At 29.8% G+C, this 144,179-nt stretch overlaps 9 protein-coding genes, 1 long non-coding RNA gene and 1 other non-coding gene across 13 annotated transcripts; 5 read left to right on the top strand and 6 right to left on the bottom strand.

Annotated features, from left to right (window-relative positions):
- Positions 1-9,748: 9,748 nt before the first annotated feature.
- On the bottom strand, positions 9,749-13,225 carry LOC145949200 (uncharacterized). Its single transcript, XM_083064162.1, has 4 exons — positions 12,464-13,225; positions 10,338-10,430; positions 10,175-10,242; positions 9,749-10,104 (listed from the first exon to the last, which is right to left on the bottom strand). Exons 1-4 carry the CDS (start codon positions 13,094-13,096, stop codon positions 9,936-9,938), a joined length of 963 nt encoding a protein of 320 aa, XP_082920288.1. The 5' UTR covers positions 13,097-13,225; the 3' UTR covers positions 9,749-9,935.
- Positions 13,226-19,214: 5,989 nt separating this feature from the next.
- Positions 19,215-20,799, top strand: LOC109813859 (nodulin-26). Its single transcript, XM_020378128.3, has 5 exons — positions 19,215-19,382; positions 19,506-19,724; positions 19,846-20,052; positions 20,437-20,498; positions 20,589-20,799. The coding sequence occupies exons 1-5, from the start codon at positions 19,215-19,217 to the stop codon at positions 20,797-20,799; spliced, it is 867 nt and encodes a 288-aa protein (XP_020233717.2).
- A 246-nt stretch (positions 20,800-21,045) lies between these two features.
- Positions 21,046-27,239, bottom strand: LOC109813850 (cryptochrome-1). Its single transcript, XM_020378118.3, has 5 exons — positions 26,394-27,239; positions 25,724-25,942; positions 24,018-24,724; positions 22,461-23,269; positions 21,046-21,530 (listed from the first exon to the last, which is right to left on the bottom strand). Exons 1-5 carry the CDS (start codon positions 26,704-26,706, stop codon positions 21,527-21,529), a joined length of 2,052 nt encoding a protein of 683 aa, XP_020233707.1. The 5' UTR covers positions 26,707-27,239; the 3' UTR covers positions 21,046-21,526.
- Positions 27,240-39,267: 12,028 nt separating this feature from the next.
- LOC109809299 (synaptonemal complex protein 2) lies at positions 39,268-49,266 on the top strand. Its single transcript, XM_083063960.1, is given in 20 exon segments — positions 39,268-40,190; positions 40,313-40,362; positions 40,495-40,702; positions 40,787-40,912; positions 41,065-41,163; positions 41,649-42,325; positions 42,408-42,656; positions 42,741-42,869; positions 42,953-43,021; positions 43,095-43,205; positions 43,918-44,025; positions 44,103-44,213; positions 44,290-44,376; positions 45,264-45,329; positions 45,447-45,554; positions 45,714-45,872; positions 45,875-45,949; positions 45,951-46,022; positions 46,704-46,807; positions 48,950-49,266. Coding segments are annotated over 19 exon segments (2,760 nt in total). The 5' UTR covers positions 39,268-40,036; the 3' UTR covers positions 46,806-46,807; positions 48,950-49,266.
- A 23,608-nt stretch (positions 49,267-72,874) lies between these two features.
- On the bottom strand, positions 72,875-74,341 carry LOC109791444 (uncharacterized). Its single transcript, XM_020350743.3, has 2 exons — positions 74,070-74,341; positions 72,875-73,794 (listed from the first exon to the last, which is right to left on the bottom strand). Exons 1-2 carry the CDS (start codon positions 74,292-74,294, stop codon positions 73,369-73,371), a joined length of 651 nt encoding a protein of 216 aa, XP_020206332.2. The 5' UTR covers positions 74,295-74,341; the 3' UTR covers positions 72,875-73,368.
- A 20,176-nt stretch (positions 74,342-94,517) lies between these two features.
- On the bottom strand, positions 94,518-98,478 carry LOC109787771 (sugar transport protein 5). Of its 2 annotated transcripts, none has more exons than XM_083063786.1 (4): positions 98,188-98,478; positions 96,430-96,759; positions 95,600-96,232; positions 94,518-95,167 (listed from the first exon to the last, which is right to left on the bottom strand). In XM_083063786.1, the coding sequence occupies exons 1-4, from the start codon at positions 98,203-98,205 to the stop codon at positions 94,730-94,732; spliced, it is 1,419 nt and encodes a 472-aa protein (XP_082919912.1). In that variant the 5' UTR covers positions 98,206-98,478; the 3' UTR covers positions 94,518-94,729. The 2 variants fall into 2 exon arrangements, with proteins under 2 accessions (XP_082919912.1, XP_020201931.2); XM_020346342.3 differs by having other exon boundaries at positions 96,430-96,749.
- A 3,275-nt stretch (positions 98,479-101,753) lies between these two features.
- Positions 101,754-104,943, top strand: LOC109788650 (annexin Gh1). Its single transcript, XM_020347429.3, has 5 exons — positions 101,754-102,056; positions 102,519-102,664; positions 103,065-103,283; positions 103,917-104,129; positions 104,506-104,943. The coding sequence occupies exons 1-5, from the start codon at positions 101,981-101,983 to the stop codon at positions 104,800-104,802; spliced, it is 951 nt and encodes a 316-aa protein (XP_020203018.2). The 5' UTR covers positions 101,754-101,980; the 3' UTR covers positions 104,803-104,943.
- Positions 104,944-105,276: 333 nt separating this feature from the next.
- On the top strand, positions 105,277-115,041 carry LOC109809288 (putative pumilio homolog 8, chloroplastic). Its single transcript, XM_020372551.3, has 5 exons — positions 105,277-107,192; positions 107,265-107,427; positions 108,973-109,136; positions 110,291-110,546; positions 111,183-115,041. The coding sequence occupies exons 1-5, from the start codon at positions 106,279-106,281 to the stop codon at positions 111,285-111,287; spliced, it is 1,602 nt and encodes a 533-aa protein (XP_020228140.2). The 5' UTR covers positions 105,277-106,278; the 3' UTR covers positions 111,288-115,041.
- TRNAK-CUU (transfer RNA lysine (anticodon CUU)) lies at positions 115,027-115,099 on the bottom strand. The gene has a single exon. It is a non-coding gene; the product is annotated as a tRNA-Lys (tRNA).
- A 2,242-nt stretch (positions 115,100-117,341) lies between these two features.
- UNE2 (Major facilitator superfamily protein) lies at positions 117,342-120,469 on the bottom strand. Of its 2 annotated transcripts, XR_014429631.1 has the most exons (4): positions 120,029-120,469; positions 119,040-119,791; positions 118,523-118,654; positions 118,136-118,269 (listed from the first exon to the last, which is right to left on the bottom strand). XR_014429631.1 is itself a non-coding variant. In XM_083063684.1 (3 exons), the coding sequence occupies exons 1-3, from the start codon at positions 120,314-120,316 to the stop codon at positions 117,813-117,815; spliced, it is 1,497 nt and encodes a 498-aa protein (XP_082919810.1). In that variant the 5' UTR covers positions 120,317-120,463; the 3' UTR covers positions 117,342-117,812. The 2 variants fall into 2 exon arrangements, 1 of the variants encoding a protein (XP_082919810.1); XM_083063684.1 differs by lacking the exon at positions 118,523-118,654 and having other exon boundaries at positions 117,342-118,269; positions 120,029-120,463.
- Positions 120,470-129,313: 8,844 nt separating this feature from the next.
- Positions 129,314-130,907, top strand: LOC145951613 (uncharacterized). The gene is made up of 3 exons (XR_014429386.1): positions 129,314-130,074; positions 130,293-130,340; positions 130,468-130,907. It is a non-coding gene; the product is annotated as an uncharacterized LOC145951613 (long non-coding RNA).
- Positions 130,908-144,179: the final 13,272 nt, after the last annotated feature.

Genomic DNA, 144,179 nt, shown 5'->3' with positions numbered 1-144,179 from the left:
AAGAAATTATAATTTTTTTATAAATTAATTGAAATAGTTTATACATTTTAAGCTCTTAATTTTTGTTTTTTCTCCTTTTTTATCTTTGTTAATTCACTTAAAATCCATTTTTACCTTTATTTAATTTATAAATTATTTTTTCTATATGTTATTCTCTCACTTCTATTATTAAATAAATAAATATGTCATTTTATATTAATTAATTCATTTATTAATTAATTTTATCAAATACTTTTAATTTAATCAGTCAAATTATAAGTTTTCTGTTTTTTAACTTCTAACTTATAAATTTTTAGCTAATTTATAAATTTTTAGTCAATTTATAAATTAATTTTATTTTTTATATTCATTCTCCAATTGAACCAAATAAATAAAGAAAAATTGGCATGCTTGTTGTCTTTCCTCAACTCGTCTTTCCTTTTACAATCATGTCTTATATGGAGACAGATTTAAATATTTACTTCTAAAACTTGCGAGCAAAATGTGTTTTCATAAAGAATGTATTGTTAGGGTTATTTTGTTGCTAATATTTATAAGATTATTTCACACATAATTTTATAATGACGAGATATTATTTATTTTATTTATAAATTTTACAATTTTTTTTTATTATTTCTTAAAAGTTTTTTAATCATTAAAGTACGTGTATGTTTTATAAATTATTATTATTTTTCTTATTTTATTGATACGAAACGTTTTTTATATCCCAACATATTTGTTACGATGGAAGAGTAAGAAAAGAGAGAAAAAAATTAAATAGAAAAAATAATAAAAAGAAATTTTGTTCATAAAATTATTTTTTTTCCTTCCACAACCCTGATTAAATGAAAAAAAAAAAAGTGATTCGAGCCAGATTATATCTGATAAAGGATTAAAGAATAGTCATTTTTGGATAAAAAGAAAAAATATATATTGTAATTTATGTTTTTTTCACCCAAATAAACATACCAAAAGGTTTTGTCTTACTTATCTTAAGTTACACGTGTTATATAATTTTTTTACTATTTTTATTTATAAAAATTACATAACATGATTCAACTTAAAATTATGTTCATACTACTTTAATTAATTATTTATGAAGTAAATGTAAACGTTTAATTACATTTTCTTTCAAATTATTAAAGAATCGTGATTTTATTCTATTTAAGACTCTTATTTAAAAAATATTTTTTAGTTTTATTTTACATTTCTATTTGAAATAATTTTTATATTAATTATTTCAAATTAACTTTAAATGTGTTTAATTGATGTAAAATAAGCAAGATATAAAATGTAAATCTATTGTTTTAGGTCCGTTTATTACATAATTTTTTAGCTACTCATTTATTTGTTAAAAGATTAAGTGATCATCTTAAGTGTTATATTAATTAATAATATTATGTTAATATGTGTTACTTCTAATTTTTTTTTTATAAATTCTTAAAATAAATGTTATTTATTTACTTTAAAATTATCGTCATAAACAAAAATAAAGATTTTAGATTTTAGAGGATAAAAATTAAAAGAAACATATATTATAAGGTCTAAAATCAAAATTTGCTTATTTTATGAAGATTAAAAATATTTTATAAGAATCAAAATTAATGTTACAAATTTTAGAAGAATAAAAAAAAATACAGGAACCAAAATCAAAATTACTTATTTTATAGAGACTTAAAAACATATTTACACCTGAAATTATTTTCAAGATATTTCTCTTTTATCCTATATTATTTTATGATAATATACACATTCCAAGAAAATATTAATTATTTTAATTAGTATAACAAAATATTTTCATGACTAAAATACCCTTATTTTTTAGAGTTTAATGAGTGAAACTTCATTTTAGTTCTTTAAAGTGAGACTCTAACAAGTTAACTCCTATAAGAATTGAAATTACAAAAGTAGTCTCAAAATATGCGTTTTGTTAGTTAAGTTAATTAGTCTAACCATTAATAGGCATTAGTAGCATCGTTGACATGGCCTGCCATGTCATGTCTTGCTAGCTTGTCATGTAGCGACCACGTTAACATAAATCAAAATTAAAACTTTTAAGAATTAAAATGACAATATTTTTTTATTTTATGTTTTTCTTGTGTCCATATTAGTAAGAACTAAAATGAAACATTTACTTAGGGTTGAAAAATAGCTGAGGCCACTCAACATGGACTTTATTGTCTAGTTTACATGATGGGTTAAATCAAACTAACACATTTTTTTAGAAAATAGATCATGTTATAAGACTTTTATTAAAATCTATTTAGCTAAAAATGTAACAATTAAGAAATTTCATATACTTTACAATTCAATATTTTAAGTAACAAAAAAAACAATAATTTATATTTATTTAAGTTATCATGCAAACAAACTCTAAATATACTTGTAGCAATATATATATATATATATATATATACACACGTGTGTATATATATGTATGTATTAAATTCATCAACTAAAATCATAAATGTAATTTTTTTAGTGGGACTATAACTATAAATTGTACACCACATATAAATACAATAATCTAAACTGAAAACAACTATTCTATACAAGCTACAATAAGTGGCCTCCAACAAAAGAAGTGTCACTCCACATGACATTCCAACAACAAAAATCCTCCAACCTAATCTTGTCATACCCCCTTATAAATATAATCCTCTTAATCTAACAACAATTGCAAAGGTAAGCTTACAAAGGCAAAACAATAATATAGAAATAAAATACAATTATATTAGAAATATCATCATATTAACACAATAAAACATAATCTCAATTCAACATAAATATGGCTCAATGCCAACTTAGCAATATATAGAACAACATAACAACTCAAATTGCATTACTACTAGACAACCTACCATCATATCAACTTAGCACATATTCAGCCCATCAACATATTATAGAAATAACACAACAACTCTACATTCAACAAAACTCTCAACTTAAATCTTGAAAGATGTCAACACAACATATAAATAACACAACTTGTCAACAACAGTCACATAATAATATATAACACAAAACTTACAACACAATATAACTCAATGTGTCGTCAAATATATCAATTAAGAGATCTCTTACAATGTAGTGAGCAATATAAGTGGTTTGATCCTATCGAACCAACTTAACAACATAATCTTTTTGGGATTGTTACATCAACAACAAATTTGGATATCAAATTCAAAACATAACATGATTTCTTGGATCCAATATTTTTGTCAAAGATAGAGAAACTTAGGGGGGTGTATTGGTTTAGGATTTCGTAGGATTTTAAAAGACTTTTTTTGAGTAAAAAAGTCCATTGGTATTCAATCAGGATTTTATGTCACTTAAAAACAATTCAATGGTATTCAATCTGGATTTTCAGGATTTTTTAAAGAGTCCATTAAAATCCACTGGTATTCATTTGAGATTTTTTACAACTTAAAAACAATCCATTGGTATTCAAAAATTTAAGGATTTTAAAGGATTGTTGTGTGAGAGGGATTTTGAAAGACTTTCTAGTGTTATCTATAAATACCAGATTCATAAAACAATCCCATCCAAACCCATCGGATTTTGAAGGATTGTTTGAAATGATTTTTCAAGTGTTTTAAGAATTTTCAAGTGAGTTTTTCATCTTTTTTTTCTATGCTCCTGTCTTCTCCATTTTTTCTCTACTAATAATACTACACTATTGTTCATTGCTCATATATAATACTATTCTCATACCATTCTCCTATTTTGTGAAACTCTAATATGTAAATGATAGTGTCATTGACTTGTTTTATTTTTCTGTTCGTTCTCTTTAATTGACTTACTTTATTTTATTCTATGTAGTTGAATTTGTTCCTTTATATAACACAAAAAAATACTTGAAATTTTAACTTTTAAGTGGTAATTTTTTTTATGACACACGTTAAGAAAAGAAAAAGGTGAAAGATGAAATTGATATCATAATCTCAACAATATATATATATATATATATATATATATATAAAAGATGAATTTGTTAGGGTTTTTGTGAGTAGAATGAGATAAAAATGGATCTTAGTAGGGGGAAGAACCTTCTTAGCATAAAAATTGCGAATTCTCTCTTTCCCTTGAATTTGTTACTCTTATCCCTCCTCCTTTTATGACTCAACAATTATTTTATTTTTTTTACTATGAATTTTCCTTTTTTATTTTTATATTATGAAATTAAGATTTTTTATATTTTAAAAAAAGAAAATTAACATAAGACATTGCAATATCTAATTTTTTAGGGTTTAGGATTTATGCCTTCATTAACTTATTTTTTAAAAAAGAAAATATTGTTAAAATATTTGTTAGAATAATTTATATTTATAAATATCGTTAAAAATTATCATATATATATATATATATATATATTCTCTATATCTAAATACTTCTGTTTATATAAAAAAAATTATATATCTAAATATTTTTTCAGTATCGAATATACTAATTTTTTTATATAAAAAATTATCTTATGTTTCTATATTTTCGTTTTTACATTTTTTTTATAATAACTGAGGTATTTGATCCATTTGGATAGCAAAAATATATTCGATCTTGTATGATGGTGTGCTTCTAAAAATAATAATATAATTTTATTGATTTTGTCTATTATCCGTAATTATTTATATAACTATTTTTTAACATATATTGTTTTAGTAATTCAAATGGGAGATTCACAAGGAAATAATAAAGAAAAATGAAAAGAGAAAGAAAACTATGAAGCTTGGATTAAGGATGATTCCGATGAATTGTTACAATTGATAGTGGATGCTATAAAAAGAGGATAGAATATTATAGAGAATTATTATTATTATTTATCTAGACATTATTTTTTTTATTTATTATTTTTATCTTTGACTCTTTTTAAATTTGAATGTATAATTTTTTTTAAATCTTATCAAATGTCAAAACTCCACAAAATCCCACAGAATCCATTAAAATCCTAATTTAAAAGTCTTGCAGAATCCATTAAAATCCTGATTTTAAGTCTTGTAGAATCTTTCAAAATCTTAAAAGTCATGAAAATCCTGCAAAGTCTTTTAAAATCCGCAGGATTTTTTTAACTAAAAAAGTCCTTTAAAATCCTAATCCAATACACCCCCCTTAGTGTGAGTCTACCATGACTTTAGCATACATAACTAATCCTATATGGAATTAGTTCATCGAATATCCTCCAAATATTATGTCTCTTTTAGTACTTAGTTAGAGATTCCAATCTTGTATCTACTTGGTTGGTCACTTCTAAACCAATATGACTCAACCTTACCCCTATATGGTATCAACTAAGGACTTAAAAAGACTCAACACTCCATTTCAAGAGACAATTATACTGAAGAAGAGTTTTCAACAATTAGGCTCTTAAAGTACCACAATATCATATTTTCATAATGGGATATTCATCTTTTAAAATAACATTTTTCATCTAGTCATAAGCCAATTAACATAATACAACTACAGACATCAAGCATTTACAACATAACTCCATTCAACATTGTACAACTTATCATCACACAACTCTGATATTGATCAATTTTCAACTTACTCAACTTAGAACATCATCATATGACACAACCATCATCATGAATTCAATATTTAAAATCACTGACTTATGATTTTCATTCATCATAACCACGCCCGGTGCCATTTAGCCCATAGTTGATGCTGGTGAAGTTGAAAGCCTCTAGCTTGTCCACACCTAGTACTATACTACTTGCATCTAACTTGAATGAGATATGGAGTTTGTGAGTGCGCCTTGTTCAATGTCGTAAAACTCACGCTTGACATTATTTGAGCAAAGAGTCTTTGCCTAATCCACATTCGACACCATAAACCTATGTCCAACATCGTCTACATAGAGAGTCACTGACTTGATCACACATGGTGCCACTCATCTTAGGTCTGACATCACCAAGTCAGAGAGTTCCAAGGAAAATTACATAATGCCCATCAACCTATGTAATGTGACCAAATTAGAGAGCTCCCCTTTAACTCATGTCCCACGCTACCAATCTCGTACCTAACATCAGTGAGACAGAGAACTTCTAGCCTGCATCATGCCTAACGCTATGAAGTTATGCAATGCAGTGGTGATCTTCACGATTGACAGAATCACAAATTTGCTCAAAACCTACAAATTTCTCTACAAAACCATCATGCAATACACCCAACAAAATATGTATACTTCATGTGATTCAATTCCAACACCAAAATACACATGCAATGATCAACCACTTTAAATCATCTATTTACTTCCAATATGTTCAAATGAACCAAAACACAAAATAAGCAATTTTACTTCTTAAATTCAATCAAAATAGCCATCAAGAGGTTATTTCAAGTAGAAATCAACATAATCAACTTAACAAATATAAATTATAAGATTTTCTTACCTCAAATTACTAAGAAAGAGGTAAGAGCAGGTAAGATAGGGTTACTCCAATCTTTCCACACGATACCACCAACACTTTGATCCTCAACTTCCAAAGCTTCAAACCTCAACATAGCTACTCAACTAACTTTGGGGAAGGATTCTAGAACACTTCTGTAAAAGAAGAAGAAGAAAGTCTTTATAGCTCTAGAGCTCTTATCTTTCTCTCTCTCTAACTTCTTTCTAACTTTTTTAAGGAAATGAATATATGAAGTTTACATCTTAAGAAGAAGAAAAAGAAAGTTTTTATGGCTCCAGAGCTCTTCTCTCTCTAACTTTTTTTTTAACTTTCTTAAGAAAATGGATATATGAAGTTCACATCTTAAGAAAATCTTATGTACCTTCATATAAATTTGGTCAACTTTGACTTCAACTCAATTTAAAACAACTCCTAAATAACTAAACTCATAAAAATTTCTTAATCCCGAGAGTTTTACAACAATTAAACAATTAGTCATAAAATTAATTAAATTAATAAAACTGATAAATATTAATAAAATTTTACAATGTGACAAAAAAAAGTCAGAATTTAGGTCATTTGAAAATCTTATTAGATCCATTATAGGTTGGTCTATTTAAATAAAATAATCATGTATTTATCAGTATTATTTTAAGTACTAACTATAATAAAATAAAAATATATATTTTTGTCTAGCAATATAAGTTTAGACAATATTTTTTAACACTAAAATCGTTGAATTCCTTTTAAATTTTTAAATATGATTTGTGAAAATTTCTCCATAATGAAAGAAAGTTTTCTCACTTAAAATGTTGAATAATTTTTACAATTTTGTTTTGTCTATTTTATACCATTTGCACCTTCGTGTCATTTTTGTGTGAAATTTTATATTTCTAGTGTCACCTCATGCACCTTGCTAGTCATTTTGAGATAATATATGATGTTTTGGTTACACTGTCTTTGTGCACTTGGATTGTACTTACTTACACTTGGGATTAAATTTGTTTTTAGTCTTTACAGTTTCGTAAACGTGTAATTTTAGTTTTTTTTATTATAAATTTAGTTTTTAATTTTTAAAATTAAATAATATTAATTTATTATTAATATTCCATTTAAATAAAATAAAAAATTGATGTGTCCATAAATAACATAATTATATAGTCACATTAACTTTCAAATAAGGATCAATGTGCAAATTAATACTTGTCTATACTAGTCAAATTAATTGCAAGTAATATCACTCGTGGAATGGATACTTGTCAATATTTTTTGTTTAATTTTAAAATAGCATGTTAATGGTAAATTGATGCTTAATTTTAAATATTCGATTAAATTTATAATAAAAAATTTAGAAAACTAAAATTCCATGTTTATTAAACTATAAAGAAGATAAGTCAATTTAATCATTACACTAGACATAAGATGCATACTTAAATCTTGTATAACTGTTTAGATTTAACTCCTTTAATGTGAGAAAATTATACTTTAGAGAATAAAATATAATAATAACCATTAATAAAAAAATTATATTATAATTAAGACTTAAATACATTTTTAGTCCTTTAAATTTAATGTAAGTTTATTTTTTGTCCCTCCAATTTAAAATAAGTATTTTTAGTCCATGTGATTTCAAAAAAAAATTAATTTTTATACTTAAATTTTGTTATGAAATCTGTCAAATATTATCATATAATATCTATCTATTGGTGTCTTTATTAGTGAAAATATTACATTAAACTCAATTGATCGTCTATCACTTTCAGATATATGATTGGTGATATGAGAGACTAAAAAAAGATTTTTAAAAATTACAAGAACTAAAAATAACAATTTTAAATTTGAGAGAACAAAAATAAATTTATCCTAAATTTAAGAGAATAAAAATATATTTAAACCTATAATTAATTTTAGATTTTATTTTACAAGAATTTAATTTTATCATAAATTTTAATCATTACTTTTCCTTTATCTTTAAAATACACTCCTCACTTTAAATCCTAATTATGAGTATCCATTAATTTTAATAATAATGCCTCGATGCATGACTAAAAATTTTGTTCACATTGATCATTTGTTTACATATTAGATTATTTTACATATTTAGTACATGTTTGAATTCGCGTCACTTACTCGAATCTTATAAGATTATCTATCTAAATAATATATCAAATGAATTTGTTATTTACTGTATTAAGAGTGAAAAATTAAAAATATTTAATTATAAGACTTTGACAAATAATTTTTAACAAGAAAATAAAAAATAAATAAACAAGTTATGTTAAATTTAATTTTGAATTTCCAAAAGTCATTATCTATAAAATATGAACTTACGACTGAAATTACTACATGAGATTATTAGAGGCTACTCTCGCAAGAAAAAGTTATGCCACTTTGTTAAAAAAGAAATGTAATTTTCATCTTGTACGTGTTAATTTTAAGGCACGGCCTGATCATGCAAACATTATTAATCCAGAAAACTGCGCATTTTCCCGGCTTAGACCTCTTGAAATTTACTCGTAAGAGGCATAGTAAATTACTTCTTGATACTAAATTCGTGCTTGAGTTCTTTTTTCCCTACGTTTTCTTATATGCGTTCAACGTGTTTGCAGAAGGGTTACGCAAAATGATACTCTTTTTGGTGTTTGGAGGAGTCATGCAAGAGAAGTAATCTAAAGGAAGAGGCAATGAAAGCTAATCATAGATTCATAGGCTCCCGAGTCCCTTTAAGGTTCAGGAGGGAAGCATGCCCCTGTAACTGTAAGAAGCACATGAATAACCAGCTTCTACCATGAGATTAATTGGATATTTGGATAATCCCTATGAAAAGCTCGGTTGGCTACAAGCTGTTGCATGTACTTTTGTGTCAGCAACACGATAAACTCCACACCCTTGAAGGGTTTGACGGGGCCTTACAGCTAGTGAAGATCAATTATATTTCTCATTAAAGTGGTCCTATAGGAATTTGTCCATATTAAGAAATACATCATTCAGATTTTTGGACAATTGAGACACCAGAGTCTAAAGTTTAAACATAACAAACTAGATGAAATATGTACTTCTTTGACTTGCAGGTTTACTTGAAAGTCAATCGTTGACCATCAGTTCAAGAATTATTCTTGGGATTGAAATGAATATTTGAGCATTGGATGTCATGCTCATGCACTTGATGCATGATTACTTTTTAGAAGTTCTAATATTAAATTGATGTGGATAATCTGTTATCGTATCTGTTTGAGCCACTGATATTCACATGACGGAATTCATCTCGCTACAAGTGATAGAAACTAGAGTAAAAATTAATGACACTTGAAAACATACTCTATATCATAATCTTTAGTTATTTTTATAATTTTATTCCACAGTTAATATTTTTACCACTATTAAGCACACAAAAAATTGAAGATGCTTTTATTCAACGCAAATCAGAGTTTATTTATCAACATGCCACTGAACTCCTGCTTTGGAGACAGATGGAAAAAGAATGTGTTTCAATAAATCATTCATTTTACCCGCACCTGTTTCTTCTGTAATCACTGTAGGTTTTCTTTCAATTTTTGGTGTTTGAATTCACACTGGATTACTGTTGTTTTGCCGATTTGATGGTGAGTTCTCCTGAGGTAGCTGCAAATCCACGAGATAGGACTTCAAGATGCTGCAGAACTCCTTGACCTTCTCCACGTTGAAAGCATGCCCTGCATTCTTAATGACCACTAGTTGAGCATTGTCCCCTAAATGCCTGTGATCAAAATCCAATGAGTTCTAAATTCAAAAGTGATGCTAGCAACTACAATAAGAGCGTTATTAACCTTTTCAATCTGTGGCCCAGTTCTAAAGGAAATACTCGATCATGTTCTCCCCAGATAATCAATGTAGGCTGCATGGAAAATGAAACCAAGCCCTTTTATTAAACTATTACAAACTTACAATACGGGCAAAAATTATCTAGCTAAGAGGAAACTTTGAATGAACCTGAGATATCTTGGGGAGGTCAGAAAGTTTTCGGTCCTTTGCAATGGCTTTGATCAATTCTCTCTTTTCTTGTTCATAGTCCCTGCACATTGTCTACCCAGATTCACCAATTTAATCCACTACGGCACACAAATGTACAGCCACAATATTTTAGTTAGTCAAAATGTCAGCTAAAACACAATCTAATTCAACCATTACACATCATTACATACACAACAGAATTCACCAAAAGAAAAAAAAAATACACAACAGATCCTTCTTTTTCTCCTATAAACACTCTTGCGGTTACGTTGCTAGACTAATCCAATTGTTTCACGGAAGGCAAAGCAAAAATAAAAGAAGAATCAAGTCCACCCTTGTCACAGGCTTACATCCAAAAACTAAACACAAGGTTATCCAAATCCAGTTTAAGAACACAAACGAAGTAACTAACAGTGCTAAATTGACCAAGTACCCTTAAAAGTCAAAACTTAAGTCACCAGGAAAATGTTCAAGTCCTGAAGACAATACTCGCAGAATTATATCATTCGTACTCATATATCAAACACCTCAATAACACGAGCTCATCAATTTTTTCTGTCTCTTTTTCTATCGCATCATACATATCATATTTATAGTTCCCTTTCCTCTGTGTCAATTAGGTGTCCAAAGGTGATTTTCCTTCATCTTATCATGCATTGTCTCACTATTATTCCTATCTCTCTCTCCTTTCCGTATAAGATGTAGTACACGATTAATGTGTAATTAGTACTTCTCCTGAATATATATTGCTTAGATACACGATCGAAAACTCTCATTTTATAAAGGAAAAAAAAGGTATAATAATACAGTTTGTTTTATGTTGTCTTCAAATCAAAATTAAAATTAAAATTTCATCTCACCAATTTAAGCCTCTAGAATGTAAATTATCAAGAGAAAACTCTAACCGTGTTGAAAGAACATCACCAAAATTACTAACATATTCCATTATCCTTTTTTTTTTACAGCATTCCATTATCCTTTTAAAGTACACTAAACGTAAAATAAAAGCCATCCTTTCAAAACCTAACATTACATACCACTCCTTTATACATATATATATATATATATATATATATATATATATATATATATATATATATATATATATAAATGCTTAAACTTTTTTTTACCTCAAATGTAAACAAATTTTAAACAAGTCAACTTTATTTAATGCTCTTAATCTAAAAATACTTCAAAAACAATAAATGAAAACTATTTATAATACATGTGATTAAATATATTTTAGTAATGCAATATATATTTATATAAAATCATGAAATTAAATATATTTACCTACCTTAATATAGGTGAAATTATTTTTTTTATAACTTATATATAAGTTCAAAGGGAATATCAAAATGAATTCATCTTTATATATAGTTTGTAAGTTCTTTAAATATCATTCAATTATAAATTGAAATATATGATAAAATAGTTAATTTGTATAAAAAAAAATTAAAATCATATTTAATAATAACAACTCAATTGCACTTTTTGTCACTTATCGTTTGCATCTTGTAAATTTTTTCATTCAACTTTCAAAATTTTACATTTATCACCATTTTCAATATTTTACACATTTTACTATCTTATTAATCGATTATTAGACATTATTAATTAACACTTGACTTGATAGTTGATACACATAATGTAAAATGTTTTCGTTAACATGGATTATTAATATAACATATATATATATATATATAATGAATTCAGATTCTCTAACTTTGAGATATGAAAGTTACAGTAACTTAATGCATTTAAACTGTTAAATTTATAAAAATAAATCAAATTGTGACATGTGTATAATTTATATTTTGAGCTAAATGTACACGTGTCACAATCTAATCTATTATTACAAATTAAACAGTTTAAATATATTAAGTTACCATAACTTTCCCTCCATAAAATCACTCTATTTCCATATATAATAACATAACACAATATAATATGTCACATAAAAAAAACTAACCGAGTTATGAAAAAAAAAGTGAAAAATATTAAAAGTTGGATGATAAAAATAGAATGAATCCTATAATAATTTGTTGGTAGTTGAGAGTATAAAAGTTTGTAGAAGAGTGTAGAAAGAGTATATTAGTTGTTACCTCAATGAAATCAAGGAGGAAGCATGAGGGCAACCAGGTCAAGGGAGGTGGCTTGAAAAAGGTATAGCGGACAAGCTGCACGAGCTTATTGGGCGTTCGTGGCACCAAAATATTAGCAGCCTCATCCAAATCCGTCACAGGGAAAAGCCCTTCCTTAAGATCCCTCTCCTCCATACACACCCCGGAGCCACACACCACCACCCTCTCCACCACCTCTCCGCACATCGCCGCCATACAGTACCCGACAAAGCCGCCGTAACTAAACCCCACTAAACTCACCCGCCGCACCCCCTGCGCCTCCATCACCCGCACCACGCACTCCGCCTGGAAGCGCTCGCTCCGCTCGGGCCGCGACGAGTAGGAGCCGCCGAAGAAAACGAGGTCCGGCACGTACACGTTGAAATGCGGCGTCACGTGGCGGATTAGGTGCCCCCATTGCCACAGCGCGTTGGCTCCGAAGCCGTGGATCAGAACCAGGTTCGGCTTGGCCTCTCTTCGCGCCTTCGGCACCCAGCAATGCATTACGGTTCCGTCTTTCAAGTCGGTAACCGTGGACCGGAGGCCCGAACCGGAGAACGCTGACCGGTAGCACCGGTTTCTGGTTTCGGTAATGCTGAACAGGCACTGACTCATTATGAGAAGGGACGAGAAGAAAGAGGGGAGGGCGTGGAAATAAAATTGTTTTTAATGAGAAAAATGGTGATTGTTGAATATGGAACGAATGCGCTATTTGGATCACGTGTTGCTTGGTGGTTGTGTTGTGTTGTCATCTGCCGCACAATTATTGTTTTCTTTATATCATTACAAAATATTTTATCATTTTCATTCTTTTTTATGGTATCTTTCTTATTGATCCGATCACTTATTAAATCATAACCTTTTATGTTTTATCCATATAAATTTAAATTATACTATTTCTATATAAAAAAATACTTTTATCATAGACATAGTATAAAATTGTTTCTCGATGAAGCGACGACAGGCAGCTGCGTTGGCATTCTTGCTACTCTGGCAATATATATATATATATATATATATATATATATATATATATATATATATATATATATATATATATATATATATATATATATTTTATGTTTTTAGTACGTTTTAATTTATCTGTATTTAATATATATATATATATATATATATATTTAGTATATATGAAAAAATTAAATTAGCAAAATTATATTCCTAACCTTTTCTATAATATAATACGTGTAAAAATCTGAATTACTCAAGTTTTTTTTAGGAATATTTGCTTTTTAAAGTTTTTTTTTTTAATTTATTAAGTTATTTGTAAAATTGTAAGTTCTGTTTATTTATTTATTTATTTTTATCAATAACTATATGAGTGATACTTGAGTTGTGGTTGAGTGATTTTAAAGAGTTAAAGAACTCTCAAAGAGTTGTTCAAGTGTTTTGAGGATTTATTAAGTCAGATGTCTAGTTAGTTTTAAGAAAGACAGTATTTAAGGTTTTTTTTGAACTTCACTCTCATAAACTCAAGTCTTAGAGAAACTTAGAGAAAGAACTAGATAGAAGGACTATAGAGCGAATCTTCCTTCTAGGATTCTCGGTGGAGTAAGAGATCATTGAGGATTAGAGGGTGTTGATTCAAAACTTCTAGTTGAGAATCAAGTGTTGTAGGTGTAGAGCTTGGAAGCTCAAAGTTATTTCTTCTTCCTCTTCTCGTTACTCATTTAGCTCGTAGTCGAGCTAAGGGAAGTTAGCATTGGATTCTTGTTACATGTCTAAGTTATGTGAATAATTTGGATGTTAAATGGTTGCAATTGTATGGTGGGATTGCATGATTTTGAATGGATGTAGTTAAGCTTTGGTGTCTTGAGTTATGAAGGTGATTTTAATGATTTAAACGATTTGCTAGTTGCATGTTGTTGTTTGGATGAGAAATGAATTGTATGTGATGCATATGTATAAAATGTTGCGATGCATGCTTAGTTTGTTAAGTTTCAGGGTACCTTGGAGACAATTTCATGGGTCTACTATATGCATAACTGTTGGGATACAAACAAGTTTTACATCAATAAAATAAGAGAAGAAATAAAAAATTATAAAATACAAGCATACTTTAATGATAGAGAGGCCTTTTGGGTGATGATCAAAAGCAAAATCGTGAGGGCTTAGACCCAAAGCGTACAATATCTCATCATTGTGGAGTTATGTGTGAAATAACCTTATAAAAAATAACACTTATAAAATATCCCCTCAGACAAATACCATAAAATAACCCCATCAATATAACTCATTATTGCATCGGACGTGGTTCAATCAGGGGCACTCTATCTAGCTCACAATAGGTGCATGATCAATGGTGTTAGGCATGAGGAGAAAGAATCGTCTCAAATTGGATTTGTGTCAGTTATGAGGATAGAGAATCATCTAGGATTGGTGTGAGGTCGCATGTGATATTTTGCCACATTAGGCATAAGGTCCCAAGGGTTCCCTATCTTGGCCATGATAGGTGCAAATTGAGTGGTGTTAGGTGTGGACAAGGCAGAGAGCTCTTTGCCTCAATGGCACCAGGCGCAAGGTATGTAATGCCGGGTGTGGACTGCTTTTTAGGTTATTTGGTGAATTTGATGTTGAAAGTGAATAAAACTGTTGAATCTATTGCATGTCGTGTGTTGAATGATGATGATAGTTCCATGTATATTAATTTGGAATAATATATGTAGATGTTTAAATGGTTGAATTGTTGATGAGCATTAGTTTATGCAATACTTAAAGGAGTTGTAGAGCATTGGTATGCTACGCATAATTGATGCATTTGATCTCTATATTCATTGACCTAGGGTAATGTATATAGATGATGTGTGTTGAGACATTGATGTTGAGAATGCTATAAGCATTAAAACATATTGATTGACTTACGATTAGAAGAGAAAGTGAAAATTAAAAAAGTTGAATATCCCATGTAGAGAATATTGGTGTGGAACTCTAGGAGGCCAGTTGTTGAAAAACTTGTCTTGTCAATGTTGGAGTAAGATATGATGTTGAGAGCTACAACTCTTAACTAATTACTAGAAATGTGTGATTTCTCAGTGATAGTTAGTTAGTAGACTAATTTCATAAATGATTTGATAATGCATCCCAGGGTTGTGGTATGCTCATACCTAACTATATTAGACCTGATGGTGGAATTGGACTTTCTTAGTATAAGTGACGACACTTAAGAAATTAAAAGATAGAGATTGGTATCCTGATTTACTTGTCGATTTAGCCAATGCATGAGGCATAAAAACAATCAAGCTAGTTCAATAGGATCAAACCACTTAGATTGGTCAAATATTTTAGGAGATCTTCATAGGTGAATGTGTAACGACACATTAATTGAGGTGTAAGCATATGATACAATGTTGTTTGTTGTTATTCATATGCATCGAGTGAATACCTTGTTGTATGGTATGATTGTGGGAAATGTTTTAATTGCTTGGCTATTTAGCTTTCAAACATGTTAGTGTTTTGATGAATTGGTGAATGTTGTGAACCATGAGGTGTTGTTTACTGTTGGTTTACATGTGGATATTGATAGTAGTATAGATGTTTTCTTTCTACACTTATATTCTTTTTTTGAAATCTAATTTACCTTTATATGTTTTCCTAGTGATTAGACTACGATGATTACGATTTTCATGGAAACAAGGTAGTGTTAGCCAAAGGCAAATAATGTCGTGTAGAGTCATGTTGATGGCATGTAGCTAGATGCTACTTTTGAAGGGTATTGTACAGATATATTTGATCGACATTTAAATTGTATATTTGACATTTACTAGATTATTATACTTATATTGTTTTATATTTGTACAATGATTTTACACTTATATACATGTTATGTGATATATATATTCAATTATCTTTATATATATAATTCAAAGTATTTATAGTCGTTTCACTACTAATTGTGATTCCAAATAGTATAGTAACCATAATAGATCATTATATTATTAAATAAAATGATCCTAACTAAATTTTGTTATTATCCTTTTATATTTACTTTGAATTCTATTTCTATTTTCTACTCATTCAATTTTTTTACTTGGCTTCCCTCTTTATTCCTCTTTCAATGTTTAGTAATGTCTATAACACATGAAAAAATCCATTGCTACACTGACTACTTCATTCACGTGAAATGTTGGCAAACATTGTAATATTTCTTCACTCCAAACAACAATATTAAAATGATGGGAGAAGAGGAATTCCTTCCTTTTCTATTGTTTCTCGTGATTTTTATTTTGCTACCTTTGTGATGATGAGCAAAGAGTGGACATTTATGTTTATCTAAATTTTATATTGAATTATGTTGGAGTATAAATATTATTCCAATACGAAGAATTGGTTAGTATTATAGGAGTTATTTTATGGTATTTGTGTGAGAGTTATTTTTATAAAGTTATTACACAAGCATACTCCACAATGATAAGATATTGTCCGCTTTGGGTTTAAGCCCTCACAGTTTTGCTTTTGGTCATCACCCAAAAGGTCTTTCTATCATTGAAGTATGTTTGTGCTATATAAGTTATTATTTCTTGTCTTATTTTATCGATGTGGGACTTGTTTGTATCCCAACAATCCTCCTTTCAAACAAGGAACCTAACCTTTCAAGTACCGAAATCTATATTTATATATCACATTATCATTATCATTTTTTTTATTTTTTGTTTTATTTTATCGATGTGAAACTTGTTTGTATCCCAACAAGTATTATATCTGTGCTTTATGCCGGTCAAAACTAGACTACTTAAGTCTTTTCAGTAATGCTTGTATTTTAGTTTTTGAAAACTTTTTTTTTTTTAATTTATTAAGTTATCAACTTACTTATAGCCTTTAAAAAAAAACTTACTTATAAAATCTTAACTTAATTTTGTTATAACATTTTTTTTATCTTTATTTTGAATTTATTACATTGTCTATTTATTCAGTAGTTTTATTTTACTTGTCTCTTTATTCTTATTTTTTCCAGCTTCCTTATTCATCAATCGGTTATGTTCGACAGTGTCATTACGAATGAAGGAAATTTTACGACTATATACTAACTATTTCATCCGCGTGAAATATTGACAAACATACTTATGTAGGGACGGATCCGTATATAAAAAGAGTGGCTATCCCCACTAAATTTTTACAATTTTAAAATATAATATACATTTATAATTATAAATCATTCTTATAATTAAAATATGGTAAAATAAAATTATAATATAAATACTAGTTCAACTAATTTATTTTAGTTTAGTTATTTTCACTCTCAATTATGTATTTTTAACATTATTTCTCTTCTTTTCTTTAAATACGAATTTTACATATATTTTTACAACTAATTAAAAATATTCTCTCTCAATTTTATCAAATTATATTCTTTTTGCCTTTATGTGTATAAATGAATTTTTTAATTGTCTAACTTTTTGGTCTATTATATCTGACCTATATTTTTAATTAAATTTTAATAGTTTTTAAAAAATTGTCAACAATTAAAAATAGTTTTATATTAAAAATTAAATTAATAATTAAAAATTCAAATTTTAGTTTATATATTTCAATATATTTATATTATTATAAATTTTAATTATAATATTTTTTAAACATTACAAATAAATTTTAAATTTTAATTATATAAAAAATTTATTTTGATATACAATATATACCTAAAATAATATATATATATATATATATATATATATATATATATATAGTCTCTCCCAACATAAAATTTCTAAATTCGTCATTGTACTTATATATTTTATCTATCAAAATTACAATTTGATAAAAAAAAATGAATATTGATTTAAGGCATTATAAACTGAATTTTGATAAATAAAAAAAATGAATATCATCAGGATCGTGAAGTATGATAGTATATATAATTGAAATTATAATAATATTAATTCTACATTTCTCTTTTATACGAATATATTACGGAAAAAAGTAAGAGAGAAAAGTCCACTGCGCACTGGTGAGTTTACTCTTTCTTTTTCTTAAAATAAAATATTTCAATACGCTTTTCTTTGTTCCAATGTGAGCGTCGCCATAGTACCGTACTTAATATGCGACCAGTATATCAGACAGTTGATCTGCATAATATTATATTACTATATAGTAGTACAAGTACTAAAACATCACTAATGTAAATACGTGATCAACCCCCCTCTTATCATAATATTTTTCCCAAGATTGTTTGGTTACATATGTATGGGCCGCATGGAATTTTCAGCTAAACAATGAACATCTTTTGCCGGCCAAGGATTTGGAACTGTATCACTCTCTTCTTTTCCGGCATTTAATTACGTGTCATGTGTTGGGGTTGAGTTGTTTTTATAAGGTTATTACACAAGCATACTTTATAATGATGAGATATTGTCCGCTTTGGGTCTAAGTCCTCAGGATTTTGCTTTTAGTTATTACCCAAAAAATTTCTCAATTATTAAAATATGTTTGTACTATATAAATTGTTATTTCTTATTTTATTTTATCAATGTGAGACTTGTTTGTATTTCAACATCATGTTGTGATTTTCAACATTCTTCGTGCGTAACATTACAAATGGAACATAGTTCATAGATGCCATATAGCATGATACCCATAATTAACTGCCTGTTAACTCCAAATTGTTTCGACATCTTACTGTTGTTGGTAAGTGTATAAAAACCAAAGTTCATTAGTCATGTATCAAAGTAAGGTTTGAATATGTAACACTTATTTTAAAATTCAAGTAAATATTTTCCAAGACATGTCTGCATATAAGAATACGAATCTGCAGTTTGGCATTCAAGTGAAAGCTATGATGGCTGATTCACTATCTGTTAACGTTGATTCTTCATTCAAGTCTGAATTTTCCACTGAACAAAAACGCATAAGTACCCAAGAGGCTCAATACTCTCCATCTAACATCCAAAAGGTACCTATACATGAAATAATCAATACGATATACAATTATCATATCATTATAGCAATCTTCTCCAAGAGTATTTCTTGTTATTTCTTATGTGTCTATTGTCTTACCCCACCTCTGCATATGTAGGCTATTGCTGAGGTGGTTGGTACATACATTCTTATATTTGCAGGCTGTGGAGCCGCTCTTGTTAATGAGAAATTGCCAATTACAATATTAGGCATAGCAATTGTTTCGGGTCTGGCTCTCACGGTGGCTATATATTCTGTTGGTCATGTCTCTGGTGGTCATTTCAATCCTGCAGTTACAGTTGCTTTGGCTGCTGTTAGAAAAGTTCATTGGAAACTTGTAAGCTACTTGTTCTAGTTACTCACAGTCACTTCCATTATGGTACCATGTAGTATTGTTCAATCACAGGGATCATTGGGTGCTCAAACTTTTTTTATTTTTTGTCCCTACTGTTTCCTAGGTGCCTGTTTATGTGTTGTGCCAGATGATGGGTGCTACACTGGCCCCTCTCACCCTCAAAGTGTTGTATCATGACAAGGTGGATATTGGAGTAACAGTAACTAAATACTTGAGCTCAACTTCTGATCTCGAAGCAATTGTGTGGGAATTCATAATCACTTTCATACTGATGCTCACCATTTGTGGTGTTGCTACTGATCACAGAGGGGTACCGTTATTTATAATTTACCATGGATTATCTTAGGTCTTAGCAGTAGCTATCTATAATATTTCTATTTCTCTACTCCACAATTACTGCATTTACTTGTCAACTTCAAAAATTAATCCTCTTGTTAGATAAAAAGTAAAATTTGTCCTTTAAATATATTTCTGAAAGGACTAATTTGATCTAACAAAAATACTTTGAGGCTTCAATGGAACTTTTAAATATAGAGGACCACAATAAAACCAAAAAGTTGAAATAAGAGACTAAAATTCTGATTTAGCCTAAAAACTCTTTAGAACAACAAAATTCCACCAATAAATCTGGCATCTTGTTGTATTTTGTTTGATGAGGTAGGAACTAATTTGGTGCCTTTACTGATTGAAACAGAGCAAAGATCTCACTGGAGTTGCGATAGGCATTGCTATTATAATTAACATCATTATTGCCGGGTAAACTAAACAACTTCTACAATCTTCATATCACAATTCTCGTTAGTGCATTTTCTTCATGGCGAAAATGAAATTCTAGAACCTTTGCAGGCCTATTACTGGAGCTTCAATGAATCCAGCAAGGAGTTTTGGCCCAGCTATCGTATCTGGTGATTACAAACACATTTGGGTTTATATCACAAGCCCAACTCTGGGAGCAGTCACCGCAAGTGCACTTTACAAATTGCTAGAAGTAACCAAACCAACTAAACCTGAACCATGTCATTGTAACATGTGCAATCATAACCATTTACCTTTATAACCCATCAAACGATTCACTTTCATGAACTTGATGAAACCCGTTGTGGATCTGTAATTTCTAGTTAGCTTAAAAATAAACAATCTTCTTGCTTTAGCAATTCCCCTAGAAATGCAAGTTCCAAATGTTTCTAAAATGTATTTATGGCTAAAGCAAAACTGTTGAGTTACTAAATTGATGCAATTATTTGCATATCTCCACTCAACCAACGGGAATTTCAGGAATAAGCATTACAGAGACAGGGAAAAATAAAATCAAAAAGTGTCTTGGCACTGTCTTTTAGTTTGCCATATAGAGAAGTTTTGGAGATGTGAGCACCTTGATGAGTGCACTTTACAGCAGTCAAAATAAATGTACATGATTATGGGACAGAACATGTAAATAACTACCTTAAATGATAAGCATAACCCTGGACCAAAGGTCCAAATCCAATAGTGGCTCTTTCTCCTCCACAACACAAATTATACTATACAGTAGGCCTACAAATTTTGTACAAGAGAGCAAAAGGCACTGCAGATGAAACTACCCGTATGGACTGAAATTTTCATGCACATTGGATTGGAGGTCAGCCGTTAATCATGTGTCAAGACAGGTTTAAGGATGTCGGAAAGGATGTATGAAATGATCACATGTATGTCCATAGCGAGGTTCGCCATCCCACGTTTCCCAAATGAAGGGGGTAGTGCATTTTCCATCTCCCGGATACTAAACAGCATGTTCTAGATGTGAATTACCTGTGATTGAAGTGTTAATTGTAACAAGGTAACAAGAAGACAAAAAGAAGGATATCATAACATTAGATCAGAAACAACATCAAGAAGATTGGAATTCATTAGATGATTTTCCTGATAAATCACAAAAACATGAAAATATTGCAGTACACCCTTTCAATCTAGAACTAGAAAGTACAGATGCCACATCAAAGTCATATAACATAACATGGCTGCAATACAATTTCCTATATATAAACGACCTTTTTGAGAATGTACTTGTTTGTTTTTATAAGACCATCTTCAAATTGTCTCTTGCATTACTTTTTTTTCTTTACCAAATATCCTTAATTTCATTACAACTATTGTTGCCGATAAATAATAAATACTATAAATTAATAAGATAAACTCCATCTCTTTTAAAAATCAGAGAAAAAGAGTAGCACAAATTAATTTATTAAGTGGAAAGAGTAAAATGATGAGTTCCAATAATCTTAAGGATAATTTTGAAAACATAATACACATTGTTAACAAATTTAACACTAACTTCATTAACCAACTTAATTTAGGTGAATTAGTTAGCAAAATCTTATATATAAGTACGAAGATAGTATTAAGTTCAAAGAAGATCTTAAATTAAAAGATAAGATAGATGCTTAAAAAAAATTAGCATGATTGGTTGTCCATCTAATAAAATTCTGTAACTAAACTAATTATTGTGAAGAAGACAACCAGGAGAGTGAAAAAACCAAAAAGCAGGCATGAGGAAGAAGTGTTTTATAGATATTAAAGAAGCCTAAGAAAATTGAATAGAAGCAGGTTAGCCACACTACGTTTCCAAAATCCTCAAATGGTTGTAGAATATGACCTAGTAAAGTTGTAATGAAACTGTTTACCATGAATCACAAAGTACATATATGTTATTAATGTTTTCAGTGCTTTGGCAAATCTCACCCAGTCTGAGGTAGCCGTGTCCAGTTCATCAATTGATGAGACTGAGGATGCTGCCTCTGCAAGTAAGATGAACTGGCTCCTATACCATTTTCATCATCTACAAACTGTTCTGAGAAGTTAGAAGCTGGGGGAGACCACACTGGAACTTCACCCCCATCCCTTTCTCTCCTAGTACTACTTGAAGACTCTGCTGTGGAATCTTCAGCCGCATTTCTCAACCACATTGTAGCATTAGCATTATTCTGTACTCTTGTGTTTCTATTTACATTCTGCAACGCTCCTTGATTCACTGTCCCTCTTGCATCCGGTTGTGTGTTCACATTTATAGGCACTTCAGCTCTGCTGTCTGCAGCCGAGTTTCGAAGGTCTGAAGATGTTTCTTCCTCTTCCACTCGCACATGTGAAGAAGTGATACTTGGCACCATCTGATCCTCATAGCGCCGTGTGCCGTGAGGTGGGTTGTTCCTAACAGGTTCAAGTCTTTCCTCCATTTGAATGTCTTGAGGAAAAGCAATAGGGGCTGATTCAGATGAGTCTCCAAGCCCTTCCTCAGTTCCATTTTCCATTGCAGCTCTAGAAGCTGCTTCTTGTTGCCACATTTGTATAAGTGCTTCTTGCAGTCTTACTTTTGCTGCATCTATTCCCACAATGGGAAGAGGGTAGTTTGATCCAAGTTCAATTCCAGCAGCTTGGAGTACTGACTCAGGCGCATTCCATGGATGGTGTATCCATTGAGTTGGTAATCTAGCAAGTTCAGGAAGCCAGCGTCTTACATATTCTCCATTTGGGTCACATTTGTAACCCTCGAACTAGAAAATACAAAACTCAAATGAGTGCATCAATCACAAAATAATTATCATCTTTAAGCAGTCAAATAGCTGACAATAGCATAATCAAAATCTTTGAGTTCAATCTAATTGCCCCTAAAATTGGAGAAACAAAGATATGAATCCAAACAAAATTAAGTTTATCAAAAAAATATCTCAATAGTTCTGATTGATCAACCATGTCCAAAGGGTATTTTGGTGATAATAACGACCATCACAAATTTTCAGTAGGAAGAAGTTCTGATAAGGCAAAAGAAGCTCTCTAGTGTAGTCTTGTCCATGCTGAGAATTTTAACTTTCAAACAATGAAAAGGGTTAAAAGTGGCATCACTCTAGATAAGAAAATTGAAACTTGAACTTCTCTCCACTGACTGAAATATAAGCAATAGTGGGATGGACTTTTGGCTTCATCTCAATTGATATTCAAACAAAAAAAAACTGGCTTGTATGCTATATACATAGCAATATTTGAATCAGTTCAGAGAAGAGGGTGGAAATACTTTTTGTTCTATTTCACTGTGGAAAAACTCATTGGTGGACAGAATAGTCATTGACTCGCACAAATTACACAAACCAGAAAAGTAATGATAACAGGATTATGCAACCCTTGAGATGGCTTTCCTTTTCAATGAAAGAAAAAGATCATGTAAAAAGATGACCATACACAAAAATATCATCAACATAAAGCAAGACTATGTAATTTATACTTTATACACAGAAGCAACTGCACCTGTGGATTATCTATTCGGTCAAATTCGCGACCATCAGGAAGAGTACCAGATATGTATTGCCAACCAAGAGCATCACTCTCAAGATCTGCATCCAAAAGGGTATCCCAAAAATACTTCATCCCCCATCTCCAAGGAAGCTGCAGAACCTTCACAAAGAAACTAGAAACCACAACACGTATCCGATCATGCAACCAACCAGTTGCCCACAACTCTCTCATTCCAGCATCCACCAAAGGGTACCCTGTTCTGCCTTGTCTCCAAGCCTTAAAGTACCCTTCATTCACCACCCAAGGGAAAAACTTAAGGTGTCCTAGAAGAGGCCTTTCGTGACTATAAGGGTGGTTGAAACTAATGTACCTTGAATACTCTCTAAGACCAATGGACTTGAGAAACAAGTTCACACTCTCTTCACCAGCCTTGTTTCCTTCGTTGGCCCAAAACACTTGCTTGATGCGGACGAGGTGGAACACTTTCTTCACACTCACCTCACCAAAGTGCAAATGTGGCGAGAGAAATGAGGTTGTGGCACTGTCAGCCTTCCTGCGATTCTTTGAGTACTCGATCAGAGGACCATTTATGAATGTTGTTAATGCCTTGTCAGCATTGCTCCACCCCGGTGACCATGCTCGCGCAAGAAGCGCATTGCTTGCTTTCTCTAATTCGTCTTCAAACACCAATGTGTCACCAGGGCACCTTGACACATCACCTGAAACAAGGTAACAATTGTCAACATAGTGTGAATTAAATTGATTAAATTGTTTGCATGTACCAAAAAACTGAAGTACACATGATATACAACTACTACTACTACTAGAAGAGTGTACAAAAGTAAGACCCATACAAGTGTCATTACTTTGATCCTTGATTCAGTGCATCAATAATGAAAAGTTAACCATGGTCTTCCAAAGTTTTTGACATTAATTTAGTCCATTACTCATGCAAAGTGTCATGAAATTAGACCTCCGTTACATGCAATATTTTTTCGTTGAACAAAGAACTACCTGAATCACATTTTGCACAATTGAGAAATTAAAATGCATTTTTTTTTTCTCTTCTTTCAAATACTAGACTTATAAAGCTTTGTTTTTTTTATAAGAGAAAAAAAATTAAAATAAACTTTTTTCACATGCTAAAATTAGTTTATGCATGAGATAAAAATAAAATTTTAAAAAAATTAATAAGAGAAAGTTTCTACAAATTAAGCTATGTTATATAGAGATTATGGGAAAATTTATTTCATTTTTCTTCTTTATTTTTCTCTCCTAAAAGTATTTTCCGGGGAAAATTTATCCAAACATCCCCTTGACTTATGTTGACATGAGATGTCAGCTGTAACAACTGTAGAATATTTGCAGCTTTTCTTTTTTTAACAATCGTTGGAAAACCACACTGGAAACCTATTGGTTGATAATCTATGAATTTTTACATGCATTTAAAAGTTAAAATGAACTCCATCATGATAGCAATATGATTTTACTTTTGCACCTTTTTTTGCTATGTTACATGGTACAGTAACTTTTAAGCGGTTCAAAGCATGCTGTTCAATACCCAATTTGGATAATATGTTCATAAGTGGCAACTTCAAACTAGAACCACAAGAGGTAAATTACTGTGAATGCAGCTGGCAACCAATCAATATTAGTTATTATTAATAAAATTTTAAAAAAAAATGTAAGGCCAAGGAAAAAAATGAATAAAAGTAGACCTGGAATAATTCTTTTAGGTGGGAGAAGAGGTGCTTGTGGGTCATAAGGCATGCTAAGGCATCTTTCCCAAAAAGCAGAAAAAGTTGTGAATGGTTGGCCATGAGCGTCATTCACATCCCATGGTTCATACAATAAGTCCGAGTTGAAGGAACGTACGACAATTCCTTGAGCAGTCAGAACCTCCTTTGCTCTGTGATCCCTCACAAGTGACAACGGATCTGCAACACAGATAATTACAACTCAGCATTTAATTAAACACAGTTTTTTTTTTCTCACTCTCTCTCTCTAATTGAATATCATCATGAAGCAGAAGGGACGAACTTCACTTTTCTTATGAAACAACAAAAAAGGAAATCCAATGATATAAATAGAAGATGACACAAACTAAAAAGAAAAAACCATAATCAAGCAGCTACAAAATAACAGACAAAACTTCCAAGTTCACCAAATAATAACAGAAACCACTCAAATTGATAGAACCAAGGATCCTACAATCTACAATGATGTTGTTCATTACTGAGCAACGAAACATCAAAACAATTGTACAAAATATGATACACAAGGAAAGAAGTTGAAGTAGCAAACACTAGAATCATATCATATCAAATATCATACAAAAGCAAGAGAAGTAGGTGAAGTAATTAACAAAGGGGATAAATAAAAACTGACCATATAAATGGTTGAAAAAGAGTTGAGTAGCCCCAGTGGACTTAATAACCTCCAACAAAGAAGAAACACTATTAGTGGAACGTTTGGTGATAAGAGGAGTGCCAAGGCTTCTCAAAGAGGAATCAAGGTGAGCCAAGCTTTGTTTGAGCCACCACCTAGAGACCCTACCAGGGTAGTATTGACCCTCTTCTTCAGGAGCCCATATGAAAACAGCAACCACTGCACCTGCTCTCACTCCTGCAGCCAGTGCAGGGTTATCCTCCACCCTCAGATCTCTCCTGAACCACACTATGCTGCATCCACCACCTGACATCTCCACAAAAGTACTCTATTCACACACACACACACAACCTCTCTGTTAACCATATACCAGATCTCTATCCTTCCTTTCCTTTGACCACTCAGCCTCAACAACAACACCAAGATATGCTTACTAACTAATCTTATCTTTTTTTCCCCTTCTCTCTCTCACACTTTTTTTTTTATTCCTTTTGGTCTTACTGAGGGAGATTTTAGGCCATAAAGAGGTAAAAAGCAAAATTTGATATTTGAGTATACAACTGAGGTTTGACACTTATCTTTTAATTCCCTTTCTCCCACACTTTGGCATTTCTTTTGGGGGGGATTGATTTCTTTTCCAGAAAATTCTTATTTCGGTCCTCTCACCCAAGTTGCATCGAGAGAGAAGAGACACTGAGGAGAGGGTCCAAGTAGAGAGAGAGAGAGAGATGTGAGGAAGAACAAGTGAAGAGGATTGGCCAACTGAGTGGGGATACAATGAATTGATAGGCAAACCGCAACCACACCTTTTTTATGTCACGTAGATTTTCGTATTTCTATTATCCTATGCAACAAAATAAATCACATCTACGTCTCTAGTTTCTTCCATTTCTATCCAAGTGACATGACGCGGAATCAGAAAATGATGGATACAGATACAGTGAGTGCCACCCTCATGGCTCTTAAAAAAAATTACAATGTTTTCTTTTTCAGCGTACTTTACTTATGTTTTCTAATTCATGGCTCATCTCAGAAAACCCACCTGGGCATGCCACAATTTTTTTTTCCGAGGTCGTGGCATCTTTTTCAAGTTTTTAGTTGTCCTACTTGGACACGGAAATACATAAAAGATTCATATGGATTCCCAAAATGTCGTGTGAGATTTGAGGCTTTATTTTTTTTTTACTAATAGTAGAAGTGCAAATCAAGCACCAAGAGAGAAAGAAATAATAACCAAAAAGAATTGCAAATATCTTCCATGATACCTAGTTTGTTTGTTTGAAGTCAATTGTAATATGTTCCCTTGTCTTACGCAACTATTCGGGTTGGTCAATTCTTTATGTTATTCAATTCTCATTAATGTATGTATATAAGTATAACCCCCATGTCTTTACCAACAAAAAGTCGGATCTTTACCAAAAAAACCCCATGTATTAGTTAATAGTTACTTTTGATAGCATTAGTTAATAGTTACTTGTAACTAGATTTTAAAGTACGCATATATAATTGAGATTTTCTTCTAGATATAACCCACCCCTAAGTAGAAGACTACATTAACTCACTGCATATATTCATGATTAGGTAATGTATCTAATTTGAAAAATTAATAAACATCTCATTCTATATATTGTTATAAGCCACGCATTCAGAAAATATATATATTATCAATTAATTAAAAGTAATTATTAGTATAATTTTTAAAGTAGCACTTGAAAACATTAATAAATTTACCGTATATGAAAATTTGTTATTAAATGTTTGTCTAAAATCTTTCGGAAATAGTATATATACTATTTACATATGTAAAAAAAGAGATCCTTTAGATAAAGCTTTTAATTTAAGAGAAGAAACTTAAAATGCAAAATGAATCAAACTTTTTTCATAAGGTAATTGTCAACTTTTACATCACTATTGTAAAAGTAAGATAAGTTGATTTTATAAAATTCGAAGTTCAAAAGTGATTTGATCTTGTGAGAGAAGTATACTGATTTTACCATTTTATGTTCTTCTTTTATAAATACTTGTTGAAAAATTTATCAAAAACTTGAGTTATTTCAAACACTTTGATATTGTGCTTGGAAAGAAAAGTTGAAGATAAAAGAAAAGAAGTGTAAAACAGTGGACAAAAGTTAAAAAATATGGTGCGTTTGACATGAGAGAAGAGTTGAGAGGTGTGGATAATTTTTTGTGAACCCCATTAATAAAAACTTCCTCCATGATACGAGGGGAAGTAGGTATAACTTATTTTGTCCGTCTGTGTGTTGCGCAATAGTTATAACAATATAAATAAATAAATAAATAAATAAATAAATATATATATATATATATATAATATTTATATATTTTAAATAAAATTAATAAATAAAATAAATTTTGTTAATGATTTTTATATAAACTATTTATAAAAAATTAACTTTTATTTTATCTTATTATTTTTTTTATTAAATAACTTTTATTTCCACTATATTTCTCACCCAAATACTCTCACTCTATACTTCTTTTTTCTCCTTTTTATTTCATCTTTTACCAAACATGGTGTGAGCCCCTTTCAAAATAAATAAATACATTGAGTAATTACTAATATTTTAAAATCAACTGGTATAATATGTGTTTATAGTTTATTAGTTTAACTGTGATTGAATCATAATAGAATTAATAATAGTTAAATATATTTTTAATATTTTATATAAATAATGTAAATTTAAATATATTTTGAGTCTTTATAAAATGAATAAATTTTAATTTAAATCTCTAAAAAAAATTCATTCCTCTAAAATTTAAAACTACTATTTTTTATTTGAATTATTTTTATTAAAATATTAAAATGATCATCACATGTGTTATCTATGGAAACTAATATTATATCAATATATGATAGTTTTATAAATGTTTTTTAAAAGATTCTTAAAATAAACATTTTTTAGATACCTTAAAATGATTGTTATGGACTAAGAGTAATGATTTTAAATTTTAGGAAATTGAAAATCAAAGAAAAATATTTTGTAGGGATCAAAATCAAATTTTGCATATTTTGTAAGGATCAAAAAAAATATTTACAAATTTTAGAAAGATAAAAAATAAAGAAAAACATTTTTTTCATTTTACATAATTAAAAATATTTTTAAACCAATAATATATATATAATATAAAAACATATAAAAGTTAACTTATTGTGAAAATTTAAATTATCATAAAATGATGTTATTGATTCCACGTTTTTTTGTTTTAAACTTTTTGTCCATTTTATTTTTTAGTTTCTAAATAATTTTTTTACTAATTTTAGTCTCTTGAATTTTATCAATTTTCACTTTAGTCCTTAAAAAAATTTCTATTAACATTTTGATTTCTAACATCAAAATTTTTTGTTCATGAAAAACATTTCATGGACTATACTTTCATAGATTACAACTAAATAAAATTTCTTACATTTCATGGACTCCTATTACTATTACTACTATTCCATCATAATTCAACATAGTTAAACTATTAAACCTAAAATAAGTGTTTTGACCAATTCAGAGACTAATCTTGTTTTAAAAATATTGACAACAATGCTTTCAAACATTTTTAAATTATGGAAGCATTTGTTAACATTTATACCCAAATGAAAAAAAAATTATCAAATTTTAAACACTTGTAATTTAAGTTCTTATTATATTTAATAAGATCTTAAATCCTATTTACATTATAGTATTATTAAATTGACAACAATGCTTTTAAACATTTATAAATTATGGAAGCATATTTGTTAACATTTATACCCAAATGAAAAAAAAATTATCAAATTTTAAACACTTGTAATTTAAGTTCTTATTATATTTAATAAGATCTTACATTATAGTATTATTAAATTTGAATTTTTTTAATGAATTTTTAATAAAGGTACTTATTACAGATTGTTATAGTGTGATAATTTTTGTTACTACAATTATAATGGTTAAATATAATGAAAGTTATAGTTGCTAAATACAATGAAAATATTATAATTTAAAGGTAATAGAATTTTATTTTACAATTATTTTAATATTAAAAAATTAATACTTTTGGTTAAGACAAGTTTATGACATTTAACGTTTTATATTTATTATTTTATATAATAATTAAAGGTGATAATAAAGGTAGAAAAAAATTATTAATGAACATCTTTTAAAAGGGGGGACTTGTTTTATTTTTCCTTTTTACAAAACCATTATGTTTGTCTCTTTTACATAACAGTTATTAATTTTTAATCGCCTAATACATGTAAAACTCATTAATTGAATATTTAAATTTAAATATTTTTTTATAACTATAATATTTATACGAAGGATCAACTTAGCGGCTAATCTTTATTAAAAAATTTAAGTATACACAAAATTTGGTATTTAAAGTATAGTTATTTCAAACATTTAATATTATAGAATTAAAATATTAACTTTAATTAATGAAGATAAGTATATTATTTTAAAATAAAATTTTTAAGTAATTAGTGTAACTAATAAATATAAATAAATAAATAAATATATATATATATATATATATATATATATATATATATATATATATATATATAATTAAGATAGTTCTATTCGATTTTGGTCAAATTTAAATGTAAGTAATTAATACTCAAATTCAAGATACTTAAAATTTCATTACTCAAATTTTTTCACAATTAAGCATAATATACAAATTGTGTGATTGTCGTTTAAGTAATATCTTAGTGCAATGGTAATATCTCGTTCCACTCATTTCATTTTTTTTTAAATAAAAATATTTAATTGAAATGAATTATTTAGCCATCGGACAAAGTTTTTAATTGAAAAGTTTATTGTAATCATAGATTTGCATAATATGTGTCTATGGATATTCGGTTTATATATGATAAATATGTGGAGGTAATGGTTAAAAGTTTTTTAATTCTTATTGTGTTATTGATTAAAAAATTTATACTATATATTTAATTATAATTGTGTGTGCATGTGCATGTAATGTTTTTAAAAAATGCGGTGTTGAGTATCTTTTATTATTCTTACATTAATCCCTTTTATATTTACAAATATTACATACATTGGCATTCTCTTATATATTATACTAATATGTACACGTTCAATGTTCAAAAATATTTTACGAACATTTCCTTATATATTTACCAAAAAAAAATATGGAAGGTTATTGAAATGATTAAAGTAGTGAATATTTGTGTAACTCCATGAAACCTCATGGGTCCTACCTTGAGGGAGGAAGATTTTGTACTAAAACCTTGTTGCATGTAAGCTTTGACTATGGATTTGTCTAGTTGTTGTAAAGAACATATTTTTTTTATTGTTCAGGTTGTGTTTGGAGGCTTGGATGGTCCTATATCGAGGTTTTTAACTTAATGAGAGAAGTTCTAACTCAGAAAACCTTTATAGGTTGAATGTCCTAGTATTAAACTTAGGTTGTCACTTAAAGAAATAGGTATCATTTAATGAAAATGATGAATACAGTGAAGCTTGATTAAGCAAATCAGGTTTATTAAGCGAGTTTTGGTATCTATGTTGGACCAAGTGGTGGGTCGCTATATAAGGGTATTTGTCGCTATATGATGTTATTTCATAAGGGTATTTCTTTTCTATAATGATCGAAAAATTGTTTTATATTTTTTAGTTGATCCTTGATTTCCCTAGTACGATTTATCTACTGTGTTGTTGATGTTGTACCAATGTATATTAAAAATGAGTTCCTCTATCATATAAACTTTTCAAACTTTCTTTGCTAATTAAAACTTAAATCAATAATAAACATTAATTAAACTACTAAGTTATACTAAACTACTTTATTTGTGAAAGAAAAAAAAAGTAACTTCAAGTAAAGGTAGAAAAGCATAAAAAATTAAAATAATTGTCATAATATATTTATGAAAGTAAATTATGTATAACAATTATCACCATAGTCGAATCTGATTCTGGGAGTCATTTTCCAATTTGCCAGTTGATCTCTTCCATTTTTTTTTTCTCCTCTCTTTTGGGTGAACAAAAAGATCATGGAATTTTCTTCATGGTATGGTATTATCTCAATTGCGATTTGCATGAAACTAGGATGGTTTAAAGGAGCAGCATGCATGAGACATGGAATATGAAATAGCCGAGATATGGTATGGGCAAGCCACAAGCAACCACTCAGCTTTGGCCCTCTTCATGTGGGCCTGTGCTCCTTTTTTTCGGCTCTTCACGAATCTCAGATTCCTTCACGGGTCATTGTCAAGTGTCAAACTTGGAAGTTATTTATGTTACATAGTGGGTTCTACCATGCATTGTCAGAGTAAAGCAGCAAATTTTGGGGTCATATTGGAACAAATTATAACGACAATTTCGTTTCTGATTATATAACTTGATCCACAAAATCACATATTTGTTTGACAATTAGATATAACAAGAACAGTTATTCTCTCCGTTCAAACAATGCAGCCCACTACTATGCAAAACAGAATCCAGTTTTAAATATTTAGGCTTGATTTTCTCAAATTTTTTAAAGAAATGCATCTTTATAAATTACAACTATTTGAATTTTTATTTATTTAGACAAATTTTTTATACTGAAAATGCTGAAAATGATACCCCCACAAAAAAGACACGAGAAGAAAACATTTGTAAGGAGCTTTCGTGTGCGTTAGTTAGTTCACCAACAATTTGGTTATTTATCAGAGGATATGATGATGGAGAGTGAGATGAGTAAAATCACAACTTCAAACACCCAAATTTTCTTTTAATGATCATTGACATCAATCGAAGGATTTCTTTAGTTAGATGTTGGATTGCGACCAACATATAAAAAAGGGAGTTGCTACGGTACCCTCAAAGATGGAAGGGTTTCAATATATTTTTCTATGTAAATTCATAATTTTTTTTAAAAAAAATTAATTTAATTATAAAATAAATAATCTAAATTATACTTATAAAATAAAAATTAAGATAAAATTATAGAGATTAAAATTATAAGTTTTCAATAATATTATAAAATATTAAAGAAAAAGAAAAAATTAATAAATAGTAAAAATAAAAAGTTATTAAAATTACAGTATAGAAATTCAAAAGTTTAAGACAAAAAAGACAAAAAATATACTTAAAAAATTATTAAAATTAAAATATAAAAATTCAAAAAATTTAAGTGAAAAGATAAAAATATACTTAAAAAATTATTAAAATTAAACTATTTAAATATATAATAATATTATTACAAATAAATTAGAATATATAAAATAAAAATAAAATGACTAAATAATTTAAAAATTGAAAGGATAAAATATTATAAATATTATTTAAATAAATTACTAAAAATATAAAATATAAAAAACTGTACCGATACCCTCTCAAATAAGATGGGTACCATAGAATTTCTCATAAAAAAATTGTGTCATTTCATATAAATTAATATGAGAGATCCAAGCGTTAAACACCCACTACTAGAGGGAGGATTTTCAAAGAAAAAAAGAAGTAATATTGATATAAATAATGCGTGGAATGTTTATTTTGGTAAAAAAAAATTATTTAGTAATATAAGAATAAAAAATATATTATCTTTCTATATGTTCATACTTGCATTTTTCTGCTCTCAAGACACCTGAATTTCAACTTTCAAGGTATCATTTTACATTATCAACAATCACTTTTCTAGAAATACCATAATTAGAAATGTTATTTTTAATACATTTGAAAAGATATTTAATTATATTTTAATATTTTTATTAGTTATAATTTATTGAAAATTACATAATAAAAAGAGAGAGTCATTAAATAGAGTGTGAAATTCACCAAATTTTGTATTTTTTAATAAAAATTTATCAATTAGAAAAAGTGTGTTTAAAGTAATATGTCACAGTGTGTTGCTAGTATATCTCTTCCTATGAATAATAAATTTTAAAATTATTCTTGTTAAGAATGATTAAAATATATTTAATTGATAATAATATTTTAAAAATTAAATATTTTAACAATATTAAATAAATAAATTAAGATAATATGATATTTTTAGTATAATAATTTTTATTTTATTTTAAATCAAGAATGTTAGATTTTCATATGTAAAATGTTCTTTAAAATTCTTTTATCTAATTACTTTGCTCTCCATATGTATCATCCTAAGTTTTCGAATATTATTAAAAGGATGTTTTAATTAATTAAATGAGTTCTAGAAAATAATTTAGAGATTTTTAAAATAATTATGATTTTTTTCATTAAATAAAGAAAAGTTTGTAAAATTATTTTGTTATAATAAGTAATTGGAGAAAAAATGTGTTTTGATTATAATTGATTTATGTATTTTATTTATTTATAATTGTGTTGGAAGAGTTATGTTTGTTTTATATATTATTTAATAAATTTTGATATTTTAAAGAAAGAAAAGTGTAACTTTGATTAAGTATTTTATCATTGAGTTAAATGCGGGTTAAGAAATTTTAAAGGGGTTATACTAATTTTTATATCTTACACTCTCATTAAAGTGTTTTGTTATCTCACTACACTATGTGTCAACTTTTATCAATCTAACTCTGGTTCAATAATTTGCTACATCAAGTTTAATGCATTATATTCTATACCAAAAATATATTTTTAAACTTTTTGAAATATGTGAAGAATTATTATATATTTTGATATATTATAAAAGATTAATTTATTTATAAAAATATTTCAAATTTAAACTTAAATTTAAAATAATTATTTTATTAATTATAAGCTTTAAAATCTAATTAATATTAATTTTTATGAGATATAATAACATAACATTTGTATTTTTAATTAATTTTAATTATCAAATATAATTCTCGTAATTAATTATAACAATTAATATCTCTTTCTATAAATATTAAGAATTAGTAAAAGTGGAATATACAAAACACACAACTCTTTCCTCTCTTTCTCAATTTAAAAACTTGTCGATTACATCTTTAGTCTAAAAATTGAGAATTAGTAAAAGTCGAATATACAAAACACACAACTCTTTTCTCTCTTTCTCAATTTAAAAACTTGTCGAGTATACATCTTTAGTCTAAAAAGATCTATATTATAAGTCTTACAACAGTGATCAGTTTATTGAGAATAAACTATACCTGAGGTGTAATCGTGTAAGAGCCTAAAAATAAGTCCTAAAACAGTGATTACTTTCTTGAAAATAAATTATACCTTAGAATATTTTTTCAAAATTCTAAACAAATCTAAAATATAACATTTTCAGCTCAATATTCCCAAAAATAAATTTTTAACCTACCCTTTTATGCGGTTGTGGTTGCATCGGTAGTTTAGATAGCAATTGATCAATGATTAAGAGCTTCGAATGATAAGCAAGGCAAAAACGTTTTTGAAAATCCTTAGCGCTTGATTTGAACCATTGTGAGTAATTCTGAACTTCAAGCATGTCGTTGAGTGGTAGCATTGTCTATTTCACTGTTTATATGACATGATTCTCTGGATTTTGTTTGTGATTTCATTGGCATAGAAATGATTAAGGCGTTATTTTCTTGTGTAAATTCAGCTAACTAGCCAAAATGCCAAAAAAGAATTAAAAAAAAAACAAATCCATTGCGTACCCTTTAGCCAAACAATATGAATTCTCGAAAATTGAAACATTTACAGAACAATAACGTAATAACATTTTAGATTATCGGAGTGTGATTGATTAAGATTTTAAAAAATTATTATAAAAAAATTTATGATATTTAATTAAAACTTTTTAATATAAAAAATTATGTGGTATATAATTAAAATAATTAAGATTTTTTAAAAGTAAATCAAAATTAGGTTGTATTTAAATAAGATAATTAAGATTATTTTAGGAATATGTCAAAATCTCATAGTTTAATTAAAACTTTTTTTAGTAAAAAAAATTGCTCCTATTCAAAAACTTAAAAATTGCAATGGATTATTTTGAATGATAAGTTTTGTGGAATTTTTTTTAAGACAATCTACATATAGTTAATTCATATAACAATATTATTAAAATGTTTAAAATTTTACATTATTTTTTTTTTCTTATTATTTATCTTTTTTCTCAATTTTCTCGGTGTCTTTCCTGCTTCTTTCTCTTTCTCTTCACTCTTCTCTTCTCTCTTTATCTCTCCTTTCTCTTCTCTCTTTTTTTTCTCCCTTCTCTTCTCTTCTCTCTTTCTCTCTTTCCTTGTCTTCCCTTCCATATCTCATCTTTTCTTTTCTCTGTCTCTTTCTTCTCTATCTCACATTCTCTTTCTCTTTCTCTTCACATCTCTAATTTATCTCTTTTTCTCTTTATGTTTTCTCCTTTTTTTTTTTTATTATTTGTCAATATTGATATTTAGTTTATCAATATTTATTTTTTAATCATTAAATATTATCTATTGCTAAATTTTTTTAATTATTAAAATTTAACTAATGTTTATTTTTAATAAAATTTAATATTAAAAATATTATTTTTTAAAACATGTTAAAAAACAATTTTTGTATATAGTGAAAATTAATTCTTAGAAATTTGAATTAAATTGTACAATCAAAACAATTAAAATTTCAATCATCTTAACTTTTTAATTTCTTCATTAAACACAACTAATTAAAGAGAATTAGTATGTAAAATGTATTTTCAAAATATATAAAAATTTATGAGAGTGAAAATTTCACTATTTAAGTTATATGTAATATCAACTTGATAGTTTTAAAAATCGGATCGGTCATCAAACCGGTTAGGGTACTTGGTCAATGGGCCAAAGGTTGAATTAGTGAGTCACTAATTGAACCGCATGACTTGGTTTTTATTAATTTTTTTAAAAAAATTAATGTTAATGTCCTATTTTAAATTTCAATTTTCATCTTATTTAAAATTATCTTTATTTTTATTTTGTATAAAGAAATACACTAAAAAAGTACATGTTAAATTGTGTATTAATACAAATTAAAAATATAAATAATATGTACATATATAATATGCTTGCAATTGATATCACAAAATAAAATATGTAATATCTACATAGATATTATATTATTAAATATATAATTTAAAATTAATAATATGCTATAAAAGTTATTTAAGTTGCATATATTACAAATAAATACATTAGAACAAGTAGTCATTGTTATGTTTAATAAGATTCTTTGTTCTACCATTAAAAGATTCAATTCTCATTGTTATTTTTGTGATTTGTGGTCCCTTTAAAAAAAATTGTGGTTGAATTGGTTTGACCCATCGATTCACTGGTTGGACCCGAAAATTGACTGGTTGAATCCGGTTTGAAACGAGTCAAATGCATAATCGATCCAACTTAAGGTTCGGACCGTCTGGACCACCGATTCCCGGTTCAACTAGTCTGACCGACCGGTTCAATCCGATTTTTAAAACAATTTGGACGTGTTTGAAGTAAGTCTCACATCAGTTAGAGTTTGACATGTTGAGTAATATATAAGTGAGGAAAACTCACATATATAATACTTTATAGTGTGTTTGGATTGAGATTTTAAATAGATTAATTCATTTATTTAAAGAATTTCAAATTCTTTGGGGGTAAAATACCTTGTTTGGATGGATAATTTATAAAGAATTAGAAATTCAAGCATTTGTGAAATTCCTTAAAATAGTAGAATTTCAAATTCTCCCAAAAAAGTAAGAATTTGAAATTCCTCATTTTTTTCCTTCTTATTTCACTCATATATTTTATCTTATCTATTATCTTTTCATGTTTTAATTATTTAATATTCAAAAATATCTTTAACATTATTAAATATTATCTAATATTAATTTTAAAAAAATATTAAATATTTAAAAATTAGTTAATATTTATTTTTATAAAAATTAATTTAAAAATCTCAACATATAAATATATTTTTAAAATTAATTTTACCATGGTAGAATCAAATTATCATATCCAACCTAATAGTTTAAAATTTAAGAAATTTGAATTGACTTATCCAAACAAAATATTTTAAAAATGATAAAAATTGAAATCAAAGTAATTTAAATACCAAGAATTTAAAATTTATTGAATTTGTAAAATTCTTTATCCAAACACACCATTAAGGTTGTGTTATGTTGTGGTGTCAAACTCACTTTGTGATTTACTCATTATCCATTAAAGTGCCCCTTAGTGTCAAAACTCCATCAATGAATATTGGCCAATAAAATTGGCGGTAAATCCAAGAGTGAGACCTCGATAATGGAATTGGTAGGAGATCCAATAGCGGACGTAAAATGTGCTAACGATGATACAAGTATGTCACTATTAAATACTTGTAAATGAAAAAAAAAACTTTTGTTATGTGGAAGAGATTCACACTCAAGGAAGAGTATTAGAGTTCAAGTGTGAAGTGAGTCTCACATCGATTAGAATTGAATATGTTGAGTAATATATAAGTAAGAAGGACTCACATACCAAATATATTAAGATTTTGGATTATATTGTGGTGTCAAACTCACTCATGTGGTTTACTCACTACCTATTGGAGTGCTCTCTAATGTTAAAACTCTCCAACCTAACAAAATATAATTAAATTAATATATGTGCTTATCTTTCTCTCTCACACACACATATGATATAACTCAAAAATAATTATTTATTTTAATAATTTTATATGAAACTTAAAAGCAAAAAAAATATATATATCATCGAGTAGGAACAAATCGACCCAATTTTTTTCGAGCTTAAAAGAAAAAAACCCAACCTGGCTTGACCTAGTGGTCAATGAGTTAGCCTTAGGCCGGATCAATTTGATAATTCTATCAATTAATAAATACCATAAATTTAATACATTATTTAAATTCAATTGCATGAATGAAAAAATATCAATGTATCGAAAGATATATGTAAATAAATGTTACGTAAGAAAACATGAAATAAAATCATTTATTTATTAAAAGATAAAAAAAAACTTGTATTAATTTTATTTTTCTTTATTCAAATCTTATCATTTATATAAATTTTATTAATTGCATTAGTTTTTTAAAAATCCATATTATCTTTTAAAATTTCATAAAATCCTTTAAAATCTTATAAATTTTTATGATATAAATTCATTAAAATTCATATTATGAAATTTTGCCTATAAATATCTTTTAAAAAATCTTACAAGTTATTATATCCTCACAAAATCTTTAAAAAGAATTTAAAAGTCACCACATTCTTATAAAATCTTTTAAAATTTATAAGACTACTAAAATAGTTTTATAAAATCTCAATTTAATACACATCAAAATTTAGGGAAGTATCATTTCTAAAAATATAAATTTGGCCCATGATCCTAAGATTAGTCTATACGCCCCCATAAAATTCTATTTATTTTATTCTCATTTAATGGAGGGATTTAAATTCGATGCACACAACTCCAAATATAAAAGGGTTGGACCCAAGATAATTGACCCTTGCTCGCCACATTATTTATTATTTAATTTTTTAACGAGGAATTTATTATTATTATTTATCGTTAAAAAATAAAACTTGACTGCTTCATTTCATTTCTCGCTATTTTGTCATAAATTGCCAACTAAAGCACTTAACGGTCTACAAGAAGCGCCAAAGTGGCGCTCGCGCAATAGTATAAATACGACGCACCTTGGCGCCTATTTAAATTTCAATTACACTCTGAACTGAACCGTCCCTTGCAGAGTAGAGTGGCGGAGAAGAGAAACTCTCTAACACTGCACTCACATTTCTAGGTTTCCATTTCATCTTCGCAATGCAAAAGAAGCTAGGATTCCCGGTCTCCAAGAGCCTCGACCAATTCAAATCGTTGTACGGTTCAATTTCGGGAACTTCGAAGCCATTTTCTTCGCGTCCTTCCTCGGATTCCATTTCATCGGGTAGTTTCGCGAACCTGAAGCTCACTGCAGGTTTTGATCCGAATTTCACTTCAATTCTCTCATTTTCGTTCTATTTTCCTCCTGAACGAACATTCTGTCGGAATTTTTTTTATCGTAATGTGGCCATGCATCGTTGATTTCTTCATGTGCAGAGAAATTGGTGAAAGAGCAAGCTTCGGTGAAGACTGATCTCGAAAATGCGGTATGATGATATTTTCATTTGTGATTGTGCTGTGGCTAGGAACGGACGCACGTTAATTGAAGTGTATGATGCTTTGGATTTCGTTTCGTTGTTTTATTGAAATGTTGTTACTTTCTTGCTGTTGCTTTGCAGAATGCTAAGCTTAAGAAATCGCAGGAGCATGTGCATGCATTAGAAGAAAAATTGCAGAATGCCTTCAACGAAAATGCCAAGCTCAAGGTCAAGCAGAAGGAAGATGAGAAACTGTGGAAGGGATTGGAGTCCAAGTTCTCTTCTACCAAGACTTTATGTGATCAACTTACGGAGACTTTACAGCAGTTGGCTGGTCTGGTTCAGGATGGTATGAATATTCAATTTCCCTCTGTTTTTTTTTTACTGTTTAATTTTTCCTTTAACTAGTCAATTGTTTTTATTGCTGACATAGCTGAAAAAGATAAGGAAACATTGGAAAATAAACTGTCAGCAAGTTCAGAAGCTCTCGATAGCTTGAATAAACAGATGGATGGTTTGTCTTTGAAGCTAGATTCTGCTCAGGAAACAATTAGGACCCGTAAGTTCTATTTATTAGTTTAAAACTCTGGTAAAAAAGAAAACAAATTGATTTGTAACATAGGTTGGTTTGATTAGCTATATTTGTGATGTTCCAATATGTAATATCCGTTATGCTATCCAATATGTAAAATAATGTTATCCTTATTATAGGTGATAACGAACTAGAGAAGCTCAAATTTGCTACGGAAGAAAGGGAGAAGCTTCACATAAATGAACAGTGCAGAGTTGCCAATGTTATCCAAGAGAAGGGTCAGGATTAAGTTGCAAATTACAATTGCTGAGAACATATTTAACTTTACTCAACAGCTTCTATGTTATGTATCTTGAGAGTCCCTCAAGATGGAACCTTACTATGCTTGCAGCATGTTACTAGAACGATTCCAAAACTCAAATGACAAAAAGAAATGTAAAAGTAACTTCCGTTTCAGTTTTGACTTAAAATATATTTATAAAAATGTTCAAAATAATATTATTTTGATTTATCATGGAATTTCAAGACATATAATGAATGTCATTGACTAAGATAACACCGAATGGCTTTCTTCCTATGTCATACTTGGGTTAGTACTTTGTCTTTTGTATCACATAAATTGATGCAATTTCGGGTTAACAAGGCTCAATTATTTTTCTTTCCCTTCTTTCCCTACCTATTATAATTTCCAACAGACTAGATACACTGTATCTCAACTTGCTACTGATTTGAATTGTTGTATGGAATCTTACTTGGTTTACAGATACAATGATAAGGAATTTTGAAGAAATGTTAACATCTAGTAGATTGGCTACAGAAAATTTGAACACAAAATTGGAAGAGGTTCACCTTCAGTTGAAAGTTAAAGGAGATGAAATTATGCATCACATAACCAATCAAGAGAAATTGGAGAAAGAAAAGAGTGATCTTCAATTGTGCAATGCTGAGCTTGCCGAAAAGCTTAACATGTCACTTGAGGAAATCAAAAACCTTGAAGAGTCACTTCAATCATTGGCTGCACATTTGTCAAATGTAGACATAGAAAGCCTGAATCTTTTGAGCAAGTTTGATGAAATGAATTTGTTCTATGCTTCTTGCTTCCAGTTGGTTCAGCAGGAGAGAGAAACTTTCTCAAAGCATGCTCAATACCAGTATAGTGAGCTTAATAATAGATTTGTTATCTTGGAATTAGAAAAGAACGCAACTCAAATGAAAAATGATGAGTTAAGAAAAACTGTGTATGAACTTCAGAAAGTTCAAGAATCTACTGCAGCCCAGCTTACAGAGAACTCTCGATTAGCTGCTGAGAGAATTCAAAGTTTGGAGTCAGAAGCTGAAACTTTAATCTCAAAAAAGAAAGAAGCAGAGGTATTAATAACAAAATTAGAAGAGAAAGCTGAATTTCTGTTAGAAAGTTCTAGATCATCAGAGAATCAAGTGGTATGACACTTAATCTGCTTTAGTTAATTTCCTGTTGACATACATTGCCGTGTTCTTTATTGAGCTATCAAATGCTATGCAGCAAGGTTTACTGCTGAAGGTTTCAGCATTAGAGACTGAAAACAAAGAAAATACAGAAAGACTGCAGGCAGAGATATTGAACAAATCAGAGGAAATAGATACTTTGCAAAAGGAGAGAATGAAACAAGATCAGCATGCTGATTCTCTTGATAAAGAAGTCATCCAGCTTCATAATGTCTTGGAGGAAAAAGACAAGTGTATTTTACATTATAAGCAACAAGAAAAGAAGCTGGAAGATCAGATCAAACAGGTTTTGGAGCAAACTTATAGTGCAAATTGCCTGTTCCTGATTTTTTTTTTGTGTGTTATTTAAGTTTTTTGGATGAATTTGCAGAATCTATCATTATTGACTGCTGCTGAAAGCAAACTTTCAGAAGCTAGAAAGCAATATGATCAAATGGTAGAGAACAAACAGTTAGAATTATCAAGGCATTTGAAAGAAATATCTCAGAGAAACGATCAGGTCTTATATATAACTGGTTACCTACTATAGGTGCCTGATGTATAGGGCACTAACTTCACGTGAAAACTGCATTATTTGAACAGGCTATTAATGACATTAAGAGGAAGTATGAATTGGAGAAGATGGAAATTGTGAACATGGAAAAAGACAAGGTTTGATATAATATCCTGGCATTTGCAGCATGTAATTTCTATTAACACGTTTCTAACCAATTCGAACCTTCAGGCTGACAGAGCTATTGCAGAAATTGAGGGAGGGTGTGACCAAAAACTTGCAGAATGCAAAGAAGAATCAAGGCAGAAATTGATGCACATTCAGGAGGAACACACGTTGCTGGTAAACATAGAAAAAGACTTGAAATTGAAACTAATGGCTACTTAAAAGTAATCTGGCGTTGTGTTTACATGGGATTATAAATGGTTTTATTGCATTTGGTGATATTTTTAGTTAATTAAAAAAAATCCATTTTTTAAATTGAAGTTACTTTGTGATTAGTATCTTTTAAAGGTGAAATATAAAGTCATTCATGTAGCTTTACTTAACAGCTTAAGCTTTTCAGATAGTTGGTACCAGAGTCTTTATGACTAAGTGGCCTAGACTCTAGAGTTTAATCCTTTCTACTTTCGTTCTTCTAATAAAAATTTTAATGTCAGCCCAAGGCAGGTGGACTTGTGCATTATGCACACTTCCAAGTGCAAAAGGCTCTTGCGTAAGGGGCATGTTAAAGATGTAAAATTATTCACGTGTCTTAACCCAAGATCTTAAGCTTTTTGGATAATTTGTTCATGATAGCAATAATTAGTATATAAAATCTGTTATGTAAATGTATCAAAACTTTCAAGTGGTAATTTAAAATGGTCAAGTACATTAAGATTTGTCTTTGACTTGTATAGTCCTTTACCTTTATTTAACGGTATGTACCTCTTGAGAATTGTGGGAATGTTATTGCATCATTACTTTCCTCTTTTTATTTTTTTGGAAATTTTCTTAACATTAAGTTGAAAAACTTCCAGGCACTAGGTCACTTGATTTCCTGCTCAATTCACAGGTTACTCAAATGCAGCAGGAGCATGACAAGAGGCAACTAAGCCTCATAGCTGAACACAATGAACAGCTAAAGCGTACCCAACTGCAAGCTGAAAATGAACTGAGAGAGGTGGCACACTTACTTTTTATTGAAGCCAAGATTTGCATACGAATTTATTCACCTGTTGATACCTTAATTATATATAGAAAACAATGTTTCTGAGGAATGATCACGAAGCTCAGATTAAAGCATTGAGGTGTGAACTTGAAGATGAGTGTCAGAAGCTGGAAGAGGAGTTACATCTTCAAAAATCTAAAGTATGGACTACCTGATATAATAAATTTATTTCATCTCTTAATTTTTGGTATTATTATTTTTTGGAAAATATTGCAGGAAGACAGACAAAGGGCTTTGTTGCAGTTGCAGTGGAAAGTGATGAGTGACAAGCCCAAAGAGGACCAAGAAGTGAATTCAAAACAGGTTGACTTGTGTTTCCAATCTCTTTTTCTGTGTCTGTCTACAAACTTATAGATGCATTATTTGTCAATTTTCATGCTGTGGTACCTTTGTTTGACATTTATCCTTCGGTAGGCACAGTTGGGGAAATGAGAAGATATTGCTTGTATAATAATGTACCTAAAATTGCTTCTTTAATATTCTTTCAACACAAACCTGTTACTTGTGAACTTAAACACATAGCAGGGTTATGCAAATAAAGACCCACTGGTCGGCATATGCATTTTCTTCATGGTGATATTGTCACTTATGAAACAGGCGTAATTTTGTTACTGAAAGCATAACATTTTGTAATGACTATTTATTGACAGGCTATTAGATAGATTTGATTGGTACAATTTCTCATAGCATAGCTGTTTTAAATTTTAAGTTAAAATGATTTTTATTGATGATTTTGCACATCACAGAGGGAAGGGTTAAGACAGTGGTCAGATGGCTTGTTGTTGGAGCAGAATCTTGGATTCTAGTGTTATTAGATGATAGACATTGGTTTGATTGTGATTTGGTATCTCTTAGTGTAATCATGTGTCGTTTCAATCTCCTTACTACCTTAAAGATGAATGCTAGTTTGTGGTTTCATACAGGTGTATGGTTATTGCAATTGCAATTTATCTTTTTATTCTGATATCATGTATGCTTAAAATTTTCCTGAAAAGATGGGTTATGATTGATTAAGAGATCTAAGCAATTTCTATTCATGGAAAATGTGATGAACATATGAATATGATGATATTCTGGTAGATAGATGTTAGAATACATTAGCCAGAGTTCAGTGCGTGCAACTTCAATCAACCTTTGTGATGAACTTCAGTTGAATTTGCAAAATTATATTAATGCTTTTCATATGATAGGATTACTCCATTTCATCAATTAAGAGAAGAAGTTCTTGTGGTGGGAAAAGAAATCAGCATGATCTTGTAAGAATGGAATTCCAAAAAAAAAAAAGGAGAAATTTTACTTTCTGCTGTTTTCATGTTATTGTTATGTTCTCACCAAGTCAGCTAATTTTTTATATCTTTCCTCTCTCTTCATAGGATTCTCCTTACTTTGAAGCAACACAAACACCAGTGCCAAAGTTGTTGAAGAAAGTGGAGAACGTAAAAACAGGAAGTGCAGTGGGCATTCCTAAGCATCATAGAAAGGTGACTTACTTCACTATGAAGTAATGGCCAGGAGGAGGAAAACTTATATTGCAGCAATTACATAGCAAATGATAATTATTTTAGTGGCCTGGAAAGATAGCAGAAGTAAATAACTTCTGATATTTGGCAATTAGCTTAGCTCCTTAACTTAATTAGCAGGTAACTCGTCACGAGTATGAAGTTGAAACTTCTAATGGAAGAACAATCACAAAGAAAAGAAAAACAAGAAGTACTGTCATGTTTGAGGCATGTATATTTTTCTTTCTGAATGCTATTAACCATATATATATATATATATATATATATATATGATTACATTCATGAACTACATTAACGCACCAGATATCTTGGCTTTCTAGTGCGGACTTCTTTCATGCATGTGAATATTGAATCTCTTATCTTTATCAGGACCCTAGAAATCGAAAGATAAATACACCGAAAGTAAATACTCCTGGAAGTGTTGTTAAGGTAAGCAACTCGGCTGAAACATCTTTTTTTGTTAGTATCTCATGCATAGCTTGCACTTAACATTATTTATTTATTAAACTATCAACTACCAATGTTCTCAAACTTCAACATTTTAGTACGGGTTTGGTTTCATAGTGAATTCATGGTTAGTGTGTACGGGTTTGGTTTCATAGTGAATTCATGGTTAGTGTTCATTATTAAACTATTCTGATGATACCAGAAATGATAATGCTAGGAACTAATATGATCTTATTAGTTTAAAGAATTTTTTTATATATAGTCCATTTACTATTTTCGAATTTTTCAGTCTTTTTCATGTTGATTATCTAATATGTAAACTATTTATCTTTTCCCAGTAAAAAGAAATATTGTTAACTAGTTCTATAAGAATCTTATGCTTCTCTAGGTACAATTGTTTTGCCGCAATATTTATCGAGTTATTCCATCCAACACTACTGATATTGTATAATTAAAAGCAAAAAGACAAAGGGTTTGCGCTTGAAGTTTCTTTTTCTCCTTTTGTTTCTAAAAGATTATTGGATAAACTTATAGGATATCAATCTTTGTACATAATTTTGTTTTATGGTGTCAAATAAGTGTTTTTACTTATGCTATGCTGTTTCCTGAGGTAGGATGTAGTAACACTGTATGATTTTTCATTTATACATATCATTGATGCAGAGCATCAAAGCTGGAGGCCATCCTCATCCTTCAAATATCGGTGATTTGTTCTCAGAAGGGTCTCTTAATCCATATGCAGATGATCCCTATGCATTTGATTAAAGGTATTTACAATCAGTTGCTGTAATCCTAATTTTATTTCCTTTGAATATGATGCTTCCTCCTACTAAAAGCCATAACAAAAATACTGAAGCTTTTTCTTAGCTTCCTAATTCTGTCTCGGTGATGAAATGTTTTTACTAGAGGTGGCAATGGAATGCATCGGATAATTTTTAAGTTAGATTATAATGGATCACATAAAATAATTTATTAATCTATTTAGATTTGTTAAAAAAATTATTTAAAAATCCAATCTATCTGATCCATTTAAGAAGAAAAAAATATTATCCGATCTATTAATTGTTTTTTAATTGATTGATGTCTAATCCATCTATGAAAATATACTTTAAAAAATATTTTTTTTTGTGAAAGCCTTTTAAAAAAATATTATGAGTCAGTACATTATTATATAATTTAAAAATAAACTTTTTTATATTAAAATAATCTTTTAAAATTTCAATTCAATACACTTTTTTTTTTTTTTTTGTAATTAAGTGGATTTTAAAAAATAATAGATGAATTACTATCCTTCCTTCCATAAAATTAAATCGATGAAATAGATCTGGTCCATCATTGTTACATTTGTATAATGGATGGATTGAATGAATGATAGATAACAGGTTGATTTGACACCCCTAGTTTTTACAAATGCTAAAATTAAGAAAGACAGGCTCCATGCTATTGCTTACTAATAACTGTTCCCTGGAATTCTATAATTTGTTGGCTCAGACTCTCAGTCTCAGCCATAGCATCTGCCAGGGAATAAATACCTTTAATTCGAGTAATCTCAACCCATTGTTACTTGATTGGATCACTTTTGTTCCTTATCTGTTAAAATTTCGTAACCCAAGAACCTAGAATGATATTGGATATTTGATGACAGTGTATTTGCGGAAACGTGTATTCTTTCCTTTGTCCTTGAACAACCACATGATGATTGATGAACAAGAATGTTTTTGAAAGACTGATTTTCTAGGAGCAATTGCATGTCTGTATTACATTAAATCATAGCTTCATGCAATGCTAAGAATTCTGGAAAATTAGCTAATGCATTAACAGTTAATGAAAGGCTTTCTTGTGGTTCATAAAAATGTAGTCTTGAGTGACTGTCCCTGTTTTACTTGATGTCTGCTTTATGATTTCCGTTGGGAATGGACTGCTATTTTCTTGAATGCCATATTGCCATATAAGTTATAAATGAAGATACAATTTTATTGAACCTGAAAAATAACCAAGTTGAGTTGAAATTTATCAACGTTATCTTAGTTTCGTAGTATTGTTGAAGATGATAGATATCATGACTTCTCTGTTAATACTTTTCTCGAATGCCATTGTGCCATAAAAGTTATGATGATGATACAGTTTTATGGAACCTGAAAAACAGCCCAGCTGAGTTGAAATTTATCAATATTATCTTAGTTTCTTTAGTATTGCTGAAGATGATAGATCTCAAGACTTCTCTGTTAGTCATTTCTGTTCCTTGTTTTAGTAATTGTGATTTGCCATTCACCTTTAATATGTTACACCGTTCACCTGGTAGGTTCTTGCATAACTCAGTTAAAAGTTGATTTATTTTTCGCTGAAGATATAGGACGGCCCTTGTGGCTTCAAACTTATTAGGTCATCTTTTGGGAATAGTGGAATTCAGAATATTTGACTGAGTTGGTTTGGGTTATTGTTATTGGTCTAAGTACAAACAAATTTAGAGCTTCTGTTCTATTTTGTATAAAAGGAACTATAACATGGATGAAGCAGATTATTTGTTTAATTTAGTCCCTATTAAAAATACTTTAATACCATTCATTATATTGTCAAGTGTCAACAAATGGTAGAAATTAATTTGTAGAATTTTTTCATGTAAGTATAAAAAAATGTAGAGTTTTTATTTTATTATATATATATATATATATATGTAGAGACTGTACCAAATAGTGTCAACTAACGGACAAATTTTTAATTGAACTTGACATGTATATCTCCCTTCGACCCTCTTTCTCTTAGTGCATGTGTTTGATACTCAATTACTCATTAGTGTTTTGAGAGTAGGGATTTCACTTGTGACCCAGCAATTCATTTTTTAGTTTGTGCCAATGGACCGTTTGATCATTGGGTTCTTGTTGTCTTCTTTTACTTTCTATTATATTTAGTCGAAGTTAATGGGTCTGAAAATGAACTGAAGATTGAAAGCCTCAAGCTGGAAGACATTTTATTTCTTCTGGTTTGGATCTACAGTTGCCGAGGACAAAATAACAGATAGCGGGTCAACACAAGTGATTAGACCAGATGTAATTCCCTTGTAATTTGTTAATTCAAATAATTACAGCCGTTTGCTGGGGTGCAGCGTATACCATCACCTGTCTCTGTTCTTGAACGGGCCTGTAGATGGTTTTGTAATGTTGTAAATGAAAAACGTGACATCACGAATATTTTCATGACTGTAAATTGCACTGGCTCCGTTGGTAAATATTAGTTTTTTTTTTTTTTTTGTGAAACAAGAAATAATAAAGTATGGCATTATCATTGACAATAAGGAGGTTATTCGGTAATTAGCATTTGGGAAAATTTCCCTCATTTCCCCTTTAAGTCTTTTAAATGACATGCATTTTTTTTTAATAGACTGAAAAATTATTATTTTTAAAATGGAAGAATAATGAAAATTTTTATAAAAAAAAATAACATTATACGTAATTCAAAATAAATAATATATATATATATATGATTGACAGAATATGAATTAATTTTAATTTTCTCTATTTCTCACTTTAACTAATAATCTTTCTAATAGAGATAAGTAATTTTTAAAAGGAAGAATTTGTCATTTAAACAAACTTTAGAAGAGATGAGTACAATTTTTACATAATATTTTAGCATGACATTACAGAGATCATATTTATTACATATAACTATATGAGTAGGCATGACAACGGGGCGGGGCGGGGCGGGGGCGGGTTTTACATTCTCCGCCCCCGCTCCCGCAAATTTAAACTGTCCCGCCCCTGCCCCCGATACCTGCCGGGGATAAAATCTAGGTCATCATCTCCACCCCCGGCGGGGTTTGGGTTTCCCCGGCCCGCCCCCGCCCCCGCTTTTATTTTTTTTTCTTCTTTTTTTCTTTTAAATAAATATGAACAATTTAAAAAAAAATAAAAGAAAAATAAAATAATATAAATTTTTACATATAAATATTTATAATTTTGGTTTATATATATAAAAATAATTTTTTAATTATATTATTAAGCGGGGCGGGGACGAGGGCGGGTATGGGGACGGGGGCAGGGTGAATATTAACATCCCCGCCCCCGCCCTCGATTTTATCAATCGAGGAAAACCCGAACCCGAACCCGAACCCGATAAACACGGGTTTTCCCATCCAAATCGGGGCGGGTTCGGGCGGGTACCCAAGGGGGCGGGTTAGATTGTCATGCCTATATATGAGTATATAAATTATATTATTTTAAAGTTTGTATAAATAGATATTTTTGCATATATTAATTATAATTTATATTTATAATAAATAATTTATATTATAATACAAATTTAATTTTAATTATTAACAATTTATTAAAAATATTATATTTTAATTTAAAAATAAATCTATTAAATTTGAAATAGATAAAAAAAATCTTAAAAACTATCTTGTTTAAGAATTTTTTTTTAAAAGCGCTTTGTTAAAGAGAAGCTTATAAAAATCATCTCGCTTAGTTATTCTCATTGATATATTTACAGTGATTTTTGAGTGACCCATTTAGGGTCAATTGTGAAACAAAATATAAAACTATAGCTCTTTTTCAAACATTTTGGTTGACTTTTTCAGTAATTACGGTAAAATATTTTTTCTAAAACATCGTTACTAAGAATTAAAAGTACATAGTTTATGGGCCAACTGAGAAAAGTCTTTTAGTTTTTGTTCCAACTTAGAACCAGAAGTAATCTCAAAAACAAAGTACAGCTTTTGTAATATTCGGGAACAAAAAGGAAAAAAACTTTTGTAAGGACTAGAACAAATCTTATTTTTTAGGGATTAAAAAATAATAAATGTAAAACTAAAGTTAAATTATCGGTTAATTCTTAAACTATTTTTTTTTTTCGTCCCTGGAGTATCCAGGGCCGACAGCAGTGACTAATCTCCTCGCTACGTTAGAGGCACCTCAAAGGGTGGGATAGCTGGCTCCAAGATTTAACGTGGCTGCATACACAAGGCAGAATTCGAACTCTTGACCTTGCTTAAGCGTGGATCAACCCCTACCGCTGAACCACACGCTTAAGGTTAGTTCTTAAACTATTTGAGAGTTTATAAATAGATTTTTAAATTAAAAATAATAATAATAGGGTCCTTAAACTAAAATATGTAGGTGTCTAAGAGAATTTCTTATGTTATTCAAATAGGCAATTTACTTTATTTCTTTAAATGAATCTATACAGGATACTTTAACTTTAAACAACTCAATTTTTCGTTGCAATATAAGTTTCTAATTTTCTACCAAAGTATCCTGGTATAAGATGTCTCTTCTCTCTGTTTTCAATATTTTATTTTTACACGTGAAAATTCATTTCATCCTACTAATTTCTGATCTCAAATTAATTTTGATAAACTTAAATTTTAAAAATTAGACGTGGTATTTGAAGTTAAGTTAGAGATATATTTCAAGTTATTCGAACCCAATTTCATTTCTTATATTTTTAAAATAAATATATATTTTTAACAATTATGTCTTTGTCAGAAAAATTTTTATGTTAAAAATTTCACATTAATTAATAATATGATCAAAATAATACATATAAATAAAGAACAATTATTATTTTGTAAACTAATTTTTTTTTTGAAACTTGAATTGAGATCAAATTGAATTTTAGGATAATGATTAAAATCTATAATAGTAATTTTTTTAATTTGTAACTTCAAAACTATTTTATTATTAGATTTATTGGATCATTTGCTATCAAATGTATAGAGTTGCAATCCAAATATGAAGAGTCTATCATGATTAGGGATGGCTAGGGATGGCAAATAAACCTGTACCCGTGGGTAATACCCGAACCCGTCCCGACTTTGACGGGGAATACCCGCTTTGATCGGGTACGGGTACGGGTAAAACCCGATAAAAGAAATCGGGTACGGGTACGGGGACGGGTATATACTTACCCGCCTCGTCCCTGTCCCCGTCCCCGTCCCCATCCCCGTCCCCGATTAAATACCCGTCCCCGTATAATTATTTTTAAAAAAATAACATTTCAGTTCTAGCTTCTAGGTCACGCTGAGCAAGAGCAAGCAAAAACTTAGGGTTTCAATTTCAAATCTCATTCAGCCTCTGACCAAGCACTCTTCTTTCTCCTTCCGAGCCACCGCATCAGCTAAGGAGCCACCGCACCAGCCACTCTAGTCTCTACTTTCTCCTTCCGAGCGACTGGTACGTCTCTCTGTCACTCAATCTTCTTTCTTCATTCCCTCGCAGCGGAAAATCAAGAAATTCAGCCTTCTTGTGAGCTTTCTACTTACTCCTCTGACGGCTTTGCATCAGATTGGGAACATGTGGAGAAAAGCTCGTAGGGCTACTTTTGAAGAAACCTTTAAAAGTTTGGTTATATGGTTCAATAAATGTTTGTTTGATTATATGACTGAATAAATGTTTATGGATTAGGAAGGTTTAGGTTTAAGTGAAGAAGATGGGTCTGAATCGGGATGGGTGGCTGCTAGAACTTCCTGCGACCACCTGGGCGCATTATCCGACGATCTGAGTCACATTTCGACCCCTGACACTCACTACAACACGTGCTCAACTCATTCCCCAACTGCGTCCTGTTTATCAACATCACCTTCCATCTGCAACTTCATTCCAGGGTTAGACTTTAGACTACTGTATTTGCTTATCTTATTTAATTCACTTTTGGATCGTTTAATTCCTTTTCTACATTTGCATAAATCTCAAAACTCTAGTAATTATGTTGATTGGAAATTTGAAATTAAAGCTTACAAGTGGATATTTTACTTGATCAATCCCAATGCTTCCCTCTTGTATTTTTCCCCGCGTTTTATACCATTACCTGACTGATCTGGGAACCACAACTGAGGTGCCACAATGAGATTTCTATGTTGTTGTCATAAATTACGTACATATTGTTGTCTGTTCTTAAATTCAATATGATTTGTAAAATTAACTCGTTTTTCTTTTTCTTTGCCTCTTGATCCTTTATTAACTCTGTTTTCTGGTAGTTGGCATCACTTGTGTGTGTGCTCAAGTTTGTTCTTGTTAAGCAATGGTTCTCAATGTCTTGTATCAGATTTAGCTTCATAGTTAGGAGAGTTCTGTTTCCTCTGTCTCAAGGCAAAGTTCTCAGATTGCTAAACATGTTATGGACTACTGATTTGTTCATCAAAATTGATTTCACCACCCTCGCTTGCATTCTCAAATCAGATTCCCCTCATTCTCCCTCTCTAAGTTCAGAGGCCCCCTCTTTGTCTCACTTGCTCTCTCATCTCTATGATCTAGTTTCTATTCAAAACATGTGATAAAAAATAGCATAGCATCAAATAAACCAGCCATCATAAGATGCTAAAAGGTAAACACAATAGATGTTAACAACATTTCCTGATAGCTGTTAATAACTCTACCAGGGCAGGCATGGACTAGCATAGAAAAGCAAACCAAAATAAGCTGGTAAAATAGTTCAGTTTGAAACCAAACCAGTTTTACTTTTGCCGAAGAGGTTTGCTTTTTGGTGAACCAGTTCAGATCAAGCTTTAAACTGATTTAGGTTGGAAGTAAACCAGTTCAGAACCGGTTTTGAATTTAAAACTGGTTTTTAATATGAATATAACCCAATGAAAATCAGTTTATAACCTGCAAAAATTGGTTTTTCCAAGTGAAAACAACAGGTTCAAAAATAACATCACTTGGCCATTCATGTGCAAAGGGTTATCTATCCACTTTATGCCTAATAAATATAATGCGATTCAGAAGTAAAACAAAGGAAAGAAAACTCTGTTCCACTTTTCAATTCTAATTTTTAAAATTTTCATTCATAACTCGATTCTAATTTTTTATAAATTGTTTTATGATAGGTGGACTGAAGCTTAATGACATTACTCAACATTTTTCACTTGCAAGATGAATTTCAATTTTTATTTGAGAGATTTCAGTTTATTTTGTTATTTCAACTCAACATTGTGGTTGTTTATTTGTGACATTACTCAACATTTGTGGTTGTTTAATTTGTAAGATTTTAATTATGTGTGGTTATTTATTATGATGTGAAATATTTGTAGTTGTTTAATTATTAACAAGTCTCTTGATTAAAATATGAGATAGACAAATAACCCAATTATCATTGTAATATGACATAAAGATAAGTTAAAAGTATTTAAAAAAAAAATTTAAAATATTATTTTTTTACGGGTACAGGTACGGGTACGGGTATACCCGATACCCGACGGGGACGGGGATGAGACAAAATTTACATACCCGACAGGTATGGGGACGAGGACGAGTATGAGTTTGAGTTGCGGGGACGGGGACGAGTATCATGAAACCCGTACCCGCCCCGTTACCATCTTGCTATCTTATTTTTTTTTTGTTTTGCAAATGTTGATACACATTAACTAAAAGCTAATTTAAAAAATCAACAAGTCATTTATTCAAATGAGATTAGACTCAATCTCTTTAAATAAAAATTCATATTTGAATTTTATAGATAAAAGAAAACGTGATTAAAAAGAAAAATTGTATTAGAGTTAATTATTTAAGTTTTTTTTTATAAAAAATAATTATTAACTCAATCAACAAATAATTCGTGTTAGCATAAAAACAAAATATCATATCATTAAAATAAGAAGACAAACAAAAATTTACAAATAAAAAAACAAAAAAAAAAAACACAGAAACGCAACGATGAAAAACCAAATGGCAATTACTGACATTCAAAACAAAAAAGCGAGGTCACTACAAATTAAATCCAAAACGCGATTCATGGACATGTAGTCAACAATGATGTACAAATACAGTTATTGTAAAAAATACGAAAACGCGTGATTTAAAGTTGCCTAAGCGAAACTAAGTAGAGCATAGCACTCTGAAGTTGAATCATATCAAAGCGAGTATATGAGGAAGAGGAGGAAGAAGGTCCAGAGAGAGAGCAACAAGAGGAGCTGAACGATCAACTCCATGAAGGCGCAGAGCTTCATCTTCTTCTTCATCAAACGCTCTTTCAGCAATTCAATCCTCAGGTCATCAATTTCTCTCTTCCATTTCTCCTTAAATAACCGATTAATTAATTAGTCAGAGAAACTTAGATAGAGAAAGAGAAGGTTTAGGGTTTAGAAAAAGGACCTCGTCTGTGGAATGCAGGCTACAAAGAAGCAATGCAGCTTTTGCACAGCGATGCAGTGCCGCTTCCGATTTCGCCTTCTTTTCCATTTTCTCGCTCTGCGCTTTCAAATCAAAATGTCACCTCACGTGCGTAACAACCTTTCTCTCTTCCCGCAATTTTTTTTTTCCGTGAGAAATATCTTTCAAGTTTTATCCAATAGTTATTAGAAATTCTCGAGAGGCACGAAAGAAAAAAAAATGCTATAGAGAAAACCGAGCCTTGCAAGAGTATGGCCCAAATGCTCTAGCAATTGCACTGTGTAGCTTCACAGAATAATAGTCTCAATTTTTTAGGCCGATAAAGTTGCACCTCACTTTGTAAAAAAAAAAAAAGAATTAACATAGATTGTTTTTGATAACTATATTTTTTTTCATCATAATTATGATGATAATATAAAAATTTGAATCGAAGATTTTCTACATATTACTTCAATTACTCCATCATTAAATTGACTAATAATTATTTTGATAATTAGATTAGTTCTACATATAAGAACCAATCAGTATAAATTATATATTAATAATAATTACTCTCATAAATTATATGTCAATAATTTTTATATTTATATTTAGGAATATATTAGATTAAGATTTTAAAGGACTTTTTTAATTGAAATTTTTTTCGTAAATCTTAAAAGATTCTGTAAAATTTTTATGACTTTTAAGATTTTGTAAGATTCTGTAAAACTTTAAATCAAGATTTTACAATATTTTTAAGCTAGAATTTTAATGATTCTGTGGTTGTAGACTTCCGTGAATTTTTGATATACGATAAAAGTTTAATATTTTTTTTCATACATTCAAATTTAAAAGGAGTCAATGACAAATTTTTTAATTTTTAATTGCTTTCAATTATTTATGACAATGTCTTATATTAATTTTCTTTTAAAAATATAAAAAATCCTAATTTCACAATATAAAAATGAAAAAAATAAAATTCATAATAAAAAAAGAAATAAAATATTGTTGAGTCATAAAAGGAGGTAATAGTAAGAAACTCAAGGGTGGAAGAGAGATCACTGTTTTTATACTGAGAGGGTTCTTCTCCCAACTAAAATTCATTCTCATCTTATTTTACTCACAGAAACCCTAACTCAAATTTCTCTTATATATATATATATATATATATATATATTGTTCTAATAAATCTAATTGATTACAAGGTGTTGAAGATTTACCGTTGATTGTAATGATTATGATATCAATTTCAACTTTCACCTTTCATTTTTCTTGATGTATGTTATAAAAAAAATTACTACTTAAAAGTTAAAATTTTGAGCATTTTCTTTGTTATATATTTGAGGAATAAACTAAATTAAATAGGGCAGAATAAAAACAAGTCAATTAAAGAGAATAGAGAGAAAAATAGAATAAGTCAATGACATTGTCATTTACGTACTGGAGTCTCACCAAATAGAGGAATAGAATGGAAACAATAGTACAATATTATATATGAGCAGTAATGCAGTATTAGTAGTAGAAAAAAAATGGAGAAGACAAGAGCATAGAAAAGAAAAGAAATGAAAAACTCACTTAAAAATTATTAAAACACTTGAAAAGTCACTTCAAACAATCCTTCAAAATTTGATGGGTTTAGATGAGATTGTTTTATGAATTTGGTATTTATAGCTACTATTAAAAAGTCTTTCAAAATCCATTTAATACAACAATCCTTTAAAATCTTTATATTTTTGAATACCAATTAATTATTTTTAAGTTGTAAAAAGTCTCAAATGAATACCAATGGATTTTAATGGACCCTTTAAAAAATATTGAAAATTTATATTATATACCACTAGGTTATTTTTAAGTGACATAAAATCCTGATTAAATACCAACATACTTTTTTACTTAAAAAAAAGTTTTTTAAAATACACTTTCATTTAAAGCCTATAATTTGTATATCTATAAGTCTTTAGTTTAAGTGATACTAAACTTATTCTCTATAACTAAAATCTATTCGAGTGTTACAAATAGAAAAAATGTGGTTGGATGATAGATTCACTAAATGTAATCAGTTAAGTTTCCTAACAAAGAAAAGTGATTGACAAAACATATTGATATTATATATCAACAACAATATTATTAAAAAAAACTATAATTTGTATGTACAAAAAAGTGTAATACATATTATTGTCAAAAAAAGAATAGTAATGTACACTATTTAATTATGATTTAAATATTTTTTTAGTCTTTATAATTTTATTTATTTTTTTTAATCTTAATTCATATAGTTTAAAATATTTTTTTGTAGTCCATATACATACTTTTTTTTATCGTTTTTTCATTAACATTATTTGTATTGTGATGACGTGGTGAAGAAATTTTTACATGAAATTTTTAATGTGTCATTTTTTGTTGAAATTTTTGTATTCTTAAACATTTCAAATTTTATCATTATCTTGATTATATTCTCATATATTTTGTATTCTCAACCATACTCAAGTATCTTACCTCATGTTCAAGGGGTTAAATTTGTAACTCCCATTTAATATACTAAGTATAATTGTATAAGTGATAGGTGCTTAGCGCTAATCAACTCATGCTTAGCATAAAGAGAATAGAGAGTAAGGTTGCTCTTTGTGGCTCTATTGCTTAATGCCCAAACTTTCTCACTTAACACCAAGAGTACAAAGAGAAAAAGTCACTCTCTAGAACTCTCATGCTTAATACACAAAAATAAAATAAAATTGTGCTTAACTTAAAAAATATTCATACTCATTGACGTTATGACATTTAACAAGAACCCAATCATACTTAATGTCTAATAAAATGTTGTAGTCATTGTGAATTTGGTGCTTAGCGCGCTTAACATCAAACTATAGGATGATCTCTATGGTTATTATGCTTAGCAAGAGTTTTGTCTCATTTAACACCAGAGCAACAAAGGTTAACCCTACACCTCGAAAAGTCTCGTGTTTAGTGAGGATAATCTCATACTTAGTGCAAACTTGTAAAATTCCTAAATTTTGTGTTTACAAAACTCCTTTCAAAACTCATACAAATTCAATTTGACTTATTCACTACAAATTATAATCAAGTACATTTTCAATTCATTATTCACAAATATAACATGTTGAAATTTTGTGTCTTTTTTTTAATATATATATTTCTCTCTCTTAATCTCTTTTTCTTTTTTTCTTTCTTTTGTCACTTTTCTTCCTCATTATTTTCTATCATTTCTCTTTCTTTCTCCTTACTTTCTGATAGACTATGGCCCAGGCCAAGGAATCCAAGAGGTGATACCTTAAAAGAACCAAGAGGAATGGGATGATCTTAAAGACCTTTTGCATATATTTTGTACATAGTCTTTTGTATAGGTTATTTTTGCATTTGTATTTGTGAGGCACTTTACTTGCTTTTTCTAGTGTTTGTATATTGATTTTAAGGTAGGTTACTTGGAGAGTTTAACCCCATTTAACCTCTCTAGTTGATACATTCATTTTGTATTTTTTCAGTAGAGAAAAAGGGGGTGACAATTAGCAAAGCTAGGGTGTGTGTTTAGAAATTGGGCCTGAGTTGAGCCTAGGCAAAATTTTGCATATTGGACTCATTTTGCTCCTAATTTTTCATAGATTTGATTTAGCTAGGTCTCATCATCATATGATGAACCTAACTAAACCAAATCAAGAATTTTCAAATTAAATCATGGAGCAAATTGACCCAAAGGCCGCCTAGCTCATCTTCTCCTCCTTGGCCGAATTTTTGAACTACACCTCTTGGTTTTGAAGCTTGCCTTGCAAGCTTCTAAACCTTGATAGGTTAAGCTTACCTTACCATGGTTCTTAAGTGAACCATGGTTAAGGTTAGCTTCTCCTACAAGCTAGCTAAACCGTGGAAGGTTAGCTAAACCTTACCATGGTTCCTAGAGAACCATGGTTAAGGTTAGCTTCTCCTAGAAGCTACCTCTCCCTATATATTTGTAAATACCTCTCATGTACTCACTTTTGACAAATTTGAGAAACAAACTTCAGATTTCTCTCTCAAGAGTCTCTCCAAAACCGTAGGGAAAATTCTCTCTATGGTTCTCTCAAAGTTTCTTCAAACTTTGCTTAGGTTCCTCAAGCTTCTACAACAAGCTAGGAGTAACCGAACCTCCTTCAAGGACTTCTACTCCATTGAAGCTTCTTCAAAGGAGATTTCAGAAACCTCAAGGTGTCAACCTCAAGGCATTTCGGTCCTTAGCATGGAATCATTGAAGGAACAACAATCTCCTTCAACTAGTTCCATCACTTTCTTCGTTATTTCCTCAACTCTTCTTTTTCCTCTTCCCTTCCACTTCGTTCTCCTATCTTTCTTTTTTCTATATATTGTTGTAAAAGTTATCAAGATTTATATTTTGACTTATGAAATATTTAAAATTTAACCATTATTTATTTTAGATAAAAAATAATATCAAAATTTTAATTTTTTAAACATATATAAAAAAATAAATTTCTCTTGAACATTAAATTATTTTGTCTAGGTTAAATATTTCAAATTTCAAAAATTTTAATTTTAATTACTTTTTATCCAATCAAAACATTTTAAAAAAATAGGAAACATATTTAAATCAAAACAATTCAAATTTTCAACATTTCAAAAAAATTTAAAATTTCTTATTTAAACAAAACCTAATAATTTTTTTTATTGAATTAGTATGTGAATGTACCTTAGAAATAAGAAAAAAGACAAAATATTGAGAATGTTTTATTAAGAAAGTAAAAGTTTTACTATCTCAAATTATATACACTTGAATCGACTTGTATTTAAATGGTCTATGCAACTTTGTGTGAAATATCATAAATGTTATTTTCAAATGTCTTAAATTTAACAATGCTTTGTCAATATTACGATATCTAAAAAAATATATGTTTGCGCTAATGCAACAAACTTTTTTTTGTGATGGTTGTTCATCCTTGAATGGAAGTGAGATTTCATATTCATTTAATAAAAAATTTTTAAAAAAATATCTATTAAAAAATTATATTAATTTTACTTTTTTATTCAAATTTATTATTTTTTAATTAATCATGTAACTTTGAATATTTGCTATACATATATAAAATCTTTTCAAATCTTATAAGTTCTTTTAGGTATAAATCTATCAAAATTTTAAGGTTAAAACCCTTATTTGGTCCCTTATAATATTTTTTGTTTCAATTTAGTCCCACTTTAATTTTTGGTTTCAATTTGGTCTCCAATAATTTAAATTATTGCAATTTAGGACTTCCGTCCAAATGATTTAAACGGGGTTAACTGTTGGTCACGTGGATGCTAGGTGGATGTCACGTAAATGTATACGTGGACGCTAAATTTCATGAATATACCTGGAACCAGAACGGCCCATTCTGAAACCAAAACGGCCTGTTCTGCTTGCATATGTTATGTGTTAATTTTGCAATTGGAATGGGCCGTTCCAAATGCAAATTTAACACACCATGAGTGCATCAGAACGGCCCGTTCCAGAACGCCAACTTCATGCATGCATTGACCAAAATGCTGCAATGTGATTCAAAAATTGAAAAACAAAATTCATAACATATCATAAATTCAAAGACAGAAACATGGTTCAGAAACTGAAAATAAAAATTCAAAACATAACATATACTAAAAAGTTCAAAGAAATTACTGAGAAAGAAAATCATCTAGGTAACGCTGAAGGGAAACCCTAAACCACAAAAATTCAGGTTGTACCTCCTCAAGAACAGGTTGTTATTGTTGGGGTATATCATCAATGACTTCAAGGAGAAACATCGTTTCGTTTCATCCTTGACTGTATAGTGTCAATTTGGTAGTAAGTGGTTCACTCCAGTTTGACCAACAATGAAATAAAACCTGCTACCATTGTCCTTAGTAATACACTGCATCGTCCTTAATAATACATTGTATAGCCCAAATGTTTAGCAATTGAAGTTATCAATCCCCATTGACAATATTACCAAATCTAGTGTTTGAAATGCTTTGTACCTTGGGTCTTTTTTCTTGCACGATTTACAACCGTGAACTATAGTCATTGCCCATTCTAGAACCAGAACGGCTCATTCTGGTTACACTATTGGTGTGTAAATTTCGCATCTGGAACGACTCGTTCCAAGTACAAAATTTACACACCAAGAGTGCAACTAGAACGGACCGTTCTGGTTCCAGGTGTATTCAAGAAATTTGACATCCATCTACGTGGCATCTACGTGACATCCACGTGGCCAACAATTAACTTCGTTTAAATCATTTGGACGGAAGTACCAAATTACAATAATTTAAATTGTTGGGAACCAAATTGAAACCAAAAATTAAAGTGAGACTAAATTGAAACAAAAAAATATTATAAGGGACCAAATAAGGGTTTTAACCAAATTTTAACTATACATTCTTGATTGTAAAAGTTGATAAAAAAAATCTAATAAGATATTACATTTCTATATGATTTATTAAAACCCACAAGATAATTTTTCTTTTAAAATATTAATTTAAAACCTTTTTCTTTATTAAAATTAATTCTTACCCATACAGTAAAAAAAACAACATCAAAGTTAAGCAAATGTTACTAAGGAAAGATCTTATGCAGACCAAGAAAATTTCTCAAAATATTTCTATGCGGAATTAATATGTCTTAATTTGAGTATTATTATTTTAGATTTAAATGCATTTTTATCCTTCAATAGTAGTAGATATGCGATATTCGTTTTCAAATTATAATTGACCAATTTTAGTCTCTTAAATATTATAATTGTGCAATTTTGATTCCTTAATTTTTAATTGAACAAATTTAGTTCTTAAAGTACTGCAATTGTATAATTTTAGTTTTTAAAGTATTTTAATTAGACAAATTTTTAGTTATTTAAATTATATATATTAGTAATTTTAGTAATATATATATATATATATATATATATATCATTTAATATATGAATGAAAGTTATAATATATGTAACTTAAATATGTTAAAATTGTATAATTGGATGCTTTTGAGAGATTATGTGATACTTTAAAGACTACAATTTCTTAATTAAAATATGAAAAATTAAAATTGCATAATTGTGATATTTGAAGAATAAAATTATCTAATTAGAACTTTAGAAATCATAATTACACAATCATAATACTAGATGAATCAAACACAATTAAGCCTTTTTTTTTTAAAAAAACAGCCAGATAAAAAAAGGGTATATATTATACCGTAATAAAATACCCCTTTCATTCTATAAAGAAAAAATAAGTCCTAAAATAAGGATTATAATAGATTTTTAATGCAATATTAATTACTTATTTTCTATTTATACCCTCATAATATTATTGTACTATCTTTGTTCCTATATAAGATTCAATTACTTAATTTTTCAAGATTAAGAAAAAATAGCTAATTTAGTTGATATCAATAAATATGTCCTATTTATATTTTTTTTTCAAAATTATCCTTATACTAGTTATCTTTCCCAATTAATATTCATATCTAGAGAAAACTTAGATATAATTTTTTAGGTGTAATTGATATTGTTCTTCAATCAAAATTGAAGATTTATCTCGATAAATATAAATGTATATTAATGAGACTTGTATTAAATGTACTGCATATTACTGAGGCAAATATTCAATTCTATTAAAAAACAACAACCACGCATAAATAATTGTATTGAAGTTTTGTCTTATGTATTTTCTAACTAATTAAAGCCCATGTCCTATATATTATTATCTTCTCCTAATTATTACTTATCTTCTTCCCAACAATTAGAATGTATGTTCTTTAAAAGATTTATGGCTTAAATATGTTTTTAGCCCCTCAAATTTAAGATAAATTTATTTTTGGTCCCTCAAATTTAAAACTATTATTTTTAGTCCCTGTAATTTTAAAAAATCTTGTTTTAGTCCTTTTGGTCACTAATAATATATTTGAAAGTAACTAATTAAGATAGTTATGCAATATCAACCGGATTTAATGTGATATTTTCATTAATAAGGATACCAATAAGTATATTTTATGTAATAATGTTTGATAAATTTCTTAACAAAATTTGAATATAAGGACTAAAATAAGATTTTTTTGAAATTACAGGGACTAAAAATAACAATTTTAAATTCGAGGGACCAAAAACATATTTATCCTAAATTTGAGGGACTAAAAACATATTTAAGCCAAGATTTATAATTAATGTTTTTCATCAAATTAAGATAATATACTTTGATTAGAGATATTTTAACCTAAAAATAATTAATATATAAATAATATAAATTAAATTTTATAAAAAAATAATAATCGTTCACTACAAGAAGTTTTGAAATTACAAACGACCAAAATCCGTGGGTAATCCAAAAAATTCATGGGTAACACTTCATTTCCGACGGATTACAGACGGACAATAATCCGTCGAAAAATTGCTCGTCTGAAACATTTACCGACGAATTATAATCTGTGGGTAACTTTCCGACGGAATTACCCACAGATTATCCGTGGGTATTGTTGATAATATTTGTAACGACCCGCCCTAGGCCATCACATCAACAACTAATATGACAACTAAAATAAAATAATATATAATTAAGAAAAGAGAGTGTGAGACCCCGTTCCTATTTTCTTTTTCCTCTTTTACTCACTTCACTCTCTACTCACTTTACTGATTCTCTCTCAACCTTGTATTTCTTTCTTTTCTTGGATCAAATCCATTCCTTTCTGGCTGTAAGTGAGGGGTAGTGTCGTGTGAAGCTAACTGGAAGCCGGAAATCCTTTTCTCTTCTTCGTTGAGCTCTTTCTCTTCTCCTCCGTTGTCCCGAAGCTCGAATTTTTGCACCGAGGTAAGGGAAGCTAGGTTTTTGCTGGATTGTGTGGAAATGAGTTTAAAAACTCATGAGGGGTTTGATGTTGGATGATTGTTGGTTGAGATTGAAGAAATTTCATTTTCGGGGTTTTGGGTGAAAATTTGGGATTTTCATGTTTTGATGGTTGCATGTTGGTAAAGCTGTGGTTTTTGAGTTGTTTGATGTAAATGCAGTTAATTTTATGGATTACATGTGTTTGAGTTGGCTGATTTTGCAGGTTTTGGGTGAAATTTTTGAAGTGGTGAGGGTTACTGTTTGAAATTGCGCCGGGCGCAGTTCTTCGCGCCGGGCGTGAGTTGAAATGGGAAATCCCTGGGTGAATCACGCTGGGCGTGGGGAGAACCACGCCGGGCGCACTATCAGACGTGAATCTTATGTTTTTGTTACTGATATTGCGTCGGGCACAAAAGACCTCTGTAGGTCTCTGGTTGAGATTTGCATCGGGCGTGATTTTAATGTGATGGGCGTGCGTTTTCTTTCAGAATTTGACTTTATGGTCTTCATGAAAGTTGTAGCCTTGGATGTTAGCTTTCCAATGGCACTGAAATCACCCAAAAAAGAGTTCTAGAACTCCATATATGGCTATTTTAGTGAAGAGGGGTCAAGCTGTCAGCATTGCTTATAGCTGTTGCGGTTTTTAGAATTTTTAACAAGGTAGATGAAGGAATTAGGACTTGGTGTCTTCGTGAGCTGTTGTAGGCCGTAAGGCTGAGCTGTTGTAGGTTGAAAGGCTGAGCTATTGTAGGTCGTAAGGCTGAGCTGTTGTAGGCTGTAAGGCTGAGCTGTTGATCACTAAGAACATCTAAGCAACCCCCATTGGAGATGTTCTAAGACTAGAGGAGATGTTTTTCGAAATTGATCATCCCTTTGTGTGGATTGGGGAACTTGTGGTGCTCTTAGAGCCCAATTTGTTAAAAATCCTCCCTGAGAAGCTGTCCCTTGGAGTGGTCAATGTGTTGTTCTCCTCTAAGTACTTAGTTGGTCCTGTGTGTGGGCAAGGTCGAGGCACACGTGTACAAAGCGACCACGGTATAGGGGCCAGTCGAGCTATACCGCTTACAAGCGACCAAACCGAGCTGATATGCGTGACGTCGCATTGTTTGTTTACTGCTGTTATTGCTGAATGATGTGAGCTGTATATGTGATGTGTTGTGTGTTGATCTTGCTGAACTAGATTGATGTACTGATAGTTGTAGCTGTTTAGCATTCATGTATTTATATATATGTATGTTGATTCTTTTCACTAGCTTACCCTTTGTTATTTCCATGTGGTTTGGACTGCAATGATCATATGATATATGGGAGCAGAGCAGGGTTAGGTTGGTGTCTTGAGCTAGGTCTGCAGCTAGCAGATGGAGTTTATTCTTTTTGTTGTTTTTAGCTACTTAGTGTAGCAATTGGGCTGTATTTTGTATATTTGGATCTTAAGTCCCAGGCTAGACCTTGTGTATATATTTTAGCTGCTTATATATATGCATGCTCTTTTCTGTGTGGCACTATGGTGTTTTGCTGTGTGACAGCCAGGCGGGTCGTTACAAAGAGCAAAGGCCAGCTACACTAGAGTGTAAATATAAAATAACGTATAAATTGTTTTCATCATATAATACATAATTTTATAAAAGGGTCATCATCAGTAGGGTTATACAGTCATCCAAAAAGATAATAAATGTACAACATCATGAAAACATCAAAAGGGACACCCTAGGTGTTGGTCAAGCTCTAAGTCTAGCCACTTCTCAAAGCAGCTACCAAAAGACTCCTTGCCATCACAAAGCCTCACACCTGATCTGCTCCCCCACATAGTAAGATCATCACAGTCCACATCATGGAAATATAAGGGTTAGCACGTATAAAATCAACCATAGTACAATAAAATGAAATATCATTAAACTAGATATTCATCAACAGTAGGTATCCATACCAAGGGAATGACAACATTATAACAAGTCATTTCCATGCCAAATATAAACCAATCCAAAATCCAATGTATACACATCCATGTCAATGGATACATATTCTATGATAATAAAGAATCCATAACCAATGTATACAATCCATACCAAATGTATACATATTCCACATCTAAACCAAAGTCACACCATTGTATAATCCCATGAAGTAGCCAACACATCCAAACCAAATGTTGACCTCAACACATCCAAACCAAGTGTTGAATTCATGAACATGTTACCTGCCCATGTCACACACCTAACCTCTCATGGAAAATATACAATTGGGTTACATTGTCACGATGTAACCCTGGTGATCGGGGCCACTTCATCTATCAGTATGACTCGGCCTTGCCCTCATACCGGTAGCAAATAGAATACTTAGAGGAGTACTTCAAAATCCACCTAACATCTGAAGTGATTTATTATATAATCTTTGGAAAAGTTCCATATAGGAATCCTCACAATGGGACTCCCAAATTCCATATTTTTCCAAAGATTATATCCTGATCTCACCAAGAGATCTCCCAATCCATACCATAACTTTACTCCTCTAAGTCCTATTAGCTTTCCAAACCAAACACACATAGCATATTCCATAATTACATACAAACTTTTCCATAACCATGCCAAATTACTCAATATAACAACATAAATAATTAAACACCCAAAACAACTATCAACTTAACCAAATCACTCTTTGTGAAATGACAATCTTCACATAAAACAGCATATCAAGAGTTATACTACTCCTATCATACTCATCTTTATCTCATATGAAAGATAAGAAGATTTCCTACAACTCTTATAAAGACATCAAGTCCTAATTCCATCATCTACTTTGTTAAAAATTCTAAAAACTGCAACAGCTATAACCAATGCTAGCAGCTTGACCCCTGTTCACTAAAACAGTCATATCTGAAGTTCTAGACCTCATTTTTGGGTGATTCCAACTCCATTGGAAAGCTAACATCCAAGGATACAACTTTCATGAAGACTTCAAGACCAACATACTCACGCCCAGCGCACTAATATCCCACCCGGCGCAAAACTCAAACAGAGACCTACAGAGGTCATTGCGCCCAGCCCAATTATCCTACGGTCAGCGCAATATCAGTAACCAAAACACAAGGACCACGTCTGATAGTGCGCCCAGCGTGGTTCTCCCCACACCCGGCGTGATTCACCTAGGGATTCTCATTTCAAATTGCGCCCGGCGCGACTAACCTCGCGCCCGGCGTGATTTGGCAATGATGGTCTCTGATAAATTCACGTCCGGTGCCAAGAACTGTGCCCGACGCATTTACAACCAGAAACCCTCGAAAACCTCAAAAATTCCTTCCAATCATGAATCCAATCCAAATTACATGAGTTTGAACCATTATAAAGCATAAACAATATCCAAAAACAACATTTTAAGCAATAAAATCAAGTATTAACCATTAATCCATGGATATCATGAAGAAACCCCAACCAAAACCCTTTCCCCTCAATCCATCCTTAATCAGGCATAAATCATGGAATTAATATGATATTTGAAACCCATACATACTAGATTAAGTCTTATAAGTACTACCCTTACCTTAGAAACCTCAAAAATGCAGGATTTGGACAAAACCCTCAAATCCCAACTCAAACTTTAATCCCCCTTTTCAAGGCTTTAGAGGCCAAATCTCTTAAAACTCTAGTTGTGAAGATTAATCCTGGCTTGATAAGCTTCCCAAATGTGTCCTCAGCTTCCCTCCAAACCAGAGCCTCTCTCTCTACTTCCTCTCTCTAGAAACTGTCTCTGTTTGACAAATGAGATCCTCCGGTCCTAAGTCCCTATATATAGCCATTTTCCAAAATTTTCAAATTTCACCCTTAGCACCTATTCACCTCAAATATTCTATTCCTTAAAGTATTTCAACTCCCTAAGCTCTAAAACAACCTCAAATTCACTCAGAAAGACTGGATTTATCTTATGTTCCTATCCTTCAATCTCCTATCCATCCTATTCCTTTCCATGCAATACTCACAACTCACCATCATATGAAATGCAACATGTATCAACACACAAACAAACATCACTTTCAGATGCATATGCTTGGAATAATGAGTTGCATGCCATAATACTTCACTTAACTAAGATGAGAAGGAAGGTGATCAGTCTTCTTCCCTCTTAGTACCAATTCAGTATAATGGTGTACAATGCATCATTCACCAAATTCATGCACACACATACCTATATAAACCTCTCAAAACATCAACCTCTCATCTCATACTATAAAATCACTACCATGCTTAAACAACTAATCAAAATTCACATCAACATACAACATGCACAAAGGTAAGTACATTTAAAATCCACTTCTCCATAATCCAATCCGAATCCATATAAACAACATATACATACATGCATACATACATAGATATATATCGAGAGTATATCTACCAAATAACTCGGTATTTCCATGGCGTTACAATATTTTTAAAAAATTATTTCAAAATTATATTAAATAACATCCTTATTTAGTGCAACCATCTCTCATATATGAGATTTCAGCAGCTCCACTCCATGACACTTCACGCAACTCCTCGTTGGTCAGAACCCTTCACCAATCGGAGCTGTCCATGGGTAAATCTTTTTGAGATATTCGTATGCTTTTAGGATCAAAGATTGATCCCACAAACCCCACGAATTAATACAAGACTGAAGTTCTCAAGGAATAAGTTACCAAAGAGCAGATGCATCTCATTGGTATAAATAATACAAATTAATTCCTTTAAGTCATTTTCAACTATATAATCTCATGCTTGTATAATCTTTGAATCCCTTTCATTCTAGTATATTTCACAAATTACAATATAATATAATACTATAATTTTTTTATCTAAATTAAAAATTAATATTTTAGTTTGTGTATTTCACAAGTGACATTTTTATTTATTATAATTAAAATTTATAATAAATTATATATAAAAATAAATATTATAGTTAAATCAATAAATCATATATAAAATTTGTATAAATATATATTAAATGAAAATTAGTAACTAATCAAAGAATAATTAACTTCTATATATAAAACACAAATGTCTCTCTTATATCATAGCGTTTTTAGAGACTTTTCTTTAACTATAAGAATTTTATATATTTTTAATTTTTTTTATCTAATTTAGTTTTATTTATCATTATTACTTATAAATTAATTTTATTATTTTTAACATAAATTATTAATAAAAAATAATTACCCACGAACACATTCGTGAGTAATTCCGTGAGTAATTATCTAATTTAATTTTTATTTATCATAATTACTTATAAATTAATTTTATTATTTTAACATAAATTATTAATAAAAATTAATTACTCATGGATACATCCGTGGGTAATTCCAGGAGTAATTATCTAATTTAATTTTTATTTATCATAATTACTTATAAATTAGTTTTATTATTTTTAAAATAAATTATTAATAAAAAAATAATTACTCACAGATTTATTCGTAGGTAATTTCTTGGATAATTATCTAATTTAATTTTTATTTATCATAATTACCTATAAATTAATTTTCTTATTTTTAAATTAAATTATTAATAAAAAATAATTACCCATAGATTTATTCGTGGGTAATCCACGGATTTATCCGTAGGTAATTATCTAATTTAATTTTTATTTATCATAATTACTTATAAATTAATTTTATTATTTTTAAAATAAATTATTAATAAAAAGTAATTACCACAGATTTATTTGTGGGTAATTATCCATGGATACATCCGTAGGTAATTTCGTGGGTAATTATCTAATTTAATTTTTATTTATTATAATTACTTATGAATTAATTTTATTATTTTTAAAATAAATTATTAATAAAAAAATAATTACCCACGAATACATCGTCGGTAATAACGTCGGTAATTTCGTGAGTATTGTTGATAATATTTTTAAAAAATCATTTTAAAATTATATTAAATAATAATCTTGTTTTATTAAAAAAATATAATTCAAAATTGGTAAAATTATTATAAATGTTAAGAAATTATCTTTTAATTTTAGAATATCATGCATCAATATATCATTTCACTAATTATGTATTTCTCAATATAAATAAAATTAACTATATAATATTAAAATATATTGATAGTAAATTATTATTTTATACTATCATTTAATTATAAATTTTATATATATAATAGTTGGTTTTGTAAATTAATTAACATGAGAAAATTAGTTGAGTATTTAAGAATTTAATTTGTTAATCTTTTATCATTAAATTTTTTTAAGTTACCGACGATTTTTTTTCCCATTTTTTATGAGCAATATTTTAGACAGATAATCCGTGGCAAATATCTGTCTGAAACATCATAATTTTTCCACGAAAAAAATTTGTGGGTAATATCCATATGAAATTTCAGACGGAAAAAATATATGGGTAATATCTGTCAGAATCAATTATTTTTCAGATGGACACATATCCATCGGAAAAGTCCTTCGGTAATGTTATTTTTCAAACAGATATTTATCCGTGGGAAAAAGTATGTCGATAATAATTTTTTTTTTTTATAGTGGTTCTAAATTAGGTCTTCTAAATAAGACCAAAGAAAGTATTTAGAAAGTGATTTAATGTTTCATTATTTTTAATTAAAAAATTGATAAAAATATTATTTTATAAAATTATTATTTTCTTTTATTTATTAATTATATATATATAATAACCTAAAAATATACTTATTATAAAACAGAATTTGTAATTAGTACTCCTGTCAATAATTAATCAAGACATAATTAAATTTTTAATAACCTTTTGGGATAATTATTATTTGGATTTTATTATTTCTGCCAAGTTTTAATCGGGAGATAACAATTTCAATAGACAAAGCCAACCAGCAGTCCAGCAGCATAAAATTATCCAAAGCATTCCATAAATGCAGCTGACTTGGTAATTCCTCCATCCAAAAGTAGTTTGCAAATTTTATGAACAAAGCTCTCTTACCGATTAATAAGGATTGCGATTTTAATTCGTTTAAATTTAAGATTGAATTCTTCTTTCATTTCTTGTCAAATGATCTAATAATTTTTATTTTATTTTAACCATGTTTTTATAAGTATTCATTTTTAGTAGTGCCTTTATCAACCATACTTTTTTTATACACAAAACTTAAACTTAAAAAAATTATTTAAGAAAACAAGTTTAATTTCACCTAATAATATAAGATTCTATCTGAGTTTGCATTTTCTTTATAATATGATAATTTGACACTTTCTACAATCACAAAATTCTATTTTGATGGGTATATTTATTCAAAGAGATTTCTTGGCATAAGATATAAAATTCTTCTAATAGATCTTTGTTAATCTCAATTTAGTAAGTATAATTTTAAGTTAAATTAGATATTATTAAACTTTGACTAATCATAAAATGAATAGTATTTTAATTTAAAGATCTCAAACGTATCATCATTGACCCTGTATTCAATAGTCACAAAGATATCATCCCTATGTACTATTTTACTCATAGAAAAAACTAATAATTTATTGGTAATTATCTTTATCATTTAACATAATGCAGACATCACCTCAAAAAAAAAACATAATGCATACATGATTAGAAAGCAACCATCCCAACTAATTGATTATTATGACAAAATAGTCTTCTTAAAAACTCATTGGTTCACAACCTTATATTTCTTCTATATATCTATTCATTTAGGAGGGAAGCAAATATAGTAAAAAATAGAATTAATATTCTCGTTTATATTAAACATATTTTAACTTACTAATATTACTTCTACATAAGTAAGCATTTAGTTAATATAAAAATATAATAAATAAGGGTTTTCTTTTTAAAACTCTTATTTTTAAGTCATAATTTTAAAACAAATTAATTTTTTTTAAATGACAAATAATTTTAAACATAGAAGATACATTCTTACTCGCCATTATCTTGTTCCTAAATACAGTATAACATAGAAAGTTGAGTAATAAATTAAATTAGGTTTATTTAATGTGGAATGTGTAAAAACTAGCTACTACGTATTAATCAACTTCACTATCTTGAATTTATGAAGCAAGAAACGTAAATGATCATGACGCTACACATTAACGCCCAATATGCATTTAATGCGAATGGAAATGTACTATAACCGACGTAAGCTAATTAATGCAATTGCTATATTTCAGATATTCATTTGCCGTCATTAATTATAGTCTTCTATCGATTTTAGGTGGAGTGATCATCTTAGTACTATTAGAATTAGATTATCTAATTTTATACGAAAGCACGACCATAATATCTCTCAACATTTTTTAGTTAAACCAATTTTTAATTAATATCTATTTTTTGCACTTCCTATGCTGATATTCATATAGACATGATAAATTTTAAATTTGTATGAGATGTTTGTTTATTTTTATTTTATTTTTTTATAACAAAAAGAGATATAATAAGAGGAAAAAGAAGTTTATTGTGTGACGGAGAGAGATAAGGGGAAAAAATTAATGTTAAAAGAGGGTACTCTTGTGAAAAACTACTCCTATAACTTTAGATACTACCTTTAGAGATTAGAGGAGCATTTTCTCAATTTAATTATGACAACATTTCTTGCAGGATCTCTCATTCAGTGAAATTTATGTCCTTATTTTTATATGATATTCAATTAACTTCTATTCTTTTGTTGGACACGGAATATCTAATGAGAATTACATCTTAATTACCATTATATATGTGTCTCAATTCAAGAAAATAGCCATCCTTCTATATATATAAGGCCAATCCAAAGCAGTGAGAAAAGAAAAACGAGAAGAAACCCTTCATCACATAGAAACATACATGGTTCTATATATGTGTGTAATTTTTCTACCCATTTGACCTGTCATCACATACATATATAGAAAGTGATCGTATGCAATGGAAATAGTAATTTAATTTAGCACATTAATACATAATATGCATGTTTGAAAACAAGTTACCACCATGCAAAATGTAGAAAAATCCACTCTCGTTACTGGAAAAGAAAATGAAAATACATAGAAACGTTTGTTACAACTTGAAGAACCATGCTGTTTGGGAGAGCTAAGTGCCCTTCAGACAAAAATGGTCTTGCTTAATCTCAAATCCTTAAAGAACCTACCTAGCTAAATCCTACTATTATATTTATAACAGAATACATAAATTTAGGAAGATCAAGGACACGTACTCTTATTTGTACATAGATATGATTATGATACACTAGGTTTAGGTTAGTTTCTTATCAGTCACCCATTACACATCCTAACAGTTAAATTTACCACTACGTAGAGGTCTATAGGTTAAATACCACTCGTCCACTCCTTGATTTTAACACATAGCTAAACTGTAAAGAAACCTGGACCATATATTCAAGGGGGAATTAAAAGATAATACAAGCTTGGGCCATGCCATGCTACATAAAGCAGATAATTTTCAATCAAACCCATGTCTTCAATTTTCTCATTAATTAACACAACAGAGGCTGCACCTTCTTTCTCTTCAAGAACTTTGAAGGGTTCTGATCCGGTGGATGCATGAATTTGCAGTTAGGACAAGCAGGAGATGACTTGCACAGCATTACCAACATGTGACACCTCATACAAACCGTTGCAATCATCTCTTTGTGATCTCCCTCTGATGATAGCCACGATGGAGGTCTTGTTAAAACACACGAATCATCCTTTTCACAATTGCTCGATTCAATCAACAGACCATGCTTCTTCTTCTCCTTCATGTCATAACTGCCTTCGTTTTTCTTCAGTGACTCACACGTCAAGTTCAGCTCAAGGTCCAGGCTCATTTGACCAAGAGATGGTGCTTCAGTATCAGGGTTTCTCTCTGAGTATGCTGTTTTCATGTTCATCATCGTGTTGCACAAGTGTATCTGCCCTGACTGCATGAAAATAACGAAACATACATTAGATTAACTCACGAGAACAAAAATAATAAGTAGACAAGGCAAAATAGTTTTTTAGCAACATGGTTGGTATGGTTAGCACAAAAGTATGTAATCAAGAGTTTGATTTCAAGTTCATGCGCATAAAGAAAAGATCTATTGTAAAATTAGTTTTTCTTAAACATATATCAATATCTATAAAAAAATTAGTCTTTTCTCGTATCAGATTCTCTAGGTTGAACCAAAAGTTGAAAATATATTATATATTATACCTGAATAGTGAGGTATTGTTGCAATTTATGTGAAGGTAATGGTGTCTCGAGGTGCAGCTCTATATCAAAGATGGATTTTCTCTTCTCTGCATCCGTTGGATCATGCTTGAAGAATTCTTCAGTGAGTGTCTCCTCTTCCAACTTTCTCTTCCTTGGTGGAGATTCAAATTGTGCAGGAACTTGAGTTATTGGGGTTTGGGCGAGCGCTTTGTGAAAGGAGACCATAGCTTGAATATTGAAGAGTGAACGAAATGTGTAATGAGTTAGAGTTAGAGGTGGTTATATAGTAGGTGGCAGCACTTGAAGGTGGAAGCGTCAAAATTGGTGGTCTTTACCTATGTACGTGTCAACTGTGACATGCTTTTCAAGTTGGCTAATAACCTTTCATAAGTACACATTTTCACACCTTAAGTAACAAGTTATTTATTGTTGATCTAAACGCTACTAGTACTACCTCATTCTTGCGTAAGAAAAATGGGTTCATGCACTTTCCTGCTTCCAAAGTACTCTTGCCAAGACTTGGGTTTAAGATCATACAATAAATGAATCATGACTTCACCTTAATTCAAAGAACCTTGACACGTAACTCCACGCCTAAACTTAAAGTTCTATGGATAGTTTAAAATTCTCTATTTACTTATTTTATGATAAATATTTTTTTTTATATTTTAAAGATATTTTTTTCATTTAATATGTTTTATTAAAGTATTAAGAAGGTTTATAGGAAGAATTTTAGAAATATATATATATATATATATATATATATATATATATTATATTGTGACACACTATAAGAAAAATTAAAATAACTAAATTAAATGAAAATAAAACAAAAAAATTCTATTTTTCAGGATTCAATAATTCATTGAACAATTTTTTATTTCTAGTGCTTAAAAGACAAAAATATTTACCACCACTAATATTATTGTACACAAATAAAATGTCAAGTTCTTGAGTGATGGGATGTATTGAAATCTCACTTTAATTAGTAATATAGTTAAAGATATATGTAAATATGTGATAACACTTATCTCATGAGTTAACTTTTAATGTTGAGTTAGATTTAAGATATATTAAGTCAAAAATAAATGTATTAATATAGATAAGATATTAAAAATATAACATTGTTATTAGAGAACACCATTTCATATGCATATGGTTCATAAAACTCAATTACCTAATTTATTAGAATTGAGAAATTGATTAATTTAGTAGATAATATTAAATTTATTCTTAATAATCTATACATTATACTTTTCAAAATTATTCTACTTATTGAATTGAAAAATGACTTTATTTAAGGGTATTTATTTTAAAAGTAATTACTACAAAAAAATGACTTTAATTAAAAATCAAATAACACTTTTAATTTAGGTTTATTGTTAAAAAATAGAGATATTAATAAACTCAATTCATCATAATTTTGAATATATCATTAGCGTGATTTAATATATATATATATATATATATATATATATATATATATATATATATATATATATATATATATATACCATTAAGTCAAATTCTTCCTATGCATGCCTTTTGTAGCACCATCCGACTACATGTATCACCAACAAAATAAAACCAAAAAACTAATCCAAAGCGTAAATTAATTAAATTAAATTTGGTCCACCATGAGATGGCACGTTATAAATTAATTTGGTACTTATGATTATGAAAGTCGGTGGGAAAGGAGGAGGAGGAGATGTATGGCACGGGTCATTAATGCTTTGAGTCTGTATACAGTTGAAGGGAAAGTTTCGGATGACAATGGTTCTTTAATGTGGATAATAACTCCAACTTCCCCAATTAGTTCATTAAAAAAAAAAAAACAAACTTCAACTTTAAAAAAGGAAAGTAACGAAATTAGTTTAAGGATGCTACAACTCTCTTGATGATTTTTAAGAATAACAATTGTTGGTCACATTTATACTTAATAAATTTCTCTATATCTCTCAACAGGATTAATAAAACTAAGACTCCGTTTGTAGTTATTCATAAAAATCGTCATTTTTTTTATATTCTCAATATATACCAGAATAAAATTTTGTATATTGATCCATTAAAGAGTCAACAATAAAAAAATATTTATACCAAAAACTCATGTTACATAAAAAGATTTTAACGGTAATGCATAGTCAGTGTAACATGCTTTATACAAATAATTAATAAAAGATTACGGTTTATATGACTGTAAGGTAACTATTATAATAAGAATCATTAAATTTATTATTATTATGATAGATCGTGTAAAATGATTTTATAATAATAATATATTACTATTATATATAAATAAAAAAAAATTATTATATCAACAAAACTCACAATACTATAATCGAGATTAGTATATACTACACTAAAATTAATCTTTTGTAGTCATTATTTTATTCTTTAGCGACCATATAAATAATCATTAATTTTTTTATTAGTAATTAAATAATAACTGATATATCTAGAATCGTTAATACTATTATCGATATTTATATAGAATGCTGGTAAAGATTTACTAAATTGTCAGTAAAACTTATTTCTAGTAGTCATTTTAAAGACCATTAAAAGTTATTTTTTTTTCAATTGCCTCTTTTCCATCTATTTAGTGACTTTTATCTATTACTAGTAAAACCATAAATAGTTTATTCCTATCATTTTCTTCTCTAAATTCATAACTTATTATATATTTTTTGAGGGTTGTCTTCTATTTATATATCTTTTAATTTATTTTTATCTTGTCTCTTAAGAGATGTGAGACTTATAAGGTAAAAGTTGCTCTCTAATTATTTTATAACACTATTGAATTTGGTAATAGTAGGTGATTTAGTACTAACTTAGAATAGTGAATTAGGAGTCTAACTCAACCTTACAAAATCGACTTGTAAGGTGATAATTATGACTCACTTATATACTCTTTAATTATCTTATCTCTAATCGATATGAGATTTAAGTTTTTTTCAATAAATAATTATCACTAATAATAACCTTTAATATAATGTAAATACTTTTTTTAATGATTATTATATATTAATTATTAATATTATTATTATATAATTAATAGCAACAATTAATTTATTGTTATTAAATAATTATCATTAATAATAGATTTTATTGTAGTGATTTAATCAAATAGACATAAAGATATACGTAATTGTAAATAAAAAAAAATAGAAATTACAATGCAACTTATGCAAGTACAACAAGGGCAATAAATATCGAATCTAAGCCTACATCTATTTCAAATTGGTGTTTAATAAAAAAAAATCCGATTAATCAAATTTTAAAAAAAATTCATAGACGAATTTCAGGATTTTATTCATTTTAAAAACTTCAAAGCCATCGACAACGTTTTCAGACATTAAAACGAACTGATCCACATCCATGGCTGATCAATGGTATTTAAAATATTAGAAGTAAAGGCTCTCAACTTCCTCACCATTAAATCAACCAAGTCCTATGAGTCACCCCAAAAACAATGAAGGGAAATTTATTGTTTCTTCTCTCTCCCAAATAAATGTTTAGAACAACCACTTTCTTCTCCTCCTCTGATTTCTGCAGCTGTATTTCATGCTCATAGATATACATGTCCACTTCCTCCCAAGATATTGACAATTTTGCTTTTATGTATTTGTCTCACTGAAACAGCAAAACAATTATGCAATCGTCGTTATATGTAACTGAATCATGCAAAAGACAACGAGACAAATGTAGGCTTTGAAGTGGTTCAACATACTATACACAAATTAATGGTTGATAGCATGGTCTGTCTTTAAATAATTATCCATATGCAATTCGATATAAGCAACTCTGGTCCTAGTTATCATAGATCGTTCAGTTGTGTTTGACATGATAAACCTTGTACTAAAAATTCATATGAAGAATATTCTTTCTATTTTCTCTTCTCGGCTATTTTATATATATGGACTTGGATCATCTCCTATTGTCTTCAATTATAATTACTCCAACCAACTTTCTCCTGCTAGTTTATTTGTATGATAAATATTCAAAATTTTTTATCTTTCCAAAACATTAAATACATTTATTTATTTTTATTATTTAAAATCTCATACCCCTTCTCATTCTTATTATAAGAAGCTTTTAATTCGATCAAACAAATCAATATAACTAGTTATATTAATTAATTTTATTGAGTTTATAAAATAAAATACTCTATTGTGAATTAAATATAAGTAATTATGTTAGTTAATTTTAATAAGTTACCAATTTTATCCCTCTTAATTATCATTAAATATATTTTCATGAGATATAAAAATATTATTTTATATAAAACTTACATATCAATACTAATAAAAATGATACTAGTAAATAACAATTGAAAAATCTAGAATATGTGAGAGAGAAGTACATACTCTCGCAATCTTTAATAAAGTAAAAAATAAAAAGTAAAGTTAATATCTTTTTATAGAAATAGTAAATAATCTTATAAAAAAAATATTAATTTATTCTAAATTTTATCTTATAATAGACCAGAGGAGTAGTAATCTAAATGGGTCAAATAATCAATATATACAACAATTAATGGGAGACTATTGCACTATCACACTTTTAATTCCTCAATCAATTAATGCTCTAAAGATATTCGATAATATTTTCATTTCCTTTAACAATTCATGAAGTATCATTACTCATCGCGCATTACAAGTTTTGTACGTCGTGTTAATTCAGATTTTTTTATATATATATTATTTGTAAGAAGTATTATCAATTTTGATAAGGATTAATTTTTGTTAGAGAATTCACTTATCATTTTTAACAGGTTCTCTCGATCATATTATTTTATCCACGAAACTCAATTCTCAAATTTTATTTAAAAGAATCAAATTGAGCACCTGTTTATTTGAAAAATTAATTATAATTTTAAAATTTTAAATTATTGCACAAAAATAATATTATTTTTCCATTTTTTTATAATAATTTTCAAAATAAAAGCCTAAATTAATATGCTTCTATAATTATTTAGATATGTTTAAATAAGTCTATATATTTTGACTGCATAAGACTATATATTTTAAAACTTTATAATTAAGTTTGCGAGCTTATAATGTTTCAATTGGATCTCTCTGCATTAGTTTCCTTCAAAATTGGATGAAAATATTCTTATTCTGTGTTAAAGTATAAGTATTTATTTGAAAAATCTCCAATAATTAGGTACTTAATAAATACTTGTAACTTTATATATCCTTAAACTATTTTTTTTAGGCTTAATTACACTTTTGGTCCTCCTAATTTAGTGTAGGAGTAATTTTGGTCCTCATAATTTGAATTGCTTAATTTTGGTCTATAAATTCAAATAATGGGCAATTTTAGTCCCACAAACAATTTATCATCCAAAATTTAACAGACGTTAATAATCTGGATTTTATGCTAAATAAATATTAATTATATATTATTTAATTTCTTACGTGTCAAATAATTTAATATTCAAATTTTAAAAATTTTAAATTCAAATTCATTTTCTCATCCTTCGTACCCTTCCCTTTGATTCTTTACCAGCACCCTCGCCAGCAACGCCGTGTACTCCTCCAGCACCTCTGCCACAATCGCCACCAGTATCATCTCTTTCCAACAATCACTGCGAGAATCTTTACTGAAATAAAATTTTAAATTTTTTTTTTACCAAAACAACACCTGTTTCAATTTATTTACAAAAGTAGCACCTTTTACTGTTCATGCTCAGAATTCGGTTCCTTGGGAACCGAACTCTAAGTAGTTTTTAATTTTTTTTTCTTTTCTATTTGTAGCTCAAGTTGTGTGTTAATGTTGCAACTGCAACGACCTGTTCTCCAAGCAGAACGGGTCATTCTGCTTGCACGCGTACTCGGTTAATTTTGAAACTGGAACGTCCAAGCAGCACGGCCCGTTTTGATCCATTCGTCATGTGTGTATTTTTGCATCCGGAACGCAAAAAAAAAACACTTAAAAAAATTCTATTTTAGTAAAAAATTCTCACTGCGATTGATATCAATACCCTTTTCATTTTGTTTTCAATGTTATTTGAATTTAAAATTTTTAAAATTTGAATATTAAATAATTTGATACGTAAGAAATTAAATGATATATAATTAATGTTTATTTAACATAAAATTCACATCATTAACGTTTGTTAAATTTTGGATGGTAAATTGTTTGTGGAACTAAAATTGCCCATTATTTAAATTTATGGACCAAAATTAAGTAATTCAAATTATGAGGACCAAAATTACTCTTACACTAAATTAGGAGGACCAAAAGTGCAATTAAGCCTAAAAAGTAGAGATTAAGAATCTTTTATCCAACTTTTGAGAGAATTTTAACCCAAGGATTCAATTAAAAATTATTTATAAGTTCAATAATCTAATAAAAAAATTCAACATTTAAAACCTGTTTACTCTTTTTTACATAATTCATAAAATAATAGAAATAAAATAAAAAAAAAATACAAGTAAAATTAAAACTCAAGAAAACAACTAAACAAAATCTAATTAACATGGAGTGTAAAATGAGATATGATAAAAATATCAAAATTCTACCATTTAATTTTTTTGAAAAAAAAAGAAGGATAAATATAGGTATCCTACATGTAAAAGAAAAAAAAAATAATTCACTTACCTAGAGATGGTACAAAAACGTTGTTCAATTATATTATTTTCTTTTTCAAAATTGATCAATTACTTTTTAATACAAAATTTATAATACTTTTTTTGTTAAAAACTAAAATGATAAAAAAAAATAGTTAACGATGATTGTTTTGAACAAAATTCCAAATTGATCAATTAGCATAAACCAATTAGCACAAAATTGTTTTAATTTAACTAGTAATTTTGAGTATTCAGTTACATTAAACACTTTATATGAAGAGTTTTATCACCTACAATAATCTTATTTAACTAGAGTAAAATTAATTCTTTTTACATAGATATGGTTCATGCAGTGTTTAAAATTTACGTTCGCAAGGTGTAACTTCTTATTTCTTATAAACACTATAAGAAATTGTCATATAATAACATGCACCCTATAGTGAAATTATTACTAAAAATTATAACAATAAATACAATATATGTTAGTATATTATTAAAAAGTGTGAGTATAGACTACAGTAACACACAAAATATATATGTTATTAAATCTTATTTAAAATTAACACTAAAATTGTATATAACTAACTATATGTCAAATAGAATATATCTGCATATATTATACTTATACATTTTATATATCATTATATGTAATATTTCTTATAGTAAAATATATGTAGTCTCACAAAAAATAAACAAGCTGAGAAAAATCCCTCAACTTTCTTTTTATTAAATTATTATGTAGGTCTTTGAATTATTTGAGAATTTTTATATAGATTTTTAAACTATTTTTTTTAATTGGGTACTTAAAATTTAAAAGTAAGCCTTATATTAAGGTTTTGACCTCTTGAAACTAAAATAATAATAATTTTTTGTGACGATTTAAAACTTTACATGATCAACTACCCAATTTCAAAAAATAAATAAATTTAAAGACCAACTTAAATAGCTTAGAAACATAGTTAATAATTTTGCATCTAAATATGTAACGCATCTCATGTTTTAATTTTCTCCCTATGAATTGCGTAGAAGAAAAAGGCATTTGAAAATTGTGAAGATGATAAAATTGGAAAGGAAGGGAAAGAAAAAAGGGTCGTACCTAGCGGGCCATTAAAGACGTTGAGAAAGGGACAGCGTTCAATGTTCAATCTCAAACAAGTTCACCTGCCTTCATTAAAACCACTTTGAATTCACTTAAATGCAAACTTGAACACTGACCAACAATTGAAACAAACAACAATGCTTTCTTCCTCACCCTCTCAAGCACTGTTAAATGTTCCCAACCCACCTTCATTTATGTCATCTTCTTCCATTTTTTAAACTGTCAGAAATTCTGAATCTACTCATCTACCTTACCATACATTTCCACTCCTCCTATCTACCACTTAATTCAAAACTCATGCCTTTTAATTTCATCGATCGCTGCAACAAATATATATACGTACGTGAATCAATGCAAGGAAATTTACGATTGGCCTTATGTCACGTGTGAAGTGAATCATGCTCGTGACGGGAACCTGCTTTCATTTATTAGTATTATCATAAAAAGAAAGTTTGGATCATGCATATATGTTAAGCAACATCGCTTCCTGTAATCAATATAAATATTAATACCCTACTCCAGGCCTTTTGCCAGGCCACGACACCGTCAAACTCATTCCACTTAATCTTTACAATTTTTTTTTTATTTTTTATTTTTTATTTTTAGTTTAAGTTGGTGAATAAATCTATTCGTGAAAGGGTTTGGTTGAGTATTTAGATCGAGTATCTCATCATTTATATTTATACTTATAAAATAGGTTGATATTTATTTGACTCAAAACTCATGCTTCCAAATTAACTCAATATTATTTATATTTGACACAAAATTTAGTTATTAATGATTATGATCTCACACTAAAATATGATATTTAATAATGGATAAATTTTTACAAAATTTTAAGGTGGAGACCCATAAAGATACAATAGTTAAGTATAAAATTCTCATTTCAGGACAAAGATAAATATAATACATTTTAAATGTTTTATCTTTGGATTAGATTATCTCTAGTGTGTTTTCTATGTCAGAACAAATGCAAAAAATAGAAACACTTTTACTATTCATTGTAGTATTATTTATCTCATTGTTGTAGATAATGTATGTGATATAGGCAAAAAAAAAACATTAAAAAATTGAAGAAAAAAAATCCTTTTATTTAATATTTTGATTTTCAAAGGCTTAATAAATTAGTTTAAAGATGCATTGCATTCACGATTGGTAGATAAATATTTATTGAAAGATAAATAAATCTCAATATCTCGAAAGAATAGTCCTTTACTTTTGATTAAGGGATCGATATCTTGATTTTAGTAATAAAAAAAAGTATTTATTAAAGTGATTTTAATTTACATTTAACGATACACTGTCCACAATATGTAATGGATTTCATATCTCATAAGTATCAATAATATTTGATATAATTAAATTTTGACTTAAATATGTTTTTAATTAATAGAAAATAAATAATTTTAATTTTGATTTCTGTAAAAATAATTTCTTGTTATTCATCCTTAAAAAATTTGTAAGCATTTCTAGTTTTTATAAAATATTTTTGATCCTCGTAAAATACGTAAAATTTTATTATGATTTTTGAAAGATACTTTTATCATTCTTTCAAATCTAAAATCATTAATTTTAGTTCTTATTGATGATTTTAAGCTAAATAAATAATATTTATTTTAAAAATCTATAAAAAAAATATAAAAATATCACAAGCTATAATACTTGATATAATCATTTAAGTTTTTAATAAACAAATAAAAAATTAAAAAATATAATTACTTAATAATTTTAGATGATGAAAAGAAAGAAATTTTTTTACAAAAATTAAAATTAAAATTTATTTATTTTATAAAAATTAAAATCATATTTAAGCCTTAAATCATCGATTGTAAAATTTATGCTAATAATAATAAAAATAATTTATTATTATTATTATTATTATTATTATTATTATTATTATTATTATTTTACGTACTTGTCTGTAAGGCAATGCATTAATTCTGGGATGGCGCACATATATAAGGAAATAATGGTAGCAGAGCCTACTACCTGCAAAGCAGTCTCTTGTAATAAAATTTGGAAAGTGGAGGTAGGTTCCTATCCTTTTATCATAATTAATAGCGTTCATTAGAATAAAATCAATATCAATATATTAATTGTAAGACGTCTATACCAAAAAATATTAATTGTAAGAAACGGTTAGGTCACCAGCCATTGTATTAACTCCGGATATAAGCCTATCTCTTGACTTTGCCCTCCACACTCATAACTTTTATTCAATTTTTCTTATTAGAAAAAAATCATCAAATGTTTGAGAATATCATTCTAAATATATCAAAGTGAAAAATAAGCTCAACTTTGATAGTCTACAACTTGTAAAACAGCTCTTATAGTTCACTTCGATTTATAAATATAAAATCCTTCATATATAATAGGTTTTGAGGCTTTTGTATGATCATCTGCATGTGTTATGAGAGTTGAACGATAACTTGAATCTCACTGTTCAAGGGCACAGACTATTTTAATATATAAAAAACTTAAGAGGGTGATAGCTAGGACTAATAGAGTAATAATTGTAGTAATTGGTGCGCAAGTACACTTGATCCTATTTCCGATTAATTGCACTTTCCTTGGTCTATAATAAGGTAAAACAGCCTAACCCCGTTATAGTTGTGTCTTATTTTACAAAAAATATAGTTAATATTGTTTGCACTGCACATTCAAGGTGTGGTCTCTGATGGATCAAAAAAACGTGAATGAGAAACAAGGACAGTTTTTATTGCATGGAAGAGTACGTGGAGACGGGACCACACTGAAGAACAACAGAATGAAATGACTAAAGCTTAATTTGTTTTTTATTATAAAAATAACTTTTCGATCGTTAGATTTTACTTCCTGTTTAGTGCAGGATCATGAGGATTGAAGAAAAACCAATTGGAGGCCCCACCTTTTGTTTGCAGAATTACCTACCTGGGAAGATGATGGGGCCAATACTGGAATGAAAAGAAGACACTGTGAGTTATATACGAGAATTTTGGTGGTTCCATAAGTTAAGACTAGTTATTTATCTATTTATATATTTTACTATAAAATTCCACTGTCACCTATTTTTTTAAATGCGATTTGTTAAATGATGATATCTATTATTATAATAACTGTGATAGTTTTCTTTTTATACACAATTTTTTCTCCTTCTAATTTTACTTTTATAAATACTCCTTAAATTACTTACAAGTTACCCGCACCCTTCCATATTTGAGTATATTATTCACACTAATATTTATTTATTTTCATTTTTTCATTTTAATTTTAATTTTTAAAATAAAAAGATATGAAATATCTCTGTCTCCTATTAATATTAATGACACAGTACAAAAAAATTGACTTGCAATGATAAATATAAATTATCACTATAAATTAAAATGTAAATGTATATCTTACATTTATCCTTTCACTCATTATGTGAATTGTATAAGTTTTACTTATAACAAATAACTTTAAGTTTACATATTTGGGTTTTAACTATACTAATTAAATATTTATAACTAAAAGTAGTTTTTTATTTTATTTTTATTTATTTTTTTACTTTACTGATAGATATTATGTGAAAGAACAAAACATGCATAGTATAAGTCACTTTTCTTGTTATGACATAAATTACTAATTTTACATGACACTCATGTGATTGTCACATGGTTAAGTATTATTATTTGTATCATTTTAAAGGTATTTTATTATCCCTAAAAGATTCTAAAATCTTTTTTTATTATTGTGCACAAAGTTATAGGTTTAAATAAATTTTGTTTTAATTATTAACTAAGTGGATTTAATAACTCATAAAGTGATGAATTGTGTTATGATTAAAAATTTTCACACTCCAAAAATATTAATTGTTAAAAATATAGTAGAGAAAAGAGATGAAGAGAAATTCTTAAATTAATTGGAATATAAAAAAATTAGTGTAAGAATAAATTCAAATCAATAAATAAAAACGATTAAAGAAGAAATAAAGAGAGAAGGGTTATAAAATATTACACCGTGATTTATATTAGTTCATCTAAACTAAAACTTATATTTAGCCGTCAAGTCACATTTGAGATTTATCCTCTAGTTTACAATATAACAAGTCTTTAACAGTGAAAAAAACTCACCTTGTTACTGATAATCCGGCCACGTCACTACAAGAAAAGACCAAATAGTGAGCGAAACTACCTATCGACATTCGAACCTATTTAACTAAAGTTGGTCTCTATATTGACTAAGACACTGAATTCATTTAACCACCTAATTATATTGTTGACAATAATTCAGTTGTTAAATCGTCCCTATGCATATGTAAGATTTTTATATTTTATTTATGATTAATTTTTAATAATCACTTTTAAGAATTAAATCCAAGTTTAACCTAGTGTTATAAGGTATAATTAATGTTTAGCCACTGTACTAGTTCAAATCAAGTTTTTATTTGGTTTGTTGGCCCTTAAACTTCATGGTAGTCCATAAATCTCTCAAAGTGCGTCCAAGTCTTGAATTTGCTTCATGTCCAAAACTGTTCAAATAGTTCCTTGTCCACATGCAGATGATCATGATCCAAATTTTAAGAAAAAAAAAACATATATATATATATATATGAATTTTTTTCTAAAATAATTTTTTTAAAAAATATATTTACACAAATAGACCCCAACCAAAATATTTACTAAACTAATATTCTTCATTGTTCACCATCAGAATTCGGTTCTCGAGAGAACATAAATTTGAATGGTGACGTTGTTATGGTGGGCAGCGGTAGCTACCGGAATTTGGTTTCCTGGAAACTAAATTCTGGGCAGCCCTGATTTTTATTTTTATTTTTGTTTTATATTAAATTGTGCTTAAAAAAAAGAAAATTAAATTTTTAAACAATTAAAAAAATAATTAATAATTAAATAAAATTTATTAATTAATATTTTGAAAAAAGTAATTTAAATTTTTATTAATAAATTTAAAAATGTAATAAGTTATAATGTTAATAAATAACAATTTTAATAAGTTTATTTATAATAAAATTCAAATTTTTTTAAAAAATTAATATGTTATTTTATAATAAATTAGAAATTTAATAAATAATAATTTTAATAAGTTATATTTATATGTGTGTTTTTAAAAATATTAATAATATGTACAATTAAAATATCTTTATAATTACTAAATTTAATAAATTAATATGTATTAAAAATAGTAATTATATTTACAATGAAAGTTACATTTATTAGACTTAAAACTGATTACAACAATAAAGATCAATGGTGGCGGGAACTGTAACGACCTGGCTGGTCACTACACACGGCACAATACACTAGAAACACCAGACAGATAGAACAAGTATATAAATATAGGATCTAGAATATATAGATATACAAAGTTCCAGTCTGATTAGAGTTAGAGTGTACAAAAAGATACATCAATCAATTGCTACACCGAGTAGCTAAACAACAAAAAGACAAACATCCCAAGAGGATTAGCTCCAACTGCCAGCTACAGCCCAACTACCAGCCACTGACCTATTCCGGCTCTGCTCCCATACATAATATAATCATTGCAGTCCAAACATCATGGAAACAACAAAGGGTAAGCTAGTGTAAAGAAATCAACATACATATATAATATACAAATAGAAATATCTACAGCTATCAACACACCCGCACAGCTTACACTACACCACAGTCATTCAGCTATATCAGCACCGCTCAGCGGCTATAACAACACCACCATAGTGGCTAACAGCACCGCCATAACGGCTATAACAGCACCACAATAGTGGCTAACAGCACCGACATAGCGGCTATAACAACATACAGCTCAGCAATCAAAGAACACAACACAATACATCAGCATACAGCATAGCTAGTAGTATTCAACACAGCTTACTACTTACACCTCAACTCATCATTCTAGAGCACAACAATAACATATATAAAGCATTTAAACTTATCAATAACAGGCAACTCAGCACAGCATAACATCAAATTCAGCTTAAAACAACCTCTTTCAACAATTTCATCAAAGTTTATCAGTTAATTTGCACATCAAGTTAACACCTTCTTGCGCGCCCGACGTACCCATGGTTGCACCCGGCGTGGCACATCCAGAGGTCACCAGGGGACCAGCGCGCCCGGCGCAAGCATACTCGCGCCCGGCGTGCCTCAGCCAGAGAACCCAAGGCTCTCACGCGCCTGGCGCAATATTCAGTTGCGCCCAGCGCAAGCCCAGGCAGAGACTCAAGGGAGTCTCACGCGCCCGACGTAGCCTAACCCGCGCCCAGCGTGGGGAAGGCAGAGACCTAACAGGGTCTCGCGCCCGGCGCAATTCGCATTGCGCCCAGCGCCCTCTTGGCAGAGACCCCCAAGGAGCCTCCGCGCCCAGCGAGGTGAAACATGCACCCAGCGCGGCACCAGAAAATGTGTCACCACTGTCATCGCGCCCAGCACGAAGAACAACTCCCGACGCAAACACAACAGCAGCTTCCCCAAGTTCGAAGATTTCATCCAAAATCTGCAAAATTCCACATATGTAACACATGCAAACCAGCCACAATACCACCTTTTCATCATAGAGTCCAAAAATACCATCTTTTCACCCATGCATGCATCAATCGAGTAAAACCCAATTTCTCAAAAAACCCCAAAAACCCCCAAAAGTTCATTTTCAGTAATCACAATCCAGGAACATCAATCATCAAACAGCAATCTGAGCTTCTAGAGCTCGTTTTCAGCCATCTTACAGTAAAACTAACTTCCCTTACCTCGGTAGAAGATTCTGAGCTTAGGGATGAAGAAAATGGAGAAGAGGATTGAAGAAGAATTGAACAATCCGAAGGAGGAGAAAAGGAGGTTCTGAAACTCAGCTAGGAATCCTTAGTTACTCCGCACAGCCACCTTGAATCAGCCAAAAAGAAGGGTCCCAAGCAAAAGAGTGAGCAAAGAGAAATGAGGGTTAGAGAGTTAGGGAAAGGAAAACAAACCCGTACGGGGTCTCACCAAAAAGCTTAAGCAACGAAGGAGAAGAAGAAGAGAGAAAATTTCGAGCACTCAGCTAGCACCACCCGACTCTAGCTCAACACCTAAAGTCACCAAGGGTCAAAGAAAGGAAAACAAGGCAAAGAGAGAATGAATGAATGGGGAAGAAGAAGAGAGTGAAGGGAAAAGTTGAGAGGGAAGAAACGGGGCCTCACAGGAACTAAATGCATGATCAATATTTGGACATGTCTTCCTACTATGACTAGCTAGGGGTGTGACATAGGAACATTTTTTACACGATTATATTATTCTTTAATATCTATCTTTGTTCTAATCCTGCTGGACTTGGACCGACCTTTGGAAGTTCCCTTGAATTCCAGATTTGGCCACAAAGTTGGACCAATGTAAGTAGGCTAATAATCTTCATGTCAGAGCTCTCCAAATTGTCCTTCGTATACCTTTGCAACTTGTTGTAAGGTATATATGAGAGATATCTAGCTTTGATAGTCGTGGTGTGCATGTAAGCATGAAGCGACTACATGCGAGCAAGGGATATGAACTTTGTAGAACTTGTCACAATCACACCATATCTCATCTAGCCTAACTGTAAATCTCCTAGTGGGTCGAAAGTGATAATTCTATGAGTGTTTGCCTTTGATTGTGCATCTTGAATAGTTTTGCTTGCAATTTCCGAGTAGACATCTCTAGCATTAATCATTGCATCCACTTCCCTACCTCTTTGAACAAAGAAGTTGTTGTTGCAACAAGTGTATGTCGCCATTACCATGGAACAAATTGGCAGTTTCGTGTTTTCTTCAATAACAAATTAATAGACTCTACTAGATTGGTTGTCATGTGTTCCCAACGTTGTTTATTGTCCCATGCTAGTGTCCATTTTTTCCTAGGAATGTTGTCTAACCATTATGCTGCTTCGACATTATTATCTCTTACTTTGTAATAGTAACAGAATTTAGGTTCAGTCATCCCATAGGCTAGGAAAAAAAAATAATTAAATAATGAAAACTAAGTAACAAATGTTTTAAAAAAAAGTAATAATAAAATTACCCATGTTGATGACGTTCTTCTTCAGTGTTGCATTTTTGAATTGTCGCATGAAGTTCTGTGCAATGTGTTTAATGCAATAGACATGGACAGAGTACCACTAACATTCCCGTTGGTTTGCAAATGGAGAGGGGGTAGAGTACTAAACTTTTGAAAATGTACCTCATAATGATGTTGTCAGATACAGATCAAGGTTTGATCACATTCAAGTTGATCAGGTAAATCTTCATAACAAAGTTTTATTTGTTTCTTATTTTCTTTTGAATAGCATATTATCTTAAGTAACAAAGTTTAATTTATTTGTAGTTTTTATGGGCTCCATGTCAAGGCTTGCAAACATCAATACTCATGCAAGGATATAGAGATGCCCAACTGTTCATGTACCTCCATCATTTGTTTTACAATTGTTGAATGGCACTGTTAAGTCTCAATTTTACCTCTTTTTGGATGAGGCTTATTGAACAAATTCCACTCATCCTTTGAACCATTGCAATATAATTGTTCTCTTTTTGGTTCATTTTGTGTGCAGATATAACTAACCCAAATTCATCTAACAATACCTTAATCCACCTCATTTTTTGTGCAGGTATTGAGGAAGAGTGGAAAGTTGAAGACTCTTAGGATTGGAAACCTAAGAAGCTAAGGAGCAGAGAAGAGGTTCTGCGCCGGGCTCAATATAACCTGCGCTGGGCGTGACAAAAACAGAGTATTTCATCTCTGCCAGTTATATTAAGCCGGGCGCAAAAGGAATTAAGCCGGGCGCAAAAGGAAGTAAGCCGGGCGCAAAAGGAATTGCGCCGGGCTTGTGTTGAGACAGAGAGTGCTTGACTTCTCTGGAAGAACTTGCGCCGGGCGCGAATAATTGTGCGTCGGGCGCGGAACCCTAATCTGATCTCCCAGGCTCGTATTTGAAGCAATTTTCGGGGATCTTTCTCTCCATTCACACATTGGGCGCGTTTTGGGAGCTGTGGAAGGGATTCCCGGAGCTTGGAGCCGTTCGTGTGTGGGTCTTTCCTTCGGTTCTTCATTTCTCCCTTCATCTCTATTTTGTATTTACCCTCTTTGTTGAGTGGTTTCACCCATTTTTGTGGGGTTAGATGTAACCAACGAATTCTATTGTAATCCTTACGGTTTTTATGATATATATACATGTTGTTTCATTCATTGTTGTTTATGTTTCTATTCTTAATGCTTGCTTTGGATTTAATCTCATTGCATGATATAGGTTCTATTGGGTATTGGAAAATAACCCTTGAAACTAGCTCTGAAACAAATGCCTAGTGGGAAATGTATCTAGGAATGGAGCTTAGCCCATTAGTAGTCTTAAACCCTAGCCCGTAATGCGGATGTAGATATTGGGTACTCAAGGGATTGATATTCAATATCCACATCTAGGCTCTTGCTCTAAGGGATTAGGTTTGAGTAAACTATTGGGTTGACTAAGCAATGAATTTAACAAGAGATTAAGGATTCATTAGTTTGACGTTTGGTGAAATCTGACCCCACAATCTCACAAAACCATAAAATCATTTCTACCTTTTCCACTCACAAACCAATATTTATTTACAGCTTTCATTCCAATAGTCTTAACCTTGAATTCACATGACAAATTATGAAATTGGAATTATTTTTTAGTCACGAATAGTCAATAAATGCTTATTTTACCTTCTAATCCCTGTGGATACGATATTTTTACTACTTGAACGGCCGGTATACTTGCCGTGTTTGAGACCGTTGATAGAATTAAACTAAATTTCAATTATAACAAAAGTACTTCAACGGAAATCTCAATAGGCACCAATCGAATAGAGTGAAATTGCAATTTTGTCTCTTCCAGGATGTCCCTTCTCCACCCAATAATTTGGATAACTTACACAAAATTGACATGAGTGGAAGACAAGATGAAAATTGGGTTACAAAACATGCTCAATGGATCGACATGTAGAATAATAAACGTGAGCACATATTAATGGGTCATCCAATGCAAGGCGCATTATTTGACACACGAGAATACATGGAATGGTACATGGCTAATTCCATTTATTTCCTATCTGTGCCACGACTACTACAAGATCCAAGGACCCATCAACAACGAAGGACTTTCACCACATTTGAAACTGGTGCGACTTCCATACCGTTGTATGAAGAGACTCATCAGCATGTATCAAATCCTCCACACAACATCATGCCACAAGAAAACATAATTGACAGAAGATATTCGTTTGTAACAACTTCAGAATTTTTTTTTACAAATTTATTTGTAGATTTTAGAACTTTATCTTCATACAGTCATACATGCAATCTCTTTACCAATCGAATTTTACTAATGAACTTGGTAGTTCTTTAGCTGCGTTCCAACAACTATTCCTTGATGATGATTCAAATCTTGATGAGCAACAACCTCCACGGCATAACCTAGGCCGCAATAGATGTCGCTCTCATTGTGGAACTAGACACCATTATGGAGATTAAAAACCTTATATAATTCATTGTATCTTAATGTTATGATTTTTTACTTTTAATGCACTCAATCTTTATCAATGTAATATTTAAGTTATTAATTTTGTAAATTATTAAATTATAAATTATAAAATTATAAAATTATAAAATTATCAATTTTTAAATTATAATTTATTAAATTATCAATTATTAAATTTATTAAATTATCAATTATTAAATTATAATTGATTAAATTATCAATTATTAAATTATAAATTATTAACATTAAACATTATTAAAATTATACATTATTAAAATTCTAACTTATTAAAATTATACATTATTAAAATTTTAATTTATTATAAAAATAAATTATTACAATTATTATTTATTAAATTTTTAATTTATTATAAATATAACTGATTAAAATTTTTATTTATTAACATTATAACTTATTAGATTTTAAATTTATTAAATTTAAAACTTAACTTACTTTTTTTAAAATATTATTAAACAAATATTATTTAAATATTACATATTTTTTCAATTGTTGAAAAAAATTATTTTCTTTTTTTAAAAATTTACAATTTAATAAAAATGAAAAAAAAAACCAGGACTGCCCGGAATTCGATTCCCAGAAATCGGATTCCGATAGCTACCGCATCCCACCATAGCAAGTCATCGTTCAAAATTCGGTTTCCGGGAACCGAATTCTCATGGTGAACATTGACGAGTATTAGTTTAGTAAATATTTTGGGTGGAAGTCCTATGTAAATATATTTTAAAAAAATTTATTTTAGAAAAAAAAATTCACATATATATATACACACGTGAATCAAATCAACCACAAACATTAATCGAAAACTGGAAAAAGCCAAAATAGCCACTACATTTATTGACCAAAATCTATCGCTATCAATTAGCAATGGATGTAACTATTGTTTCCTTTGAAATATTAATTATTATAAATTATATATTTATGTTATTTTTAATATTAAATTGATTTAAATTCATAAAGCATTGTTGAATATTTTGCATCCTATAATTTGAAATACTCTGATTTAATAATATAATATAATATTTTGTAGTATTCATATTTAATAACATATAATAACATTTTTTAATATAGAAATATTTAAATAAGTAATATTTTTGTCTATTCAATATGCATGGTAAATATTTATTTGAATATATATATATATATATATATATATAATAATACTTAAGCAAACATCATTATCATTTAAACTACATTGGCTTTAGGTCAAACATCATGGTATAATTTGGGCTACATTAGACTTGTTGACTTGTGCCGAACATCATCGAGTCACTTTGGCTACATTGGGCCAGGTTCAAACATTATTGGATTATTTAGACTTTACAAGATTTGGATCAAACACCACTATTTCATTTAAACTATTCTTTTTGGATACAAATTATAAAGTATTCTTGAAAGTTTTTTTATTAATTTTTTTTTTCAAAAATCAAACATGTTTTATATTACACGTGTTTCAATATATTTGGGTCAAACATATTTGTATCATTTGGTCTATATTAGTCTTGAGTTAAATATCATTGTAGCATTTGGGTTTTATTGGACTTGGGTCAAACATCATTATATCACTTTTGTTGCATTGAATTTGAGTTTTAATCACTTGAGTTTCATTGGGTTTGGATTAAACGTCACTGTATCACTTAGGTTACATTGGGCTTTTGGGGGGAAACATCACTATGTTACTTGAGCTTCATCATACGTAGGTGAGCATCATTGCATCACTTGGTTTATGTTATGCTTGACTTAAACATCACTATATCACTTGGGCTATTCATTGGGTTTAAGTTAAACATTACAATATCACATGGGCTACGTTGAGCTTAGATCAACCATCACTGAATCACTTGCGTTACATTTTACTTAGGTTAAACATCTTTGTAGCAATTGGGCTTATCTTCCATGTTGCACTTATAATGCTAACTTACACGTACTAAACTGATAAAATTACACGCCCTTGCACTTACAAAAAACTTCTCATAATATTAAAATTTGCATTTAGGCTTTTAATCCTTTTCTTTTTAAAAAGTTAGTTTATAAGGTGAATGTTGTCTTCCTCATGTATATAATAATTTTGGCCACATAGTCATCTTATTAATAAATATTGATTTTTTTTATGACATCTCAAACGTAAAATTTATAAATATTAAATATCTACAAACACTTTAATATTGTTTTAAAATTTATATTTGAGTTTAACTAAGTCCAATATTTTGTGTTATCATTTATATACACTATTTTTATCTAATTAATTTAAGATATTTAATACATATCGACAAAAAAACAGATAAAAATAAACATACAATTCCATAACTAGGATAGTACATCCATGACAATTGTTAGAATAGATAAGCGTTTATCGTAGTAGAATTTCAAGCAATTAAAGACACAATTCATGTAGCCATAAGAAAAGGAAGATGCAAATAATGAATTTTGTTTTTATGCTTAATTACACACAAGACCAAACATACCAGTGCTACTACTAATCCATGAGAAGACTATATATCTTGGTTAACCTGTCCTTTAACAACAAACCGGCGCCAAAACCAGTGTTTGCCCCATATGTTGTACATTGAATCCAAAGGAATTCCTTTAGTCTCGGGCAAGAATAGTATAACAAAGACGGTGATGAGTGCAATCCAACAAGCATAGAAGAGGAAAGCCCCAAACTTAAAGTGGCATAGCATTGTCAAGAATGTCTGGGATAGAATAAACACGGTTAAGAACTGCACAGCCACGGCTATGCTTTGTCCAGTGGATCTGATCTTTAAGGGGAAAATCTCACTCGGAATTAGCCAGCAGAGAGGACCCCACGACCAACCAAAACCTGCGGCGTACAAACACAACAGCACCAGCACCAATATGGCATTGCCCTTTGACATGTGCTCTGTACCATGAACACCACTGACCACTGCCAACACAACAGCCACCCCAAGCTTCACAATGATCACACATGTTAGTACCAGACCAAGTGCATCATCACATATCCAATCAATATTTCAACCTCGATTATGGCCAATCGATCGCTACAAATATTTGGTGGTGGTCCCTCTAATATTTTGTGTATAGATGTAAATGTAATATTTGATGTTGGACACCCTTTATAGTTATACTAGGGGAAATGCCTCTCTGTTTTGTAAAAAATAAAAATAAAAATAAAAATAAAAAAATGATGGCATGGAAAGTTATATGAAGTGAGAGTGTTAGAGAGAGTAACAAAATTCAATGTCACTGCATCAACTAATAATGCGAATTATTTATTTAAAAAGAATATTGAATGTGCTAAGTACGTAGTCTAAACTCAAGTGTAGACTGTAGGTAGGTAGGTGCATGTATGTGTATTTTGATTAAAAAAGTGAATTAATTACCATGCAGAGAAGCATCTGAAGGCCACCCACAATGAACAAGAATCTCCGACCAAAGCGATCAACAACAGCGGTTGAGACAAGTATGGAAGCAAGATTAACGAGTCCAAGTATAACCGCCGAAAGCAAAGCGGAGTGATTGCCAAATCCTACAGACTGAAAGAGGTTAGGCGCATAGAAAGCGACAATGTTGATCCCTGTAAGCTGCTGAGACAAGGGAATAGCAAAGGCCATCACCAACTGAGGCCGATACTCCTTCTCGAATATGCTCACCAACCTCTCCTGCTCCTTCACGGCCTTGGAAGCATTCCACGACTGAATCAGCTGTTCCAGTTCGGCGTCCACGTCCACGGTGGCTCCCCTCACTTTGCGCAACGCGTTTCGCGCTTGCTCTACGTGGCCCCGCTCGACTAGGCTGCTCGGTGTGTCGGGGATCAGGGTCGCTCCGATTGTCATGATCATTGCGGGGACTGTCGCCAGGCCCAGGGAGAGCCGCCACCCCCACGCCACCCTCGCCGTGCTGTAGTTTATGCAGTTCGCGGCCACCACGCCCATTCCGATGAAGAATTGGAACCCCGTGTTGAACGCGCCTCGCCATTTCGGAGGAGCCATCTCCGAAAGATACACCGGTGTTGCCTTTCCTCATTGTCACACAACACAACACATCAAAGGGAATTTAACAATTATTAATATTAAATATATTAATTATTTAAAATAAAATAAAAATTATGTTTAATTAATTAAAATCAATCATATTATAATTAATGATTTGTTTTATATTTTTTATAATTAGGGTTGGAGATAGAAGAATTTATAAATGAAATTTTACTAACTTGATTAGTGAAACCGACTCCGAAGCCGAGCAAGATACGACCCAAGATGAGCATAGCAATATTTTCAGCACCACCGTTAATGGCAGCGCCGGCGAAAAAGGTACAGCCACCGAAGATCATGGTGTTTTTCCGACCCAACGCCGTCGTGACCCGGCCGGCCAAGAGAGACGAAACTAGTCCCGCCAGATGAAGGGAGGACGTAAATAACGTTAACAACTGATTGTCGTAGACGCAATACACGTTTGTTTCAGCTCTAGCGGACTTTCTCAATATGGATGGGAAGAATTTTTCAAGAAATGGTTTCATCGTAGTGACACCTCCTGAAATTGTCTATCATCATTTTAGATTTTGGACATATTTGTAAAAATCATTGGCGTAATACAAATGAAAACTAAACTAACAAAACGAATCACATGTTAGTTTCCTTTATTTCGATTTAGGAAACAAGGAAAGGAAAATGTTCTAAGCGTTCGTGGTTAGCTAGGTAGTACATCTTAACTGGACTTCTTTAACGTACCCCAATTAGTTTTAATTAATTATTATATCTTACATGACTTAATTTGACCAATGACATATTCAGGCTTTAAGTGCAATTTTATGTTTCGAGAAATTCATGAAATTATTTATTCGTATAGTGATATTAGGGTTCACAAACAATAATAATACCAAAACTATTGTGTAAAAGTAATAAAAAAAATTATAAAGACAATAGATTAAAAATAACATATAAAAATTATTTAAGACATATAAAGATATAAAATTATTTGGATATACATCAAGATTTATAATTAATTTGCATTAGGTCAAATTGATATCCAATAATAAGTTATTTCCATGAAACCCAAAATATGTTCTTCCTTCTCTCATAGGACCAAAATATCTCTCTTTTTTTATTTCATGTTTTAATATCTTAAAACATTAAACAGTATTTTATAACATATACTTTTTTAAAAAAATGAAAAATTGATTTTAAAGTAAACAGTTTCAAATATTTCAAATATAAATTAATAAATTATTTTTAAACTAGAATAAAATTGTTTTTCTTGTAAAATTTATTTATTTATATCCTCGCTCTTTTGAATCTTTTTCACACGTCATATAAATAGATATAAAAATTTCTTTACGTTTTTTATTTCTATTCATCCAAACAATACACATGAGAAATTAATTCTAACTAAAATTAATTTTAAATCAAATAATTCGAAATAAATTTTGCATTGGATAAAAAAAATTATACTCAATTTTACAACTAAGTCTAAACTTAAATCACGACTTTGTCATTTTAATACATATATATATATATATATATATATATATAATTTAAATAAAGAGTCCGATTCCCTGGACTTGCAACTAATTAATCAGCTTGACTTGACGAGTAGATGAACGAAGAGAAAAAAGAAAAATTATTCACCAAATGTTCCAATTATCGACGTTTGACGTTTAGGTGAATACCGACAGAAAATAAATACTAACGATTAATAAGAAACCCCTTTTTCCTCTTATCGTTTATCATTCTCTTTTGGTGTAACAGTTCACTCATGGAAAATACTAACAATTAATAAGAAACTCACACCAAACGTATGAATAGGCACATAATAGTTTGTTCCTCCTTTGTTGTCCTTGATAAGGGACTAAAGCCCAAAAAAAAAGTCTTATACTCGTATGGATGCTTAGGATCACTAATTAAAAGAATAGTGAATGGTGAAATATAAGTTTGGAAGAAAATAATTAGGAATGAGATTTAAGAAGAAAAACCTGTAATTCCGATGTCATATCCAAAAATGAGTCCACTGGAAGCAGCAACGATGCAAGTGACGAGAACGGAATGTGTTATGTTGCCGTTGAAGGCGTTGGCTGAAGCATCAACGGCCATTTTTGTGGCTCTCGTCTTTCTCTGTTAACGCACTGAAGCTGCTACATAAATTTGTTAGCTCCTACTCCTATGTGAGCAAACAACTTTGATATATAATGAGAGCGTGGAAATTGGGTGAACTAATAAAAAGATTGAGGGGTATGTGGGGCTTCTGTTGCAAATTGTTCATCGTCAACCCACCCCAACAATGACGTAGGTCATAGCCATAAATTTTTAATATATTCTTTTATTATAAATATAAAATAACCAAAAACTCATTAAATGAAAAGGATAAATTTATTATTATTTTTTAATAATTTTTAATAAATTTTAATCAATAATAAGAGTATATTGTTAATTTTTTTTAAATAATAAACACGAGATATTGTTTTTACATTCGTAATTAAACTTTATATTTTCAACTTAGCTATCATAAATTACGGTATACATCATTTTCAAAATAGTTAAAACAAAAATCAACAAATTTAATCCTTAGACTACTTTATCTATTATACTGAGTGCATGGATTCATAAAAATATCTTTAGAAATTTAAAGTAAATAAATTTTGATATAAATTTAGTCAAGTATAACCATTTTTAAAAGTAAATCAAAATCGTACTGATCGACTTTACTGTAAGAAGTCAAATTAAACTATTGAAGATACATTTTAAAGAAACATTAAATTAAAGTATTATACTATCGAAGATATTCATGAAATATTAAATAAATTATAGTTTATAGAATATTTAATTTTTAATAGATTCAATGGGCATACCGGTAATATAAAAAAATTTACATTGTCACTCAATCTAAAACCATCATTTGAATGATTCTTATTTTTTTTCTTCTAAAAGTTGGTAGAATGATTTTTCTCAAAAAAAAAAAAAAGTTTATAGAATGAAAAGTCACTCTTAATAGTATTCGATACGATATCAATGACATACTAATAAGATAATCAGCAAAGATCAACTTAGAGGTTTATTACATTGGCATGAATTACAAACAATTTCACTTAATTACAAGTTACAACTAGTTACTATACACCATAATCTCTATGAGAAGATTATTTACCAAGTAAAAAAAGTAACGACCGAAGGAGTGAAATTCACACCCATATACACCATAATTATTATTTACCATGGAGATTAATAATTAAATGACAATTTGAATTTATTCTTTAAAATTAAAATTTATTCTCTAATTTTTATAATTTGAAAAAAAATTATTTTAGTTTCTATATCCAAATATTGTTAGTAAATCTCTAAAATAAAATCCATTTATTATTAATTTTGTTATAGAAAATCCACATATACTATCCTTTGCTAATAAAACATTACATTAGAAATTCATTTATGCCGCACAACTGACTCCCTTTGTTATAGAAAATTGTTTGATTGATTGAATTTTTTTAATTTTTGTGATCAAATTTATACTCATTAGTTTAAGTAATTAGATGAGTATAATTTCCTTGTCAATATATAGTATACCAAATTCCAACATTTTCTATATATTATTGTCCATAAATAAATTTCAACATCTTCTATATATATTATTGTGCACAAATCTTTTTCAATAAGTAATAAAATATGTTTTTAATAAGTAAAAAAATAAGGACTTGTTTGTTTAAGATTTTTTAATATATATATATATATATATATTAATTAATTAGTAAAAATAAATATTTTTTCACTTTTTTTTATATATTTGTCTAAACTACTATATTCAAATATTTTAAAATAAATAATTCCTATTTGTTTCTTAAAATTATATTTTTTAATTATTTTTTTATTATCATTTTTTAAATTTTAAACGAACTACCCAAATATTCAACAACGATATATTTTAATACCCATTTCAAATAATTTATCCAATAAAATCGCTCTAATAGCGAGAATTCAATTTGTACAAATATTAAATTTAAATTTTTATTTATATATTATATTTTATCATATAAAGTTGTTAAAAAAACATTGTTAAGGAATTTTTTGTTGACTTAAAATAAAGGTTAAAAATTAATTGTTAATAAAATTAATTTCATTTTATAATTAATTATGATTAATAGTTGATTTATAACATTTATTTATATAATAAAATGCATCCAATAATAAGATTTGGAGAATAACATTGACATGCATAAAGTAAAACTTTTATCTTTTTGTTTTTTTGACATCGGTAAATTTTTTTATTAAAATATATAAAATTATTAATATTTGAAGTAATTTTTCTTCAAAATATTTCGTTAATATAGAGAATAATAAAAAAAATTACTCAAAATAAACATTAAAATTGATTATGAAAATTTGGAGCAGCTCTTACTCAAAATAATTTCGTCTGGATAAGGAATAGTTAAGAAATTTTTTTTTGTCGATTCAAAATACAAGTTAAAAATTAATTATTAATAAGATTAATTTTCTTCTAGAGTTAATTATTAGTAATGATTGATTTATAATATTTATTTATATAATAAAATGTGTCCATGAAAATGTTGACATGCATTTATTTATTATATTTTTTTTCAAATAGAAAATAATTAAGAAATTTTGTTGACTCAAAGTAAATGTTAAAAATTCTTTTAAAAAATGTTTAAAATTGATAGGGTTAGTAGTAGTGGTAGTGTTGGTGATAGTAGTAGATGTGATTGTGGTAATGATGTTATGGTAGTGATGATAACAATGAAGGTGATAGTAGATGTAATAACAGTGATGATGATAATAATAATAGATGAAATGAGAATAATATCACGTGATAATTTTATTTGTAATATTTTAATCTAAATTATTTATTTTAATATAAAAATTGTTATTAGTTGTTATGATGTTCTCATATTAGTAAGTGTTCTTATTTATGACAGGGAACCAATGACATGTCAAAGATTCTTAAACAAACACTACTGTCCACTTATTAATTAATCAAAATTCAGTAATATCTAATTTGACCTAAAATTTTATTTGTTGAATTAAAGGTACTAGAGATTTACTAGAAGAATTTCATGTCTAACACCAAAAAATCTCTTTAAGTATATAATCAATAGTTCAATTTAAAATGAATTTTAATGAATCAGCTGTTAAATTAAAAAATTTTATCATATAAATAAGTGGGCAATTTTTTACAAAATTTAAAAATTAAATAATGGATACCTAAACTAAAGTTAACGTATATCTATATTTTTTATTTATAAAAAATGTTATTTTTATTTTTAATTTCTTAATTCTCATCATATATTCACATGCATACACACAATAAAAAAAAAATAATAATAATTTTTTGTGTGGAGAATCTAGATGAATCCAGAAAGTAGAAAGTAGAAACTATAACATTTTCACTATAAACTATTCATTTGCAGCCCATGTCAGCAACTAGCTGTGTCAGCACCGAACTATCGTGGCACCACAGCAACATTATTGGCATTTGTCTCGCAACTCATTGTCACTCTCACTCCATCCATCATAATATGTAATGGATTGACCATAGACATATTTCTCTCTCGATCTATTGGCAAACACAACGTGAAACGAGGATAAGATGTGGCGTGGCGAAGTCTCAAAACATGCATTTGCGCATAATCGCGTGTGGGACAGCCACGTTTGACTTAATTTACCCATTCTTTAATTTTGTGCACTATTCCCTTCTCCATTGTCTTTTTCTCCCACAATATAATACAATAGCAGAGACTCTGTGAAAAGTGAAGAACAACAATGTCGACGTTGAAGGTGCCTCAATCTCCTCCCTCCGTTGCCGATGACTGTGAGCAGCTACGAAAAGCCTTTGCAGGTTCACCATTCTTCAAATTTTGTTTTGAATTTTAATGATCTAATCAGTATAAATAGATTATTTCACACCATGCTTCTTGTTCTTTTCTAGTCATGTAGTGGTTCGATCTGTGCATGTGCATATACCTGTACAGGTTGTTAATAATCGAACGTGTTGTTGATTTGTAAAGTGGTCTTTTTTGGATCATAAATGCTTCTTGTTCTTTTTTGGATTAAAGTGATATTATATATATGGTATGGACGAATGGTCTACCTGATGATTAGTGAGTTTGGATTGTCAGAAAGAACCATTTAATCTAATTCAAGATCAGGTTACATGATTATGCTTTTTCGAGTTGTTTTGGTAATAGTGTGTTTTATATGTTGTGATTTTGTTTTCAGCTTTAAGGATCGAGTCATGGGTTTATACATTCCTTGTGTGTTAACTTTTGATGGGTTTTCAATTAACCAAATGTAATTGTAGGTTGGGGAACTAATGAGGGATTGATTATATCGATCTTGGCTCATAGGAATGCTACACAAAGGAAGCATATCCGAGAAACTTATGCGCAGACCCATGGAGAAGATCTCCTCAAGGTCTTGGACAAAGAACTCACCAGTGATTTTGAGGTCAGTGCAGGAATAGAGTTTTCCCATAATTGCATATTTCTCTGAATAACTCTGTATTGTGATTCACCGGATCAAGTATCACATGTTAAATACACTCCCTTTCCATATATGAGGATGTTCATGTTCCTATTCTGGTACTTGTATGTATACATAAATGAGCATCATTCGAGGGATTGTAGAAAACACCGATTTTATCTGAGTTTTGGTTATTGAAATTTAAATACACAGTTATAATTAAAACCTTGCTTTAGGGTCAAGTTCAAGAAGATATTAAACTGATTAAGTGGGGAGCATGACATAACTGGTGATGAAAACTGATGATAAAACTATCATGTAGGAATAATATGCCTATCTTTATTGGGTTTTTGAATTTGATGTGCATGAATTTTCTCCTCACTAGAGGTTGGTTCGTCTTTGGACACTTGATTCCACTGAACGTGATGCAACTTTGGCAAACGAGGCAACTAAAAAATGGACAGCAAGCAATAGGGTTCTGGTGGAAATAGCCTGCACTAGGTCCTCTGAACAATTGTTATCTGCAAGGAAAGCTTACCATGCTCTTTATAAGAAGTCTCTTGAGGAGGATGTTGCTCATCACACAACAGGGGACTTCCGTAAGGTATTGATTCTCCGGCATATCCTAGTTATTAGTTGAAACCTGAAACAAGCATTTTAGAGTCTTGTTGTACTGTTATGAATATGTCAAATTTTGCATTAATATTTCCATTAAATGGGTTCTCATTAGAGTGTTTTTTAAGTGGAATAGAAATGGTTAGTAGGTAAATTGTATAAACATTAAAAGTTAATTGTTCTCACTAACTATTTATCTGATCCTGTGCAATGTCATGATCTATTTGTTTGGATAGACTACATATTATTTAATGTTGTCTGGGGATCATGCATTACTATGTGTTCAACTTGTTTTAGTGATGCAAAAAAAATAAATGATGGATGATTGACCAAAACTAATGTGGCCTAGTTTCATCTCAATGAATTGTGGGTTGTGGCCTCTGATTAGCCTCAAGTCAACTACATTACAAAATGCATGATCAAATATTTTAGAGCTTCCTCTGTCAGAAACAATTGACCGGATGTAGATTCATATTTTCTCAAACGCGAATTGAATTTTTATTTTGTATTTTGATCATGAAGAGTTTGAACTATATTTGAGATTTTCTTTTGGCTATCTAACTATTTTTCTCACTCTCTTCACTTCAAACTGTCAAAATTAGCTTACATTTGGTTTCTCTAGTTACTACTACCTCTGGTTAGTTCTTATCGGTATGAAGGAGATGAGGTCAACTTGACCCTGGCAAAAACTGAGGCAAAATTGCTGCATGAGAAGATTACAAATAAAGCTTATAATGATGACGACTTCATCAGGATTTTGGCCACAAGGAGCAGAGCACAGATTAATGCTACTTTGAATCACTACAAAGATGCATTTGGAAAAGATATCAACAAGGTAACATAGTTCATCCTATATTGCATGCGCATCCCCTATTTTTTCTATCCCTACTAACCCTCTTAATTGTTTGAAAACATTAATTATACTATAACACTCCTTAGACATTACACAAACCTCCTTTAATTGTTTGAAAAACATTATACTGTGTTGTCCTATAAGGGAGGTTGTTGTAAATATTAAAAGAGCAAAAATTATATTCAATTTCATGAAATCTCAGGAGGTGTCAGTGTAACTTAGTCTCCTCAAATATGTCAAAAACGAACAATGTATTTAAGTTGTGCACCCCACTGCTCAATTGGAGTTTTGACAGCATCCCATTTTTGTTTCATGGAAACTGGTTAGATTGAGGTGCATTTTGTGGTCAATGTTTCAGGACCTGAAGGCTGATCCAAAGGACGAGTTCCTAGCTCTATTACGAGCAACTGTGAAGTGCTTGGTCCATCCTGAGAAGTACTTTGAGAAGGTTCTTCGTTTGGCCGTCAACGGGCGAGGAACTGATGAAGGAGCACTTACAAGAGTTGTGGCCACAAGGGCCGAGGTTGACTTGAAAATTATAGCAGATGAGTATCAAAGAAGGAACAGTGTCCCTCTTGAACGTGCCGTTGCGAAGGACACCACTGGTGACTATGAGAAAATGCTTCTGGCGCTTTTAGGACATGATGATGCTTGAATATTCCTCTGTGGTACCTGTGGCATAGGTACTAAATAATTTGTGGTGTGCTGGTTAATTCAATGGTTCCATGTTATTGTTGTTGTGTTTTGGGGCCATTATTGTCTTCCTAAGTTGAATAAAATAGACCACTTTGGCTCACTTGGTGGAGTTTTGAAGACCCTAGAATTTGTGTGGTTCAGATTTTGTAAATCACGAGTGACTTTTACGAAGTTAAATATGTAGGCAACAAAGATTGGTTTGTTGGTGAGAATGTGACTTTTACTCCTTAAGAATAATATTTTTCTAATTGGAAAATATTATAAAAATCGTTAAATGTTTTGGAAATTATTTTTTTTGAAATTTCAACACCTCTCTTGTTGAGTCCAAAACTTAATTTGCGCATATCAAAATCCATATATAAGACGTCCCCAAGGCACAAATATTCATTCGTTATTATTTTCTTAAAGATATGGTTTGATTTCTTTTTCCCCGTTGAAATTGTCACTTGTCAGCCATGTTCTCCTTAAATGAATATAAGGAAACTTGTTCAATGACTCCTTAAATGTCAATAAATTGAATTACGATTAAAGTCATTTAATTCTATAAATGTTTTTATAATAAAAATTAAATTTATAATATTATTAATTAAAATTAACTATTTATATTGGTGTTAATAATTAGGTATTTATTTATTTATTATATATATATACATATAAGATCGAAGGTTGTATTGAATTAATTTTAGCTAAAACTTCAGCAGAGACATTATTATCATTTTGATGCACCTTGAAATCCTAATTAGTCTTCCTTATATACAATATATTCATACAATTAAAATTAGGGAAGAATTTATCCGTTAAAGAATGCTCTAATAAATAAATGTTTGAATAACCCCAATTTATTTTATCCGTTAAAGAATTTATAATAAATATGATCATGATATTTTTATAAATATAGTATATGTTTTATATAAAATTGTAAAAATTAAATATATAAAATTATTTTCTTTAATATGTGTGAAATTTATTGTTTTTGTTTATATATAAGTTCATAAAAAGCAATCGTGATAAACATGGGAAGGAAAATCTGTATAAATTATAGGATACAATAGTATGTTTGTTTTTTTTTAAAATAAATAAATAAATAAATATTGAGTGTTTGAAAATATTTAAAAAGTGGGAAAATAAGAGGTTTTGGGGAGAACGTATAAGAAAGAAAATGTGTCTGGAATGGCACAAAGTGCAGTGAGTTACCCTCTCAAACAAGATAAAAAAGCTCCTTCCTCCTCCAGTCCTCCTGGCTCCTGCGGTTCTCGCTCCTTCCTTTTCTCCCGAAAACCAATCCTCCTCGCATCGCGTAACGGATTCCACACTCCTTCTACCTAACCACTCCTCACTGACACCTGTCCTCTACATCCACACCTTTTTCTATATCTACGTTTATGCCTTCCCGTCTTTCTCATTTTCGATTAACATATCCCAAAATAACGCCTCAATGAGATACCAAGACCTAGCACCGTCCTTCAACTCTTTTCCCAATCCTAATAACGCTCTCAACAACCTTCACCGTCGCCACGTCGCCTCCCACACTTCCGCTGCCTTCCACGATGTTGATGTGTTGTTGTCTAATGATTTTTCTAGAATGAGTGTTTTTCATGAACAAGGAAATCTAAATGTTAATGTTATGGACTCACTCTCACGCTCACCTCACACACAATGTTCCTCTGATGTGAGGGGACATGTTCAACTGCAGAATGAGAATCCATTATTTCATGCTTCTAATTGCAATAAGAGAACAATGGACTCTCATGTCACAACTCCCTTTATGTTATCTCAACCCAACCGTCTTACCACAAACACTAACACTCCATCTTCACATTATTTCACTGCAGCAACAAGCGACAGTGAATTTTCCCACTCTAGAGGGGACCCTGTAATATTCCAATGTGACAGTGTCAGTGGTTTTATCATGCAAGACAAGGATGTCAAGTGTTGTGTTGGTGGTAGAGGGAGCGATTCTTTGTTGGGTTGCAATGAGGCTTTACCTTTTCCTCGACTCGTTTCTTCTGCCAGACGTGAAAAGAGTAGCATTCTCGCGAGTCTCTCTCCTTGGCCCTTGTTCAACTTTGCTCCTTTGGCTAAGTTCCAAGGTTACATTTATCGCCTGGCCAAGGATCAGAACGGTTGTCGCTTCTTGCAGAGGATAGTTGATGAGGGTACCTCTGAAGATGCGCAAATAGTGTTTAATGGAGTCATAGATGATGTTGTGGAGCTTATGATGGACCCTTTTGGGAACTACCTTGTGCAAAAGTTGCTTGATGTGTGTGGAGAGCATCAAAGGTTGCAGGTTGTGTCAATGCTGACTAAAGAACCAGGCCAGCTAGTCAGAACATCTTTGAATACACACGGGTATATGTTGAACTAAAACATTTTTTTTTTTTATCATAATGCACATGCTGAATTATGATGTTACTGTTTCAGCACAAGGGTGGTTCAGAAGTTGATTGCCACTGTCAACTCTAGAAAACAATTTGTCATGCTGAGGTCTGCCATTCAACCTGGTTTTCTTGATCTTATAAAGGATCTCAATGGAAATCATGTCATACAGCGTTGCTTGCAATACTTTAGCTGTAAAGATAATGAGGTAGTATAGTATAACAATTCTCTCTTTTGCTTCTTGTTTTACTTTTAAAGTGGACAGCTAACGCTTCTTACATTTAATTGAAAAAATGTTGATGTAGTGCATAAAGGGAAAATAAACCTGCAACATATCAAGCAATTGGGATTTGAAATTTAATGTCAATTTTTGTTCTAAGATGTATGGAGCTATTACCATTACTGATCTTGATTAACATCATCATCCTGGCATAAAATGGTCTTTAATCAATACAACTTAAAGCACAGGGCATTCCTGTTTCATTCAAGTTTCACTAACTGATTTCAAAAATGGTTTAGCGAAGTCTTAGCTTCTTTTAGTGTGAGCTCTCTTTAACTCACACAAACTGTTTCAGTGTTGTCAACCCGATGAAATATATTTCGGAGAAATGTCTCAAATCTTTTTTTTGTTGAACCTTTTTTAAATGCATGGTAGTCTCTGAATCTAAGTTATGCACTCTACTTCAAGATATCATGATTAGAGTGTGGGAATCATATTGGTAGTACATACCATGTGATATCATAATTTTGCTAATTTTCAAACTAATTTCTTTATTCACCAGTTTCTAATTTGATCAATACTTAATGTCTGTGACTATTATAAGCCAATATTTGTCTTTGGTCGCTTCAGAAAAATTCTAAAAGGTAAGTCAACTGTGAACAAAATTCGCCATCTATTGGGGGGTTCTCTCTTTAGACCATAATGGTGAAGCATTCTCTATTTGGCCTGAATATGTTCATCAATTAGGAATGCTTAAAGGGCTAATTCTGTGATCCTTATCTCATATTTAGGAATGCTTAAAATGCTAATCCCTGAATATGTTACAGTTATAGATTCGGGTGACCCTTTTTATTTTGTGCCAACTTCTAATTTTTAAAGTATTTGACTTATTGCCACTAAGAAGTCTATGTTTTATTTATTACTTAGCACGATTAATATAACAAAACGTACTTCAAAATGATCAGTCCCTATGATTTTTAGGTGTTGGTAGATAACCGAACTTAATGCACTCTGAAATCATCAATGATATTGTGAGAAGATTTGTGAAATCATTGTTGGGTTCAAATGGATATAATTGCAGTCTTGTACGTCTTGAATTGGTGACGATCTTGTTCAAAGCTACTCAAAATGAGGTTTACCAATCTCTTTAAGAATGAGTTTGAGTGAAGTCGTTTTCTTTTAAGAAGCTAGGTGAGATAGAAACATCATTCAAATTATATTGGTGATAGTTTGCAAGTAGAGAAAAATAGAGAATCTAAGGGAAATGTGTAATTGCTAATTCAATTGATTCAAAGGCAGCATTTTATTGTAAACTATTTTAATTATGGTTATGAACATGGTTATTTATAAATTATAATAGAAAAATTACTTTAGAGCTTTCTAGAAATGTATTTTTAGGCGGATGTACAAATTTCTCAAGCGTGTGCACTTACCTTAACATCCGATTCATCTTTTGTTTTCCCCAATGATTTTTGATTGAAACTAATTGTGAAGTTTCATCATAAACTTGTTTCCCATTATCATCTATTGCAGTTTATTTTTGATGCTGCTACAAAGTTCTGTGTAGATATAGCCACTCATCAACATGGGTGTTGTGTATTACAACGTTGCATTGATTATTCCACCGGAAAGTACCAAGATAAACTGGTAAAAGAAATATGCAGACATGGGCTTATCCTTGCTCAAGATCCATTTGGGTAATTAGCCTTTGACCTTTACCTGTAAATATAAAGCTTTTTTACTCCTAATATTTTCTTACAACACCAAACTTGATATCCCGGATTGATATACATTATATTTATACCTTTCATAGTTGTTGGTGTTCATTTAGTTGCCACAACTTAAGGATTTTTTTAATTTAATAAATCTTCTCTCTGATTAATTTGGGATACCACGTGGCACTTATGGGCAGTATCTATAGCTGCTTGGAAATATACATATAGCTGTTTATTCTTGTTTCTTACAGTTTTTCCCCCTTCTTATTATGTTAGGAGATTTAGTGCACCTTAAATTGAATGTTTATAGAAGAAGAAAAGGTCTGTATGTGATTTGTTAGGGAGTAGGGCCTTTGGAAATGTAGACAGTTCATGGCGAGGCCTAGATTAGGATCAACTAGAGTATATAAGGTTAAAATATTTTCCTTAGATATCTCACTTACTAAGAAAAATGTAGATTAGAAGGGTTATTTTTTTTTAACCGAAAAAATATTATAAAAACTCGTGCAATTACAGGGAGAGATTCTTCATATATATAGAAAATAAGGGTACTAAAAAGCTGGAAAAGAGAGAGAGAGAGAGAGAGAATAAAAAGCCATTTGTGTAAGGACTTAGGAGAGACAGATCGACCAAAATAACACAATCTTAGCCAACTAACAGCATTTGAATTGTTTCAGTTAAACTTTGCTAAAACATCCCTAAAATCAAAATTAGAGATTATTCCACTCAAATGTGTTAACTTTTGACTAATCTATTTTTAAAATGATCGAGATTACTAAAATGAATTAGATTGAATTTCTCCTTTGGAACTTGCCAAAATGTTAAATTTGTTTGTTGTGCTATTTGGTGCTTAGAACAATGTTTCTCCATAAATGACTTGCAAAATTCAAAGTTCTTGCTGCTGCGGGATATTTATGTTTCATTTACTTTCCATTTGTATCAAATTGTTAGCTTTCATCTCTGACAACAATAATCATGAGAGAAATTATTTGGAGGTTACCTTTAGAGTACATGCTCCGAACCTGGATTCCTGAAACATAGTGTGTACTTGCTTATTTTACATCTTGGGTTTTTTGCTTACTTATTACTCTAATTTGTAAGCTTTCTGTCTCTAAAAACTCTTTCAAATATTGCAGAAATTATGTTGTTCAGTATATTATAGAGATGGAGGATCCAAATCTGTCAAGCAAATTGCATTCTCAGTTCAAAGGGAACTACGTAAACCTCTCAATGCAAAAATTTAGCAGTCATGTAGTTGAAAAATGCCTCATGCATGTTGCAGAGAGCAGGTCAAGGATAGTCCAAGAATTGTTGTCTTTTCCTAACTTTGAGCGGTTGCTACCAGACCCATACGCTAACTATGTTGTTCAACGTGCTCTCGGAGTAACCAAGGTTTGAAACTAAATATATACATGAGAAATGCTTGCAAACACATTATCTGACATATACTCTTTCCAACACTTAGTTATTTAGTTAAAATGTATATGCAAAATTGCAAATCATTAGAGTAGAATCCACTAAATAAGGAGCGAGACCAAATTCATTTAGTAGAACTTATAAATTTCATGACACTGTAAATCACTACGAATTTAACTACTATTAAACATTTCAATAATCTCATGACACTATTAATCTCATCTATAATTAATAATGTTCATTATCTCATCTATAATTAATAATGTTCCTTTTCTCTTCAGCATACAGTATTAACTATTTGTGAGGCAAACTTAACTACAATTAGACATTTCAATAACCTCTGACAATATTAATCTCAAATTTATAATCGTAAACAATCACGTTCATCTACTCTTAATTACTTGTAAAGCAAAATTAACTATATTAAAGCATGTAGTTATACTTATGCGAGGGGTAGACACCGAAGGTGCAGAACTCTTGACTTTACGTTGCTCTTTTTCTTTATAATGACTTGTATATGCATGTAGCTCTAGGTCAGAAGCATGTTTTATTATTTCTTTCTGCTTTGTGATGCTTCTTTTTTTCTTTTTTACTCCTCTTTTTCTGATACAGGGTTCTCTGCATTCTTCTCTGGTAGAAGCAGTTCGTCCCCACAAAATCTTGCGCACCAGTCCTTATTGCAAAAGAATTTTCTCCAGGAACCTACTTAATAAGTGATGTGTGGTGGGCAGTTAGAGAAGATATGTTGTTGTTCTCATTTGAGTTACTACTTTGTTTTTCTCCTAATTAAACCCCTTTTAGCTTTATGTCTTGGCCACTAGTATATGTTGTATGTATGCTTATGTGTCTATGTAAGAATATGGCACTAATCTACCGGAACTGGAAACAGTTTGAGCTAGCTCGCTTCGAATCATTCCATGTGATCCAGGGTCTGAAAGTTCCCAAGTTTTGTTTTCCAAATGCAGGTTTATCTTTCATCATTCTAATGTTCTATGGTACATCCTAGATATGATGCTATTTTCCTAGTTTCTTTATAGATTATGTACATTTTCTAGGATGTTCTAATTTGATAATATTGTTTCGAGTTTGAGGTACTTCCTTTTAAAATTCGAGATACCAGTGACTCGGAGATTTTGTGGCCTTGTTGGGACGATGGTTAAAATTACGATTAGTTTCTTTCTTTAATGGATTCGCTGTACTGGATAGTCACTAATAGTGCTAAACAAATTTATCACACCTCTTAAGGGGTAAGTCGTATTTTAGGAGGTAAGGAATAGATCTAAAAAATATTAAGAGATAAACCAGTTTTAGATTTTAGAAATAAAAAACATTTTATACTTGTTGGAAAAAATACTCGTCCAAAGTTTTCGGCATTCAATCCTCGATTTTTAGATTGACGATTATATCTGTAAAAAAGACTTTGACACTTAAGTTAGTGGCTATTCAAAGTGTATGAATGTAATCTCAAGAATGAGTGTATCTTTTGAAGGTGAAATACAAGTATCTATAGGTGGGAAAATGTTAGCGTTAATAGACGAGACATTAAATTGTATTCAAGACCTTTCCTTGCTACATAACAGTTAGATGTTACTTTCTGCTAGGTTTGGTCGTGAAGAAATGTATTTGGTAAGTCAAGTACTCCTCAACTTATGAGAATGCTCTATTTGGTCTAGACGAGCGCTGTATGGATCCTTGCTATGTAGTCATGATGTAAGGCCAAAAGTTGATAAGTTCTCGACATGGGAGCCTGAGACTTATTTGATACATAAGTCTCAAGTCTTCAACTCTTGGGAGAAGAGTTCAATGCGTTGTTGGTTGGAAAAGTTTGTCATCCCGTCTTTTAAATTTTGCAATTGTTGCCCTTTGAATATGCCAACGTTTTAGTGATCATATCAGATGTAGTGATGACACGTTAGAAAATAAAGTTCTAAAAGTTACAGTGTGAATGTGAAACGTTCTTATGAATGCAAAGGGTTGCATCCACTTTGACCATGGTTGATCTTTGAAAGATTTAAAGATTCACAAAGATGCAATGCTTTGTCTTCCAAAGTCCTTTACAATTATAAATAGGGTCCCTTAGTCCTTGAAAGGATTTAGTTGCAACCTCTACCTTCCAAATACTCTAAGCACTAGCCTCTTCTACCTTCCTAAAGTAGTCAAAAGTCGAATACCGATAAGATACACCTCCCTTCCCATCTTTTTATGAGTTCCAATAATAGTGTAGAGTCTTATTTCCTAAGCATAATGGAAGTTAATGTTATATCCAACTCTTCTTCTACTCCCTCTCCTAAAAACTCTTTATTTCAAAACTGTCATCCTTCTACCTCTTCTACTCTTAGAAGTTAATTGCCCCTTCAATGTTTTTATCATTGAGGTGTTGTTAGTCCTCAATGTAGTCCCGACATAGTTGCATCCTAATAGTTGGGCTCTCTTGCAAGCATTTTGATTTATTTACAAGAGTTTAAACATATAGTTGACCCTTGTCATATTCTTACACTTCTACAAGACTAGGCCCAATATTGTGTCCAAATGGTTATCCTTGATCAATCATGCACACGGGTCTTGTTCAAGCCTTACACCACCTTCTTCAAGAACTTCAAGGATGAGTTCTTTAAGATTTTGTTGACCTTGAAGGGGGCATCAACCTTCATGGACCTAACTCTTGAGGATCAAAAGAACTTAGCCTGGAAATTCCCCTTCTATTGGACCAACACACCATATATATACAATGTTTAGGAGTCAGGCTTGATGAGTTATGAGGAGCAGCGAAACTTAAAAATAATTATGCAACTATCCTTGCCCTTAAAAAAAAGGAGATTTTAAAAATCTTCGTCCTACTGAATGCTTAGTAAAAAATGGAATGTAAGTGTTCAATCATCAATTGTGTATGCTCAAGTGCTCTATTATTTCTAACTTGTGTTTATTCTTAATGCAAAATTCATGGCTTGGAACTTCAATTTTGATTAGAAGAGTGTTTGAGTTGTTGCTACTGCTCAAGGTTCTCTAGGCACCAGGAACCTACTCCTAGGAACTTGGGTAGCGGTAACTTGACAACCACCTCTACCAAGAATCTTCCACAAGTCCAAAAAGGTTCTCAAAGGTTGACTCCTACCACCACTATCAACCACATCAATGTGTCATCTCCTCATCACTCTCGTAAAAAGAAGCACAAGCAGCATAGAGAAAAAATATTTAAAGGTCTTTATCAGCATAAAAGATTGGGACCCAATGAAGGTACATCTAGTGCAGACATTGACACATTTTTTTACAAAAGTTGAAAAAAAAGGTTTGAAGAGTCATCTCTCCAAGATGACCAAACTTTGAGATGAGGAAAAAGTGAATAGAGAGGTGGTTGAAGCGGGATTAGTTGAGGCACAACTCCAAGTATACAAACAATACCAAATTGGCTTCAACAAGACTCTCCAACAGGTTGTTCACTTCTACCATATGCAGAATGTGTTTGTCTTTAACATAGACAAGGATGTCTATGAGGGAAAAATGGTAAATGTGAAGGACTTGTTGGATGGTACGGATAAAATAAGTTGATTTTAAAATTCAGTCAATCCCATTACTATTTTTGCATTAATTTCATATTTTTTTATCATACAAATCACTTTTTAAAAAATATTTTAATATTATATTTTTTTAGGTTAATTTTGCATTATTTTTATCATACAAATCACTCTTTATATATAAAGAATTAAAAAAAAGATGAAATAAATATACATAAAAATTAAAAAGATTTAAAAAATTGTAATATTATAGTATTTTTACATTATTTTTTATCATACAAACACAAAGATTAAAAAGATTTTAATTAATATAGATTTTTTTGATTAATTTTGCATTAGTTTTTTCATATAAATTACTCTTTATAAAAATTAAAAACATTAAAAAGAACCACCCTTAATATTATATTTTTTGGGTTAATTTTACTTTATTTTTTATCATACAAATTCCATATAGATTTCATATTTTTTTTATCATACAAATCACTTTTTACACATAAAGAGAAAAAATATTTTAACATTATATTTTGTAGGTTAATTTTGCATTATTTTTATCATACAAATTACTCTTTATACATAAAGAATAAAAAAGATAAAATAAATATACATAAAAATTTAAAAAGATTATAAAATTGTAATATTATATTATTTTGGGTTAATTTTACATTATTTTTTATCATACAAACACAAAGAGTAAAACAATTTTAATTAATATAAAATTTTTGGTTAATTTTGCATTAGTTTTTTTTTTCATATAAATTACTCTTTATAAAAATTAAAAAGAACCACCCTTAATATTATATTTTTTGGGTTAATTTTACTTTATTGTTTATCATACAAATTCCATAAAGTGTAAAAAGATTTTAATATTATAGACTTTGGGATTAATTTTACATTATTTTTTAACACAATACAAGGATAAGGAGGAAGAGGGAAAAATTTAAAAACGCCCACCGTGGGGCTCGAACCCACGACCACAAGGTTAAGAGCCTTGCGCTCTACCGACTGAGCTAGACGGGCAGATGTCATATATATTTCAGTTTTCCTATATCTTCAATAATCCGTTTCCATACGATTGCCTCCTACCTACAGGAAACATGCTATGAGTAATGGACAGTTGGACACTGATATCAAATGACCTTAACTTCTAGTTATTTATATTTTATATCGATTTTTTTTTCATGTTAAAGAATAAAAAGCTGCTAAATTTTTTCTTGTTCTCAAAGTGAATATTTTATATACATGTCAGAACTAAAGTTACTTTATACAATAATTACTTGAGCTCATTTTATTGTTTTATATTTATTCTTATATTTTTATTTTTCTAGAATTACTAAATAGCTAAATGATAACAAAACATATTTATATAAATAATATTTTCAGATATAATATTCTTAAAAAAAGTAATTCCTAACTATATTTAATAATATATTATGTTCATTCTTATATATAAAAAATGAATACAAAATTAATAAAAAATAATCAAATTAATTAGTTGTAATTAATAATATTATAATTTAAAATTTTATTTAAAAAATACTCATAAATTTGAATAGTGTTAGTGATAATTATATTTATTGACACTACTCAACAGTAAAATAAATAAATGACTAATCAATACTTATAATAAATTAAAAGTATAAAAAAAACTATTAATTAGTACACTTAAAAATAACACATATCTGTTATAATTAAGAATAAAATAAGACCTTTATTTATTTCTTATATATAGAAACATACATTTAATAATTATTTACCTGGAAACAACTCAACTTAAAAAGAAAAAATATATATGTATAAAAAAATAAAAAAATAAAAGACGTCACTGTCTTTAACAGGTCAAGTGCATATTAATAAGAGAAATGTTGATATATTATGTAACACTATTTTTTTAACATTTTTTATTGTTAGTAAAAATTTAATAAATTTAATATTTTTTATTAGTCTCATTTTTTATTTAACAAGTATCATTTATAATATTATGATTTTTAATAAATTTTAATCAATAATAAAACTATGTTGATAGAACTTGAATATCTCCCTGCAGGGCCTTTGGGCCATCCCCTGTGGGCCAATTGGATTTTCCCCGAATAAGAAATGGGCCTTCGTTAGAACCCCAACTAAGTTTTTCTGGTTCTCCCTGTTGGTTTGTGCTCCCCTAAGCATGTTTTGCTGAGACCTTTGTAATTTGTTAGGGCATTATTTTTTCAGAATATCGAGATCTCAAAAAATGATATTAAAATTAAGGTACTTAATTATTAAAATACTATGTCCATCATGTTCTTGAAATAATTTATATAGAGAGTGAGAGAAAAAAAAATATATTTAATATTCGACTTATCAAGATATCTCACATTATTCTTGATGCTTAGAGAACGTTTGATAGGATTTTTTTTTTCATATTTACAAATCATAATTCTTAAAAATTACAAATCTTAGAAATTATAATTTTTAAAAATAATTAAAATTTTAACAGTTATTTGTAAAGATTTTTGAAAATATTTACATAAATTTCCTGAGAAATAAAAATTCACACGTTTAATTATAATATTATTTTTGTTGGTATATAAATATTTTTTACAAAAAGATCCTTTAAAATTATTTAATTACTTTTTAAAGATAATAAAAAATAATTATATATAATAAAATTTTATATTTAATAATATTTACATTTAATAAAATTTAAAATATTTTTTTAAAAATTGATAACTTATAGTTAAAATTATTTAAATAAAAATTTAACACAAAAATAAAAAAGAAATATATTACTTTATAAGAAAGATAAAATTATATTATTTTATTTAATTCAAATGAATAAAAAAGTGTTATCAAAGGTTATGAAAATTATATAATTATTGTTTTTTTATTAGTTTAACAAGAAAAGTAATAAAAAAAGAAGTAATTCCAACTTAATGAACAATCAAATATTTTGTAATAAAAAGCACAATAAAATAATTTGTTAAAAGTTTATATACAAAACCTTGTATTGATTTCCTTTTTTCTTAAAAAATAATGTAATTAAAAGTGATAAAAAAATAAAAGGTTAAAAAGATAATATGCTTAATTAATTATTTAATTTAATTTATATTTTAATTAATTAATAAAATTAATGTGTTTTTGTGTTTTTTATTTGTTGTTCAAGTGATAATGAATAAAAAAATATTAATTAGATTTTACATATTGAAATTGTATTGATAGAATCACAAAACACACAATTTTACATTTCAATCAAACAGGTATCAACACAATCAATCAAATAGGAGATATGAAAAATAATAAATTTTGAATTAAAAAAGATATTCACGTCTCACATGAATACAAGAACGCGAATGAGAGAAAGAGATACTTACCTAGAGCTTGTAAGAGAGTACATATTATCTTTGTCAGCATTAGAATGTCAATTACATTATAGCCAAAACAAATAAATCTACATTCATTTTCGTCCAACCTATTACAGTTTACACAGTTAAATTGCACATACATACAATACAACAAAAGGAAATCCTCCCCTCAAAAGAGTGGAAGATAAAAACTATGAAGGCGTGCGTATACAGTTTCATCTATAACTGTCCATGTATGAATATTCACAAAAATTGATCAAAATGTAGTTCTGAAAATTGATCAAAATGTAGTTCTGAAAAACTCTCTACCATTTAGTATACCTGAAGCCTGTCTCTCTTGATACATGCAAATCTCATTTGGCTGCACTGCAAACCTGCTACATTTTTATTAACTATTCTTTGGAAGGTGTCAACTGCCGGTAGAGTAATGTGTTCTCTTCATCACCACCATCATAATCTGCAATAGACAATTCTTCTGACTCAAACTCCATGGCTAAACCATCTAATTCAATTTGTTGCATCTCTGATTCTATTAAAGCCTCCATCTGAGCTCGTTCCCTGTCTCTTGGATATGTTCTATAAAGAAGTGTGTAGATTATACAACAGAGAGCCATTGGAATTCCTATTGCTGTGTAAAGAGACTTGGCCAATGATGCAGCGTTCTCTCTGTCTGTTAAAATCTCTTGAGATTCACTTGATCCTTTAGGAATGGGTTTATACCCATAAACATGCTGAGCCAAAATTCCCACTGCAGGGGGGGCAAAGGATGATAGTATAGATTCAAAAGATCGGTCCAAGGCATATACACTTGTTCGGGATCTCTCTGGAACTATCTCTGCAAAAATTGGACTAATGTCCATACAGTTGACAAATTAACCTATGCATAAAAAGTTAAAAGAACATATAACTCGAACAAGCTTTACAAATCAATCTATTTCTGCCATAGGCACATGTGTATTGTTTGCACTAAAGTAAGCGAAAATTTGATAATGATGCACAAAACCAAAGAATTTAATATTGTTTCAGAAAGTGAATTGAAAAGAAAATTTGAAAAAGTTGAAATTATTTGGGCTGTTGAGTATTGGGAGCTAATTGGAGGTACCTATTAACCATACTACAAATCAGTTTGCTCTAACTTCAACTCTTTTTCATTTTGTAGGCAAGTTTAAGATGGCGGTAATCCCAAGTTCAGGTGCCACTAGCCTAGAAACTAAAGAGGACTTCATATTGGTACCTGCGTGTGTTAGCCAATCAGCAGTGTAGTGTAAAAAAATAACATTTAATAACATACAGGCTCCGTTTGGATAAATTTTTCAGAGAGTACTACTAGAAGAGAAAAATAAAACAAACTTATCCATTAACTAAAATTAGCTTATGTCCAAACTAATTCGTAAAAGTTCTGTCTTGTTAGTTTCTTCAAAATTTTATTTTTAATTTGCGCATATGTTAATTTTAGTTTATGAATAAGTTTGTTTCAATTTTTTTCCTATTTTTTCTCCTATATAAATGTTTCTAAAGAAGTTTTGTAGCAAATACTATATCAAATAAGGATAATTAATTGGAAAAATGATTAAACAGACAGAAAAAAAGAAAAAAGAAGGTTAGTTTGAGATATGTACTTATTTGTAGCGGGAGCATTCCAAGATATCATGAGGCCCATAATGATTAGAAGCAAACCATGAGATATTATTGTGGATGGATCATCAGGTAAACCGAGCAAAAGAAGTGCTGCTAGGGGGATTGCCGATCCAGAGCTTATCTGTGCCAGAATTATCCTTCCAGAATTTGGAAAACGCTTGGAGAGGATATCTCCCATCTTACCCCCAAACAACCCCCCAATAGAACTGGCAACCACAAACAAACCTATGAGGAAAGCAGTTTTCTGATGCGAGAACCCGATAAGCTCTAACCACATTGGTGCAAATGACAAAGCAGACCAGGGAAAGGAGCCAGTGACACCCTGTGCAACAATAATCTGGAAAGATGAAATCTTCAAAACTGACTTGGATTCCTGAACCAGATCTTTCACTTGAGACCAAAACGTTTTATTTGGAGCCTCCCTGCTATGATTTGTAGCATTATCCGAGAAGTGGGGATCATTGGCAAAGAGGTATACTAAAGCACCTACTACAATGCTTATTAGTCCAACAATATGAAAGGAAATTCTCCAACCAGGGATGCCAAAGACCGTTATCGGAGCTATCAAGACCGAGAAAAGACCACCGATAATTGAACCAACATTGGCTGTCAGTTGAAGCCACCCAAAAGCCGTGCCACGGTTGGTATCATCGGTTGAGTCGGCAACAAGGGACTGAATTGCCGGTGCTACAAGTGCAAGACCAATTCCATTAAATGCTCGCGATAAAGCTACCTATAATATAGAATGAGTCACATAGGAGAGGAAAAGGAAATTAGAAACATCTTAATTAGAAATTAAATAATTAAATAATATATAAATAGAAGATAATTTTTACTTTACAAGTTGTGAAGTGAAATTAGACTGATATTCATTATTTTAAGAAATTTTGAATAGTAGTAATTTTGGAAGCATATATAGAATTGGGAAAAATAATTAGATAGGAAAGGGTGAGGGTGAGGGTGATGTGACCTGAAAGAAAGTGGAGGAGAAGGCAACGAGGAAGGTGGCGGCGGCCCAGAGGAAAGCGCCGAGGGCAATGACGTGGGCGCGGTTGTGGCGCACGGCGAGGTAGGCGGCGAGGGGGTAGGAAGAGGACTGAACGATGGATCGGAAGAGAGTGAGGGAGCCGAGGCCGGTGGGGTCGGTGTGAAGGGCGGCACCGACCTCTCGGTAGACTCCCGGAAGAAGAGACTCGTCGGCTCTCTCCATTATCCCGGCGAGGTTGACGAGCAGCAGCGTCAGCGTTTCTCTCTTCATCTGGTAACGTGTCACCGTTGGTTGTGTTGTGGATCTTCAAACCCCTCAACAACGCCACCCTGATGATGTCAGATTGGTCTGCCACTTGTTACGCGGTGTTGTCTATTACGCTGGAGTGCCACCGAGGCATTACTATTTACTTTGGTCACCGACTAATATTCCTTATTCCTCGTTTCTCTCAATTTCGCTTTTCTAAATTTTCTTTGCTTATCCATTACTCTTTTTTTGTTTTTTTGCAGACCACTTTGGGCCTCGCTGGAGTAACGGGTTGTCATGGGCCACACTGTAGCCCATAAAGAATTAGAGTAAGGCAAGGTCCATATGAGATTGAAGAATACTCGTACAAGACGGATGCTGGCGTGGGGAAGTATGGCATAAGTAATAGTGGGCCTTTCATGTGTGGATCAAAGAAAATTCACGTGTACTCACAACACATCGCAAGTCTTCACTTGCAATAGCATTAAAAAGTTAAATAAGTTCAAATAGTCACCAAACTCCAAAACTTTACTTGATAGGTGGTCCGTCGGAAGGTTACATGGTGATGCATTACGTGCTGAGCTGTTGGCCTTGGAGGATGGCCTAGCGTTTTGTTGGAAAAGTGGGTTTCGGAAGGTGAGTTGTGAATGTGACTGCCTGGGCGCTGTTACGTTGTTTCAAGATCGGCCAACGGATATGGATTACCTGCATAAGCACTATGATGTTATTCGTCGTATTAAGTGCATGCTAGCTAGGGAATGGGTCGTTTACGTCAGCCATATCCGTCGAGAGATAAATTCAGTAGCTCATACGCTTGTTAATTGGGGTGTACGGAACATAGGTTCCAATGTATTTTGGAGGAGTCCTCCAGACTTTATCTTGTTACCATTAGAGTGAGACTCGGTGTCTTGAGTTTGTTTGCTGTTTTAGTTTTCATTCTTTACCAAAAAAAAAACTTTACTTGATACAATAATTTTTTTTTGTTTCAACATTCAAAATAAAAAAAAAGTAGATTAACGTATTAACTCTCGTTTTTTTTAGAAATGTATTAACTTTGATATATCTTGTTATTTATGAATATACATATTCAAAAATTATTACGTACGTTTAAATTAAATTAGATTTTTCTTATATTTTAATAATAAATATTTAATAAAATTTAAATTTAATAAATTAAAACACTTATTCCGAACTTTTATATGAGAAATAAGTAAATATATTTTCTTATCCAAAACAAATACTTACTTTAAGATCTATTAATTATTAATTTTCTTTTATACTCTCATACAAGTGAATGCATTTATTAATGCATTAACAATACAAATAATATTAATTAGTAGAAGAAAAAAATTATTATCTTTTAAATTAAGTACAATGTCATTTAATGTTATCACTATTTGAACTAATCAATTCAAAAAACAGTATTTTTTTTAATAAAATTTAATTTTATGACATCAATAATGAAAATTAACCATCTTAAATAATTATATTGTTTTTGATAATTTATTTATTTATTTTGGAGGGAGTAATCAATTATAAAAGATTATACAAATTCAGCGTTATAACAAAAATAATAATAACTAAATTAAATTTAAAATCAAAATACCAAAAATATGAGATGCAAATATTAAAATAAATTTATGTGAATTTTTTTTAAAAAATATATATGATTCTAACTCCTATTAATTTTAATATTGTAACACCTTACATTTTTTAATTAGATTAATAATATATATTTTATTATAAAATTAATATTATAAATAAAGTCGTCACCAATTATTATTTAAGAAAATTAGAAAAATATTTATTTTAGATAAAATTGGTCATTTAAAAGATTTTAGGTTTGAGAGTCTAATTATGCATAAGGAAGGGTGAGAACTAAATCTCAATGCACCCCCAATATACCCCTAAGAAAAATGGTTACCTTTAGTTAATTGTGTAAAATATTAACAAATATTAAATATTTATTTAACCTCTTTTAACTTGTAAATATGACATGGAATTAAATGTTTTTATTATTTTACGAAATTGATAAAAGAGATATATATGAAAGGTTTTTTTTTATCATTCAAGAATGTAAACTTTATTGAAAATTTAATTTTCACATCAACAAAATGATCATTGCTTCTAGGTATCCTCTGATGCAATGAGGAACTTAGAGTCACATAGTTCTTAATTAATTTTAGAAAATATTTGTGCATTGATAATTGTTATTTATTTATTTATTTATTATTATGATTATTATTATTATTATAGAATTTCTAAACTATCATATCTCGTATGTCCTAAAAAAATATAATCAGTAGATGTGTACTCTTAAGTTGACTCTTTTAAGTAGAAGTTGAATTAACCCACTCTCCTTGAAAATAAAATATTAAAAAGGTTTTTAATAAAGAAGAAAAACATTGATTTTATATTGTATAAAAATTATTGTTAATATGATGACTTAGTTTAAATTAATAATTATGTGATGTAATAAATTTTATTTAAAAAAAAATGTCTAAGACTATCAAACTCTCTTAATTTGTGTCTTGAGGATTAAGAAGACATCACATCCAATTAATCCTTTTAATAAAAATAATTAATAAATAAATTATGAGTGAATAAATAGATTTACATATCATGTACGGTATATTCATATAATAGTAAATTATAGTAACTTGTGTTATCAAACAAGGAAACTATATCGTGTATCAACTATTTAATATAATGTTTGTGTTTAGTGTGCTATTTATTTCTATCACGATAAAAAAGAACGCAATAGCTACCCATTTGGATGCTACAACCAATGACGTGTGTCGAGATTTGGGGTGACATAAAAATCTAATGAATAAAAGATTAGGTCCAAACACATAAATGTGTTCAAGTTGAAAATCTAATATATTCAGTCGAGGTCAATGACAAGGGTAACATTTTGACATATTAGCATGGTTGTCTTGTGTTTCAATATGGACCTAGGTTGTTGGTTCAAATTCATGGATTGGTAGTTCCCTTGTTTATTATTTGTGATTCACATGGTGATTTTGTAGAGCGGTCCAGGGTGCAGGAATTTGGGTAACAAAGCAAGGGTTTTCTTATGTTGGTTCATGACTTCTTGCTATATTGGTCCCTCAGTTGAAGTATGGTGGTTTAGTTCTTACAAAGATCCATGGTGGAGAAAGCTATTCATCCATGGTGAAAGCATGCTTGGGGTTTGGCATGCTCTGTATAATTCTTTGCTATTTTTTGTTGATTAATGTGAAGATTCTGATGAAGGAGTAGTGTAACAATGAAAATCATTTAACTATATTGTTAGCAATAGTAATTGATTCTAAAAGAAGAGAATAAAAACTCAACACACAAATAACGATTTAACAAGGTTTGACAATGTGTCTACATTCTTAGAAGCAGAACGGTTGTGTTCCTATTGTTAATCATTAAAAATATGGTTACATCAAATATATATAAACTATGGGGCATAGACTTATACCCTCAACCTAATTAGTTTGATATCCAACAAATACACAATCCAAGCCCAATCTGTTCCACTTCAACATTTGTTTGCTCATTATGAATATGAACCATACACACCTATGCACAACAATCTCCACCTTGGCGAATATCAAGGCTCTTAGGAGATAATAACAATACTTTCATATGCCTTTTGGGTTGGAGTTTACTTTTGTCTTTAGCAATGGAAAATGTTTAACAAGTCACAACAATGTTTGAACTTGTTAGTGATTACTCACTTGGTTAACATATTAATTGCATTCTCAGAAGTATGAACCTACGAAAATACATTTTTCCGACTTTGATCAAGTTTAGATTTATCATTACTAGATATATGCACAAAATTAAAGCAGAACATCCAAAAATTCTCAAATTATCTAAATTAATTGGATTACCTGTCCATACCTCCTCTATAACAATAAAGCTTATGGTGATGATTGAGTAGATAACACGTCATGTTAACTGCTGCCTCTTCCCAAAATTTCTTTGAAAGCTCAACATTTAATCCAAACATCTAGCCCTTTGATGAAGGACCTATTTGTCCTCTTTACAATACCATTTTGTTATGGTGTTTTACACACAGAAAAATGTCTTTGAATGCTTTATTCCTCATAGAATTTTTGAAACTGTGAATCGATGTACTTCATGCCATTGTTAGATCTTAGGTACTTAATTTTTTTTCCCACCTGGTTCTCCATTTCAATTCAACTTCCATAACTTGAACTTGTCGAATACCTTGAATTTTTGCTTAAGGAAATACACTCAAACCTTGCAAGAAAAATCGTGAATAAAAATGGAAAAGTATTAGAACCCTCCAAGGATGGATCATTAGTTGGGCCCCCCACAGACAAGTATACACATAATCTATAATTTGTCAATAATTTTTTAGCTTGTTGCCTGCTCTCGTTATATTCTATTCTATAAAAATTACAAGTTGATTTACAATCCTTAATTGCTAATTATGGTTGATTCCTAAATTCATGATACAAATTATTTGGAAATAATAACAACTACTATATTATTTATAATATTTAGTTTATACAATAGAAAATAAAATAATGATATATTCCTTGCTTGATATCCCCCTCAGATAGATGTGATTGATCAAGAAGCATCAATTTACTAAATATATAGAAATTGGTGGCAAGGTCAAGAAACAACTTTGGTTAGAATATAAGCAAACAAGAGTTGTGAAGTGACATGAGGAAGAGTGATAACATGAGCATCAAGAGCTTCATAAATGAAGTATTAGTCCACCTTAATATGTTTGGTGCGTTCATGAAGCACCAGATTTGCAATATCATCAATGACGTATAAGGACAATCACACGAATTGATGCTTTTATGCAATGTCATCAATGTCATGTAAAAAAGAGTTTTCATTAATGACGTATATAGACAACCACATGCATTAATGATTGAACGCAATGTCATCATTTGAGCATAAGAACAAACACACATTATTGTTGTGATGTAGTTCATCAATGCTGCATATGCAATGTCATCAATAGGGCACAATGATGACAAGCATGCACATCGATGATCTGATATGGGGTCATCAATGGTTCATAAGGATGGGCATGCACATTGTTGCTTTGATGCGATGTCGTCAATGTGCATAATGATGCAATGTCATCAATAACACATATATACATATTGATATATATGACATAGTGTCATCAATGACTTATATGGATGAGTACACATATTATTGCTTTGATATAGTATTGATGGCATATTTAAGGAAAACATAGTCAAGTGCGTGCATTGATGATTTGACAAAGTGTCACTAATGATGCATAAAGATAGACACACATTATTATTCTAAGCATTTAAACACGATGTCATCAATGACACATAAAGACACAATGTCATTAATAATGCATAAGGGAATGTACATATATTGATGATCCAATGTAGTGTCATAAATGGTGGATAATAACAAGCATGCACAAACCTACGAACATTCACTACAAGAAACTTGTTTGTTTGCGGCGATTTTTTAGTAAGAGCGGCGGCGGTTTTGACCGCCACAAAATTATATTGCGGCGGTTTCTAAACCGCCGCAATATCATGCGTCGGGACTTCATTTTGCGGCAGTTTTTTAAACAGCCACACAAACAGCCTCAATATATTTGATAAAATTACGGCAGTTATGAAAGTGTCGCTATTTTGAAAACTGATATAAGTTAAAAATTAGCGGCAGTTTTAAACCGCTGCAAATGTAAACGCACATTTTACAGTTCTTATCCAATTTGCAATTAAATGTTTATGATAATTACATTTTTCAACCTATTTATTTAAATTCTCATCTCAAACATATGTGATAAAGATAAACTAATACAAATGATGCAAATAGAAGCGTCATTCATTAACTAAAGATATTAAATCCAAATTTAGTACATAATAGATTTGCATCTTTCAAACATAGAAATAGTCCTTAAAATTAAGAAACTTAGGTACATAAAAACAACGAAAATATAAAGATGGTCCTAAAGCTCCTAATAAACTAAAATTGAAGCAATTCTAAATAGTCCCTCATGATGACCCTCCATTGTCTTCAGGAACATGGCTAGACTCATAAGAAGGTCTCAAATCTGCTGGTGATCCCAATTCAGCTGCCTGAAATTAAAATAATCACAACTTAGATTCAAACTTTTACTTGGAAAATAAAATTTATGAATTTTTAAAGACTTTATTTTTTACCTGATTTCCTTTAACAATTTGCATAAGGAAAGCTAATTGTTCATTCAAAACATCAACTTCACCAACTCGTGCCTTAAGCGCTTCAACTTCAGATTGCAATTGTGCTATCGTGGCCGCATCTGATGAAGATCCAGACCTTGCAGAGGAAGAATATGATCCAATGATTTGAGTCGGAGTAACCCCAAGTCCCATGCCTCGAACATATCCGGGATGCTCCTTTCCAAACACTTTCAAAAATGCCTCATTCTCAGAAGAAGTCTCCTGAATTTCATTATTCAATTGTTCCTACATATAATGTTGAATATATAGATAAATAGTAAAAGATTACATATATGAGTTAAGAGTAAATGGTAATTGAAAATTACAAATAATATATTGTACTCACATATTTTTCTCTAGCATCTTCGCTCACAAATGAACTATCCTTTTTTTTATGAGCAATAGGATACATATCTCCTCTACTACACTACAAGAATTTCGCAGATTAGCGAGGGAATTTAGCGAGGGATATAAATTCAAGCTATTTCCTCGCTAATTAGCGAGGGACTGGCGAGGAATACAGTCCCTCTCTAATCCCTCGCTAATTAGTGAGGAAATAGCTTGGATTTATATCCCTCGCTAAATTCCCTCGCTAAATAGGATCATTTTGCGACCAACCTTCATCTCCTCGCAAATCTGTCGCTAAAGCTAGTGCTTATTTAGCGAGGAACTTAGGCCCTCGCAAATCCCTCGCCAAATTATGAGCCAAAATATAAAAACGAATTTTTCATCTAGCGAGGGAGTTTTCTTGTCGCAAATCCCTCGCTAATGTATAGCCCTCGCAAATCCCTCGCAAATCCCTCGCAAATTAGTGAGGGAAAAGGTTTTTCGCTAATCCCTCGCAAATAAGAGATTTTGTTGCTAGTAAGAATTTGAAATTCTTCATATTTTTTTCTTTTTATTTTACTTATATATATTTTTATCTTATTTGTTATTTCTTCATTTTTTTAATTATTCAATATTTAAAAATAATTTTAAAATTATTAAATATTATCTAATATTAATTTTAAAAATTATTAAATATTATCTAAAATTATCTATTAAATAAAACTATTGATTAAAAGATAAAGTATACAAATTTTTAGACTTAATTTATTGAATAATAAATTCAATATATAACGTAATTACATTCATTAAATAACTCTTTTAAGAGTTACTTTTGAAGTAACTGAATTTTCACTCATATATATTTTTTAAAACACACACACACACACACATATATATATATATCATAAATTTTAAATATAATTTATATGTTTACAATATGAATTTAGTCCGTGTATGTCTTGTTTTCTTAATTATGATAATTTAAAATATTTTTGTATATGTTAGAAACTAAAATAAAATAAAAGTGTTTAATTAGAAAATATATGTATAAGAAAAAATGATTCAATTCAAATAAATAATACTTAATATACCACTTTTAAATTTAATTAGAAAATATATATATAAGAAAAAATGATTGAAAGATCAAATTAATTATATATGATATGTCCAAATTATTTGATATATCAATATGTTTTATAACATCTTAAAAAATGATTTTAAAAGAACATTTAGTACACAAAAAATTGTTTTATACTTAAGAATTATAATTCATAAAATTTATAAATTTCAAAAATCATAATTTTTTTAGGAATAATTAAAGTCTGTTTAGTTATCATCAATAACAGATTCATGAAATTTTTTTAGTAAGGACAAAAAAAATAGGCTATACTATGTTTGCAAATTAAAAATATAATAAGTTTTCTTTTTATAGAAATATATGCTTTTATGAAAAAATTAAAATACCTATTTTTTTTAAAAAAAATTACAACTGTCATGAATAGAGTGACAATTTTTATTTTTATTTTTATTTCATTTGAGATTCTATGAATGTATATTTGTGATTTATGCGATTTATTTAACATTAAAAAATGCTAAAAATTAAAAGATAAAGTGATAAAATTAGTACCAATTTATTCTCTTTCTTATTTCTTGTAATTTTCAACATTCATTTTTTATAAAATATTTATGGAAATAATATTTTTTATGGATAAAGTTGTTTTTATTAACTATTTAAGTAAAAAAAAACTGTTTGGGCAATTACCCATACCCCTCAACATGCGCCTGCCCCGTTGAAAAAACTAATTTTAAAAATATTTATAATTGTTATTAAAAATTAATTTTCTTTTATTGCATTAAATAAATAAAGATAATGAGATTTTTTTATTGCATCGAAATTTTTCTTTTAACATGATAAGATTAAGATTAAGATTTACCATAATTAGAAGATTAAGATTTCAAAATTAAAATTAGATGAGAAGATCTCAAATTAAACATTATAATGAGACAAAATGCAATTTACCTGAGATAAAATATTAATCTTGTAATTCTTAATGGTGGAAGTTGGGATAAAATACATTATATTTTAAGTTAGAATACTAGTGTGGTTATTGTAATTTTAATAAAAAAAAATATTAATCTTGGTTGCACAGAGGAAATTCAATTCAAACAAAATGTGATGCCAAAGTTAAAGAACCGAAAGTAAAAAAATAAAATAAAAGAAATCACACGTTGATGGTCTGTAAAGTGGGCCACGTGTCAAGATCATGTAATTTAACCCTTATGCTAAAAGCACAAGACATATAAGTTCACCTAGCGTCAGTGGATCAAACGGCTGAGAAAGTCTCCCGGTCCAGGACGGCTCCAACCCTTTCCCACCGGGCGCCAAAAACCCCTCACTCTCTCATTTCAAACGCAGTGCCCAAACCAGAACACCGAGATTGAAAAAGCCACCCATAAATCAGATTGAGCTTCGTTTTCCTCTTCCTATATATATCGCTGCTGCGATTCGATTCATTTCATTTCGATTTCAGCAAGGAAGCCCGATGACTCCGTGCGCATGCAAGCCGATCGCTATCTCCAAGATTTCCAGTGAACTTTGGATGCGTGGCAGGTTCTTCCTTCAATCTGTTCTCTGCTTCCTCGATTCGCTTCATTTCGTTCCCTATTTGTCTTTATCTTCCATGCGCGCTGGTTTGATTTCCACTGAATGACTCGATGATTGTTTGGTTTGTCGATGTTATCGTTTTCCGGTGCTGGATTTGACGATTGTCGTTGCTTCTGGAGCTGTGAACTTCTCTGCGAGTTATCTAGCTGTGTTTTACGAATGTTTCTATTTCCGTGTCTTCTGGATTTTGTAGAGACTTAGGGTTTTTATTTTTGTTTTCCTTTGAATTGTGAACTCAGTAATTCGGTGCAGAAATTAAATTTCGAACCGCACTTATGTTTTTCTGCAGGTGGCTGATAATTTACTTCATGATCCCAGTAGCAATCTAGAAACCTTGATATTTTGTTCTCAGACCTTGAGAAGCAACGTAACTGTGGTCTTCTACTTCCTGTTGATGTCTGGTTAATGCTTATTGGTGTTTGAGAATGCTAAATACTTACCCCAAGGGCTACTTCTTCTTGTGGTTTTTGAGTACTTGATTTGGTATGATTTAGGTACAAAGGGACTTTGAGGAATTCCCTTCCACAGCTTTTCGGCCGTTGCGTGACTCATTGAATGTGAGTGAGGGTCTATGTATTTTTGGTGCTATTCATAGGGTGTTTAAGTTTAGGATGTGTATTTGATTCCCTCTTAAAAGGATTGTGTATATACTCCTGTTTTTCACCTGCACTGCGAAAAATTGTTTGGTTTATGGACTCCTTGCCATGACCATGCAGGTGTTTAAGTAGAAACAATGCTTTATGTGCTTTACTTTCATAGTTGTTTTTGAATGCAGACCTTGCTGAAAAAGTTCCACAAGGGTCCTCCAAAAGTCAGAACACAGGTGTCAAATAGAAGTCTCTTGCACCCTTCTGTCTTCTTTGTTGTTTTTTTTATTGGTTACTTTTGGGCTTTTTATATGGAAACTTAATGTACCCAAATGTGTTGTTCAAAATTGTCTACACCTGTAGATTAGCATTGCAGTGGCTGCGTTGGCTGTGCACGTGCCTGCAGAAGACTGGGGGGATGGTGGTATAGTGAAATGGCTTAGGGATGAGATGGATTCCTATCCAGAATATATACCGGGATTCTTGGAGTTACTTACAGTTCTACCGGAGGTATATAAGCTGACATCAGTGGCATGTGTGGATATGTTTTCATCTTATTAATTAGACAAATGCCTGAAAACTTTGAATGACTAAACGCCAAGTTGTTATAATTTACGAAGTTTCTGCTTTGTCAGACTCAGATATTGTTGTTTATGTAGCTTAACATCATACAATTCATGAATTATTCAATAAATGTTTGTAAACAAACTTTTTAATTAAAGTAAGTTTGTTAACAATTTGTATTTTTGTGTTGCATATTATGCCTTTTACATAATTTATCTTTATATGCAGGAAGTATTAAATTATAAGATATCAATTAGTTATATTAAAAAATTTATTTAAAATTTTAAATTAATAATTTCTTACGGAAATTTTCATCAGAAACGGTTTTCAAAATTTCTGACAGAAATTTCTGTCGGAAATGTTCGTCATAAATTTCTGACGAAAATTTTCGTCGAAAATTTTCGTCGAATATGGAGAAGACACTTTATCTCATCCTGTAATTGATTCTGATCTTTGGTTAAAAGCTGCAGGTGAAAACAAGAAGAAAAGAGTGCATGGCATGGGAAATAGCTTGGATCTTGGAACTAGTAGCTCTACCCAAACTTCATCTCCAGAGGTTGCATGTGCCTCTACAAATCTTACGCCTATGATAGAAGAACGGGTCACTACAGTTATAAATCTTACTATTTACGATGACTAGTTATTTGGCTTTTCTTTTTGTAAGACCTTAATTAGTTTGGGTTTCTTTAAGATAGTATGCACAAGTTGGATTTTGTAAGACATTTAACAATTTGGTTTTGTAAAAGATATTGTTACATGCAACTTTTATTTTAAATCATGTCGAATTGAAAAAAAATTATGTAGTTGATTTAGATTTATTTAAAATATCAAATTAAGAATAATGTATATATAGATAAATTAGGAAGGTTTCGCGATATATTAGCGAGGGATTCGCGAGGAAACTCAAAAGATATGTTGCGAAGGTTTCGCGAGGGATTAGCATGGTATTCGCGAGGGAACTCAATCCATATGCTTTGATGGATTTGCGTGGGATTAGCGAGGGATTAGCGAGGGACATATTTGCGAGGGATTCGCGTGGGATTTGCGAGGGACATATTTGCGAGGGTTTAGCGAGGGATTTGCGAGGGACATATTTGCGAGGGATTAGCGAGGGATTTGCGAGGGACATATTTGCGAGGGATTAGCGAGGGATTTGCGAAGGACATATTTGCGGGAGTTTCGCGAGGGATTTGCGAAGGACCTCAATTGATATATTGCTACAGCGTTGCGAGGAATTAGCGACAATATTGCGAGGGATAATTGCGACGGAGTGGCGAACGATTAGTGAGGAAATATTAAATACAATTAGCGAGGGAATTTAGGTTCTACGTTTGCGAGGCGGTAGCGAAGAATTAGCGGCACAAATTTGCGACGGACTAGGGAAAAGCGAAGGAATTTTGCGAGGGAATTGCGAGGGATATGCATCCGTCGCTAATTAGCGACTTGAATTTAGCGAGGGAATGATCCCTCGCAAATCCCTCGCTACTCCCTCGCTATTCCGTTTAGCGAGGGATTTGCGAGGGATTTGTGAGGGATCTTTCCCTCTCTAATTCGCAATTTTCTTGTAGTGCTATAATGTCGTCCATATTGCACTTCCTAACATTTTGCACCATTTCAAAAGTAATTATACAAACAATTCATTTTTTAGTTTCTTCAAACAAAATAGACTAAATGAACATGACAGAACAGAATGCCTTCCTTCACCAACAAGGGACTAATTTCAAACAATCCAACAACCCTATCCCTTAGGCCTAAATCAGAACTCAAAAAATTAACACCGAGGGACAACATAAAGCTGTAAAAACAACAACCAACCAACCTCAACGAGATGGCACTACATGGATCAAACAACACTTTCAGGGCAACATAGAGACATAACACGCAGTAGTAAAATAGTTTTACAGCCTATTCATTTAATTAGCATATACCAAATCCGCATGATTAAGAAAATTACAAAGCGAGCATTACAAAACACAATCTAACCTGATAGCCAGGAAAAAGAATGATTAAAAAAAATCCTCGAAATGGAAGCTTCAGACCGATCTACGAGCTTAGGATCGCATCGAATAAGAATCCTAAATTCAACAATATAAAATATCTTTTTCTGTTTTGTGCTTCTTTCAGGGTATTTAATTATTGGATTAGGAGTTCAAAATTAGTTTTTTGCATTTATGAAAATATGCTTATCTCTCTCTCACACACGCACACACACTCTCTGTGCTTTTCTCTTTCCTATTTCTTAGTTAATTAATTTGTTCTTGCCTCTTTCTTCTGCTGATGACTTATACATGCTAAAACAAGAATATATATGGTAATAACATGCATAACTACCTTTTCTTCACCAGAATGGTCAACGTGTCAAAAATTATAGAGGAATGGGTTCCCTAGAAGCCATGACTAAAGGGAGTGATGCAAGGTACTTGGGGGATACTGCAAAGCTAAAAATTGCTCAGGGAGCTGTTAAAGATAAGGGCTCTGTCTTGAATTTCATACCATACCCACTCTTCTAATTATTTATTTCGTACTCTGGCTATTTTGAATTAGCTGCCTTTGAGGCTTAATCATTTGCACAATAAAAAAAGGTGGTGTTATTATTTGAGTGACTGCACATTTCCTATTGAACGCATCTATTTGGTTTTTGTTTGCTAGTTTTTTATTTGCATGATGCGGAAAAGCTAGGGTACTGTAGTTATGTAAAAAGAAAATCCTTGTTTTGTTTGTCATTGCATTCTCAAAACAAGAAAAGAAATAAAAGAAATTGCAGCAATTTGTAAGTACCGAACGGATTTAGGATGAGTTTCTTTCTGTAGTGAAGGATTAATCCGATGGAAGTCAGTTCTAAGGAGAACAAAAACCTAAAGATGCAGAGATTAGAGCTGCTAAAGATGGAATACTCACCAAAAGAGAGGCAGAGCAAAGCAAACACTGTCAGCCCTTGAAATCGTCGCCGTAAGCCCTTCAACCTGTCGCTGTTAGCCCGTGAGCTCGTCCCCGCGAGCAATGTCCACAGTGGAAGAGCAAAGGCGTGACTCTTGGGCAGGGTAGACGCGTGACTATGAGGGAAGGAGAAGAAGAAGAATAGAGTGGGGGTTAGGTTTCTAAGGTGTTTCTGATGAGAGGGGAACATTTGGCTCTAAAAATTTTAACTTAGCTACGGCGGTTCTACATTAACCGCCGGAGAATAATAAAAAATTGCGTCTATTTGCTCAAACCGCCGTAAATTTTAACTAAATAATAAAGCGGCGGCAGTTTTTTAAAACTGCCGCAAACTTTGTGACGTAATTCCTTTTTTTTGGGTGTAGTGATTAGATTCAGCCTAGACTAATCTTAAACGTATGTATCTAATCGGTGTTTCACCAATTCATCATTGAAAGGTAATTCCTCTTCTATATGGTACATCATTGATTGTTCAAATGATTAATTACTACTTTTTTTTTAATCAATTTAAATTCACATAAGCATGTGCATCAATATCAGTCAATAGTAGATAATGAACAAAATCAAACTCGACAACATGAACAATTTATGTTGAAATTCATGACATAATAGACAATACATCTATCGTGAGTGAGATTAGACACAATTACATCGTCTAATCATTTTTATCAATATGTAATTTTAGTATTATATTTTTATCAAATAAGATTTGTCATCAATTTTTTAATTCAATTAACTTCAATTGGTGATTAAAAAAAATTAATTTTATTATTTTAATTATGGGACTCATTATAAAAAAAATTATCGGTTAATTACTAATTTCTGAATTATCACCAGCATAAAATTAAATTAACTAACTTAATTTTATAAAATAATAAATTTATAAATTTGAATAAACAAATTAAAATAAAAAGTTATTTTTGGGAAATTCGAGTGACTAGTACCAATTTCTCGACAACAAAATAATATTGGTACTCAGGTTCAGAACATAGAATAATGACAAAGGATGAGGCATCTTAACGACACAGTAAAATGTGATTATATATATATATATATATATATATATAATTCTTGTATATATTTTTTATAAAAAATAAAAAAGTTGGAGGGATAAAAGGTTAAATTATTTTCAGGGTTAAATCTATTTTTAATTTGTATTTTTTTCTTTCTCTACTTTCTTTTCTATTTATCTCTGAAGTGGAGAAGAGAAAAAATTCTACTCTTCTTTTCCTTTTTACTTATATTCAACTAAATAATATATCTTTTTCGATTTATTTTCCTTTAATTTCATTTTCCTTAATTTTCTCGCTCTATTTTGTTCTTTTTTTAATCCATAGAAAAAATTATATACACGTAACAAGGATAAGTCCTACCTTCTACATCAACTCTATTCCTTTTAATCATGAGATTAATCCTAATGAAATATTCTATTTGGTTCTTAATTTAAATATAGAGCATAAGAGAATATTAAACAAGTTATACGTAAATAAAAAATTACAAGTAACATTGCATCTTTCATTGTTAAAAATTTTATATGATACACTCATTATTAGAATAAATTAATTAGGGTGATAAAAGAATTCAATTATCTATTTTCTATCTAATTTATCGTTAATTAAATTTATTTATTTTATTTATTATAATAAAGATAAATAATAAACTAAATTCAATTGATCCATTTTATTTTATATATGATTAGTCACTACAAAAGAATGTTATTTTTAATGGTTAAAATTTTAATTTTTTTTATATTATTATTATTACACTATATGATGTTTATTAAATTGAAATTTTAAAAGATTAATCTAAAGATCTTATGAATTTTAAAAGATCAAATACGAATGAAATGACTTATAAAAAAGAAAAAGAAAAATAAAATTTATTTAATTTTAATAACATTATTCCTATAGATAATTGGATATTGATTCATCCATTAAAAAAATATTAATGAATGAATTTGAAGAATTATTTTTTTCTTTAAACAGATCAGAAGAATTATATTTTTAAGTAAATTTTTAGTTAATCTATCCATCCGATATTTGTCACCCATAGAATAAATGGATGTGGATTAACATGAACCCAGTTTAAGGATATTTATATATAATTAAACTAATAATAAAAACTGTATTAAAAGAATATTTTGCTGACCCTGATCTTGTATATATGTTGCTAAACGTGAAGATAACATATATGTATGACAAAAGAGGTGCAGGATCACTTTAGACGTGGTCTTCAAATTTGGTTCCCCTGGTTAGAATACAACGAAGACAGTGATAGAAGGATATAGGAACGTGTTATAGTGCTTCCCTGCTGTTTCTGTAGTGAACAAAAAAGGAAACCACATTATGCATTCCACTAAAAATTGCCACCATAATGAAAATATAAATTACATTGTATTATTAGTTATTACCATCAAACTTATACAAATGTATGTAGTTATAATGAGGTTGGCCATGGATATGCATCTGTTGCATGTGCTGTACTTATCTTTACCCCTTGCCTATGAAGTTGTGCACAGTGCCACAGTCCAACCTGATAGTGTACATGTTCAATCAGATATCATCAATAAGTTAATTAATTATTTTGGATTTATTTAATCTACCATATGTATTCAAATCGACATTTAGCCGTTAAGGACTATCTAAAAATTACTGTATCTTTATATAAGGGTGTGTGTGTATGATTTAACTTGTTTAGAAAAATAATTACGTACAAGAGAACCAGACATATTGAGTGACGGGTAGAAAGACAGTGTGTCCCACAATCTTACGCATGGAACTTTGCGTTTTGCATGTAGCAGCAAGGGTGTAAGAAAGAAAGCCCTCGGTTCAACTAATGAATTTATTGCAGTAGAAAGGACATGAAATAGAATCATGTCTTCAATTTAGAAAGAGCTTCAAAAATAATTAAAATCAAGGTACTTTCAAGGTCATGGATTCTTCCGCACTGGCTCAGCGATATCTAATCTTGCCTCCAATTTTATGTTATTTTATTACTTTTTATATATATATATATATATATAATCCATTTATTTGAATAAATCTACTTATATTAATTTATTTCATTCAATAATTTATATTTTACATTAAATTACTTCTAGACTTCCAATACCGTGCAGATATTCTACAAGGAAGGTATTTTCTTTTAACCTTATGAAATTCCACAATAAGGAAGATATTCTTTTACATCCTCATAAATCATTTCTATTTATCTTTTATCTTTTATCCGGCATATTTCATCAACATTTGCTCTAACATCTCTCCAATTTATGTAAGAGAGTGGTAATAGTACATCTTGTTTTATTACAATATAAATACCATGAATATCTCATTATTATTTTTTTTAAAATTGAATAAAATACTAATAAAACGCTTTTAATTAAAAGTAAAAAAATGATAATCTTAATTGTATTTTTTTTCTATAACTTTGTTCCTTATATACTTAATAACTACTTTAGTTGTATTTATATGTCTTTGTGATATTACAAATAAGATAAATTGGTATCATGGGTGTCAGACAATTTTTTATATAATTAAAATGTATAATTTATTTTCATTGAATTGACCTATTTTAAAAAGTAAAGCAGTACTTTTAATTATAATTTAATTGTAATTTCATATTGAAGATGAGATTGAACTGGTATCAAGAGTGTTAGGCATAAATTCTCACGGTAATTATCCTGCTTTTTACAAAAGAATGTTTTAATAAAGAAAATGAATAATAAGTTGTTGATAAAGTTATTGTTTTTAGAGTTTAGACAATGTCAAATTTAAAATATATCAAAAGGATTAAAAGTGAGATCTATTGTTAATAAACATGTTCAAGTCCATATAATCCCACCCTATGTTAACAATCCTTTACTAATAATTGCGATTATGTATAATTTTAATCGTAAATAAATATTATTTTTAGTCTTTTATACAATAAAAAAATAAAGATACATTATTTTGTTTTTAATTATTAGAAATATATATCTACTTTCAAATTTATTAATTGTTAATAATTAATTTTGTTTTATACCTTTAGTTTCTTGTGAAGTTTATTTATAAGATGCATGCTCATTCATTTCTCATGCAAGTATTTCATTATTAATAATATGTCATATTTCTTGAAAAAAAATATTTTTTGAATTATATGGATAATGGTATCAAATATGACCACCACTTCTGATGGTTGAGGTTTGAATTAGGAAATTTTAATAATTTAATGATGCAATGCCCTCTTGAGTAGTAGTACTGTTTCTTCTGACGTATAAAAAAAAATAATTTATAGACTCTATACATGCCTACTAAATGTTTTGAAACATTAAGCAAATGTATTTATCCAACTTACCATGCCTTTATTTGTCATTTATTAATTACTCCAAGGACTTGAGTCATCTTGAAGTTTCAAACTTGTAATATCAAACCATATCTACTGGAAATAAAATACAAAAGGAACTAATAATTCTAAGAGCTACCGTTTTATATAATTTATAACACTTTCACTTAAGGAACAGCTTTAGGAAAAGATGCAGGCATGTATAGTTGAAGTATAAGAAGTGGGGTACAAGTGGGGTTACCAGAAGCATTCCGGATTGGTCGGGGGATGACAAAGATAATGTCTTTGATCTTCTTGTCTCAGACGGCTTCGGATACTGATGAAGTCATGAGTTAAATCATGAATTAGAAATCGGTTTTATAAAATAATTAGCTTATACTCAATATGAACTATTTTTTTTTTACAGGAATATGAGCTAAGTTTTAATAAGCTTAAGTTTTAATATAGCTTAATAAAGGCTAATATAAACTAAAGTTTTAATATAAACCTAATTTTCATTAATTTAAATTTTAATAAAGACTAATATACGCTAAGTTTTGATACTAAGATTTATGGCTAAGTTTTAGAATTGTTTTATCAAAATTACAATAACTAACAACACCAAAATTCGAATCTAATAAGATCATATATATTGTACTCCAACTCTTAATCTTAAGTTAAGTTTTAATCTAAATTTTAATATTTTGTCTAAACTTTCAAGGTTAAGTTCTAAGAGACATTTTAACAAATAATTCACGTGCAACCTAAAAAAACTAAACAAATACAACCAAACCAATAATAATCAACCCAAAAAATAATAAATAATGAATAAATCAACAAATCAATAACAACTAAGAAACAATCGTAAAATAGGAAGAAAACAAATTAGAAAAGAAGAAGAAAAAAAACTAGGACGAGAAGAGGGGACACAATAGGGACAAAATGGAGGCATTAGAGGGTAACATTATTTTTTCCTTGGACATTTGAATGGCGAGGTAAGACGAGATGAGGGTTCACCGGCTCCGGAAATTTATTTTAAAATTTAATTTGAAAACTGGTAATTCCTCCAAACAAACTCCTAACCATTATAGGTTTGTTCTCAAATTCAAAAAAAAAATGTTGTAATTAAACATGAACACCTTTGTTAGTGCCATATATGAAACTAGGTTGCGTCAGCTTGAGACACACTCTCATCACTGCTTACGCGAATATTACCAACATAAAACCACGCGGGACAATAAACGGGAAAGACGGTGAAAAACGGGATAGTTTCTCATTCTCAAAAATTAGATTAATACTTTAATTTTAATTAAGTGTTATGCTTATGCAGGAAGTTAAGATTCCAAAAAGTCTTGTTTCATTTTTTGTTTAGTTTTTTTTTTTTTTTTTTTAAGTGATGTTCTTGTTATAAGTAACGCACTCAACTCAAACTTAGCTAATGACTAAAACATGGTTTTAGAACATATGATAATATTCATTAAATTGTATGAATATGATGTGTGTGGTCTTTATTTCTACATTTTGTGTTAAATACAAATTATATTTTACATACATGAAATAGACATATCAACAAGTTGAGTAAATTATACTACACAATCAAAACAAAGTGTTAGTTAAATATGAAAATTTGTATTTGAAAAGAGAGATCAATTAATTAATAGTAATCACTTAGATTCCAACTTACTTGACTAGAGAGACTAATCACACTTACGTGTGATTGTCACCTGCACAATGAGTTTTCATAACAGTAGGAACCAAACATAAGTTTTTCACTAGAAACCAAACTAAGCATTATTTATTTACACTAATTAAAAATATATTTAATTTTAACTTTATTTGTAGCATTAGATGAAATAAGACTAACAAGTAGGAAGTTTGATTTGAGTAGTACTAAGTTAGGTTTCCTTAAGGAAGATTTTAGATTTGAGTTTTGTAGATGAAAAAAGATAATAAAGAGAAAAAATTTCATTAAAATTGATTGGTTAAGTTTCACACCAAAAATTAATCATTGATAAAATCTGTGTATATTTTACACTAATAACATAATTTTAAAAAAAATAGATAAAACAAGATATGATTTTATTTTTAGTTCAAGACTTCTATACTTTTATAGGTGTGATAGTAATAATTTAATTTTAATATAAAGATGTTAATACTTTATATTAATAACATAATTTAAAATGATGATTTTTCTTTATTGATTTTAGATCTGATGTTGATCAAGATTATGTAAAATGAAAAAACACATTTTACGCATTAATTAGTTAAAATTCCACCGATGTAGAATAAGCTGTCATTCTTTTATATCAAACATTCTCACCATGTACCATCAATCTCCACAATCCCAAACCCTTCTTACATGCCTTTCAAGATTAGGACCACCAACAACATCTGTAGTTGATACCATTTTCTTGCAATCGAAGTTCTAACTCAACAAACGAACCCCAAATAAGGGGAAAAAGAATAATGGTAACAACAACATAAAAATAAACCAAAGGTCACCAAATTAAGATCACCATATATGTTTGCAATGTTGCAGGTTGCAGCCACAACAATAAGACTCATCGCAATATTGCAAGTCTCTAGCGCTTCCAAGACCAAAAGTCGTCATTTGAATCATTTTTCTTTCATTATCGTCGTTCTCTCTCACGCGAATTTCTCTTTTTGCATGACTTGAACCACCATGACACATTGCACCCCATTAGTCATCACTGAGAAAAGGGGTGAGGCTGAGGACAGATTAGTTTCAGCGTTTGCAATTTGGGGATGAGAGTGAAGAAACATGAAAGAGTTTATGTTTGTTGTTTGATAGGCGTAAATGAACAATTTTCAAAAGTAAATTTTCCTCTATTATATATAACTTGAATCGATATAAAAAAAACTTTTTTTTTTATCAGTTTCGATTAGAATCGATATAATTTTTTTTAATATAAGTTAATTTAGGACTGTTGTAAAAAAATGTTTTAAATTACAAAAATATCATCACTTTCAACATCAGTTGTGTTGTAAATTAAATGTTAATTTTGTATTTATGACAACCTAATCGTTATAGTTTTTTTTTTAATAAGTAACTTAGTAAAAAAAAATGTGTTGAAATAAATAGTTTTTTGTTTTACTGTTGCAAAGACCATAAGTATAAACAATTAAACATACTATATTATCTGCAATATATAAATAAGATTATTATACAATTTTGTCCGTGGCAGATCTTCAGCAGCTTTTAATTCACAATAGACAGAATATCATAAATACCTCTATTCATTTTTTTTTGAAACTCAAAATATTCTTGGTCAACAGTCAAAAGATGAATTTTTAACGTATAAATATTCATTTAAAAATTATTATATTCTACAATATATATATATATATATATATATATATATACTTTTATATAGACAAATTTTAGGTATCAAAATTTTCAAAATGTGATTAATTATTAACCGTGTTACATTATATTGATGCACCTGTATATTGAATAGTACAGCATGAAAAATATTTTATCATTAAGTTATTGCATTAAATATATTTAATATAATGTATAATCCACCCCCACTATCTTAATTATTTTAACTTTTTGATACACAAGTCAAACAAAATAATTTTACTTACAAATTCTTTAGGTAGTATTTTGACTTGGAAAAAATCATTTCTGTTTCAAACCTTTCATGCCAATTCAAAGTAGACACGCAAAAGAAATTAATTATCTTAAATGATTTTCAGGCTATATTCATTAACGCACGTATTGATTGTATGAGCAGTAATAAGAGAATGCAAATTGATTACTCCATAATTTGAAGTGGTTGGAGGGAAGTTCTCCCTTACTCAAAACACGAAGCATTTATTGACAATTAAGATTTAATTAAACATGGAAAATAATTTATCATAGAGTGAGAAGCATTATTTAAAAAAGAAATTATATTAAAAGGGGGCAATAATTAGTAGATGAGAAAAAAAGGGTGAAGCAATTCCCAAACTACTTTCCTCTGTGCAACTGACTTAAAAGTCCAAAACGACAATAAACGAATCACAACATGCGATGAGGGTGAAAAATAGAAAAAGAAAAGGAGGTAAAAAATAGGTTAGAAGCAATAAGATGCTTATTGAATAGATAGAGGACAAAGAGAAAAGTGGGAGGGGCACATGTGGTTATTATTTTTGAGACGAGAGAAGCAAAGGCTGGAGAATGAGATGGGGGAGTGCAATTAGTAGCAATTCAGCATGTGTTGATTGCACTGTCACTCACTCTTACACAACATGACACTGAAAACTGAGAACATCAGAGTACTGCATAGAAGAAATTGGGGGAGAAAGTTGGAGGAGGGTAGGGAGGGATCATCATTGCAATGCACCAGATTATTCTCTGGCATGGACCACCAATAGGGCAAGACTCACATGTCACCAAATCCTCTCTGTGTGTCCTATTATTTGATATTCCCCTGCCCTAATAATAATCCCTTCTTATCATCATCATCATTCTTCTATATTAATTCTTTTTTCTGCTTCTTCCTCACCTATAATAATAATACCATCATATACTCATTCAATTACCAATTGCCCCTCCTCTCATCCAATGGAAACATTTCTTTTGCCTTGTAATATAATTCAATCACCTTTACTTTGAATTTTAACTTGTTAGCATATAACTAGGCAACCCAATCAAGTTTTGTAAAGAAAAACTCATCATTATCAACACAATCGGGTCTAGTTAAATAAGTTTGAGTGTGTTTAAGAATAGTTAAATTTTGATTCAACTAGAGTTAATTAAAAAAAGTTACACTAACAATTTTATTTTATTTTTTATATTGAAACACATTTTTTTTCAGTTAAATATAGTTTTAAACTGATATCTAAATAAACATTTAGTCTCCTCAACATAATGAACCAAGATTCAAATTTGTGTTGAAAGAAATATCCAAATTTAATTTTTACCATATATATGTTGAATAAGATTATCTCCACATAAAAATACATGTAAGAAAACATAAAAAAAATCTGTTTTTTTTACATAATTGTTGTTTAAAGGATATATGGTGTTGATCGGATGCTTCCAAGATTAATTCCTACGGTATTAAAATAATACGGTTAACTAAATTTACATTTTTAATTATTAATTATTAACTTTAAGATATTAATTTAGTCTTGGAAGGAAGAAGAAATTTAAGATATTGAATATTTATTAACTTGACTAATAAACCTTTTTTTTTTTAATTTAGATGAATTGTTTATTTGGTTCGTATAACAACAATCAGATGGAGTCATATTATTACTTTAATTTTTGTCTAATTATATCTTTAATAGGAGTATATGGATCGTGAAATGCGTTGTGATACTATAATTAAAAGCACTCCCACTTTTAATTCACAAATCGTCCACTAGGGCTTCAACAAGTTGAAAGATAACAGAAACTTAGCACCCACTAATATCACAATCATATTATGTTATATTCATCAATTAATTGAAGCTACCTTTAATCGTTCTCTCTTTTCCGGTCTCCAAGGAAAAAACACGAGGCGTGTGTGGATCACGATCTTGAGGTTTATTTACACCCCTGCCAATAATAGCTGATTGTTATGCGTGTTGAATCTTCGTACTTTTTATTGTTTGTCTATTTATGGCATCCGTAAATTGTATTATTTAACTGATAACTTAGTTGTTACACACACAATAAGGGGCCACAAATGCACGCATAATTGATCATATAGATGTGTAGTAGCAATATTGAAAATGCATGATTAAGTCATTTAGAAATATGCGCAATCAAATTTTAATGCATTTGAGAAATTTTCCTTTATTGACAGGCGCCATGCCTGACACATGTGCTAGTGCCAGATGTTTAAACGATTCTAAATTATTTGATTTTTTTTTGGAAGAAAGTGAGAGTAAAAAGAAAAGTCTAAGACTCTAGTATGGTAATTCTAATTATAGTTCACCTAATGGAGAATTATGCCAAAAGGTCAAATTCTGATTCTATTTGTAATCAAGCAATGACCTTTATTTTTAGTGTATTTTTCCCTTTTTATTTTGATCCGGTACATAACTACATTTTTATTGCATTTACAAAAGGTAAAGGTATGAAGAAAACAAAAGTAAGTCTTTGTCGATATATGTCATTATCCATCTAGATTAAACTAAGTAACTTGTTTAGACGGAAATCTTAATATAAACATTCATCTGTACTGTTGTTTTCTTTTCCTGCTGATGTTTACCCTAGATTGTGCCAATGAACAAGATTGATGAATGCCACGTCATCCAGGTTAACATTTTTCTTTCGATTT

Source organism: Cajanus cajan, chromosome 9 (assembly GCF_000230855.2).
Source record: "Cajanus cajan strain Asha chromosome 9, NIPB_CcT2T_4, whole genome shotgun sequence".
In the NCBI taxonomy this organism is placed as follows: Eukaryota; Viridiplantae; Streptophyta; class Magnoliopsida; order Fabales; family Fabaceae; genus Cajanus; species Cajanus cajan.
This window is presented reverse-complemented; position numbering and strand designations above follow the sequence as displayed.

Coding starts and splice junctions, on each gene's coding strand:
- LOC145949200 (XM_083064162.1), bottom strand. CDS start 13,096: ATGAGTCAGTGCCTGTTCAGCATTACCGAAACCAGAAACCGGTGCTAC. Junction 10,431..12,463: donor TCCTCCTTGATTTCATTGAG/GTAACAACTAAT, acceptor GAATCTGGGTAG/ACAATGTGCAGGGACTATGA. Junction 10,105..10,174: donor CTGGGCCACAGATTGAAAAG/GTTAATAACGCT, acceptor TTTTGATCACAG/GCATTTAGGGGACAATGCTC.
- LOC109813859 (XM_020378128.3), top strand. CDS start 19,215: ATGTCTGCATATAAGAATACGAATCTGCAGTTTGGCATTCAAGTGAAA. Junction 19,383..19,505: donor CTCCATCTAACATCCAAAAG/GTACCTATACAT, acceptor CTGCATATGTAG/GCTATTGCTGAGGTGGTTGG. Junction 20,053..20,436: donor TTGCTACTGATCACAGAGGG/GTACCGTTATTT, acceptor TGATTGAAACAG/AGCAAAGATCTCACTGGAGT.
- LOC109813850 (XM_020378118.3), bottom strand. CDS start 26,706: ATGTCAGGTGGTGGATGCAGCATAGTGTGGTTCAGGAGAGATCTGAGG. Junction 24,725..25,723: donor ACCTAAAAGAATTATTCCAG/GTCTACTTTTAT, acceptor ACCTTGTTTCAG/GTGATGTGTCAAGGTGCCCT. Junction 23,270..24,017: donor ACCGAATAGATAATCCACAG/GTGCAGTTGCTT, acceptor TGTATTTTCTAG/TTCGAGGGTTACAAATGTGA.
- LOC109791444 (XM_020350743.3), bottom strand. CDS start 74,294: ATGGTCTCCTTTCACAAAGCGCTCGCCCAAACCCCAATAACTCAAGTT. Junction 73,795..74,069: donor AACAATACCTCACTATTCAG/GTATAATATATA, acceptor ATTTTCATGCAG/TCAGGGCAGATACACTTGTG.
- LOC109787771 (XM_020346342.3), bottom strand. CDS start 98,305: ATGGCCGTTGATGCTTCAGCCAACGCCTTCAACGGCAACATAACACAT. Junction 96,750..98,187: donor ATATGACATCGGAATTACAG/GTTTTTCTTCTT, acceptor AGACAATTTCAG/GAGGTGTCACTACGATGAAA. Junction 96,233..96,429: donor GAGTCGGTTTCACTAATCAA/GTTAGTAAAATT, acceptor CAATGAGGAAAG/GCAACACCGGTGTATCTTTC.
- LOC109788650 (XM_020347429.3), top strand. CDS start 101,981: ATGTCGACGTTGAAGGTGCCTCAATCTCCTCCCTCCGTTGCCGATGAC. Junction 103,284..103,916: donor CAACAGGGGACTTCCGTAAG/GTATTGATTCTC, acceptor TGGTTTCTCTAG/TTACTACTACCTCTGGTTAG. Junction 104,130..104,505: donor TTGGAAAAGATATCAACAAG/GTAACATAGTTC, acceptor TCAATGTTTCAG/GACCTGAAGGCTGATCCAAA.
- LOC109809288 (XM_020372551.3), top strand. CDS start 106,279: ATGAGATACCAAGACCTAGCACCGTCCTTCAACTCTTTTCCCAATCCT. Junction 109,137..110,290: donor CTTGCTCAAGATCCATTTGG/GTAATTAGCCTT, acceptor CAAATATTGCAG/AAATTATGTTGTTCAGTATA. Junction 110,547..111,182: donor GTGCTCTCGGAGTAACCAAG/GTTTGAAACTAA, acceptor TTTCTGATACAG/GGTTCTCTGCATTCTTCTCT.
- UNE2 (XM_083063684.1), bottom strand. CDS start 120,316: ATGAAGAGAGAAACGCTGACGCTGCTGCTCGTCAACCTCGCCGGGATA. Junction 119,792..120,028: donor TCTCCTCCACTTTCTTTCAG/GTCACATCACCC, acceptor TCTATATTATAG/GTAGCTTTATCGCGAGCATT. Junction 118,270..119,039: donor AATGCTCCCGCTACAAATAA/GTACATATCTCA, acceptor TATGGACATTAG/TCCAATTTTTGCAGAGATAG.